This window comes from Bactrocera tryoni, unplaced genomic scaffold (assembly GCF_016617805.1).
Source record: "Bactrocera tryoni isolate S06 unplaced genomic scaffold, CSIRO_BtryS06_freeze2 scaffold_643, whole genome shotgun sequence".
In the NCBI taxonomy this organism is placed as follows: Eukaryota; Metazoa; Arthropoda; class Insecta; order Diptera; family Tephritidae; genus Bactrocera; species Bactrocera tryoni.
Genome location: NW_024396313.1, coordinates 7,792 through 151,970, shown reverse-complemented (window position 1 = coordinate 151,970; position 144,179 = coordinate 7,792). Strand labels below are relative to the sequence as shown.

Below are 144,179 nucleotides of genomic sequence, written 5' to 3'. Positions count from 1 at the left end.
TATTGTGGTTATAATTGCAATTCTGGGTTCAATTTTTTTACCGACCCCAATAAGTTGTTTACAGTAGTTGCCGACCTCTGGCAGGCTACGTCAAATGATCTATTATAGTTTTGCTATGAAAAGATTTATCTTGAAATCCATTACTCATTGTAATAAACGGGCGCTAAAATCTCGTCACTCAATTGGCTCTTCTCTGAATAACCATGTGCTTTTGATGGAGTCCATCAGTACGAAAATGAGTTCATGCCATGTTTGCCTGCCTATTGAGCAAGTCAGGGATTGATTCTATTGAGTCTCGGCTATGTTTATAGCATATTTGTCGACTAGATATCTGTAAGTAGTCAGAGACATATAAATTCACTATTTTCTGTAGTTTAATTGTAGGGTAGTGCCTGTTCCGGCAAGTTCATCTGCTTCACAGTTCCCTGGAACCAATTGCAGGTTTATCGTGAAGTAGGGTGTTAGAGCCACTAAAAACTCAAGACATTATTTTACTAATTTAGATGAAACCCTAAGGGACTTTAGTGATATCAAAGCCGCTTGGCTATCTGTATATCTCAAATAATAAGATTTTCTTTGCTTACTATGATCCTCGCTTGTAATACATATATTGCAGTGGTCTAGTAAACGGAAGGTGATTTTGCTATCTAATTTTGATGAAAAGATACTAATCACCCGCTTATCTAGTTTCGGCCCATCTACATAGATGCTAATCCCCACGTCTCTGTTTACTTCAACCGTTTCCAACTCTTCCGTGGATAAGAAGTTAATATTGTGGATGGAATATTGATTCAACTTCTGGGAGTTAAACAGTGTTCTATAGACTTTAATTCGGTTAAGTGGTGTAAAATTACACCAACTTCAGAAAAAATATTTCTATTATTGCGATATATTTTTCTCTTATGCCCTTGTCATAAGCTATTTTCTGATAAATTTATATTTCTATAATATTTCGAGTTAAAAACTGCTTTCTAAAAACTCCAAAGTGGCAACCTACAGCAGCAATTATCCTTTAATTACGCATGGAGTTGTAGCTGCACCAGCTAAAAAGTACTTTTTCCTATCATTACTTCAATAGCTTCCATTTTTCATCATCCTTACCACAACTACGACTTAATTCCAGCTCATACGCATACTTACTTTCGCACACATACATACACACGCGATTCGCATTCAGCTGCGTTCAACAGCTCAGCTTTGCTTCACCTCAATCGCAGTCAATACCGGATTTTTTCCACGCAATGAACTCGACGCGGTATTAGAATATTTTAAGAAACCCCTGAGAGTATGCTTATGAAAATGTAAGTGGAGCGAAAGAGTCATACACGCAAACACACACGCACACACGATATTTACAAAAACACAGAAATGAAATTCAACTATATCTGCGGCAATTGCAAAGACGCAAAACGCGGCTCAACTAACCTATATTTGTTGGTTGTAGCATAGCATATATCATATTTTATTTTTTAAGTGTTAGACTTGTGGAAATATGTTTCGAATGTATGTATGTGTGTGTGTGTGGTTGCCGCATTTAAGTGTTTGTGTATGCGTGCAGATAAGCATGTGTGCCCCAATTCTTCCAGTAAATATAAAATGTAAGCTGTCAGCGGCACTCACATCTGCTTATGTATTAGATATGCATACATATGTATATTAGGGTGGTACTTATTTGTGTAAATTTTTTTTAGAGAAAATTGGTAAAATTGAAGCGTCAAGTCTATAGTGTACTACTATGATAAATAAATATGAAAACCTGTTTTTCGTATATACATATTAGGGTGACGCTTAAATTTAAGAAAAATTTGTATAAACAATTTCGAAAGATCAGACATTGTATCGATGGTATACCACTATATAAGTATTTGATAAATATGTTTATCATTATGTTTCTAATTATGTATATTAAGGTAGGTCTTAAATTTACGAAAAAAAATTTAAAATGTTTTATATAGTTCAAAAGTCGTCTTAATAGTATGAAATCATATCAGTATTTCATAAATATGAATTCCAAAATATATATGTTTTCAAACTATGTATGTGTATACATATGTATATATAGTATAGATTAGGGTAGTGCTGAAATAAAAAAAAATTAAAATATTTCGAAAGATTAAAAATCGTGTTAACAGTGTACAACCATATCACTATTTGATAAATATGGATTCCCAAATATGTTTCGAAACGATGTATCTTAAGGTGGTTCCTAAATTTACTAAAAAATTATACAAACAATTTCAATAAAAGCAAAAACCAAATTGATAGTTTACTACTATACAAGTATAGTAAAAATAAATATGTGTACCAAAACTTGCCTTCTATTTATGTATATTAGGGTGGTGCAAAAATATGTAAAAATGATACAACTGTCATCGAAATTTATGTGAAAAAGCAATTATACGAAATAAATAAATAATAATATATAAATATTTGGACCAATCAATTTTTTTCAAACAATGCATAATAGGGTGGTTCTTGACTGTACGAAAAAATATTCCATAAATGTCCAAAATGCCCAATGTACCTATATTAATGCGTATAGGATAGTCTCTGTTATATAGAAATTTCACCTGAAACTTTTCTCCAACTATTTACATAGATTAGGGTAGTTCATTAATGTATGAAAATTTGCAGCAATAAATTTTCAAAACTTAAACCCGTCATCGGTATCAGCGAAACCAATGCATAATCACAATACAAACATTTTACTAACGTTACAGTTTTTCTAACAATTTACATAAGGGCAGTTAATAATTGTAAAAAAAGTTTTCTAAAAAACTTCCATGATGTCGATAATTGCTGATATATGCAAATATTCACGATATAAGTTAGTGCGGATACATTTCTTTTTAATCTCAACCGGATAACGGGAAATAACACACACCCCAACCCAAGCCAATCGAAAAAAAATACTTATATGTGATAGATGTGCCTACAGCCGTATCTTTTAACGATGTAATTTTAAAAAGTAAACAAATTTAATTCAGTAGGAACCACCCTAATGCATATAAAATATCTTTATTCGCTTTGCACATCACACAAAACGCTGCCAAATCAGTCTCAGTAACACTGGAGTCAAACGAGCAAACTGACTGACAGACAGACTGACAGACGCTGCCAGACTTCCAGCTGCGGCTGCGGCTGCACAACTGCTGCGTTGCAATCGTTGGACTGAACAGCGGCAACCGACATGCCATGGGCGAGGGCACGACTGACAGGGGGCGGTGCGCTGAGCATTTATGCGTCGCGGCATATTTGCTCCACATCTTACAGCTTAGCGCCGACAACGCGGAATAAAATGTGGAGCAACAGTTATGCTTGGCGAAATGGTAAATACACACACACACTCACACACGCTGTGATGCTTCAAAATCCATACACCCATACTTCATGCGATGATTTTAGGATTTTCCCCATCCGTTCTATTTTCTTTCAAAAACTCATTCAACTCACTCGAGCACTTTCATACGTTCGTTGGCTTACAGTTATGTTGTTTTCTTTTTTTCAGTTCTTCTTTCGTTTTTCATTTCTTGTCGACATGTTTGTCTGCATTTTAAGCGGATTAAATTGTACTATACTTACTTATATTGTCTCAAACGTATTAATATATATATGTATGCATATATGTATGTATGTATGTGTGCCTGCCAGTATGTGGCATGTTTACAAATAAGTCTGTGCTTAACTCTCTTGTCTTTGTTTGGCATCTTAATTCTGTTTTGTCTCTTCCTCCCAATTTTATTTCACTTATTATTATTATTTTTGTTTTTTTCTTTCTTTGTTTTGAAGTGGCACAGCATTGGGACAAAAGCATAGAATTTATTTTAAAATAATATCCGCTCAAAAACACAGAATTGATTTAATATTTTGTAGCTTTCACTGCGCCGCAATTTGTGGAACGCCAACAGCGCTCAGCCAGCGCGATACTTCAAAGTGTTCTTCATGCCATCTTTCTCGTAGCACCCCAGCATTTGTCTCGTCTCATTGTTTTTGTTCAATTTCAGAGTAAGCAGTTGTCATACTGTGCGTATTGAAAGCCAGCGTATATTTGTTGTTACTAATTATACGTTTAAGCGCCTGAAAATATGCTTTAATATCTTTTCAAGCGATTTTGTTCAACTAATTGGTCTGATGGCGTATTCAACTTTGGTTTTCAACCTTTAAATAGCAGGATAAAATCTGAGCTTATTAAATTTTGAAAAGCATAAAAGGAATCAGTTATAATACGCAAACCATAGCAGCTACCAACTGGGCTATGTTAAGGCTTTTCATAATATTCAGAAGCTATGAAAATATTACCAATTAATTATACTGTATGAATATTATTCTAAATCTGCTCTTATATTCCATGAATTTCAAACGATGAACAATATTTCATTAAGTTGCTTTTCTTGGAAATTAAATATCATTGCTTAATCTGATACTTTTTACTCGTAAATCGACATAACTGCTACTTATTAGGTCATTGCACATTTATTTAAGAAAAACATAAACAAAATAATATTATTCAAAGTACAGTTCATCTGAAGCTTTCATTTTATTTTCCCATTTTTCTGGTAATTAGTGGTTCTCGCCCCAAAAGACCTGGGCCGACCAGAATGAATCAACCAATCATACCCCATTAGGATGTTAACCTTATTCCAGTGGGATCGCATTGACTTGAACAAATAGTGATCTGAAGAGGCAAGGTTTAGGCTATAAAGGGGATGAGTCAAAACTTCCCTATCGAGGTTTTCCAAATCGGTTTTAACTGGTATAGCAAAGTGAAGCCGGGCCTCATTATGATCAAAAATATTGCTTCGTGTCACGTCGTAAATTCCGTGCATTTTTCGGCAATCACGTTTCTCATAAATGATGTCGCCCGAATTAAGAAACTGTTGTTGTAGCGACGGAAAACATTCTTGAAGTAATTTTGCCGACAATCCTTGGCTGGATAAAAAATCCGGGTCCGTTCTGGTTACTAAAACCAGACTGGTTGCTTGAATGACTCCCAAAAGTTGTGCGTTCCTCATCTTCAAACAATTTTTGTGCGCCCAGGACGTTCCTTGTCTTCCACGCCAAAATCACTTCTTTTGTATAGTACAAACTATTTTTGACACATTCACTCAGCTAGAGCACCCCATAAACTGCCGTTAAAATATGATGTCTTTTGGCTAAGGCTTTCTTCAAATTAAGGTGGTAAAGTGGAATCCGCTCAAAAGCAATTTTTCATGCACGTAAATATATATACATACATACTTGTATGCAGGTATTTGAGTAAGTGAAGAGATGATTGTTGTTTTTGCTTCAAGCAAATGACTACTGAAAAATCACCCTATATATAGGCCCAATAAAATATCAGTAAATTTTATGCGCAGCTGCTATTCTTCATATATTTATAAAATAAATATAGCTTTCTTCATATTTTGGAGCTTATTAGAACTTTGGGGTAGTGATAACCACAATACTTATCTTTTTCTAATTTTGAGCTTACATCTTTCTATTACTATACTCAGGGTCCAGGAGATATATTTATAACTTCTCCTAAGCGAGCACAGTGACTTTCATTCTTAGTCGGTGAATAGGTTTAGGTACTCTGATAATGATGATGATGGCATTGAATAAAGAATCCATGATAATTGAGGGTAATACATACGTATACTGGATAAGAAATTTCCTCGGAAATTGATAAATTTTAAGCATCTAGAACAGAGTATGAAGATGACAAACGATTTAGCAGATGCTGAACTCACATGCCGACTGTTATTCTCGAACAATTTGCAATCAATCAATTAGACCCTTTCAGTCACAACAACCTCTCGATCGATTACCGTTCCATATTTTGGCTAAGACCAGTTTACCAAGAACTTTTTTGAGTTCGTTTTATTATAATGAGATTAAAATATATTGAATTCGAAAAAATCATATCTCCTCTCTGTAGCAACTTAAGAGTTAACTCTCTTTACAATTCAGCATACCATCTCAACAAGTTTGACTGACAACACATAAAACTACCATACCTTTTCAAGCATTTTTATACAAATATTTATTATCGCCTTCAAATTAAGGCCAAGAGCCAATCGAAGCAAGCCAACCATTAATTTTCACTAAATTTTTGTAAGTTTCGGCTGGCTTGGTCTTTACTACCTTCAGCGAATCCATATATTATCGGCTTATTTTTGTATCCAAAAGAAATTGTGAGATCCACTGCTTTTCTCTCGAATGCTAAAAAGGCGATTTTTTTGCACTGCTCCTATAACTTTTTCGATGTTATTATTGCTAAAAGTGGTAGGTAGACAACTCGCATGAGGCAAGATTTTGCTGAATTCACGTCTTTCACTCAGTGCTTTTGCCACTCAAGTACATGTATTCGTGACAAAGTAGACTCGCCAAAACAGTTCTGCCACATTTCTTCAATCAATTTCAAATCTTTACTTAATGTTTTTCTATGGTAAAGATCACCAGACAAGCATTTCGCTTCGGAAACAAATAGTCACCAAACACATATTAATTGACACGAACATAAAAAAAGGTTGTACCAAAAAATAGCAAAAATTTAAGGATTCGGTGGGCACGCTTAGTTAAAATGAATCAGAATCTTCGTCGGTTTAAATTTGATAAATTTAAGTTGCCTGATTTCTATCAAAACTCCTTAGATGATATAATATCAAATAGGTAAAGCAGAATGTATATACTGTGCACAAAAAATAAGATGACATTGTATTTATTTTGAAAATTCTTTATTTATTGTTCCAAATCAATTTCATCCCCTTCAAAGTAATCCCCTCCCGATACAGTGCACTTATGCCAACGGATTTTCCAATCCTTCGAAACACTGGTTGTAGTCACTTTACGGGATGGCCTTCAGTTCCGTCTTCGCTGCGGCTTGAATCTCTCCTCTATCGTATAAAAGCGGTGTCCCCGGAGCGGTCTTTTGAGCTTGAGTGAACAGCCAGAAGTCGCACGGCATATCAGATCCAGGTGAATACGGTGGTTTGCGGAACGATAGGGGTTGAGTTTTTGGCGAAATGATCACGAATTACGAGGGCAGTATGGGATGGTGCATTATCGTGGTGTAAAAGCCAAAGAATTGTCTTTCCACAATTCCGGCCTTTTAGGCGGATAACGTTACGCAAATGACGCATAACGTTCAAATAATATTCCTTGTTTGACTGTTTGACCGGTTGGAAGGAATTCATAATGCACAACACCACGATAATCGAAGAAAACAGTCAACATGACCTCGATTTTTGAGCGACTTTGGCGCGATTTTTTTTGGTCTCGGCTCTCTTTTGGCACGATATTCGCTCGATTGATCGGTTGTTTCGGGGTCGTAAGCATAGATCCAAGCCTCATCGCCAGTTATAATGCGTTTCATGACACCCTGGTAGTCGGAAAGCATCGTTTCACACACTTCAACGCGACGCCTTTTTTCCAAAAAATTCAATGTTTTCGGTACCAGTCGAGATTTGACGCGCTTGAGGCCCAAAACATTCTTCAAAATGGTATTGGCTGAGCCTTTCGATATGCCAACTTCATCAGCAAGGTCTCTAATTGTTAATCGACGGTTTTTCAACACCAAATCTTTGATTTGTTGAACGTGAGCTTCGTCGGTTGAGGTTGATGATCGCCCTGGACGCTCTTCGTCTTCGACACGTTCACGGCCGGCTTGGAACTCACTATACCACTTGTAAATATTTTTTTTAGACATAGCCTCATCACCAAAGTTTTTCTGCATCATCATCAACGTATCCGCAGCAGAAAATTGGTTCCGTAAACAAAATTTAATGCAAATTCTCTGCTCAACAAATTTCGACATCGCAAAAAACGAAAAGCTCACTTTTAGCAGCTCACAAAACGACACGTATCTCAAAAACTTGTGAATATTTTGACATGAAATTTGACATAAATGTGACTGACAGTACTACCAACCTAAAAAAAAATAATTCAGCAGTTTAAATTCAAATGTCACCTTATTTGTTGGGTACATTGTACAATGTATATTCAAACCATTCTGTTGAACAAAAGGACAACTATTTTAAAAAAAAAGTTATAGTCTCGGTTATATGTATATGAATCATTGGTACGTAATATGCAGAATTAATTTCATCCTCCTGTAAAAACCACGCACTTGGGAGTTTAACATTCGTCCCATGAGTACTCACATCTTTGTTTTCTTTCTGCATCTACCACAAGCTTAGACATCCAATTTTCAATATTCAAATAATTAAAGAATCAATTTGGAACAGAAAATTTTATTTAAAAGGTCTAGATGGGCTTAACTCTGTAAAACTCCAGCTTTAACTACATTCGGTTTATGCGACAGCGTTATCTTACATCCACCGGAATCCATTAGGCCAGTCATCATTTACCATTGCCAGTCTGTGGAGGCGCAATATATAATCCGTTAAAATTACTAACTAGTCTTTATTTTTTATTTTCTGCCAGCAACTTTGACTGAACATCTCTTTGATTACTTAAGAGTTCAGATCACTTCTCAAACCGGTAATATGCGACTGTTTTACAAGACCCTAATATACATATGTATATAGTATTCTAAAAAGGAAAAATGAAACTTAACCGCAAATTTACACCATTTATGCTGTTTATATGTCGAAGTAAACCTCGTTTTTGATTCTCGCTTCCCGTTTAAAACAAGTGCACCTATAAAGAAAGGAAAAAAGCTTAAAATTAAATTATGGCGCATACATACATATACTGCTACATTTGTTGCAATATTTTACTCGCGCATTAAAACACAAAATTTGACATCTTAAGCAGCTGTGCGTTGAACAAACGAGCTATGTCTGCCATCTGAACCCTTTAAGTGCGCGAAATGTGTAAAAGAATTGATACTTAGCGCCGAAACGTAAAGGGTAAAGAAGCCATTGATGCCAAATGGCGCCACAAAATTTTCAATAACGTCAGGATGCGGGCTGAAAGCAGCCACCAATGCCAATGAAAGGAGCACCTCGTTGGCTTGCCACGCGCGCACAGTCACACACATACACACACGCGTATAGAGAATCAATAAAAACATGCACCAATACGCACACACACACATACACCCATACACATACAATATGAAAACCCTAAGCATACAAACTGAAAATTTTAATTAAAAAATCCCGCCAGCATTTAACTGACGACAGCAGCTACTCGTATTGTAAATTTTTCGTTTATTATTTTCACGTATTTCTTTTTTATTTGCACGCGGAGGTGCTGTATGCACAAAAATAGCAGAAGTGGAAGATGAAAAGTGGCTTGAAATTAAAACAATGCCGACAAAGCCAACAATAACAATAAAAGCTTACTTACCGCCATGTGTAAGTGGCACGGAAAATGTTAGCAGGAAATTTTGGCCTTCTAAGCCTCCTATAGGAAGTTGCTGGTTAAAGTCTCTCGAAAGCGTTAAAGCTAGTAGGGGAGTGGCTGAAGCAGGTTGAATGAACGGAAAATATTAAACAATTAAAGGGTAAATGATGACTCTACGCCGCACAATGTGCGCAGAGAGTTCGTAGACGAGCTGGAGATGACGTTAAAGTGTAGAAAAGTTGGCTTTATTGGTGTGCGTAAAAATTAAAAAAAAAATTTATGTAAGCGGTTTATTAATTTTTTGTTGTTAGGAAAGCTCTTTAGTAAAAAATAAAATGAGTTAAAAATTATAAGAATGTATACGACTTTGATTTTAAGATAATTTTATGTAGAAAAATCTTCCTCTCGATCGGATACAGGATCTGCAAAAACCAGAACTTTTCAAAACCTAACCATATCGTCACCAAAAAAGCAAAATAACGTAGCATCACTTACCATACGTTTACAGGCGAAGGAAAAACGATATAACAGAAACCACACATAACAAAATTTGAGTTTTGGTTATAAAATGGTTATATAGTGGTTATATATTGGTTATATATGAGTTATATCTGACAGCGGAAGCTGAAAATTGTCTGCATATATATGTAAGATGTAGTGAATCGTTAGCAATAAAAAACTCAATTTCAATTTATTTGATGACACGTTGTTTTGCCTTTAAGGTGACGATATGGATGTTTATGTTTTTATTTAAAAATTAAAATAAATATTTCTTTCAAAAAAATTACTCAAAAAAGGCAGTTTTTCTGACTTACAAGTGGTTATAACCCATTAAGTGATGAATTATCGCAATTTATTATAATAAGCTCTTGTTATATGAAATCATCTCTCAGATTTTAATATTACCGTAGTGCAGTCGTGGTATAAAAAATTAAATCAATTGAGGCCTATCATGTGATGAAATAGGATTTTGTAAGCACAAAATAGAATATGAAGCGTTGTGAATGTTGGCATAATAAAACGTGACACGATATTGTGATATTATATTAAGAAGTCATAATATTGGATGATTTAGTATGTGTGATTTGAGTCCAATACACCCTAGGTCGCGGTGCGAACTTCAATTTATTTTTATTCTATGGCGGAATAATGTGGCGTGACTATGTGTTATAATTTTGAACTGATGTGATATACATATTATGATCTGATTTTAATATGATGGTGTGATGATATAAGGAGCATAATGTTAAGTGACGAGATTAATGTGATATTATTATGTGTAAAATGATATGATTTTATCATATTAAGATCTGAATCTGAGGTTATGATAAATAAGGTGATGTTGCGTTAAGTTATAAGCATGATGTAATGTAAAGCGATTATTGTAATATTATTATGTGAGGTCATAACATATATCTGTGATATGATTTGATTATTTAGTAACATAATGTGATTGTCGTTTAAAAATACGTGTGATATAATTTTGACATGATGTGATACAGATATTATAATCTTATTTAATTATATGATGATGTAAGGTGATGCTATGTTATGTTATAAGCATGATGTCATTTGATGAGATGATTGTCACATGACATTATGCGGTGATGAATGTGCGATATTATTTGACTCCATTTTATGGAGTTATCATGAATAAGGAATGATTATTCTGTTGTTAAGGTGTGATGTCATAACACTTCTGATAGGATTTGATGAGATAGAAATACTGACCCTGTGCGGAACAAATATGATGTGAGTGTCATTTAATGTGTGATTTGACAGGATTTGAGATGATAAATTATGATCTGAATAAGGGATGGTACGTAAAAGTATATGAGATAGGATGTAATGTAGAAATACCCTTGCTTTGATTTAAGAAGAGAATATATGGAACTTCGGGGTATAATTGATGTGACGCTGTTGGTAACTCGGCTATAATCGCGTAAGCGGTGTCTACGCCAATTAAGAAGAAGATATGATATTATTTGAATGATATTATATAAAGTGATGTCATATGATTTGTTTTTTTATTGTGGTGTCATGGGATTTCATTCGAAATGGCGTCACATATTATGATTTCGATTTAATATGATTTGATATTATTTTAAATCTTTGGATATGGGGCATGATATTGTGTAACTCGATGTTTTGTATGAGATATGATGATTTGTACTATGTTATATAAGGTCACGTGATAAAATAAGATTTAGACAATGTGATGTGATGTCATGTGACAAATTAATCCCTAAGCTGATATATTATGTTTAATATGATGCGTTGAAATAGCAATAGATATCTAATGTGATGAGCATGTGATATCATGATGTGCGACATTTGATGTTTTGAAATACTATGCGAGATGAGACGTTATTTATTGGTGGTTTTGATATGCATAATGTATCAAAATGTGCACGTGATGTTACATTATTTGCAAAACGAGGTTATACAAAGCGATATGATGTGTTGTATAATCATATGTGATGTAATAACTTAAGAAGGTGATGAGAAATGTCGTGACTAAATACGATATGACATTTGCTAAGCAAATGCATTTAAGTATTAGGTGATGTGAGGAATCAAGGATGTATTTAATGGCATATATACATATATTTATTTATTTTTTTCCAATATTTCTTTATTTGTTGGACCTGCTTTTTTTGTCATATATGGCAATGTAATAATGATATAGGGAAGATGGGAATGATAATGTGATGTGATCTTATAAGGTTTCAAATACATATATAAGTTAAAAAAATGTTCATTTTGGTTTTTGTAAAAACTATTTTGGGGAGCTATGTTTCTTTATTGAATTAAGTGTTGCAGTCTCAGCAATTTGGTTGGTGGCGTATTACGAGTATATTACTTTGTATCTTATGATGTTAATGCTTTATATGATACTTTTTAAATGTGTGGAGGTCTAACACATATTGTAAGGAGATATGACTTGATTTAATGAAAGATTATATCATTAGGTATTTTTTTATTTGAACGATTTGATATGGAGCTAGACTGTGGTATCTGATGCTACGTACTACTTTTCTTCGAAAATTTATAATTTTTGGAAAGAAAATGTCCTTGAAGAATTTATAAATCATTGCAGACAAGATGCATAACACTATTTTTACAAAAATTACTAGATATTTTTATACGTACATAGTATTGGAACAAAACGAGTCCTTATCGCAGCTTATCAAGCTAAGAACAGCACAGTTACTATCTTTACGTCATTCCTTTAAATTAAAGATGAATCAGAAATTCATTTCCGATGTATAAGTATGTAAATATTGATGTATTTTTAGAGGTAGTAAAGCACAGAAAAGTCACAAAACCACTCAAATTTTGTTTTTAATAGTTGTATAGACATAAGAACACCATTATGATACTCTACTTAGGCTCCATCTTCTCAATAGAACTCATCTTATTATGCTAAAGTTGGTTTTCCAACAAGTCAGTTGTAGCTGGTTTATGGAGGAAAGCCGTTAGGTAAAGGTTTGCTAATAAAAATTGGTCTAATAAACCACGTGACGTAAGTGGATAATTGACTACCTTATTTCTTAATATAAGTCAGTCACCAAAAGTTCGATTAAAGCAATGATTTCACGCTCTAAATGACTCGTTACTCTACTCTGCTAGGACTATAGTGCTTACTTTTTTCGATTTCCAGGGGTAAAAAAGTCGCTTCTACGTAAGCTTTATATGCAAATTACCCAAAGTTTACTTTTTGTCAAACTTTGACAGCTAGTTTCATATCCATCCCTGTAGGAAATGATATGAATTCTAAAAATTACAAAATGTATACCGTATGCTTTGACATTTCATCATGAATAGACTTACTAACGAGCAACGCTTGCAAATCATTGAATTTTATTACCAAAATCAGTGTTCGGTTCGAAATGTGTTTCGCGCTTTACGTCCGATTTATGGTCTACATAATCGACCAAGTGAGCAAACAATTAATGCGATTGTGACCAAGTTTCGCACTCAGTTTACTTTATTGGACATTAAACCAACCACACGAATGCGTACAGTGCGTACAGAAGAGAATATTGCGTCTGTTTCTGAGAGTGTGGCTGAAGACCGTGAAATGTCGATTTGTCGCCGTTCGCAGCAATTGGGTTTGTGTTATTCGACCACATGGAAGATTTTACGCAAAGATCTTGGTGTAAAACCGTATAAAATACAGCTCGTGCAAGAACTGAAGCATGTGGTTTCAACAAGATGGCGCTACATGCCACACAGCTCGCGATTCTATGGCCATTTTGAGGGAAAACTTCGGAGAACAATTCATCTCAATAAATGGACCCGTAAGTTGGCCACCAAGATCATGCGATTTAACGCCTTTAGACTATTTTTTGTGGGGCTACGTCAAGTCTAAAGTCTACAGAAATAAGCCAGCAACTATTCCAGCTTTGGAAGACAACATTTCCGAAGAAATTCGGGCTATTCCGGCCGAAATGCTCGAAAAAATTGCCCAAAATTGGACTTTCCGAATGGACCACCTAAGACGCAGCCGCGGTCAACATTTAAATGAAATTATCTTCAAAAAGTAAATGTCATGAACCAATCTAACGTTTCAAATAAAGAACCGATGAGATTTTGCAAATTTTATGCGTTTTTTTTTAAAAAAAAGTTATCAAGCTCTTAAAAAATCACCCGATACATGATAGGTAGATATTAATAGAGAAGACAAAACTGTGTCCCTGCAAATAACTTAACTGTAGTCATTTATATTTTGCATAACCGGAGTTTAGGATTTCTATACAACACTTTGATCCTTAATGTCAACTTTTTGTCACACTTTGACAGCTAATTTGACTGCTATCCCTGTAGGAAATTCTAAAACTTACGAAATGTATATTTGCCATAATTGTCAATATTTTATCACAACTTGACTAGGAAATTCAATGATTTTAAAAAGTGCTCTAAAAATCTTATAAAATTGGGTTCATCTACTATAAATACTACCAGGCTGGAATCATCCACCATATATATGAGATAGATATTAACAGAGGAGACAAAACTGTGTCTCCAAAAATGACGTAACTGTAGTAATTTTCATTTGATTCGATAAACAGAATATAAGATTTTTAGATGTCATTAGTTGATTAGTGAGCATTGTATGATAACTACCCAAGTCTACTGATCAGAAGTGTCAACTTTTTGTCATACCTTGACAGCTACCCCTCTAGGAAATTCTTGTGTCTATAAATGTCAACATTTTGTCATTTCTTGACAGCTACTTCCACAGCCGCCTTTAGACATCGCTTCGAAGTGGGGCTTGTATGATAAGTATCCAAGTCTTGTGATGACAAGTGTCAACAATTTGTCATAACTTGCCTACTATTTCCACAGCCATCTCACTTGTTCGGATACTTTGAGATTATTTCACTTTTCCTTAAACTTCTTTTATAATACTATTGTACTTAACTCCACTAAATTTCGATCAATTTGAGTGAAAGTAGTTTAACGTACTTATTTCACCTGAGCCGTGCCTGTACGAATACTAAAATCCCTTGACGGACACTCTCGCAATTATACAGCGATTTAAGAACACGAAAGCATATAGTTCGACTTTTTATGTTTCCCCAATTCTTTTGACAAATTTATTGCTTGCATGCAAAATTTCACCGCATGTAAGCAAATAACATTTTCTAATTAAATACTTTTTGTTTTCTTTTGTTTTTGCAAACTCATGTTTTTCTTTTTGAAAATACCACTCGCCATACTCTCATTTTCACGTAGCCTACTTTGCGGCGTAGCATTCCGTGTAGCGGTAATCTTTGTGCTGACACACTTCCGCGTTTCGCAAATAAATAGTTCACCTTTTACCACACAACGGCGGCACACAAACACGTAAGGAAGCATAACTTCAGGATAAAACTACACTTACACTACCAATAAACACACACATACAACTTTAGGCGCAGTAAAAAATCCAACAAATATAAGGGCCAACATACTTGAAGGCTGTTGCAGTCACATTTTGTAATAATTTATGCCAGCTGTTAAAGCCTACAAATGTGCTGCGAGCATGAAAAGGCTGCCACCGCCTCAAGTGGCATGAAAGAAAGCGCAGAGGAGGAGCGAGCGAAAATAAGCACGAAATAAATTATAGAAATAACTTATACATGCAAATAGTAGTATGTTAATTTTATTTAGAAATCATTAAATATGCATTATAAGCGGTAATGGCGGAATAATGCATGTGCACATGCGATTCCTTCTCCAATTATGTATAGTTTTAGGCGCAATGCCGTAAGGCGTCGCAGCTGCTGCTGTTTTCCTGGAAATTCGCCATTCTTTAGCGCTTTTTACGCTACTGCATGCAGTTCGTTCTAAAAATGCACATTTATTCAACACTAAAAAGTATAAAAAAATTAACTACTGGCACCCTAAAGCTATGCAATATCATTAAAAAATATTTTATTTGCGAATATTTATATACTTAACGACCGCCAGCTGTTTTCACTTTCACGAGCTCGTTGCAATAAAAATACATTGCAGTTCAGATATGAGAGCTGCCGCCGAACTATAGCTGCTCCCCTACTGGGGTGCATGAAACCCATGAATACATGCGAAACGCCTGAAAGTGTGCCTCAGAAAAAATTATAACGTGTTTGTGGAGGGATATGTGCTGTATGTATGCCACTTGGCCATATCTATACTTTTATGCTCCTATTACAAAACAGTGCACAGTGGTCCGGCTTGTATGGGGTCGCGGCCATAAATGGTTCTAATGGTAGTAGAGAGCTGAAATTTTCAGCAAGGCTTAACAAAGATATTTAGAAAATGTGGTAAAAATTTCAATACCAGGGGTCGACCAGGTGCTAAATAAATTAGAGTTTTGTTTATTTTAACTTTAAAAGGTGCCTAAAAGTATGCTATTAAAAGTGATTGGCCGATTTCACCATACAAAAACACAAGTTTTTACTATTTTGTTTTTTATTATATTTTATAATAGTTAAATCTTATACTTTTAAAACTCTTCCCCATCTAATCCTCAAGCTATACACCTACTAAAATAATATCATATCAAAAAATCAACAGCCATCAACGAATTAATATAATTATAACAAAAATTTATAATGTTTCTTCTAATAAGTTGAACACAGATTCAAGTAACGTTGATTTATCCTTCTTTCCATGTTTTCTTTGCCCAGTTATAAATGGGTCCGACCGTAAAATTAGTGTGTTCAATATGTCTGTGTTTGTTGCAATGCGTGACATTTTGCGGCTGTGATATAGTCTACATTTTTTAATTCCTTATTATTCGACTCGGCAGCTTCCTCCGAAAGCTCTCCAATTGATACGAGTGCATGCTCAATCACAGAAGATCCATGAACTAACACCTTATGGACTGTAGCTGGCAAATAGTACCATGGATACTCCTTTATCAATTCCTTAGCAGTATCGATGGCATATTCATTAAACTTGTCCAAATTTATTTTGTACCCCGAGGCGATAGCTTGGAGTATAGTGGCACAACGATGGATAAGATTCTCATTAAGCCCTGTAATTTCAGAAGCTAATTTGGGATTTGAGAAAAATTTTCTAGCCACATTTCCATCGTTAGAAGATCCTCTACCTCCGTCTCTGGGCTTGTCTACTATTATTCCCATTTTTCCCGAAACGCCGCTTGAATTTTATGCTTTTTGGTCTAAAACTTTTAATTTTTGCTCCGGACCTCTAGCTTGCCACATTTTGATAACAGACTTATAGGAAAGATGTAGAAAGTATTCAAAGAAACGTATTTTCGCATGAAGTGGGATAAACCGAATCGAAATATTCTCTGTTCACGTCTTTCTTCAAACATTTATCCAAGTTATTCATCTCTTTTGGAATTGCTCCACATATAAAACATTTTGTAGAGGATGACTCACTTAAAGCGTTGCACACTTTTCCGTCTACCATAGTCAGTTGTAAACTATGCTCAACAATTATGTTTTTATTATGAATCAAAAATTCTGTCGGTTTAAGTTGATGTATTTTTTCCTGAAGTATTTTTCCTCTTCGATTGACAGTTCAGTTGTCTCCTTTTTGAACTGAAAACGAACTGGCCTGCAGTAACGTGTCGATGAAGGCCGCGGATTCTTCCAAATTATTGAATGGGTACTTTTTGAAATTAGTTGGAGAGGTACGTATGAGGTGACAAAGAGGCTCTTGTCCTCTGAATCGTAACTTGAAAAACTTTGTTTGTACTCACTATGACCCGTACTTCCATCAAAACCCCACTTTCCAATTAACGTTAGGTTTTCAATCGATTCATCCGTGATTGATTTAACTACTTCTTGAAGCTCCAATATGCTCGATGCTGTATTATCCAGTAAACTTTGCAACTCAATTTCAGCATGAGATTCATCAACTGATATATATTTTAGGTATCTCTTTTTTGCATTTACTATGGTGTGGTAGCTTGGAAATAAGTCGAAGGATATTTTTGCTATTAACGAAATTCCTTATAAGCAGATATTGACTTTTGGACATTGCGGTCTCCATTATTAGGGAAATTACTTCAGTGGGATCTGCTTGCATTGTCGGCTGTTGCTGATTTTCATTGCGCAAAGCAGAAACAGCGGACTCATCCATTTCAATCAGCCGAGCTATACGACGTCGCTTTGTTCTAGATGAAGACTCCGCAAAATCAACCTTTCGACGACCACGATGAGGACTTTCCGCTATATGCTGAGATAAATTTTTGGTCGACTTAAGGACAATTGACTCCATTACATTTAGCCAATCATATTGATATTGTACAATTGACGATATTTTCCGATCATACCGAGTCCAAAAAACAACAATTTTTTTACATATGTAGCCAATCGATTTACAACGTTCGTTGAGTTCGAAATTGTAGCCGTTATTCTCAATATTAAATTTGACATCGTCGATAACTTCCCGTAATTTCGCAGCGTTGCTACCGTCTTTGGTGCACCATAAATTTAAAATATACTGTCGTGAAAATACACAACGATACGAATCTCCTTTGGGAATGCAAACAAAAATTATAAAAAAAATGGAAAAATAATTAGAATAATTTAAGTAATAGTAATTAACTGACAAATAAAAGCTGTAAATAATCACAAAAGACAAACACAAAGACACAACAAAGACAGAGACACAAAAGACGACACAGGGGCTCCGCTGCAGCGCGCTGGCAAAATTTGACTTTGAAAAAATAAGAAGTCGTGTTAGCATATTAACGATTACAACTACATCCGCAACTTTCCGCACCTAACTTTAACGATTTTAACATCTTAAAACTCTAAGATAAAAAATAATAATCCTAATAGGGAATCGTGGGGGAACACAACTAAAACTTTAGGTAAACAAATTTAAGACGCACAAAACAAGTAAAAACAAATAGGTTTCACATATCAAGTTAGTTTTTAAATATTTCATATTAAGTTAGTATAAATTAATTTCATAAAGTAAAATAAATACCTTGAGCTTCAAAATCCATTTCAAATAATATAAATCTATAAACTTGAACAGTTACCAGCCCGATTTGAAGTGCGCTTTTGCTTCAAAATATTTCACCACAGCTCCGATGCGCTGTTGAAATGAACACGTGTTCATGCTTTTGATTCTATTTTTAGAATGTACCTTTAGGATTCCAGCGAAAACCGGTTTGCAAATTGGAAGATTGGACATTTTAGAGACAAACTGTGTAAATTTAATTCAAATATTTTCTGATCGGTTTTTTTGATTTTTGACCTCTGACGGAACCACTGTGCAGTGGCACAATTTTACGTCGTTAGTGCGCCAAAAAGTATGCAGTAAAAGCAAAAACAAAAGCTTTAATATTTGCTTTACCATTTCTACCTTTTGAGATTTTTTAAGTTGACGCGTAGATAGAGTGCAATTTTCGGGGAAAAAAATAGATTAGTGGGCAAGTTAGGTCTGGGTAGTCGAATTTCATATTTTATTAATATTTTCTCTCTAGTGCCATCTGTGTCTCTGTTTCTATCTTTATTATTATCATTATCATTATCATTGTCATTATCATTATCATTGTCATTATCATTATCATTATCATTATCATTATCATTATCATTATCATTATCATTATCATTATCATTATCATTATCAATATCAATATCATTATCATTATCATTATCAATATCATTATTATTATCATTTTCATTATTTACTTTACTTTAACTTTAACTTTAACTTTAACTTTAACTTTAACTTTAACTTTAACTTTAACTTTAACTTTAACTTTAACTTTAACTTTAACTTTAACTTTAACTTTAACTTTAACTTTAACTTTACCTTCAACTCTGTAGCTCTATTTTTGCCTTCGACTTCTATCTCTCTATTCACTTCGATCCTCTCAATACTCCAGAAGAGTGTCATGGCAAAGTCCCTCTAAATTAATTTAATTATGCGAGATGTGAAACCTGGCAAACTCTTCACGCATAAGTCTACCTAAAAATGCTTTTATTATAGCATCAGGTTGATAGTGTTGCCATTATTTCAGCTTTTCTATACCTGCTTTGATTTCTTCCATGCTTTTTTGTCTTTTCTCCTTTCTCCATTCTTATAACTATTGCTCATTTCTCCTACAGGAATACACACATATAAGTATGTAGTATAAACAGAACAGAAGCAGAACAGTCCCTCTAATTTGCTTTACTTTACCACATTCACCTACAACACCAACAACAATAACATCGCACACACGGCGACACCCTCGAAAAAGTTTTGTAGCCATTTTGCTATCTTTTTACTCTCTGCTGTGCTTATTATTTGCAATTGCATATGCATCACTGGAAAACGAAGCTAATTTTAGGGCGCAGCAGCACTTGCATACACCACATATACATAGATATACACATTGTCAGTGTGTAGATGCATAAAAATATATACACATCATTATCATCACATTCGCTATCTTGGACAACAGTAACTGGCATGCTAATGCCTTGCAGTTTCCGAGTAAAGTGGCAGCGTTTTAATGACAGTGCTCCTAAATGTATGCAAGTAAAAGTAGTGAAGAACACGTGTAATAGTAGTAGTCGCAACAAACGAGCTGCGATTTGGCAATCTCAGTTTTCATTTTCGCCCCTCATTACGGGCAAGGTTTCTGGATATAGTTAAATGGGTGTGCTACTTCTTTTTTTACCTTTCCGATGGTATACTGTTAAGAAACAACAAAACTGTGTGGAAATGAGACCTTGTTTTGAAGGATAATTACAAAATGTGTATTTAAGAGTTAAGACTGTAAAAATGTTTCTTTAAAAATTAAAAAGAAAATGAAAAATGTGTGAGATCTATATTTTTGTCTTCGAATTCTTGGTATATTGACAACCTATCGAAATAGAAGACTATACTTGTAGGTGGTGAAAGTCTATGCTTTAGTATATCATATTTTATTGGCTTAGCACTATTCTCAACCTCAATCTCTACTTAACTGGAAGAAAAAACCAATAGCTTCTGTGGGAAGGGGAACTCAAAATCATGGTATTGAGCTGCCGTGATCCGATTATTAGCTTAAGCATTTTCTTACGATCATTCCTTTCTCTTAACATTTTGAAAGATCTGATTTTGAATTTGCTACACTAGTGCTAGCATCTAGTTAGCAATTTGAACTGGATGTGTTTTCGTTAATTCTTTGTTCAGGACCAAGCGGCAAAATTATTTACGTACACGACCGAATATCAGTTAGTTGATATATTTTTATAACAACAATGAAAAGTCCTTGCAAAATGTGGCGAAATTCGTTTTTTATTCAACTTAGTTCTCCGATTATAAAGACTCTCCAAATTTTTTATACTATTTTTGTAATATGATTTATCCTTTGCTTCAAAATAGACCTTAGTTTCGGCGATCACCACTTTATTTGATGAACATTAAGATCTGAGAACGAGAAAAACTCGATAGTTGCCATATTTGAATAATACAGTGCATTGTCTTGGTTACACAGCACTTTCTTTTTCTTCAAATGCGGCTCGTTTTCGACGATTTCGTCCTATAAGCAGTCCAATGATGCTTATAATAGAAGCTGTTGATAATTCTTCATTTTTTAAGGTAGTCAATAAAAATTATTCCACGCGCATCCCAAAATACGGACATCATTAACTTGCCAACCGTCTGTTTCGTTTTTTCCGGCTTTGGAGCGTATTCAACGTGTGCAGTCCACTCGGGAGACTGTCGATTAGACTTTGGAGCGAAACTATGCAGCCACGTTCGATCCATTGTTACATATCGACATAAAAAAGCTTGGTTTTACTACGCTTGTACATTTCCAAACTCTGCTCTGAATCGGTTATCATAGCGCCATGAAGGTCTCCATTGACGGTTACGTTCTCACCGGCATCATTTTTGAAGAAATATGGACCGATGATTGCACCGGCTCACAAACCACACCAAACTGTTGTTTTTTCGGGATGAAATAGTAGTTGTTGAATCTCTTCATTTTGCTCTTGTTTACATACCTCTTGAGCCAGAATTGGGTTTCATCGCTGAACAAAATTTGGCTCGAAAACGTCGGATCATCTTGGAATTTTTCAAAAGCTCATTGAGTGCAGCGATAGCGTCGGGGAAGGTGAAGCGTATTCGGTTCTTGCACAAGCAGTATTTATGTACGATTTCAATTTAAGATATCGACATAAAATGCGCCAAGTCTTTTCATGCGTCAGTCTGAGTTTCTGCGAATGACGCCGAATCGACATTCCACGCTCTTCGTGTACACTTCCAGCTACGACTGTTATATTTTCTTCTTTCTGCTGGACGTGGTCTATTCATTTGAATATTATCCAATAATGAATGCTGGGTCTCAAGATGGGTGATGGCGTTACGAATAGTACGCTCAGTAGGCCGATTAGACATACTTTACAGAATGAGAATTTTCGTAATAAAGTTGAACGCTTTGTACACGTTGTTCAGGCGTAAGGCTTTCCATGATGAAGCTAGACGCGACTTACGCGTATTCTGTAGAAAAGGCTATTGAAAAAATACCCCTACTTTGAGCATCCGTTTTTACAGAAAAATAAAATAATAAATGGGATCTCTCAATGAAAATAAAACGTAGAAATTGCGTGGCCTTTATTAATACCAAGAATGTCTTCTTATGAACTCATGATGGACAAAGTAGTTTTAACGAAAAAAAATTCTATGGAGAGTTTTTTTTACACAAGTAAATATTTCAATATTGTGAATAGTTTCATATCGTTTGATAGAATTATGACGAACCAAAAACATAGAGTTGAAAATTGTAATTACCTAGACTCATTTTTCTATGTAATAAACAACGATTTTTTTAAAAATTGTTATGGTTTTTATTTGCGATGCCTTATGACAAGTTGTGAGTACCCCAATTTTTTCGACACAAAGATATACCAAACAGAATATGATGTTAAAACAAAAAATTTCTTAAAATTAAACAAAACACACAAATAATTTCAAAATTGGTTCTGTTTTTATGTTCTTTTTTTTTTTTTGGTTATAAATATAATTATATGCCGCTTATGATTTGAAAAAGGTGTTGAGCCGGTGCAGTATTTCAGCTGGAAATTCGACTATAGTCCTTCGAATGTTGCTATCGAGGTGCTCGGCCGTTGATGGCTGATAATCGTAAACTTTTGCGTCCGGTGAAAATAATGTAGATGCATTAAATCGTATCATCGTTGTGGCCATTTGTCTGGGCATTTTCGGGATATTAACGAGTCGCCAAACTTTGCACTCTATATGTCCATTGTTAGACGTGAAACTTGGGGCGGTGCACCGTCTCTCTGGAAATATATCGTCCGCGTCCATTTCAACAAATTCTGGGGAAAATCGATCGACATCAAGTTACAATGCTCGCTATTCATGGTAACGGCATTTCCTGCCTCATTTCGTTAGAAATAAGGCGCCATGATGTCGCTGAATCAAAATCCTCATCAAACGGTCAATTTTTTGGGGATGCAACTGCGTTTCTTACCACTCGAGCATTCGATTTACACCAATAGCGACAACGTTATAATGGGAAGGTAATAAAATAGTCTTAAAAGGATTATTTATACTGAAAGAAGCACCTCAATGGCAAATCTTAATAAGTATTTCCAACAGCAGCGAGCAATATAACATATTATTGTAACCACAAATATACTTTAATAACCGTAAATATTTACACCTTATATATATTAATAATTACTTATCTCCAGCTAATATGGCAATTATATTTATTTGCATTTCTTTTTTTTTCTTTTTTTTTCAACACAAACCAATTACTTTAATAGAAATATGTGCAACATATATTTATTCCTCTGCGTCATTAAGTCAATGCATCTAGTGCCGAGTTGCACTTTTGCAGTACTAATAAGTATGTACCTATGTATGTATGCGTGTATACATTTGAGCGCGAGAATTGCCAACAATGCGACTGCTCACTTGTCCTTTTTTCCTTCGAACGCATTTTTTCGTGTATGTGTGTGTGTATGAAAGTGTTTTTATGTAATTGTATGTTGCTGCAAGTGTAAATTATTAGTTTTTTCTATTTTTTTCCATTCTTTTTTATGTACATTTTCACGCCTCGCCAAGCGCCACGCCGGTACCATGACCTACATGCTAACGCGCTCAGTTTTGTACACAAGCATTTGTTTACGCACACATACATACATATGTGAGGGGGTGTATGTGTTTGGCAAGCGGAGAAATATATATGTTTTCATTTTGATACTTTTTTATTTTTATATGTATGGAGTGGTTGGTAAGGACCTTGTTAATGGAGGGTCAAAAAAATTCCCTTCTCAGGATATAGGCAAGTTTCTTCAAAACTTACTTGATTTTTTTTAATAAAAATATATAAATTATAAGGGTGTTTTTTTTTTTGAAACTATTAATTTTTTGATTCCGTCACGAATTCCCTGAAAATTTCAGTCCGTAATATTAACATTAAGAATTGGACCGAGGCATGTAAAAATTTTCCATTGAAAATACACTACAATCGTGAGTTTTTATCTTTAAATACATACCTACAGCTCAGACGTATTTTATGGCATCGCTTTGACTTTAGACGCATATTTCTCAGAATTGTTCACTCTACAAAAGTGCCCAGCGCAACAAAGTCGTAACACACACTAGCGAGGTAGTACGGGGCTCTAAACTTGATTTTTCCACGAAATTCGGCTTTTTTTGTATATATCACGTAAATGACAAGAGCTATAGAAAAAATGTTCATGACAAACTTGTAGGAAGTTTTATTTGCTACAAAAAAGGTCTGATGTCAAAATCGCTATCATTAATAGTTCTCGCAATATTCGGCTTTTTAAGTAAGGCTGTATGATCTACATCTACGAAAATTCTATCTTGTCTCAACCGGCTGAAGGTTGGGCATTTACAAAAGTTATGTTTCTGCATGTTATCATTCCCAATGCAAGCTCTGCATTCTTCCGACCCTACTTTATCAAGTTGCTGAAGATCAGATCTTAGAGGACTGTATGACTGTGATGTCCCCTCCAACATTGTGCTTACCTAAAAGTAAACGTTTTTGCTATGATCACCGTAATCACTATGCCAAAACACGTTTGTGATATGCCTTGTGTTGCTAGTGTTCCAACACCAGAGGTGTTTCTCAAGTGATCATTGCATTTCAGGTGATTCATCTAAAATCCACTCTCTAAGTAGTGAAATGGTAAGGAGAAGCTTAGGCGAATTGCTTTCACGACTACCTCAGAGAAGCTTCCTCATTTACCTTTTCTTCTATCTCCTTTTGACGGAGTACATGATTTTAGCGAGTTTTTCACTGTAAGCATAATTTTGCCTCATTGCATGACTTAACGCAGTGATACTTACTGTTGGCCCTACGAATAACCTTAATTGTGCTTGGCAATCCACTAAAAGGTTAAAGGACTTGCGGATTAGAGCGGAAGCTTACTTGGCTTCTTTTTTTTTGTCAAAAAGTTCGGCCCGAAAAAGACATTTGTAATGTTCCAGTTAGATCCTTTTGTCTAAGGCTGAATATTATCGATCATAAGCCCATTGTTTCATTTTTCTTTGCTGCCGAAGACAAATATTTTTATACCTCCCCATGGACTTAATGGAACCAAAGTATTAAAGGATCGACTATTTTATTGTTGATATTTTTTTTAAATCCACACTTACTATATATGTATACTTGAACTTCGAAAATTCTGCACGCAAATAAATGATTGAAGCCTCAATTAGTATTGGCGCTATTTAGTAAAATTTCTACTCGAAACACAATGTTTTTCTGCAGAACTTTTTTGATATTTTTCATCGCATCCAAATTATTCAAAACGCTAATAAAAACGTCGAGGAATATAAACTTTAAAGCATATAATAGCATAGGTTTGGTGATTTCATATACCTACGAGTAAGTTTGTATGAAAAACTTTCGACCTGCAAAACATCTACAAGTTTGTAGGTTATTTTTTCTATACGTCAGATTGATATTACCTTTAACGAAGAATAGACCATACAAGTTTCCTTGATGTTTGCAAACTGTGAAATTTGTAAGAAAACATCGTTATCTCTCTAATATAAAGAATATCGATTTCGATGTTCTCTACTTTTTTAAAGAAAAAATGCAGGAAATTCAAATTGAATGACTATTATTTATTATCATTCGAGAGAACATTTTTTGGCATTTATTATTTGAGAGTTATCTCTTTCAAATGTCTGCAAAGACTTTAGATATCTCCACAGGAAAAAGTTTAATGGGCCTTATCACTGAACAAAATTTGGCTCGACAACTTCGGATCTTCTTGAAGCTTTTCAAGAGCCCACGGAGCGAAGCGATGTCGTTTAGGAATGTCGAGCTGGACGTAGTCTTTTCGGTCGAATATTATCCAGTAATGTGTGCTGGATCACAAGATGGGTGATTGTGTTGCGAATAGTACGCGCAGTAGGCCGATTACGTTGACCATAATTTGAGCGAAGCGCGCAAAACACATTCTTTACATTCTGAGTTTTTGAAATAAAGTTGAACGATTTTTGAACGTTGTTCAGGCGTAAGTCTTTCCATGATAAAATGTCAAAGAGTAAATTTTTAAACTGTATTTTATTCTAATTTTTATCAATACTGAGTCAAGCTAATGCTGCAAGACTCTACACTAAAAAAATGGTTATATAAAAATTAAGTTAATATTAAAGAAAGAATGCTAGAAAGTATGTATGTATATGTAAATATGTTTATGATCAGTTTAACGAGAAAAGTCGATTAAGTTCTGTCCGATTGCCTGTTTGCCTGCTAGACGGACGGTCAAGCAATATATGCAAGTTTACTCCTCAGTTTTTGAGATACCGATATGAAAGTTTGTACACGTCCTTTTCTTCCCAAGAAGCTAGTTATTTGTCGAAATCGCCGTTATCGGGCTACTATAGCATATACAAACCGACAAATCAAAATCAAGCACTTGCATGGAAAACTTTTTGTTGGACAATATATCTTTCCGCAATTTGGCACAGATTATTGTCCACGGCAAAGTAAGGTCCAAGGTATAATCCCCACAAAAGTTGTTCAGATCGGACTATTATAGCATATAGCTGCCATTCAAATGTACCGATCAAATCAAGTCATTGTTTTTGTTTAGAAAACTTGATATCTACACGAAGGCTGATCAAAATCAAGTTCTTATAAGGCATTTTTTTTTTCTTTTACAAGATATCTCTACGTAATTTGGCATTGATTATTTTCTAGACCGACTTTACAATATTTGAAGAAATTTTCTAGATCTCAACACTATATCATATAACTGAACGCTTGAAATCAAGTTTTTGTATTAAAATTTGTTTATTTGTGAGGGGTATTCCAGCTTTGGTAAGCCGTTCGTTCCGAAATCGAAGTTAATGTTTTTTGTCTCTTTTTGATCTTTTGATAGTATTAAATATATATTTTCTTAATTCCTTAAACGCATTTTATTTAAGTTTTTTTCAAATGCCAACTTGGTCAGAGGTTGAATGAGAGAGATTGGTAATTTATAAGCAAACAAGTTAAAAAGTGAAATAGTATATACCGTAAATGCTCATGTGCTTGTTTATACATACATATGTGCCAATAGTCAGCTATATATGTATATATGAATACATACATATACATATAGGTGTAAGAATATAAGCTTTTCCAGCAAAAAACTGCCTGTGTAAAATAAGCTTGCAACTTAGGGCATCGGAGCATAGTGTTAGACGCCTACGATGGCAGCTGCATGGGAGGACATATCTCACATATGTACCCATAAACATACACAATTACTCATACGATTACATATAAATATCTTTTTTTTTGTATATGTGCATACGTATATGTATGTATGTATATTTTATGTACATTTGTATATATGTATATCGCCGCACATTGCCAACTACCTATTTGTGTCCTTCGCCTGTCGCCGAGCATTAATATCAATTTTTGCCGTCATAAATCCAATGAGACACACATTTGTACCAAATTCCTATCTTCTGCTATTTCTATTTGCATTTGCATACACACAACATATATACGGACAAATGATTGTTTGCACACCCATACAAACACATGTGAAAGCGCTTTCGCACTCACATGTCATGGCGGCCATTTGACAGCTCCGTATGTGACTTTTACTGCTTTCTCTCTCCGCATCTTTTTTGTTTTTTTTTATTATAAATGTTGAAATATGGGTCGCCTGGGGGCGTAAAAGTCCTGGCCAGCCGGCGTGGTTGTGTGTGCGTAACTAAAGAGGAAAGCGCAAAAACTTGAACAAAGATGTGAAAATTCTTCATGTGAGTTTGCTGGGAAATTGTGAAAAATGCGTTGACATGGCAAGCAAAATGCTAAGTAAACAAACTACTAGATGTACAGCCATGTACATATGTATTTATGTCTATAAATTTTCGTACTTGAGTAAAAGAATTTAAGCGCTGAACTTTAAAGTATCTTTGGCAAGATTTTGATGAAATTCATATCAGCTTTTAGTTTCAGTCTTTTATACTGAGGAATTTGAAAGTATTATCTTTAACTGAGTCGAGTTTGTCAATTGCAAAACTACCAATAGTTGTGCTAAGCTGTGGGATTCACAACAAAAATTTCATTTACTTTCTCCGCATGTAAGCTGAGCGAGAACTTTACTGAGTTCATTCAGTTATATATGTTCTTATATGAGCAAGGAGATATATTCTATGGTATAAAGCCGATATTATATTTGCTTTATATTCACTAAAAACCTCCGAGGCACAAATTATGTTTTGTTTTTTCCTTTTTTTGTGTTGAGGTTTAGGGGGTGGAAAATGCCTTCCTCATCATCAGTGTTATGATCACAGCAACTGTATGTGCCACTTGCAGGTCACTAAAAACCCTCCTCTAAGGATCATTTGCCCAGATCTCTCTCAGCTCCGTATAATAGGACGCTGATTGTCGTCGACATTTGGAGCTTTCTCTTTCCTTGGCTGGGGCCCCCTATGTTGGCCATTTGGAGGTGACTTTCGTTGCCTTTCCTACAGCATGTTGATTTTGTACCCAGATGGTTAGTTTGGGTCCAGTTCATTTGCACGCTTATTTCGAGGGGTATGCTCTTATTTATTAGCATTAACAGCTCAGTTTTTTTCCATAGCGAGCTGGAGGTCGTATCATGATCTGATTAAAACTTCTTCGCGCTTCTTACTCGTATGTCTCCCGTGGTGTAATTGCTGCTGCAATGTCGTCCGCGTACCCTATTAAGTACGCTTCGTCTGGCATTTCGAGTTTTAGTATACCATCTTAGCTCTTGCTTCACAAGTCTGTGCCTTGAATGGATCCTTAAGGTAGCGCCGCACCATAGCTCTGAGATAGTCGGAAAATTTGAAATTTATTTTCGAGAGCATCGTTCATATCCACCCATCTTGCGCTGTTGTAAACGTTTCGGGCATCTAAAGTCGCCAGCAACATTATGCTTTTGTACTTATGCCATCTACGCTGTGCGGCTTCTACACCTTCAATGATACATTTAATAGCTCCTAGAGTTGATATGTCGTGTTGTCTAGGGAAGAATCCTCCAGCTTCGTTGATAGCCGCTTCAAGTCTGGGCTTAAGTAGCCTTTCATAAAGCTTTCCCGAAGTGTCAAGCATACATAGTGAATATGAATATCCCAGCTTCGAGGCAGGTGTTGTACATATTCAATAATACTGTCGGTCGCTCTGCAGCTATTATTTTCAGGATTTTTCTGGGATCTGTTGTTCATAAGCTTAAATCGCTAGTTGCAGCTCTTGTAGGATGAACTGAAAGACTTGCGATAGTCTTTGAGTTTGTTCTGGATCAATAGCCCTATTTTTTTCACAAATCTCCAAGGGTTTTTGTTACCATCCTCGCGTAGTTCCTCCCATTTTCACTTTTTTCTATCATCGAGGGCTCCTTTTTTGTTTCTTGGTATTGCTCGGCTTAAATGAAATGGCATTACTAATTGTTATTGCGTTAAGCAACAAATTTTGGGCGGTTTTGGCAATTTATATTTAGTTATCACTTATTTATTCATATTTCAATATTAGAAAAAAAAAATTTTCATACAAAAATAAAAACAAATTGTTTAAAGATGTGCGTTCTTAAAATAGAAGGCGAAAAAAGTTCGTTTTCGCGAACTCTACTTCAGTGGTCATCCGAAAAATAAAACAATGACGGGCAAAGCTGAAAAAAAAAATATTTTCATAAAATGCGAAATGAAGGTCGATATTTTCAAGATCTTTTTACGTTCTTGAATTTCTTATAAATATTGTACAACAGTTTACAGCAATTAAATATGTAGATTTGGTTTTTACTTTACAGAATATTTCTGCCATATTTAGCACAAATCGATTTGCTAAAACAAAGAAATGGTCGCATCGAAAAATATTGTCTAAAAAAAATATGTTATCGCCTACTCAAAGTCAAGGTCAAGTTGCCACGAAACTGGAATGGTATAGCCATCGAAAATAATTTTAATTTTGTAAAATCTTTTTGAAGAGCTATTTTTGAATATCCAAGTAATCAATGAAATGCTTTTTCGATCTGTTTGACGTGTTGAAAGCAATACAAATCATTAGAATTTCAATTTATCAACAAAATATAACTTGTAAACAAGTAAGGAAGGGCTAAGTTCGGGTGTCACCGAACATTTTATACTCTCGCATGATAAAGTGATAATCGAGATTTCATTATCCGTCTTTTACATATTTTTCAAATACCGTATTTGTGTAAAGTTTTATTCCGCTATCATCATTGGTTCCTACATAATGTATGTATATATTATACAGAGAAGGCATCAGATGGAATTCAAAATAGCGTTATATTGGAAGAAGGCGTGGTTGTGAACCGATTTCACCCATATTTCGTACATGTCATCAGGGTGTTAAGAAAATATAACATACTGAATTTCATTGAAATCGGTAAAGTAGTTCCTGAGATATGGTTTTTGGTCCATAAGTGGGCGACGCCACGCCAATTTTCAATTTAAAAAAAGCCTTGGTGTAGCTTCCTTCTGACATTTCTTCCGTAAAATTTAGTGTTTCTGACGTTTTTTGTTAGTCGGTTAACGCACGTTTAGTGATTTTCAACATAACCTTTGTATGGGAGGTGGGCGTGGTTATTATCCAATTTCTTCCATTTTTGAACTGTATATGGAAATGCTTGAAGGAAACGACTCTATAGAGTTTGGTTGACATGGCTATAGTAGTTTCCGAGATATGTACAAAAAACTTAGTAGGGTGCGGGGCCAAGCCCACTTTTCCAAAAAAATTACGTCCAAATATGCCCCTTCTTAATGCGATCCTTTGTGCGAAATTTCACTTTAATATCTTTAATTATGGCTTAGTTATGACACTTTATAGGTTTTCGGTTTTCGCCATTTTGTGGGCGTGGCAGTTGGCCGATTTTGCCCATCTTCGAACTTAACCTTCTTATCGAGCCAAGAAATACGTATACCAAGTTTCATCATGATATCTCAATTTTTACTCAAGTTACAGCATGCACGGACGGATTGACGGACAGATCGACAGACGGACGGACAGACGGACGGACAGACGGACGGACAGACGGACGGACGGACAGACAGACATCCGGATTTCGACTCTACCTTCGTCACCCTGATCACTTTGGTATATATAACCCTATATCTGACTCTTTTAGTTTTAGGACTTACAAACAACCGTTATGTGAACAAAACTATAATACTCTCCTTAGCAACATTGTTGCGAGAGTATAAATACGAAATCAATGAAATTTATAGACTTTCACAATATACCACACTTCTTGACCGCAAAATCTTGCAACTTTTTAAATCTTAAACTTAAAAGTGATCTAGAGGTTTCTTAATTTCCTGAGCTGATTTAATTTTAAGCTCCTGATATATGGAGTACTGTGCCTGTGGCCCACTTTTTACCAAAGAGATATTACGAAAAAGTTATAAAACTTTGTCCAGAATTATCTTCAAACTTCCGAATGTCTTTATATCGTATATACATTATATTATTATTAGCCAGCACGATATATGGTGAGATATATTGGCCCAAGTTCTCGCATTGTATCACACATATTAGCAACATAAATCCATAAAAATGCTATCGAAATGGTAAGAGCAAATAACACAATAACAGCAAGCCTCGTGATATGTTTTAACAAGTCATTTCTGTAATAGTTTTACACACTTTAATTATACTTGATAATATTATTAAGAATGCTTACTCGAATACACAATTTTTATAGACTTTCAAAAAGATTTATGTAGTATATCCTAATGCATTCGCAGTAGAAAACCATCATATTACGTTTCTCAATATGTAAGGCGCAATATTTAGCACTCTCTGAACTTCAATCCTCAAGAACACTAATTGCTTTAGCATGTATTTAGCCGCACAGATATACTCGTAGATATTATTTTTTAAAATAATGCTAACACAACAGCATCAAAAAAGGTATTTTGTAGCGTTTACTCCTTGATAAGTAATAGCTAATCTTGATATAGGCATTCGAGATGCACGCTAAATCGATTTTTCTATGTAAAAAGTACTTTGGGGTACCTTAAATCCTGTCTCCTCTTTGCTAATCCACTTGAAATCAATTAATTAAGGCCAATGGGTAATATGCGAGATGAATTAAAGAAAACTTCATGGACGGATTTAACGTCTGAGAATCGTTGCTAAATTGCAAAATTCTGCAGTGGATAGTAATTCGTGAGGTAGAATGGGTCACTTACGTTAACGTCGGGCAAAATGGCCATGGTCGAATAGCTATGGTCACCGGCACAAACAGTGAACGAAGGGGGACTAATTTTAGTATATATTTAGTGCGACAGTTTTAGCCAATATGAGTAGCAGAACAATTCAGGACAATTCCAGTCATCACTTATTTCCACGGTTCTTAAGCATTCAATATATAATCCGCGCCTGGCACCAATTGTTGCAAATTTAGTTTTTTTTGCTTTTGTTGTTTCAAATGATATAGAGATACTTAAAGAATATTCATGTCATATTTTAAATAAATTGTCTGATTAGAATTTACGATAATAAGGCAATTGCATAGAAAAAAGATAATAACGTGTTTAAAATTTTGTCGTTCTAACTTTGGAAATAATTTCAGTTTTGAAAAAAATTTTAAGGAGATATTCATCTATCGGCTCCCACTGCTTTGTTCTTCTTCAGGCTGGTATGGTCGGGCAATGGAAAGTCTGCTCCATCTTCATCGATTCAGTCTTGAAATTCATCTCCTGCTGTTATGCTTTCACTGCCATTCATCAGGCGGGAGAAGTATTCCCTTCACAATTTTCGTATGCTCAGGGTCATATATCAATCACTAGTGCACCTCTAAAGGTTCTACAAGAGTATGCTCCTGTCTTGAAACCGTCTGTTAGTCGCCGCATCGTTTCGTTCTCCTACTTGAAGGATATAATGTATGTAATTCTTTCTTGAGCCACGCCTTCAATCTGACCTACATAATTGTTCTGTCTGTTACACTGCGTCTTATTTTTTCAACTAATACTTGCAATCTTCATTTTTTAAATCTTTAATTATTTATAATTTCATGCAGTTAACTACTGTGCATGAAATCCACCATATTTTTCGAATATGTGAAATAATTTTCACGAAAATAGTTTTAACTCTCGAAACGCGGCTTACTTATCAACACAAATAAACAATAAGCAATACATACATACATACATATGTATACCAACAAGTACGTTCCTTAATTTATGCGTATGTAATGCCAGTAATTACCGTTAACACGCACAATACGCGCCAAATAGGCGTTTGTTGCTTTTGTTAATTTGGTAGCTATTACTGTTGCTGCCGCACAGCCTGCCGCTGCACAAGCGCCACAAAAGCTAAATTATCAACGTCGATAATCGCACTTTAATGACCGCTTAAATTAAATGCTTTTTGCAATTAGTTGTTTGGATTCGCGCACAATTTTTTATGCCACCATTTTAATACACCCTGTTTTTGAACTCGAAAAGGTAAAAAGCGAATGCATAAAAGTATTAATTACAGCAGCGGCAATCGATAAGCTATTTGTGCAAACCTCAATCCACAGGCTGGAAAAGAAAGCGAGAAAAAAAAGTGCCACAAAATAAAAATATTTACTTTTATTATTAAAATTAATAGTAATTATAGTCGGGTATCAATTATAAATGAATTACTTTAATAATGAATGCATAAAAAATAGATTAATTGCAGTAGCGCATAAATTACATAATTGCAGGTGTGCGCCACGTCGGCTCCGCTGAAGCATAAAGTGTTTTTAATTAAACTTGCATATGCTTTAAATCTACTTTTTAATCACTCGAATGCATAAGCAGGATATGCGTACAAATCGCTTTTTCTCTCTGCTTTTTTGTAGCCATGCATATTAAAGTTTCATTTTGCTTTCACTCACTTTCGCTTTAAAATTAAACGCTGTTTTTTTTTTGTTTTTGCTTGCAGACTGAAGGTGGATAATAATGGCGGCGCTTGGTGCCCTAAGCATATGGTTTCGCGTGGTCTCAAGGAGTATCTGCAAATCGACTTGCTGCAAGTACATGTCATTACGGCGATACGTACGCAGGGTCGCTTCGGCAAAGGGCAAGGTCAGGAGTATACCGAAGCGTATGTGCTCGAGTATTGGCGGCCCGGTTTTGAGAAGTGGTTGCGCTGGAAAACGATACAAGGCAAAGAGGTGAGTAAGAATTGTTTATATTTCTAGAAAGAAAGTTTGGAAATTGTTAAAAGACAGACAAGATTTCAGAACTTTGAAAAATTTTTATGACGGCGTCTTTTTATACCAATTGGTTGCAAATATTGTGTGCCTAAAGATGTATTATTTAAACATCTTTTTATCTATGTAACTAACAATTTTGTTTTTTGTCTTGGCATTAGAACCCCTTAACATCATTGAGGAAATTTGGAACAAAAACATTAATAATGGCCTGCATCTTTAGTATTCGATCAAAACATCATCACTCTATCGAATCACGTGCCTTGAAATATTTTTGTTTTCTCAATACTCCAAACCTTAGGTATGATTCCCTTTCATCTCTTGACCAGATCGTCCAAGAATTTACAACTTTGGCAGCACTAAAAGGAACTGTCTCTATGCCGCTATATCTGAACTTGATAACCCCATATTGCTTCTACGACCATGTAAGCTGACGTTGATCTACACATAAAGCTCCGTCAGAATCGTGAAGGACCTCCCCGAGCCGCTCGATATCAAGCGAGGGATTGCTGGGTTAATAATACGAGCTGTAGAGCTAAATAGAAAAGGTACAATCCTCTGTAAGGGTGTATAGCTGTATAGGGTATATATCATTAGCCTCAACAGCCGTGGTGTTAGTTCTGCTTTCTCCAAATGAGAAGCGAAGCAAATGGGTCTGCTAGTGAACGAGGACAAGACAAAGTATCTGCTGTAATCAAACATATAGTCGTCGCACTCGCGACTTGGCTCTCACGTCACTGTTGACAGTCATAACTTAGAAGTTATGACAATTTCATTTATCTTGAAACCAGTATCAACACCAACAACAATCTCAGTTTTGAAATTCAACACAGAATCACTCTTGCCAACAGGTGCTACTTCAGACTGAGCCTACTCAATTGACAATTAAAATCCTCTCTCGATGAAAAAAGACCAATTTCTTCAAGTCACTCATTTTCCTCGCCCTGCCTAATAGTGCAGAGGCCGGAACAATGACATCATCTGATGAATCGGTCTTAAGAGTGTTCGAGAGAAATGTTTTACGTAAGAATAAAGGCTCTTTGTGCATCCGTAAGGTCGAGTACCGCAATCGATGGAACGATGAGCTGTACGAGATATACGGCGATATTGACATAGTTGAGCGAATCAAGAGTCAGCGAATGCGCGTGACCCAGTTGTCCGGAGAGAAGAGAACATTACAGCTTTGAAGGTTTTCGAATCAGTACCCGCCGGTGCAAGCAGAAGACAAGGAAGACCTTCGATGTAGAGGATCAGAATTTATTGAAATCGGACCCAATTAGGAGCTTTACTAAAAATATAATACAAAGTATTGCCCTATGACTAGTAAATGTAGGCAGATTTAGAAAGTCTTAACGACTTGTGTATGAAAAAAGACTTAACCGAGGATTCAACTAAAAATGCTCTAAGCCACAAAGTGACAACGGCATGAATTTGGTAACTAAAAATCCATAACACAGAACCATATTCCTACATCGTAGGTCTAACCAAAGTTAACGAATTAGTTTTGTAACATTCAGATCTCTGAATCCTTTAAGCCATAATTTAACAAAGCTAAGAGCAACTTTCACTTTCAAAACCATCGTATGGAGATTAAAATGGAGCTTTTGATCTATAGTTGCTCTTGATTCAAAAAGATAGGACACATTCAAATACGAAATTATCTACTCTCCTCACTCACTTCCATCATGCTCAAAAAGTAAGAAACGTTTAGCTTTAAGGAAGGGTTTAACATATTGAATATCTGCACATCTTTTTATCAATATCTTTATAATAAATACGATTGACCAACAACAAAATTAAACGCAATAACGGTCTTAAGTAAAAAAACTATACATTTTAATTCATTAAAGATGCTAAGTACGGATCGCAGTTACGTTCATCCGGCAGCACCATGCTTCAGCAAAGAACTTTAAGCCCTTCAGCGTCTCTCTTTTGGCTCATTCCGAAAGACAGTTTACAAGGAGATCAGCATGATTATTGTAAGGGTAACTCAGTACACGCAGCGGTTTCTATATCGTGCAGTTCTTTTTGCTCTTCTATGAATCATAATCGACTTGATTAAAAACTTAAGATAGCCTCATGGTTAAGAAAATTTTCCTGAGCTCCGCATACCAGTTGATGTGGCAAATTGGGCATCCAACCGCTCTCATCATTATTCTGAGATCAAAGAAAGCATTGACTGCCTTGTGAAATCATCCCAACCTACTTAAGTGTCCCTCCTTTGCGTGATCAAGTCTTAAACGTTTGGTTAGGATTAGAAATAAAATACCTAAGCAAATGGGCTCAGGGCACTTTATCGACTCATAAGATCTGATTTCAGTTCCGTTATATTTTATGGCTTCTCAGAGAACTGTAAATAGTAGTACAAGTGCTACTCTAATATTGACGATCAGTCATTGCACCAAAACTTACCTCGTGGATACGTCTTTCAGCAACGGCTTAATTATTTATTTTAACGGGAAAAAGCCCGTTATGATTTTTCATTGACAGATTAACCCTCTAAAAATTGTTTATATATAGATAGCGGTTCTCACCAAAACTTTACACAATATTTCGTTACTAATGGAGAGTTAAACACACCAACAAGAATAGCGAGAAATGTTTGTTACATCTTCGCTCTCTATCTTTCACTCTATCTCTATTGATGAGTGCCGTTACATAGGTCACCAAATTTGATATATACACATATCTAGTTAATTACAGAGTCAATAAAACATAAACATACCATTTTTCTTTTTGACATATTAGGAGCTAAAAATATTACAAATTTATAAATAGCTACTAGACAAATGCATATACCTACGAGTATATTTAGACCATATATCTACATATATGTAGGTATACAATAGCCACTTGCTTAATGTCTGCAATTTCATTGTCTCCCACAATTGTTTTCCTCCTCCAACAATTTTATGTACAAAAAAAAACATTTACAAACTGCTTGCATCTTTTCCTATTATTACCGATACAAATGTTGAAATATATATTGCCAGGTGTATATTTACTTTAACCTTATACCTTACACGCCTCTTATTATTGTCTTAGCTTTGGGCCATGAAATTCGAAACTTCAACAAACGTCCGTTCACTCGCCCATATATTCACACATTAATCAAAGCGATAACAATCGCATGCCAAAACTACAAGTATCTTCGTTGTTGGCGCGAGCTTGCGTCTGGACTGTGTGCAAGCGTCGCTTGCTGGCCTAGAGCACGCCTTTCTTTAATTTTTCGCTTTGCGCTAGTGAGATTTCGTTCCGCCCGCAACAACTATTTTTCGATTATTATATTTCGCTCTTTACCTTGTTGCAGGTCGCCGCCTGTTGGCTGTGGCTTGTGTAAATTTTGCGTGCGTGTTGCAAAAATTGCGTAGGTGTCGCGGCACAAAAATTATGAATGTTACACCTAGCAATATTTTATGGTACGAAGTATGCCGGGTGTGCAAGAGACAGGTAAAAGAGTGACAAAAAAGAATGCGGAGATTTTGAATGCATTTTTAACGTCCAAATAAACTTTGAGTCCTCGTAAATACATTGTTACATAAATATTTACTTATTAATATAATTGCTTTTTATATAAGTACATATATACAAGTATATTTCATTGCACCTTTGTAATTATCTACCAGTATCGCCCCATACCAATTAATTTCTATTTTTATTTATGCTCCTTCAGATACTAACAGGCAATATAAATACTTATAGTGAAGTGGAAAACATTTTACAGCCGATCATTTTCGCTTCGAAGGTGCGGATCTATCCGTATAGCCAATATGATCGTACTGTCTGCTTGCGCGCTGAAGTGGTCGGTTGTCTATGGGAAGGTGAGTAAAATTATGACATTTTTTTTCGAATCCATCGAATAACATGTATACTAGTATAAGCACTAATCAGTGTTTATTAGGTTTGCCAAATCCGTATGTATGTTCATATATAAGTGAACTGGACCTTCAGTTTTCAAGATACCGATCGAAATTTAGTACCTGTCCTTTACTCCCTATGAGCAGCTTACATACTTTCGGGAAATTTACAATAGATTACTATCCAATTCAGAGATACAATTTCCAAACAAATTATTCAGTCCAAACTACTATAGCGTAAAGATGCAATTGAAAATGGCGCAACAAAATAAAGATAAAACGTCTTTTTGTATCAACATAGTATCATCAGGGTCCGGCACTCGAAGTGTAACCAATTAAAAAAAAAACAGAAATTAGGTTTGGAAAATTATTTTTATTTATTTTAAAGTACAAAATGTGTGAAAATAATCATAAATTCAGGACCAGTTCACCTTTGCTCGATATGACGTATTTTGGCTTAACTATGGCCTTGAGACGGTCAAAAAACGAATCGCAAGCTGCCCGTATGCGACTTGCCGGTATTTTGGCTCACTCATGGACAATGGCTTTCTTCAGCATCTCGAGACTGGTATATTTTTTACTTCGGACCTTGCTCTCCAAAATGGCTTAGAGAGAATAATCCATTGGATTCGCATCTGGTGTATTCGAGAGCCAATGTGTGGTCGTAATGAAGTTCGGAACGTTGTTTTTCAGCCATTCTTAGTTCATTCGCGCTTTGTGAGACGGTGCTGAGTCTTGTTGAAACGTCCATGGTTTGCGACCGAAATGTTTGTTTGCCCAAGGCTTCAAAGCAGTCTGCAGAACACTTTCCCGATAATATGTCGCATTTACTTTGACGCCAGGCTCGATGAAAACAATTGGAGAGCGCCCATCTGCGGTGACAGCGGCCCAAACCATTATTTGTGGCGGGTGCTGCCTCCTGGTGGCCAACCGAAGACTTAGATTCTCGTATGAACGGTCGGTCAAGTAAACCCTATCGTTTTTAGAGTTTACGAATTGCTCATTTGGAAAAATTTTTTCGTCAGAAAACACAATGTTCGGAATTTGACCGCTTTCGGCCAAGCGAAGCAACTGCTTCGCTCTCTCAAGTCTTACTTGTTACTGCTACGGTGTGAGATCATGGGTCTTTTGGAACTTGTAAGGCTTGACCTTAAACTCATTTTTCAATTTGCGTCTGATGCATCGGTCGGCTATTTTCACATTAAGGTGTTTGAGCTCACGAACAATTGCTGGCTGTGATTTTTCAGCTAAATATAAAGCAATCACACTTTACGTTTGAATTCCATCGCTGATCACTTTTTTTGCGTTCACTTTTGGCAAAACGCTTTTGTACACTTGTGAACAATACTCCGGACTGTCATTCAGCAAATTTAAAAACATCTGATTAAAATGCGACAGCTGCGCGAACGGTCTGAAGTTGGTTAAACTACGAGAGTGTAAGAAATTCGCCTGTGAATTGTGTAAGAAAGTGTTTTTTTCTTTTTCACCTTTCTTTAATTAAAGACAGCAATGCAAACTTCGCTAGTCAAGTCAATAATACCGTACAGATCTTATATATCAACTTTTCGAAATCCATGAGTTTGATACCAATACAAGTTTTGAAACTGTTCCACTGGCGGACACTATCTCGAAAACCTTCAATATTTCGTACAGCTCACCGTTCCATCGACTATGGTACGCACCGTTGCCAGTGCGCAGAGGACTATCTACTCCGAAGGCTGACTCATCAGAAGATGTCATTATCCATGCCTCTCCACTGTATGGCAAAACGGGAATGATGAGGGAGAGGAGTTTCCTTTTTAATTGCCTACTTAGTTCTAAGTAGCACCTGTTGGCAATGGCATGATTAATTCTGCGTTGGATTTCGAAACCGACATTGTTGTTTGTGTTGATACTGGTTCCAAGTTAGACGAAATTATCTGCGACTTCTAATTTATGACTGTGAACAGTGACTTGGAAGTCAAGTCGCGAATGCGATGACTGTTTGTTTAATGACAAGAGGCATTTCGTCTTGTCCGCGTTCACAACCAGACCCATACCCTTCGCGTCTTTATCTAGACCGGAGAAAGCAGAACAAGTATCACGGTTGTTGCGACTAATGATAACCATATCATCGGCGTACGCCAACAAATGTAAACTCTCATAAAAGATTATACTTCTTCAGCAGATCGTATTATTTTCTGCAGAATTTGGTTGAAAAAGTCACACAAGAGGGAGTCTCCTTGGCTGAAACAGCGCTTGGTATCTAACGGCTCCCGATAGTGATGGAGCTCTTGGCATTGCTCAACGTCAGCTTACAAAGCCGTGTCAGCTTTGCGGGGATATCAAACTCAGACATGGCTGCAAAAAGGCAGCTCCTTGTTGGGCTGTCAAAAATATCTTTAAAATCGACGAAAATGTGGTGTGTGTTGTTCCTCTTTTAATGGATCTTTTTCAAGATTTGGTGCATGCTGAAAATTTTGTCGATTGTAGATTTTCCAGGTCTAAAGACACACTGATGTGGTTCAATCAATTTGTTGACGGTGTGCTACAGTCTGTCACACACTACGCTCGATAAGACAATAAGTGTGATAATAAGAAGGCTTAGGGTCACAGAATATGCGGTCCCCTTTTTGTAGATTAGGTAGAGCACACAAAGGTCCCATTCGTCGGGTATGCGTTCGTTCGACCATATTTTGGAAAGAAACCGATGCATGCACCTTGTCAGTTCTTCGTCGCCGTAAAACCTCGGGCGGTAATCCATCGACGTCTGCCGCTTTGTTGTTCGTCAGGCATGTAATTGATATTCAAACCTCATCATAGTCGGGCAATGAAACATTTATTCCATCGTCATCGATAGTGAAATCGGATTCGCCATCTCCAGATGTTATACTTTCCCTACCTTTCAGCAGGCTGGAGAAGTTTTTCCTCCATATCGATAGTCCGTGATAAAACAGAAATAGCGTTAAATCGAGACAAAATATTGAAGTAAGATGTTTAGGTTAGACACCGATAACGTGGTAGTGTGATTTTAGCTCATTTTTGGAGTATCACCTGCTAGTTTGTTGGACAATTTTGACGTCGCATTCATAAACTCCTGCACGGTTCTCAACCACATTATCACGCATCACTTTTGCGACGTCTACTTTACATCAGTTTTGCAAATGATTCAGGTCTTTTTGTACGAATCCTATTTTGACCGCTTTATACTTTAAAGAATGATAAGGAGGGGGTTACCGTCAGATATTCGTCATCTCAGCCGCTTACAGAAACACAGAAACTAGACGCAGAGCTCTGAAAATGAGCAACTACGTAAATACGTAGATTGCATTATATATTTCGGGATCAGAGAACAAAAACGAATTTTAATAATCGAAAATCCTTTTATTGTTTTTCAAAATATTCTCCATCAAGATGCATACACGTTTGCAGGCGTTTCAACCATCTGTCGAACAACTTTTGCCACTCTGAATGAGGTCTCTCCAAAACATGCGTTCTGAATGCATCAACAGCTTCTTGTATAGCATCAACCGGTACTTGTGTATAGTATAAGGCACAACCCTGGGTCGCTTTAGCTCGTCTTCAAACGGAGGTTTTTGTGCTATCCAGAGGATACTTGGTCTAAGACCGGATATCGTCAGCTGCTTGAGCCATATGTAAGATAATCGTTTTTCCCAAGTAAATGGCAATAACAAAACTTTACTCACTTGCGTGAACTCCTACATTAGGCTGCATCCTCTATCCACATACTACTTCCAACAAATTAACTATTCAAATCTCTAAAGCTGACAAATATAAGTAAATAACCTTAATATGTGTGTTCAGTTGTGCTATCGCACGATTTCCATAGAAACACATCAACTTGTCGTTTTGCGCATTCGAAATGAAATATCTTCTACTTGCAACACATACAATCGTTTACTCTCACATGCACTCAAACATGCAGGTAGTTTGTTATCCATTTTGACACATGAATTTTGCAACTGTAAATCAATCGGTGCTTGAAACAACACTTCTGCAGCAGGGAAACCAAAAACAACATCAAAAACAAAACTATATTTTGCTTTCAACCTTGTCAAAGCAATCGCATGCAAATGCAACATTTTGCTGTCAATACATATTTGATGCAAATGGCAAATGTTGACTGGGGAGCAATGAAGAGTGCCACTCGCTTGGCACTGAATCGCTTACGCTGTCACAAATTTGACTTTTGAATAAATGAATTATTGATTAGCGTCCTAAGTGTGCGATTCCCGCAGTTTGTTTGCTTATGTCGGTATGTTTATGCATTTGTGAGTCGAATTTTTATCTGTTAGTTGTGTTTAAAAGAAACGCTGTTCAGAATACACAGGCAGCACTGCTGCAAGAGAGCGCTCTTTGGAGACTACTTTCATAGAAAGTAACAAAAGTAAAATAGAAATAATGTCAATTTAAGAAGCTTATTATTTCTAAAGCTAATTATAAAATAAGATTAGTAGTGTAGAGTAGTAAATATCAGTGGTTTTAGATTGGCGATTTCTCTGCTCGCTATCTTCGCATGCTCCATTTTACAAGTAAAGGCGATAACAAAACTGTCGAGTTCATTTGATGCAGAAGAGTATGCGGTTATAAGCGGTATTAAAGTGGTACACCCTCTATCTTTAGTTCCGCTATTTATATTTTAGACCAAGCCATAAGACAAATGACTCTAAAAAATTAGACAAATATTCAACAAGAGTACCACAACCCTATTACACATACTACATATTGTATTATGAACAAACACTATTAAGGCTCTTTTCATATAATTTTAAAATTCTTAATTAATTCTTCAAAATCTATGTCGTCTCCCTTGACCACTTTTGCCAACGTTTTTTCCAATCCTCGAAAGAGTTGTAAATTTCCGGAATAGCCTTCAATGGTGATTCATGTTTAAAGACAATGTACGTGGTGCGGTCGCTTGAGTTTGCTGAGTAGCCAGAACTCACACAGAGATAAATCAAGTGAAAACGGTGGTTGTGGCACAATATTGGTTGAAAATTTGCTGAAAAAATCACCTTACCTTAACGAGGTGCAAAAACTAAGAGTTGTCGGATCATAATTCCGGCCTCTTTTTACGAATAACTTAGCGCAAACGACCCCTAATACTCAAATAGTAATCCTTGTTGACAGTTTGGCCGATCGAAAAGAAATCGGAGTGCATCACACTTCGATAACCGAAAAAACTGTCAACATACTCTTAACTTTTGACTTGCTTTGAGGTGATTTTTTCGACTATTGCACCGATTGGTCCTCTGTTTCCTGGTCGTAAGCATAGATCCAAGACTCGACGTCAGTAATAATATATTTTATGACATTCTGGTTGTCGGAAAGCATAGTTTCCCATTTGTAAACGCGACGCTGTTTTTTCAAAAAAAAATTTAGTTATTTTGGAACCAATGGTGCTTTCTCTTTTCTTAAGTCCAATGATCCTTCAAAATGGTTTCCACTGATCCTCTCGACATTCCAACAAAGTTAGTACGATCTCTGGCTGTTATTCGTCGATTCTCAAGCACCAATAGCTTTATTTCATTGACGTGTTGACCATCAGATAATGTTGATGTCCGTCCTGTACGTGGTTCGTCGTCAACGCATTACCGATTCTCTTTGAAGTATTTGCACAAATCAAAAACACTTGCCCGCAGAAGATAATTATCCGGGAAGCCTTTTCCAACATTCTGAACGTTTCGGCGTCAGAAATTTGATTCCGCACACAAAATTTACTGAAACTTTTTTCTTGAGTAATTTCACTCATCGTAAAAGTCGACGAATGCACTTTATGTACTTCAGTGTTCATTTTGATGTGAAATTTGTCACAGATGTCACTAACAGTCATAGCTCTCTCTCTCACTCTACGATGTCGTAGATACTGTTAAAAAAGCGTTTTGTGGAGTATATTTTATCACGAATATAAGTATTAAAGTGGCATAAATAGTTCAGCGAAGGTCTTGAAATCATCGAAAACTTGTCTCATGCAAGTCGTGCATCTACTTGGTCGTCTCGCCATGACGATAACACGAAAAGGATAAAGCAACATTGTTCAAAAATCATATTGTTGGCATCAGAGTGATAAGAGAAGATCTAAAAATCGCGTATGTATGATTTTGGTTAATGTTTTCGATATGAAGCGTGTGAGGGCTAGGCTAACTGTCGAACTATCTAGCAAAAGGCTATTCAAAAAAGAGCAAAACCTAAAAAACCATGATTCGATGAAGCCATTGAAGATCATCCCATTCAGCGCCGTTTCTAGCAACTCGGACTGACGTATGGTACGACTCGTGGCATTATACATCGAGATCTTAAATTGAAAGCGTACGAAACAGCTTGTGTACGAACTGAAGCGGCTAGACCTTCCCAAGCGACAATGCATCGCTTTAAGGGCTTTTGAAAAGTTTCAAGAAGATCCAACACTTTTAAGATAAATTTTGTTCAGCGATGAGGCCCGTCTGAGACGTTGCCTTCTGAAAGTGATAACTTTCGAAAAATAAATATCAAATAATATTCATTCGATTGATCATAAACGTTCCCCATTAAATTTAAAGTTTCTGTGATTTTCTTTAAAAAAGTAGTAAACCCCGAAATGGACCAACCTTCACTATCTTTAAAGTTGTTCTATAAAGTTTTAGAATGTGACTGTTTTGAGAAAGAAAATCTTCAGTATATTTCTGATCGTCCTTTGCATTATTGAGGTATTTACTGTGAAGGAAAAGCTACACATCTTCAGATTACGACAAAACTAAATAACGAAAAAAATTTAGTTCAAAATATAATATTATTATTGCTGACTATAAATAATATATGTATAAGAAAGTAGTACTAACTTTACATTTCCTTTCATTTACACTTCCAACAGACGGCATCGTTTCATATAGCATACCCAAAGGCGTACAACGTGGTATGGAAATAGATCTATCAGATAAGACCTACGATGGACACGAAGAAGGCGATCGATATGCCAACGGGCTAGGACAATTAGTTGATGGCCAAAAGGGCAAGGATAACTTTCGTACCGATATTCATGGCTTTGGAAAAGGTATGAATTAAAAAATATAATGTACAGTTGTGAAGAACCAAAAAAAAAGGAACTCAAAAATATTGATAATACATTACAATGAATTTTACATATGTATCGCTTACCTTTTATTAATCAATAAACCAATACATCTTAATTTTTGTTGATTTCCAGGCTATGAGTGGATTGGCTGGCGTAATGACACACCAAATCTATTGGGTCATCCAGTCGAGATTACGTTTGAGTTCGAAAGCGTACGCAATTTTAGTGCAGTTATATTGCACACAAATAATATGTTCTCCAAAGATGTGCAGGTGAGACTTATTTGCTTAAATAATATTATACATATGAATGGAGTTATTTTCGAAAGTAACCGAACCAACTACTCATAAAAAATATATAAGCTTACAGACATTTTATTATATTCACTACTTCAGGACATAATCCCACCAATGAATGTGCATATGACTCGAACTTTCGAACTTATTCTTAACACATATTGATTTATGTATATATTTAGCAAATAAATGAAGTTCGCTTTTGTCTGAAAAATTCTCGATAATTTCATACTCTATATCAGTGGTTCCCAAACTTATTTTGTCTACTGCCCACTTTGAGAATAAATATGTTTTTAGCGCCCCCATTTTTTCACCTATTTAAAAACTACTATATAGTAACTTCAACTTAAATTAATTAATTATTGTGACCTATATATGTATATTAACGGAGAATTCTAAACGAAACTTTTACTATAACCCGCAACTTGAAACCTGAGCGCAGTAGGTAACATACAACGGCGCTTAGGTCTCAAGTTAACTCTTACGGGCTCCACCTGCCAATAAGAATGATTATTGAAACGCAACTTTATAGTATTAAAACAGAGAATCTTTTATTAAAAATAAAACTAAAATAATCGATCCTTATATAAAAACTAATGTGAAGGATGAATCTGATGCTGTTTAATACGTTTGTTAATATCAGGTTCCAATTTACTCAAGAACAGTCGCAAGTCGCCACGTTCGGTAACAAGCAAACGATTTCTCTTTTTAGTAAGCAGTGTTGTCACAGCACTAAATCCACGTTCACACAAATATTACGATGGGAATGCTATCAAGAATCGTTGAACGATTGACCACAATCAGGGTACAATTGCGGGATCGGTTTTGTAGCCAAAATTCTTGTACCATTTTTGAACTTGATTTTTATTTCCTCGTTTGTTGTCAATTCTATAAGTTCTTCTTCCAGCTGAGGTGACATTGCTGTGTTGACATTTGAAAACGGGTCCAACACCCAGTCTGGTATTTCCAAGTTCAAAATCGTTCGGTAAAGTCAAGTCCTGGTATCGTTCGGTAAAGTCAATGTGGAGGTTTTCCAAATGTTGGCAGTAGGCAAACAATTCGTCGTTACTGCATGTTACTGATAAATTCGGAAAATTGTGAAACTCACGTCTGCCCAGATTCTTTTTGTGTAGAAGCAGTTTGGCTGCGAAAGCAGCACTGACGTTTTTTGTTTTAATTAAATTTAGTTTATCGCCTCGCAGTTGGAGATTCATGTCGTTGAACAATTTACAATTCTGTATCTTTAGTTTCCAAGAACTCTATAACAGAGTCAAATAGGTTGTAAAATCGAGTCAGACAGTTGCACCAAGGACATCTGGAATTTTATGAAGGCTTTATGGCACCCTGTCATAGCCGGAGCGCCATCCGTAGCAAGTGAAATAATATTTTTCTCATCGCAAATATATTGAATATGGTTTCGCCTTTTGTATCGGTCTCTAAATTTCTGGCAAATAATAGTTCTTCATATATTTTCTCATCTTTAATAAAACTCACGTAAGACAACAACAATGCTTTATTACTTGGTAAAGTGGACTCATCGAGCTGAATTGAAAATTGTCTTGACTTCAGGTGATCGTACAATGCTTCTTCAATGTTTTCAGCCATTTCATCAATTCGTCTTTGCACAGAATTATTCTTCTTCTTCTTAATTGGCGTAGACACCGCTTACGCGATTATAGCCGAGTTAACAACAGCGCGCCAGTCGTTTCTTCTTTTCGCTACGTGGCGGAGGCTGTTGGTAGTTTTTCATTGGGGTGAGCTTTTTACGTGGCGGGTCGCAAGCCCAGCGCACAACCCTATGGTGATGTTTCGTCTTCTCACTTTAGCTCGCCTTTAAATGGATGTTCTTAGGCTACCCAGAGGATACTTGGTCAAAGACCGGAAGTCGTGAGCTGCTTGAGTCATATGTAAAAGAATCGTTTCTGGCCACTCCCAAGTGAATGGCGATCAGAGAACTTTCCTCACTTGCGTGAACTTCTACACATGACTCCATTCTCCTGAATTATTACTCAAAGGAATTTTTCGGATAATATATGCGGCCGGTTTATGAAGCACACTCCTCTCCGCTGTTATGTGGTTTGACTTTCTGAGCAATTAACAAAGAGATATTGTACTAAGCTCGAAGTCCGTCGTCATCTTGCTTAGCAGCCGCCGAAACTAGTTTTGCTACACTTGGTTGAGTATTATGCTTCTTCTCTAGGTCTTGAAAATATGCTACATTCTTGTCTTTCTTATCTTAAAGGCTTCATCCGAAAATGTTTTTAGACATAGAAGACACAAAGGCGACGATGGGCTTGTGGGAGTTTCAATGAATCCGAATTTAATATATTCCGCACAGTATTGCCGTCTCTTATTTTTTTACTTCCGACATTGTTTTGCTTTGAGACATACGTTCAACTTCGCGAGTAGTGTAAAGGAGGCGTAAGTACTGCTCATCTATTGCGCGCAAAAGCACAAATGAAAATAAAATAATTAAAATGCGAAAGTGTGTCTGTTGCCTTTTTATTTGTTTGTTTGTGTCTACTTTCATTATGAAACTGAACGACCAATTGACATGATTTTCATTTTTTCTATGTTCAATAAAATAGGACAGATATATCAACTACGCGGAGAGAAATATAGAACCGAGTTTCAGCAATCTTTTAATTAATATTAGTTGATGTTCACAAGTTGTTGTTGAGAGTCAAGAGCTCATGCAGTCGTCGTCTAAGAGACCTCCTAGCTAAATAATATTACATATCACCCCCAGGCCTCTACACAACGCCCCCATTTTCTTTCTGGGTCTCTTACCGCCCCCCTTGACACCTGCAGCGCGCACAAGGGGGCGTTATCGCCCACTTTGGGAAAGACTGCTCTATATTAATAGTAAAGGGTCCTCAGCTATGTTCGCAAGCATCTATTTTTTGTAGACCTGTAGTCTACGTTGTATTTGCAAAAGATTCAAGTCTTTTGGTACGAGTCTAGCATTGACATGTTCCCTACCCAAAACTGTAACCAAAATGTATTGAGTCGATCGTTTGCTTTCTCAATGATGCCAACATGATTATTTTCAAGCACTGATTCTTCAACTTCTTCGATGTTTTCGTCGATAAAAGAAATGGAAGCCGGGGGCGAATTTGCGATTATTTCGCGACTTTTACTGTATATTTATGTTCGAGATAAAGTAGACTCATCAAAGCACTTCTACAACACTTTCAACGATTAGCCGTGATTCTATTGGAAACACAAAATCTCAATCAAAGTCGTTCTTAATTTTTTGTAAGGTAAAAATTTTCAGGAAAACTCTTCGCGCCGTAAATAAACGGCTGGTACTAATACGAGCCACATTAATTCACATATGGAGATTAAATTTCATGAGAACATAAAAAAGGATTATATCAAAATAAACAAAAAAATGTTGTAGTGATACGGTTTGTGCGCCCAGTTTAAATGACCCAGTACGAGTTAATTCTTAGTTATTGTTATATTTGAAACCTCTGCCAGCATGAGGTTCCACCTCCTCAAAATCTGTGGCGACGATCATTCGTTCTAACTAAAACCAAAAGTTCTTCTCTTAAGCTGATTTCATCGTTGTAGCAAAATAGGATGAATAGTTCACATTGTCTAAAAATATATATGTACTCATTTCATGAATTCTAAAAACTTATATGAAATTGAAGACAACACCCTTAAAAATTCAACGATTATGCGAGGTGAGAGAGAGAGAGTCGATTCGTTGCCTGCTAGGTTATGTGGGTCCTGCGTATACAGAATCTAGAAGCAGATGCTCCAGAGTTTCAGGCCCCATGCCACAGAAGTTACATACTGAATATAGGACTATGCCAGTATTGCATACATAGGTATATTTTTCGCCTTCACCGTTGTAAATTGCAGCGGGGAGTCCAAATTTAACTCGAGAAAGGTCTATTATTTGTTTGAACTTTTGAGGCGGTATGTTTGTAGTAACAGTTTAATGAGGGCATCTGCTCTTCCCGCTTTCCGGAATATGTAATTACCTTATGGTATGGAAACCCAGTTTGACCGTATTTACTTACTGCGCAGGTAAAGCAATCTATGAAAACAACAAAAATTCAAAACAGTAAAGGCACAAAAGCAAGTGCACAGGTAAACATACAAGCATAAGTGCATACCTTAATCCAACAAGTTCTGTTGTCAGCAAGTAATAACAAACAGCAAAACATAAATTATCGCATATTGATTTTTTCCGACCGCTTTGCGCTTAACGCTATTTGTATGAGCGCGACCTAAATTCCATAAACAAACGCATGTTGCACTTGTATGCTTATCAAGTTGAATCTCAAAGCAATTATTTGCTATTATTTTCTCCTTTGAACAATTTCAATAGTCATTACAGTTTTTTATACTCTCGCAACAAAGTTGCTAAGGAGAGTATTATAGTTTTGTTCACATAACGGTTGTTTGTAAGTCCTAAAACTAAAAGAGTCTATAAAACTATAGGGTTATATATACCAAAGTGATCAGGGTGACAGAGAGGTCAGAAATCAGATGTCTGTCTGTGTTCCACACAAATACTGTCCAATCTGTCCAGAGTGTCTGTCCGTCCAAATCTGTCCGTCCTGTCCGTCCGTCTGTCCCAGTCTGTCTGTCCAAGGTGTAACTTGAGGTAAAATTGAGATATCATGATGAAACTTGGTACACACGTATTCCTTGGCTCCATAAAGAAGGTTAGAGAAAGTTCGAAGATGGGCAAAATCAGCCCACTGCCTCGCCCACAAAATGGCGGAAACCGAAAACCTATAAAGTGTCATAACTAAGCCATAAATAAAGATATTAAAGTGAAATTTGGCACAAAGGATCGCATTAGGGAGGGGCATATTTGAACGTAATTTTTTTGGAAAAGTGGGCGTGGCCCCACCCCCTACTAAGTTTTTAGTACATATCTCGGGAACTACTATAGCTATGTATGTCAACCAAACTCTACAGAGTCGTTTCCTTTAGGCATTTCCATATACAGTTCAAAAATGGAAGAAATCGGATAATAACCATGCCCACCTCCCATACAAAGGTTATGTTGAAAATCACTAAAAGTGCGTTAACCGACTAACAAAAAATGTCAGAAACACTAAATTTTAGGGAAGAAATGGCAGAAGGAAGCTGCATCTAGGCTTTTTTTTTAAATTTAAAATGGGCGTGGCGTCGCCCACTTATGTACCAAAAACCGTATCTCAGGAACTACTATACCGATTTCAATGAAACTCGATGTATAATATTTCCTTAACACTCTGATGACACGTACGAAATATGGGTGAAATCGGTTCACAACCACGCCTTCTTCCAATATAACTGTTTTGAATTCCATCTGATGCCTTCTCTGTATAATATATACATTAGGAACCAATGATGATAGCGGAATAAAACTTTACACAAATACGGTATTTGAAAAATATGTAAATGACGGAAAATGACGAATGAAATTTCGATTATCACTTTATCATGCGAGAGTATAAAATGTTCGATGACACCCGAACTTAGCCCTTCCTTACTTGTTTTTTTTTTGTGAAATGTCAACAAGGAAAAGTATGTGAGGAAATAGGAGAATCTATGCAAAGTTAAATAAATGTACATTTACCATATATGATATACATAAATATGTCATATATATAAATATATAGTTACATACAATATGCATTGTATTTATAGTTTATATTATTTATAAGCAATTAAACTGTCCTAGACTCTATAAATAATATATCGCTTCAGTATACCTTGATAACAATCACAGATAATCAAAGTGCAGTTATTTATTATCAACCGCCTCACTTCTCTCTCACCAATTTATTTTGAACTACTCATGCTTCAACCCTCTGCTTGGATAACCCCTGCATACACTAGCTAGCTACAAACCATATCAGCACTGATTGATTTGTGACGATCGACTGTCGCTCTGCTCGTACCTACCTAACTGATATACGACTCGACGTTGCACCGTTATTTATACGCACTTCATTAATGTAAAGATCGACTAATAAGCGATAAATGCCTAAGTCCAATAGGGTGTCAATCAGCTGATTAACATCGATAATTTCAAGTTTTTCGGAGACATTGCTATAAATAAATTTTGGCGGTGACAGAATATACACTATATTAATAGATATATATATGATATTTTATTAAATTATTCAATATTATTCGCTTTTAATTAATAAAGGAAATTTATAGACTATATTGTAAAAACTGCGGTCTCACTTGACCCAATTTGGTTGCAAACGACTAGAAAAAAAATGTAATAAAATTGTTTCTATCGAAAACGAATTGGTCACTGTGTATTTAGAAATTTATTTACGACCCACCAATCTAATCATATTGTGAACTTCCCCTACTTCGTGTAGCATAACATACACCTAAGATGAGTACTGCAGAGTTCATAGCATATGTTCTACAAACAATGTTTTTAAAGAGTATAGTTTGCCATTTTTTCGCTAAAGACATTATTCAGTGTAAATCGAAATTTCCAGAACGGAAGCGAGCGAACCATTTTTTTACTACACGAAGTGATATAGCATCGTATCCGTGAACTTCACCAATTTCATTGGTGGCTTGCGTGACACTTTTCCCTTTATTATAAAAAAAAATTCAAAATATAGCGAATTTTTTCATTATTTTCACTCATTTTTGAACAGATGTAACTTTTTTTTAACTTCCCCGAATTTAATTTTTTCGGTTAAATGAAGCTTATGATCTCACCTTTCCTAAACCACTTATATGGTATGACAAAATGTGTTTGGTAGCACTGGAGATATACGACTGCAACGACATCAATGTATTGACAAAATGCGAAAAGCTAACTTGTCATTTGGTCCTTACAATTTTGGAACATAATTTTCGATATCTTAAGATTTCGGCGCAAGGAACCTCGAACGCATTACTACTTCCTAAGCCAAGAGTGGAAGCACTGTTCCTTGCCTGCTTCATGTCACATCTACACATAAAGACCAAACTATTTGATGATACAGACGGAATATATTCTAACATAAGAACCGAATGATGTGATAAGTGGTGAAAAATATCTACCGCCTTAACACATTTTTGGTAAGGATTGGTCGATCAATGAGGGTTCTGGTGATCGATTTTTAGAAGTTTTTGGTTATCACAAAGCATCAACGTTCTTAGTCTCTACACAAGACCCAGTGCTAACTTTTACTGAACCTAATACTGAAAACTTGCAGGGAGTTTGAATTTTGACACGAAAAATTTGGACGGCCGTAAAAGAGAACCATTGATATATTATTTTACTTATGTTATGTCCAGAGTTAGTTGCAGGATCACTACACTGTATTTCAACCTGAGATCTTTGTTATTGCTAAAGCAGCGGAACGAGCTACCTGTGTGCTAAAATGCAAAATGCCCATTGGCACTTGATAGAAGAAACTGTAGGAACATGATCGGAATACTAACTACACCAGACTAGGTTAAAATTCACATTAAGCGAGGACATCCTAAAAGATGACTACTCCCCATGGACATAGTAACTGAACTCCATTTGGTATCGTACAGATTGACATCCAATAACGAAACTTTTTGTCAACTATTAATGAGAGTAATAACGGTACCGCCGCTATATTCTTGCAAGTACTATAAAAATCGATATCGATTAATTTCAACGGTGAATATTTTTCAAATAAACATTGTATCTAAGAACCGTTAAACTAGATTTTGTGGCAGATCCTTCCAGTTCCAGTATCAGTAGATATTAATTTCAAAACAATTCATGTAAAGAATAACGTAATTCAATAATAAAACCTTTCTTTCTTCCTTTTATGGTTTCCAGGTTTTTGTCCACGCAAAAGTCTTCTTCAGCATTGGCGGCCGACAATATGCCGGTGAACCTGTACAATTCTCCTACATGCCAGATACTATTCTGGATCATGCACGTGATGTGACAATCAAACTTCATCATCGCCTTGGCAAATATTTACAGTTGCACTTGTACTTCGCGGCACGTTGGATAATGCTCAGTGAAATCACATTTATATCGAGTAAGTACTATATTTTTTTCCGAAGTTCTCAATGTTCATTATACGATGTTCGAAATTTCGAAGCTTGTTTCTTACTCAAGTTAACAGCGACCCAGTAAAAAGCAATCCATTGATAGATTAACCTGTATTCAGATTAACCAATATACAATATTGACTTCTGCAATAAGTAGGAAAACCTTTATTAAACTACAAATTGATTCTTAATAGCGAAAAAATTTTATTTAAAAGAACTCTTGATTCTCTCTGCATTTACTTTGTTAAGAACTTAGTTTTGCATACATTTTTTCGAATTTCAGTATTCCTATATTTTCTTTACTATCACCGGTAAATAATATCATTATACGTTGATAGAGTCGCTCACACTTTTACTAAATGCGACAGTTTGTTGGTCGTAGCCCCATTATTGTGGGTGCATTGACATACGCACGTACTCCACTTAATTTAATAGCACTGTGGAAAGAAAAAATATTTAAATAATAATTTTTTAATTGATGCCATATAAAATATATACAAAATTTAATCGAAATATATAATCTAAAAATCTTTGACATCTTGAATATATATACATATATACAAATACATTTTTTATACTTAAGGTAATTTAACGATATTGATGTTCTTTCTCACCCAAGGGAGGTTGGGATACCAGATGGACTGAATCGGAATATTGCAACACCCACTAAATATCGTAAAAAGGAAAGCTATAGTTAAGCCGAAAACTAAGATGCACCTTGTTGTTCGGTAGAGGAGAATGAAGTGGCCTGAAATTTCTTTAAAAGTGGTCCCACACCCTAATATATTTAATGTACATACCAAGTTTTTTTTGTTTTGTTGGTACACTCTTCATATGAACATAAGTGAAGTTTCATTTCAGCAACTCAACTCATACTTTGTTTACCATTTAGTGTCGCCGTGACACCGTATTTTTTTACAATGAAAAAATTTAATATCGTGTAGTGATAAAATTCTTATTTTTGGAAGCGTATAATGATTGTTCACCTACAATTAGAACAGTAGAAAGATGGGTTATAGAATTTAAACGTGGTCGTACAAGCCTTGAAGACGATCCACGTGAAGGACGTCCAAAAGTCGCATCAACACCAGAAATTATAGCCAAAATACAGGATATGGTTTTGGAAGATCACCGATTGACTGAGAGAGACTTAGTAGAAGTTATACACATCTTATTAGGCAGTGTGAGCCATATTTTAAGTGAAATTTTGAGTTTTAGAAAGCACAATGGCAGTCGCTAACAATGAAACAAAAACACATTCGAATGCGGCATTCGGAGCATTTTAAAAAGGATAGAGTGGATTTTGTGCGTCGATACATCACTGTGGATAAGGCTTGGGTTTATCACCATGATCAGGAATCAAAAAAAGAGGCTAAAAAGTGGTGTATACCTGGTTGTTCGGCTTCGAAACGAGTTCGTATCCGAAAATCGGCCAAGAAGGTTATGGCATCAGTTTTTTGGTATGCGGGAGGAATTTTGTTTGTGGATTACTTGCAAACTGGTAAAACACTTAATTTTGAATATTATTGCAACCTTTTAGACCAGTTGAAGGAAAAAATTCGTGAAAAACGACACGGTTTACAGAAGAAAAAGAAATCGTTTTTTATCAGGACAACGCACCGTGTCACAAGAGCATTTTGATAATGGCTAAAATCCATGAATTAAAGTTCGAATTGATGGAGCATCCACAGTATTCATCAGATTTGGCACCCTGCGACTTCCATTTGTTTCCACAACTCAAAATATGTATGCGTGGCAAGCGTTTTTCATCAAATGAAGAGGTCATAACGGCTGTTGAAGCGTATATTGCAGACCTACCGGATTCTCACTTCAGGGCTGGGATCCATAGATTGGAGGATCGTTGGTGCAAGTGTTTTAATGTTTAGGGAGATTATACTGCATAATAAACTGTATTTTGATCTTTCAATTTGTGTTTTTCTTAATAAACGAAAAAACTTATTGAACAACTTGGTATTTCACTTGACTACTAGAGCTAGATCAACTAAATCTCCTCTGGGTAAATCTTTTTGGCCTCTCCTCAGGCAGTGTCAGAACGGGTGAAATCGGATTATAACCTCGTCTACTTCGCATAAAACGGTTATGTCCGAAACTACTAAAACTACTTACCAAGTACTTCAATAAATAATAAATCTTGAACCAGTGTCAATGGGTGTAGCATCGTCTACCTTTAGGTGAAATACTAAATCTCGGGAACTAGTCAAACGATGTTAACGAAATTTGGTGTATACTATTATTATACATTATACATATTATACATTGCTATCTTATAGGTTTTCAGGAGCCATAACTTTTCAGTCCGCCAGTTCCGAATATATAAACCCCAATGACTAAATCTGATTTCATACCAAGATTCTGGGGCAATCTTTGAAATATATTACAAAAAATTAAACGAGCATATTGTATCAGATATGGATAAAAACGAGTCAATTCCCTAGCTGCCTTATATCTAATAGAAAAATTTTGAAACTTCAGGTTGACTTTCGATTCTGCATTAAAGCAGGTCGATTTTTTTATATGCTGAAAATGTTCTATGGATTATTCTGAACAAAATGATCCATAGAAGCTTTCCTGCATAAGCGATTTTCCATTTATTGGCTCCCTGTAAATCAACCCGCTCTACTGCATTTATCCGTCAATACGTGAGTTTAGGTCTCTTTATAATAGTTGTCTATCCATGTGCCAAAAATGATTATAATCGCATAAATAGTTCTACAAGCTCACATATAATATCGTCGTTTTCAATGTTCCAGTAGACTTTAAAGAGTATTTTACTTAATATCAGTATATCGGATTATGTCGTTAAATAAGAATTTTTTTAAACTCTACAATAGTCATACCCCTCAATTATTTCATTGAACAATGAATGTTGAACTTATTCGAAACATTTTCTAATATAAAGCTTTGTCGATATCTGTAGCTGTGAGCTTCAAAAATTGCGCGAGCATAAAATTTTAGATTATATCATACTTTAATTGTTCATTTTTTTTCTTGTTTTTTTTTTCTACTCACCTCTTACATTTATCCGAATACCACCAGCCCATACCGAGCACTTGTGCACATTTATTATACTGAACGCCATTATCCCTATCGCGTGCAGAAAATTTCGCAAATCTCGTTAGACGACTTATAGCAGATGTTTTCGAAAATGCGCCCAACTCTTCCACTCTATAGCCGGTTTCTTCCACGCCCAATACAAAGTATGAATACTTTTCCACTTCGATATCGTTTGTTTCAAATTTCGTAAATATACCCAATTCCTGTTTTGTTTCGGCTGTTAGCACATAAATACGATCCAGGCCGAGGAAGAAACTTTCATGTGGGTCGCCGAAACCAAATTTGTATTCCTCAAAATTTCGATCAAATGAATCACCAGTATTTACGCGACGCATAAAGACAGTCCATGCACAACCCGTACCCACAGGATCGGCAAAGCAGTATACTTCGGTCGGTCCATAACCAAAAACGTATATTATATGTACTCCATTAGGGGCACCAAAATTTTGCTTCATAATCTCGGCACAGCTACTGGGTAAAGTGTCATCATCAATGCTACGAAGACCGGCATTTACATAATTTAATTTATGTGAATCGGGTTCTATGTTGAACGCTTTCTCTGTGACTTCTAAGAATAGATTAATTCATTAGAATTCAGTCCCATATGCAGTGAGCGCATTTCGTTTAGCCGAATGGCTAGTTGTTCCTAATATTTAACGTTATTCTGAAAATTGCTACGGTACTTTGTGCTTTCTGCGAATATTTTGCATTTTGCTTTCGTAACCATTTATTTTTTCAATGTTATTAGTCTACATATATCATACTTGAAAAACTTTTAGTGGAAAGAGGTAATCAGTGTCAATTTCAGTGCCGCATTTCGTTTAGCCGAAAAGGTGGTAAATGTCATTTTACAAAGAAATAAAGAGGTAATTTGTATTTTTTTAGAAACAATATTACAACTGACACTGCATAGATTTATTGGGTTCATTTAAGTTATTACGTTTTGTTTTTTGTATACCCTTTAAAGCCATGCCGAAGGGACCCTACTTGTCAAGTGAAGAGAAAGCCGTTATCACGGCACATAAAGAAAACGGCATGAGTAATGTTCAGATTGCTTTAAAAATTCAGAGATCCGAGTAAGTTATTAGAAATTACTTAAGACTGGGCCAGAATTATGGTCAGAAGAAAAAAAACAAAGGTAACAAAAAAAATTACAGAGCGCCAAAAAGGTCAAATTAAGGACCTCGCAACAAAACAAAAGCTTACCGCTTCACAAATTATAGCGGAACTTGGTCTTCTCATTAAAAAACGTCGTGTCCAGAAAATTTTAAACACATCACAAAACGTTGTTTATAAAAAACAAGCAAAAGCTCCGGCACTGACAAAAGCCCACAAGGATGCAAGGATGCACATGAAATGGACGTCAGAATGGAAAAATGTAATATTTTCCGACGAGAAAAAATTCAATCTCGACGGTCCTGATGGATTAAGTTACTTTTGGCATGATTTAAAAGCAAAGGAAGAACCAAGGATGAGCAGGAACTTTGGTGGTGGAAGTGTTATGATTTGGGCAGCCTTCTCTTATTATGGAAGATCCAGAATATGCTATGTTCCAACAAAAATGAATAGCGAAATCTACACGGACATGTTGGAATCAGAATTAATCTCATTTCTGGAGGACTGTCATCAAGAAGAACCAATTTTTCACCAGGATAACGCAGCTATCCACGTCTCGCGACATTCTATTCACTGGTTTGGAGACAAAAATATAGAATTGATAAAATGGCCTGTTTTACGTAATATCACTATTATATTAGCAAAAACACAATGAAATTCGAAAATCTTTGTTTTGTTTAATAATAAAATATATATTGAATTAGTTATAAAAGGTTTATTTTCTTGTTTGTACTTTAAGTGGTAGAAATTAAAAAAAAAATACATTCGGCTAAACGAAATGCGCGCACTGCAGTTTATCTTACTTGCATACCTTCACTTCTAAATTGTTGACTATTGGTGGTAGTCTCTGAAATTTCCGGTGGCTTTGTTTGATCACGATAATATATAAAGCTCTTCTCTGTAGCTGTTATCCACTTATTATCTTTCAATACAGATTTGGTTTTTATTACCGTTGTCAATAAGGGTTCAGCGAGTGACCCACTTTTGGAGTGCAAAAAGAATAATATACGTTAATGTTAAATGAAATTAACTCTAAAATAATTTACCGTAATAAATTTTTAAAATTTCGCTTAAAGTCGCCAAGCTCATTAGCCCCAATAATAATTGTTGTAACAGCAGAGGAATTCCTGTTAACTGGTTTTCTTAAAAAGTACAAGAAAATATTTGATTGCTTGTGCAAATTTGTCGTTAAAGCAAAGCTTCTTTTTTCCAGACAAATAGTTTTCAAGAAGTAATAAAAGTAAGTAAATTTAATGTTATAGTCAAGAATTTTCATTAATTATAACGATAAAAGGTTTGTCATTTCGACCGAGAGGCGCACTTTTCGATCAGTTTTTAAAACGATTGGAGTCACATGTCAACAATAAACCAGCGAATATTCAGTTCCAGTATTATCAATCTTCTCAGGCTCATCTGCGTAGAAAAGCGATTTCACATAACTCCACGAATAACAGTCCAGCGGTGTTAAATCGCACGATCATGGCAGCCACGTTGAGAGATAGTTCGCTTGATGTACCAGCCTTCAGCGCCTTCGACCTTATTTCATAATCAATGATCATTTCCATACTCTTTAGTAAAAAGGAAATAAGACTAATTGGCTTAAAAATTTCAGCCAATGAATAGTCATTCCTTCCTTGGGTTTATACCCACCTCATCTCCTCCTCCCTTCAGTAGAACAAGATAAGGAAGTAAATGTACTCCCTGTTGCAAAAAGACTGGAAAGATAACGTCCACTCCCAGAGATTTGAATTTTGCGAACGATTGCCATGAGATTGCAGTAAACGACAGCTGCCTAGTGACTACCCAATCCGAGCGAGATAGCTTGTGTTCGACCCCAAGTTGACACTGGTCTTCTCGAATTGTCTTAGTGAAATGCGCCCACAGAAGTGCCGCAGCTCTTTCTTCTGCACTGGTCGTACAGGTCCCGTCATATCTTTTAATGGCTAGTACAGTGTCAGTCTTGTCTTTGGCTAGAGCCCTATGAAGCGCGGCATACAGTGCCGTTGTGTTGGAACCTGAGATCATCCGCATCAACATTCTCCAATTCGGGCATGAAGAAGTCGTTAATCGTATCTGTATGGCTTTTCTCATTTATTGTAACATTATGGCCTGTAATATTGCAAAGATATACGGACGAATGATACCCTTTGCCCATAGAGCGTACCAAACAGTGACTTTTTGTGGATGTCACGGCGTCTCAACAATGGCTTGTGCATTATCATTACTGCAAATGCCATAATTTAGTTTATTAACGTATCCAGTCAACGAAAATGGATCTTCATCTTTGAACCCAGTTTTTTTACTAAATTGAGATCAATGTCCATCTCGCTTTGAGTCCATTCACCGAACGTGCGATGCTCTTGATGGTCGGTCGGCTTCAAGACTTGAATCTCGTAAGCGCTCGAACCAAGATCCTTCCGCAAAATCTTCCAATCGTTGCACGCGAACTTCTTCGTTACTCTGTCCTACAGCAGCAATAGCGTTTTGGGTGCTTACTGTACAGCATTTTGGGGGATGCACATTATCCGTGGTCGCTCGAATTACCGACTCTGCTGAACGATTCTTCTTCTACTTTATTGGCGTAGACACCACTAACACGGCTATAGCCGAGTTTACAATAGCGTGTCAGCCGCTATTCCTTTTCGTTGTTTGGCGTCGATTGAAGATTCCAAGTGTAACCAGGTCCTTCTCCGACTGGTTTTTCCAACTGAGTGGAGATCTTCCTCGTCCTCTCTTGCCCCCGGCGGATATTGCGTCGAATACTCTCAGAGCTGAAATGTTTTCGTCCATACGTACGACATGATCTAGTCAGCGCAGCCGCTGTCTCTTAATTCGCTGAAATATGTCAATGTCGGCGTGTATCTCATACAGCTCTTCGTTCCATCGAATGCCATATTCGCCTTTGCCAATACGCAAAGGACCATGAATCTTCCGCAGAAAAAATTTTCCTCGAAAATTCGTAACAATGACTCATCAGCTGTTGTAATCGTCCATGCCTCTGCACCATATAGCAGGACGGGAATTATGAGTGACTTCTAGAGTTTGGTTTTTGTTCGTCGAGAGAGGACTTTGCTTCTCAATTGCCTACTCAAGTAATACCTGCTGACAAAACTTATTCTGCGTTGGGTTTCGAAGCTGACTTTGTTATTGGCGTTAAAGGTGGTTCCAAGATAGACGAAATTATCTACGACATCACAGTTATGACTGTCAACACTTAAGTGGAAGCGAGTGCGACGACTATTGACATGGATATTTCGTCTTGCGCTCGTTCACTACCAAATCCATTTGCTTCGCTTCCTTATACAGGACGATTAAGTCGTTCGAATATTAAACGGAGCGCGTGTTATGTCACGAACCATTCTTTTGGTGAGAAATTGGCACGATTTTCAAACGTTGTTTCGCAGTAAGTCTGTTCATTATGAAATGGCAAATTAAACTGAGTTTAAATCTAATAACAGCTGTTAAAATGCCCAACTCCGAAAATAGTGTTGTCTCTTTGAAAACCATACGTCTTAAAGAAAAAAACATCACTTATAAATAATTACCCGGATCTACGCATAAATTTGTTCTTCAATTCGCCCATTCTATTACTTCCATCATCATCATTTGAATGAACGTTTTGGTTTTTGATTTCCCTTTTCTCAATACTAACGTCGTCTTCCATGTAATCGATATCACTTTTAGCAACCGATGATCTAAACATTTTAAGGACAAAATGTTAGTGTTCGTTTAATTTATATTTTTTCATGAAGCATTTATTGCAACTTACTTTTTGTTTCCATTCTCGACTTCCGTTGAATTATCGATTAATTTAGTCAAATTTGAAATTGTTTTCTTGCTATTAAGGTTTCAAAAAAAAGTTTAAATATATATATTTTATTATATAACGAAATATTATTCTCTACAAATTCACTAAAACAATTACCTTGTCGAAACTTTTTGTACGAAATCGTCCAAAATATCATCCATCTTATTGCTGTCTATATCAGGCACTAGATTTCCTTCATTAATGGTCTGTGTGTCCAATGTCGCAACGCTAATTGCATTCTTTCTATAAGTATGAAATAATATAATTGAGTAACAAAAAAAAATCCTTAATGGTACCTTGATAAAAGTCTGTCCCTCAAGGCGCGCCGGTTATCTGTTGAATTATTAGCAGTGTTAGCTTCATTTGCCGTTGCCGCGCTCATAATGATAAACAATATGGCATGTAAAACCAAGTTGTTGACAGTTGGAGAAGGCTTCATGCTTTCAGTGTGGCTGCTAAGTCTCAACTGAAAGTAAAATTTAAATGCAAAAAATATATCCGCAAGTGTTTTCTGATTTTTCATCGGTTTCAAGATGTATGGCATGCCAATAATAATGCATCAATTATAATCGACAAATGTTTTTACAAGCTCTCCGTACACACATATTAATATACAAGTATGTATATATGCAGATACTGCACGTCATCATATTAGCGCCCCCAAGCATGTTTGATTGATATATAGAACTATACAATCTGCGGTTGTACTCTTTTGCGTTAATTTTTGGCGTAAAAAACTTGAATACGCAGATGCCGTAAAAGGATATGGCACCGCAAGCCGTTACGCCACCCATCTGATTGTGTAAGCACAAGTCGTGGAAGTAAAAATTGTATCCGTCTGAGCCTTCGAAATTAAATTGTTCTACAATTGTTCTACAATTTAATTTCGAATCAAAAATTGCCAAATAAAGCCACTTAAACTAATTTATCTGTGTTCCAGCAAAATTTATACGAATTTCTTTTAACAACTTGTTAAATTGAGATATTTTTTCATAGTTTCCACCATTTTAAATATTTGGTTCATTAATCACTCTTTGAATTGTTGGTTTTCTAGCTTTAACACAAAATTTTCTCAAAATTTCTATTCTAAATTATTTCATTATTTTTCTATGCTTAATGAAAAATCAACATCTTTTAGGCAGAGATGGTCTTTTTTGGCAAGAATTTATATCGAGAATATGCATCTAAATAATATTGGTCTCTAAGTCACCACTGCGAACGGAAAATATCCCCCTGAACCTGCAGATAAAGTGGAGTATTTAATGCTCATCCTAGATACGAAGCTTTCATGCCAGCCTAATATCGAGGAAAGAGCAATGAAGGCATTACTTACTTGTATATTATACTAGTATAGAGGAACCATTGGCAAAAGGGAGAGTCTAACACCGAAAGTTCTTCTCTGGCTCTATGACACTGTGGTCAAGCCAATTGTGTTCTATGCGGTCTTTGTGTGATCGAAGCCCTAGAAAAGACCACAAGGGAAGTGAAACACTTTCAACGAGTGGCTCCCGTCCACTTCAGCCGTCGTATTTAATCTCATTCTGCATATAGTTCCAATAGCATACCATCGAAATGGACATACTTATATAAGGTTGTCAAATATCTCCCTTCCGCTTTTTGCCCTTTATTCAATGCTTTATAAAAAGTATTGCAGTGATCGGATTTAGTTCAGATATGCGCCGTTTCGTTCGATAATCTGTTTCCATCTAGACGACAACTTCATAATACCACCCTATGCCACTCGTAGGAGCCCACTTCCTTATTTGCAAAAACTCGGACAGGCACTTTTCACAAGCCTCTTTTGAGTTCAACTTTACACCAACAAGGGCGTTCGCCATCGACAGGAACAGGTGGTAATCATTTGACGCTATGGACGGGCTATATGGTGGATGCGATAAAACTTCCCATCCGAGCTCCTTTAGCTTCTGACGAGTCATCAACGAAGTGTGTGGTCTGCCGTTGTCCTGATGGAAGAATACACCTTTCCTGTTGGCCAATTCTGGACGCTCCTGGTCGATCGTCTGCTTCAATCGGTCCAGTTGTTCGCAGTAGATGGTAGAATTAAGCGTCTGGCCATATGGAAGCAGCTGATAGTAGATGACTCGCTTCCAATCCCACCAAACACACAGCAAAACATTCTTGGCCGTCAATCCCGGCTTGGCCACTGTTTGGCACGATTCATCGGCCTTCGACCACAACCATGTTCACTTGGTATAGTCGTATGTGATCCAGTTTTCATCGCCAGTCACCACCCGTTTTAAAAATGGGGCAAGTTCGTCCCGTTTCAGCAGCATATTGCAGGTGTTGATTCGGTCCAGAAAGTCTTTTTGCGTCAAATCATGCGGCAGCCAAGCCTCAAGCTTTTTTGTGTATCCAGCCTTCTGCAGATGATTTAAAATGGTTTGGTGACTAACTCCCATCCATGGTGTCGTTTTAACCCGCTCTGAATTGTCGAAACCATTCCAAAACACCATTAATATCACGGAACGTTTCTCTAGCGGATTTGCCTTTAACGAAGGAAAACTTTGAAATAGAATTTCGGCGATTCGGAAACACTAGGACATTTTAAATATTATTTTTCTTCATCTCAATCGAATATTTGAAGTTCGACATGTAACACGTCTCAATTTCATTGTAGACGTAATAAGGCGATCCAGCTGCACGATTAGAAATATTTTTCTGGGCGGCTTATGCAACACAGTTACATATATATAATAAAAATATGTTTGCTGTTTTTATTAGTATTCTCTGTAATATAATACGTTTATATTAATTAGTAATTAAAAATCCATAATTATATACAAACATGAACAGCTGATTTGTGAGTCCAGACTACGTTTTTTGGCATATAAGTCCATTAGTTCAGCCTTCTTCTGTCAGTATTCGTAAAGCTATCGTTTCAAAATGATCAAACTGCTACGTGGTTTCGTGACAGCCGTGTTGTTCTCAATTGTTATTTTCACCAACGCGTTTTTCGCCGACAACAAGCGAACTGCCGAAAGTCAAACCGATACGCTGAACACTTTGCTCACCGTGCTCACTGAATATGTGCTCAATCGCACGGCAGAAGTGAATACACGTATCACGAAGTAATATATATTTAATTTATATTTTTATACCGCTATAAAAAATCTATTGTCTGTAGGAATGAGCAAAGGATAAATTTATTGCTCCAAAAGCAGGTTGAATTGGAACGAAAACTTAATGAGTGAGGACAGTTACCTCATATGTTACGTATACAATAACTTATATATTTATACACCGTAGACATCCTTCAACCACCGGAAAACCTAGTCTCCTTTCAAACGACGAAATCGGCGATAGCTATGTACCGCCACACAGTTGTGCAGATATTTTACCGGATAGATTTGCCGGCGATGGCGGCATCTACAGTATAACGCCGCTGAATATGACACCATTCGAGGTGTACTGTCTAGCGGATCCCAGCGGTGGTTGCGGTTGGACGCTTGTTTGGCGACGTAATGAAATGAACAATGAATTCAATCGCACATGGACGGAATACCAAAATGGTTTCGGTGCATTAACGGATAATTTTTTTATTGGCTTGGACAAGTTATACGTTTTGACCAATGCCGAGGCACAGCAGTTACGCATCGGCACTAAATACGGTGAGAATAATTGGGAGTTTGAAATGTTTGAGGAATTTGCTATCGGCAGTGTACGTACACAATATGAGGTGTTCGTGAAGAATGGAAACAACAAAAGTAGCATTTTTCAACGTTTGGGCAGGCGAGCCCGTTTCTTTACTAAAAATTTGGAAAGCCGTTGGGGGAATGAAGAGTGTGCAAAAGTAATGGGTGTGGGTTGGTGGTACAGCGATGACTGCAAAACGTAAGCAACGAAACTTTTGTTTCAAATTTACTGCTAATATTTTAACTCTTTTTAGTTATTTAAAGTCCCGCCTCTATTATATGTATATAAATTCGCCGACTTATATGGTTATTCGTCCGAAAAGTTGCGATAAAGTTGGCTGACGTATTCAGAATAAATAAAATATTACAAATTAATAATAATAAATAGCAAGAAACAAGAAAATCATTAACTTCGCTTGCACTGAAGCTATAATATTTAATATATATTTAATTCGCAGGTGCATTTTTTATAGCAAAAAAAGGTATAAAAAGATCTTTTTTCTGATTTTGATTAGTCAGTTTGGAAGGCAGTTTAGATGGCAGACTGTAAAATAAAGTGTTTCGGTCTGGACAATATGGAAATTATAGCAATGTTTTAGATAATAAGCTATGTCAAATTTCATTCCAACCATTTTGTATGGCAGCTCGATGCTATAGGCTTCCGATCTGCACGATTTAGTTGCAGTTAAAGTTTTCCATACAAGCATTTGACTCCGATCGTTCAGTTTTGAGCAAATTTTTTATGATTTGTAATGTATTTTCAGTACCAATTGGCAGTAAGTAGGGAATGAACACAATAACCACCTTGGTAGAGTTCTAGGCTCATCTAACAACTCTTCCGTACTTTGGGTCCGGCACCCGGTTGCAATGGAACTTATCATGCAACTGATAAAGTCAGTTTTTCTCGCATTTGGGTTTTAGCCACGATACTCCCGGAGGGGCCAGTCCGCATGCGCAAGATGGAGCGAACTCCAAGGGCTCCTGCTCTCCGTGGTACCAGAATTAAATCTCCGGTCAGACCTCTTAGCCGAAGCTACTACCAGTTGAGCTTCCATACAGCTCAGGACTGGTGGTCAGAGATCTTTGAAGACATGACTCGCTCTGGACGACCTTCGAGCTCTTCAGTTAATGAAAATATTAAAATGGTGAAGGATATGGTGATTGAAAATCGTTAGAGAGATGGCAAGTGAGCTCGATATCTCTCGCGAGTGTATTCGAATGATTTTGGTGGATATTTTGAGTATGAAGCGCGTTCTTGTGAGACGCGTCCTGATAAAGCTCGTGTGTTTTTCAAAACGTGTACCGTAAACAGATCTCTTTGAACCATGATCGTGTCAAGTCCAACGGTCATTAAATAACGGATCAAATTGTGCACATCGTTCCGTCCTTATTTGCCATAAATTTATTATGACGCTAGATTATTGTTGACACTTTTTAATCGAAAGTGTATACCTATGATATATAGTCGCCAAATATCTTGCAAGTAGTTGTAGCACAACTCTGTTGTCTTTCTGCTAACTTTTTGCTTTTTCTTTGACCAGGAAAACCACTTCGCGTTGACTAAATTGATCAGGCCTTAGATAGCATTTTTCATACTGCTTTCTTTTCCCTGTTCATGAAGCTTTTTTATGTTCCTGTATACATATGTAAAAATATTGCTAATATAGAAAAATTTAATTTTAACTGACTTTAAGGTAGGTTAAGTTTGTTTCGATGGCTGACGAAGAAGAAGGGTAAAGCTCTTGGACCACACAGTTTTTTGTGAACTCATAAAAACAGAACTCTAGTATCTGATCTTATAAGTCAGCAAAGCCGCTTGTGGTCATTAAAAAACTGCTCAGGCGTTTAATTTCTATTCCCGCCAGCGGCTCAGCGTAATATCAAAAAGTATGAGGTCTCAATTGTTTTAGGCTTGATTTAGCGGTATAATTAAGAAGAAAGTTTTGAGATGTTTCTCAACATGACTGGATGGATTCTGATAAGGCAATTACCTGTTAGAATCCCCACAGTTAGGGAAAGGCTAGCCTTAGTGAATCTCTTGCGAACGATTTTGGGCCGAAAAGATCTTATTAGCGCATAACCAATGGTATTCAGTGCTTGCGGACCTTCCACGAAGCTTTCAGCTAACCAGTAGTAGGACGCATGAGGAGAACGAAACAGCAGAGCTGGAATGACTATTCGTACCAGCTCGTCAGCTTTGCAGTTTCCTCTTGATTGAGTAGTAACCTTTGAAAATTCAGAATAAGCTATGTTCTCAAACGAATCTTTCGACAGAATTTTACCGGGCTTATTTACGTTTTGTGGCCTATCTCATTTAAAACTTTATATCGCAGATGATGAGTTAAACTCCCTTTTCTTTATTCTGTCTAAACTCTACGGTAGCTGTAATCTGAATTGTGGTTAATGTTATAGATCGGATTGTGTGATGTTGGATATTTTAACCATGATCGATTCGTCTAACAATTCCCATGTTTTGCAAACAGGGGCAAAATAGCGAAGCCCGTTCAGGATTAAGCAAAAAAGTCGTATTCATGGGTATCCTTTTTAGACATGTGGTTTTCAAAAAGAAATAAAACTCATGTTATTTAATATTATGAGCTAGAATTTAGATTCATTATAAAGGTAAGGGGGCTTGTCATAATTTTTATAAGTGATTTGTAACCGCCGCTGCTAGCTCAAATAATAAACTAGATTTTTTTAAGCCCGAAAAAAAGTGGGAACAACTTCATCGTTGCACGCGCGAGATGATGGGTGGACTCAGTCGGATCTTCCTCGATACTCTGTTCCTCAGCAATAATAGAGCCCTTGATGTACATTATACGGCTTCTCTAAAGTCGGGCATTAACCACTAGAGTAAACATGCTGCGAAACTGACCTATGGTGATTCGAATTACCAACTCTGCTAGGGGATTACATCGACTCAATATTGAACGCAGCGGGCGATACATTGTGCGAAATGAAGCTGTTCATTATGAAAACGCAAAACAAACTGCGTCAAGTCAAGTAATATTTATCAAAAAAGACAACGCCGATAAATATATTGACCCATTGAAAATCACACGTCTAAAAAACACCCGTTTATTTCAAGTTTGAAAAAAATACTTTATGAGTGGTTCTACTTTGAGCCTTCCGCTGACTTTTGACTACCAATGTTTACCTACTCCTAGTGAGCGACTGAGTTCGTACAAAATCTAGGCAGTTTTCGACCGCCAAATTAATTTGATAGGAACCTTTTTTAATAAACAACATATACTGAGAGTGTTGATCACTATTTTCAAATGTTTTCTGCTACGTCAGATTTTTCCCCAGTCGAGATTCTACATTGCGGAGGCTTGAAACCACTATAACCCAGCTGCATTCTGGTAAGGTGTATATTTTTAGTACATCTTTCAAAATTAAAACTTGATAGAACACAACAACTGAGGTGGATGAAATCAATTATAGGATATACATATTTATTGCCTAAAATTCACATTAATATATTTAATGATTCTACCATTCTTTCAATTGAATGTCGCAATCAATTGGTCGCACAGCAATAATGGTTGGAGCTTTTACATATGCCCGTACGCTACGCAGCATCGTTGACCTAAGTTGATATAAAAAATACATGTATATATACATATATATATATATATTTATATGTGTACAAATTTAGTATATACATAGTATATATATATATGTATACAAATTAAGTAAGCTTACTGCAAACATTTCTCCGAATACCACCAACCCATGCCCAAAGTCCTCGCGCATACGGCTAACCGCTCATCAAAGTGTCGATCTTTTGTAATAAATTTCGAAGCGATTTGCAGATGTCTAATCATCGTATTGTTGGTATTCACGCTCAAGCTTAACACTGCATAATCGACGCTCTCGTCGCCAATACGGAAATTGCCATAGATCTCCTTAACTAAGTCTTCACCTTCGAAGCGCTTGGAAATATATAATTCTTGCATTTGATATTGTGTAAGTGCGTACAAGTTCTGGAGACCCACAAAGTAGCCATACCCTGTGGCTGGATCACCGAAACCTGCACGATAATTCAGCCAGCCAAAATCGAAATTATCTCTTTGAGACTTACGCTCCAAAATAACTGCCCACGGACATTTGCCATTCACATCAACTATACACCGTACATTAAATGATGGTCCACCGGGTAACGTTAGTGTTTGTATTGAGTCACTTATCGTTCTTTGACAATGGCTCTTTTCTGTATCAAAGGTTCTGCGTGTTGTTTTCGGTAAACTTAATGCTATGTATGAATCCGTGTCTGTATGTACTTCCTCCACACCAGAGCTTCGTAACTCCATTTGAGTACTACCAATGGAAGTGGGTTCAAATGAACCCTTATGGTTTCTGAGTGTATCTCTAAATCTATTTTGCAAAATTTTTTCACCAAGTGTATCGCCGATGTGAGATTTTTCCATGGTGGTGGTAATTGTTATTGTTTTGCCATCATTTGTTGTCTTTTCCACGGTCACGTTAGTTGTGTTAGTGAATTGCCTCATGTTTTGTGTTCTACAACCAAAAATATAGTTGTAGAATATCAAAATTACTAAGGCGATCGGCACTCGTTGACTACGCGTAGACATTTCATTCGTACGTCTCAGAACAAATTGAGAAAAATTGGCGAACGAAAACGAATATATGTATTAATACATATATGCTGGAAAACTTACTCTTGATAACAGTTTATAACATATGAAAGAAATTCTTAGCTGTTTCGGAGTTTTCAGTTCGCTAAAAATTACACTCTGCTACAATTTGAAACTTCTTGACTTATTTATTGAATGAGAAAGGAGTCAGGCTGTTCTGTTTTTATGCGGTTAATTAGGGCTAAAGAAGCTAATTTGATATAACAGAGATTAATTTGAAAAAAAACGTAATATTAATTCCTTTACCAGCACCCTTTGAGGGTCAAAAGTTGCATGAGATTTTCCTCAACTTCTTCCCTTTCGTTATCAGATGGCATTAGCATCATACTTGTAGATCATGATGTAGACCTTCGCACATCCACAATTGATCTTCCCACCACCTTTCGCCAGCAGTAAGTTGAGTTCCTTTGTTAAATCAGCAATAATTGTATTTTAAATCATATTTTACACCTTCAAGTGTAGAGCAAAACAGGTACGCTTGCGCATATGCGCTGCTTCAACTATGCTTAGGTCAAAATCGAAATTTTGTTTCTTTGACATAGAACTTAAGATCTGCAAAGCAATTTTGATATTCCCCATATTCGGTGTAGAAAAAGTTTCACGACACACTTATTTTATTCGAAATATCCAAAAAGCTCGCGAAGCTACGTAATATCTAAACCAAACACTCGAAAGAGCACTTTTTGAAGATTATCTCTTTCAAATATTGTCCACGACTACGTCTCAGATGGTCCATCCATTGAGTCCAATTTTCGATGAATCGTTCGAGCATTTGAACTGGTAACTGGCGAATTACACACGCGATGTTTTGCTCCACGGCCTGAATCGAAGCGGGACACATAGGCTATAAACTTTAGATATTCCCACAGGAAAAAGTTTGACGGTGTGATATCACTCGATCTTGGTGGTCGATCGACCGCGCGAAAACGTGAAATTATCTGCTCAGCTATATGTTCCTTCAATAAATCCATTGATTGATGCGATTTGAGTAAAGTGACATCAAACGGTCGGTTATGATGGCGTGATAACGGTCGCCATTGACGGTTATCACCGACATCATGTTTAAAGAAATATGGACCGATGATTCCAACACTTCACGAACCACACCAAACCGTTGTTTTTTTGTATGAAATGGCAGCTTTTAAATCCTCATCGCTGAACAAAATTTGACTCTAAATACAGTTTTCCGAGAAAGTTCGTATGTAATGAAATTGTAATCTAAGATAACTTTATAGTAGCTAATTGAAATCGATTTCCAAATGATGTCGATCTCCAATTACGACCTTAGGTTATCATAAGATTTATTTTCCAACCATATAACTACTAACTTTTTCGGAGTCAATATATGTATGCCAAAACATTATCTTATGTAACACAAATAGAGTTGTTTACTGCCGCATAAGAATGCATCGTCTACTGAGAAATCATGTTTTTCCTTTCCATATTTCCTTAAGTTCTGACTGATTTCGAAAAATTGTTACATAGTGTTATTATTCTATATATACTGGAAGCTGTTAAAAAATCGGTTTCACTTGTAAACGATTGCATTGCTAATTTTACATGAAAATACAATCTCAAATTACATTTTTAATCGGACGGAATGCTATGCGGTAGCGGTATTTCTAGAAGACAGGCAAGCTTGGCAAGTTCTCTGCTATAAGCGCTTAAATGACCTATTCGAACTGACTTTATTTGCAGCAATTTTCCTCCCTGAGACACGCGAGGCTGAAGAACATTAGTTGGGTTCTCTGATTTTGAGCGTTTTAGTTCAAATTTGACGGTTTATTGGTGGCTGAGTAAAATGATGTCGATGAGAAATTGGTATTTAGAAGAGATGAAGGGGTAAGTAAATGTCTCTCTGGCGCCATGGTTTTCTTCAAAATGAAAAAATGTTGTTTCTAGCGCGTAATTTTACCCCGACCAAACCGTGCGAATGGTTGGAAATCTAATCGAGATGGAGTTGAGCTTTTTCACTAAGTATTGATTCCTAGATTAACAAAAGAACTGTTTACGGAAAGTCGTCTTCGAAATTGTAATAAAGAAACGCTTCGTAATGACACTTTTTTTTATAAAATTGAAGAAATGCTTACTAGATTAAGGACTCTAAAAAACCTAAAACTTAAGATAAAATAAAGCTAAAAAAAGTAAGGAAGGGCTAAGTTCGGGTGTCACCGAACATTTTATACTCTCGCATGATAAAGTGATAATCGAGATTTCATTATCAGTCATTTACATATTTTTCAAATACCGTATTTGTGTAAAGTTTTATTCCGCGATCATCATTGGTTCCTAATGTGTATATTATACAGAGAAGGCATCAGTTGGAATTCAAAATAGCGTTATATTGGAAAAAGGCGTGTGTGTGAACCGATTTCACCTATATTTCGTACATGTCATCAGGGTGTTAAGAAAATATTATATGCCGAATGTCATTGAAATCGGTCTAGTAGTTCCTGAGATATGGTTTTTGGTCTATAAGTGGGCGACGCCACGCCCATTTTCAATTTTTAAAAAAAGGTTGGATGCAGCTTCCTTCTGCCATTTCTCCCGTAAAACTTAGTATTTCTGACGTTTTTTGTTAGTCGGTTAACACACTTTTAGTGATTTTCAACATAACCTTTGTAAAGGAGGTGGGCGTGGTTATTATCCGATTTCTTCCATTTTTGAACTATATATGGAAATGCCTGAAGAAAACGACTCTATAGAATTTGGTTGACATAGCTGTAGTAGTTTCCGAGATATGTACAAAAAACTTAGTAATGGGCGGGGCCACGCCCACTTTTCCAAAAAAATTGCGTCCAAATATGCCCGTCCCTAATGCGATCCTTTGTGCCAAATTTCACTTTAATATCTTTATTTATGGCTTAGTTATGACACTTTGTGGGTTTTCGGTCTCCGCCATTTTGTGGGGGTGACAGTTGGCCGATTTTGCCCATCTTCGAACTTAACCTTCTTATGGAGCCAAGAAATACGTGTACCAAGTTTCATCATGTTATCTCAATTTTTACTCAAGTTACAGCTTGCACGGACGGACGGACAGACAGACATCCGGATTTCAACTCTACTCGTCGCCCAGATCACTTTGGTATATATAACCCTATATCTGACTCTTTTAGTTTTAGGACTTACAAACAACCGTTATGTGAACAAAACTATAATAATCTCCTTAGCAACTTTGTTGCGAGAGTATAATGAGGGAAAGACGGAATAGAAGAATCGAAAGAATTATAATATTGTTTTTAATGATGAGATCTGCTATAAAGTATTTAGGAAATAATACAGGCACATAATTCCTAAATGAAAGTGAGTAGATAACAAGGGTGGACGTCTGAGGGCGAACCTAGACCTCTAAGATTGGTTGTGAAACCACCAGAACAAAACTCACCTAACTCTATCATCTCCTCTCTGAGCCACACATTTACATGTTTCATACATTTATTCCAATCATTTTATCTGTTTTACTTCCGAGACATCGCCAAAACACCCGCAACCGTTAGTCGCGATTCGTTTTCTATGCAAAATTTTGAAGATATTATATGGGCATCACTTCCTGTGACTCTTGACAGCTTTTAGAAAAGTCAATGTATGGCGTTCCCAGTCTGTTGGCATGTCTGCCACTAGACAGCGGCCTGTTATCATTTGTATTAAAATTCTTCTGTCATTGCTTTTAAATTTTAATAGTAGGCATTTGTGGCACATATTCCTTTAATCTCATTTGTCGGCTTGTTGAAGAAGTTAAGGATTCTTCCAACGATATCTAAACATGTTTGTAGATTAAACATATATGTATTAAATACTGGGAGATATATTCCCTTTCTATCGGAGGCTGATTGTAGATTGGTTTATTTACTTCACAGTTACCAATGTGGTATCACGGAGCCCTCAAAACCACCAGGTGTATCACGAAAGAGCATTCTCGAAAGCGCATGTTGGATCCCTTAATAGATCAGGACATTACTTCACTATCTTTGGGGAATTCCCAGGAGGTTTTAGTGATTTCAAAGCCTAGCTATTTTTGAATATAAATGTATTTATTTTTGTATGCACGCTTTTGGTCAGAACAAGATGGCTTTCTTTAGTTGCTGTGATCTTAGCCTGAAAGACACTGCAGTAATTCTGGTATCTGGTTTTGCTGAAAAGACGCCACCTCCCACTCGTTTATCCAGTTTGAACCCGTTAGCAAAGATACTTGTCTCTGTGCCTTTGTCCATCTCACTCCTTTTATATTCCTCTCTGGAGGGAAAGGCAATATTAGCTATTAATTCCTAAATGAAATTTAATCGAAATTCTGGGTAAGAAAATGCTAGAAAGACAATTTTTTTTTTATATACACATATAAACGGCCAATAAGCAGTTCTATTTGGCCGTATTGAGGCGTTTGCGTGAGAACATCCATCGAAAACGGATTTTAGACGATGATAATGCACCATCGCCTCGAGCCACGATTGTTGCTGAATTAAAAGCCAAAAACGCAGTAGTACCATTGATCAACCACCGTATTCACCAGATTTGGCTCCGTGTAATTTTTTCTTCTTCTCCAAACTGAAACTGCAGCTCTATGGAATCCATTTTCAGTCGAGCGAAGAGATAAAACAAAATTCGCTGAAGGAGCTGAAGGCCATCTCAAAAAGTTCTTAGGGAAAGTGTTTCGAGAACTGAAAAAGTCGTTAGCATAAGTGTATTACACTTGGTGGGGATTATTATTTTGTGTTTTATTTACAATTTTCGGGTACCTTTTTGTCACAAAGTAGTTAGTATTTATAAAAAAATAGAAAAATTTCAACTCTATTCATTTAAAAACTTTCAACAATCACAATAAATTTATCGCTCCAACAACCCTAACACTCTTTGTTATTGTAAGTATACCTTTATAACGGGTTAATGAGTTGAATTGCAATTGTAATACACCACCTTACTGACGAGTGCAAAATTTAGCAATTCTGCAAGTGCACAATGGCATTAAATTACAACACAATGCGAAAGTGCTTCGTTGGGCATTAAAAGCTCAAGGCTGCCAATATACAATGCGAATGCAACTCTGTATAAAGAGCGCTTACAAAAACCGTTTTCTCTTTTTATGCACTTTCTCTGTTTGCGCAAGCACCTCCTGCATTATGTGTTATTTGGAATTGTGTTTTCTTCTTTTTTTATTATTGCTTCATGTTTTTGTTATTGTTGCATAGCATTGTGCTCATTTCGATTGATCTGATTTTAATTGCAAAATTTACGCCTTTTACAAAGACGTGCCAATGTCTGGCATATATGTATGTATATATATATTATTAGGGTGTGCCAAAAACAAAAATTATATCTAATCTATCCATAGATATCATTGTTTTTATCTTAAAAAAATCGTTAAAAGTAGAAAAAGACGTCGAAGGCCGCATTAAGTAAAGGGCGTTTTCTAATACAAAAGGCCTTCAGTGAGTTAATATTTTTTCGGATCTTGGAACCAGCATTAACGCCAACAAAAGCGTCATCCCGAAATCTAAGGCAGAATAATTCTTACCAACAGGTGTTACTTCGGACTGAGTAGGTAATTGAGAAGTAAAGTCCTCTCTCCACCAACAAAGACCAAGCTCTACAAGTCATTCATTATCGCCGTCCTGCTATAAGTTGCAGAGGCATGAACGAAGACAACATCCGATGAGTCGTCGTTACGAGTTTTCGAGAGAAAGATTCAGCGGAAGATTTATGTTCCTTTGGGCATTGGCAACGGCGAAAACCACTGTCGATGGAACGATGAGCTGTGCGAGTTATACGACGACATAGAAACTTAGAGCAGCAAATTAAGCGATAGCGGCTGAGCTGGCTAGGTAATATACGTATCGTCCGAATGGATGAAAACACTCCAGCTCTGAAAGTACTCGTCGCACTACACGCCGGGAGAGGCAGAGGAAGAGAAAGAACTCCACTTCGTTGGAAAGATCAGAGGGATACGAACCTGGCTGCACACAATTGCGCGCTGTTGTAAACCGCGTAAGCGTTGTCTACTCCAATAAAGAAGATACTTTTTTCGCAGTTGGTATTTTTCACAGCTGTTTCCATTCGGTTATTGTTTATAGTACTCAGTTTACATAATCGCCCAGCAGAGTCGGTAATTCGAGCAACTATGGATCGGTTTCGCACTACGTTTACTCTAGTCCTATATCGCGAGCAACAATTGGAGCTGTTCCCATCCACGTTTTGGAAGTTTTGTCAGATGGATCTTGGTATGCGAGCTTAAAAGATCCAACTCGTGCAAAAATTATAAACGAACGAGCATCGAGCGCATCGGCCGCTCGGTCAATTGACCTAAATCGGGATAGTAACCGATCCCGATTTTAACAAGAAAATTTTGTTCTTCATCGCGAAATAAGTTTTGGTTAAATGGTTAAAATGTGTCGCATTTCGCGTGATAGTAATTCACAAACCATTGTTGATCCCTAGGTAAATCCTCAAAATTCCACTGGTGGGTGTGCTCTATGAGCAGAGAGAGTCATGGTGCACACTTCTTCAAAATTGAAGCCGGCCATAATGTTTTACTCAATGGCGGAACCGAAAGTAAAAATCTCATGAGGAAGATTTTTTTAGAAAAATTAATACTCTACAAAAACCCGTGAGTTCCTGTCTCTGAACGTACGCATTTTTATGTGTGTATTGGTTCAGTATTATATTTGATACTTCTTTTTGGCTCACCCTAATATACCATATAGGTATATATTCCAACACATAAACAGTTGTATTTAGTATGCGCACTGCATGCAATTGCTAGCATAGAAGTAATGAAATCTGTAATAAAGTGAGCGAAAGTACAGCAAAAAGAGGAAAGCAAAGATTTTTGTTAATAAAACGAAATTGAATATGCTTGCAGTTGTGTATGTGTGTATTAGTACACAGCGAAGAAAGACTGCATTTCAATTAGAAGGGATTAAGTGAGGCTTAAAAGCGAATGTGCATTGTATTTGCACACATACATACACACATACATACATGCATACATATGTGTACACCGAATCGCATAGAAAGTTTTACAAATGCCGAATTCACTGCAGAATGTACATAGTGCTACACAAAATATGAAAAATCAACAAATATCAGGAATTCAATCTCGAAAGAGCATTTTGCTGAATAGTTGGCTAGGAAATTCTTCGTGCTAGTTTTTTCTCCGATACAATAAAACGAAACTTCATATTGCTTTCAATTCAGAAATTTCATCTGTAGTCTGTGTTGTTTGGTAGTGTCAGTATGTAGTTGTAGTTAGCTCGATTTAAATTGATTTTGGATATCAAATAATTTTATAACACATCTGCTGAATACATTATTGGTTTATACAAGGTCTGTCGCAAAAGAAACAGGACTTTTTAAATATAACTGTTTCTGGTGGCGCCACTTATTGGTGGGTATATGAATAAAAAAGTTTGGTCTCTTGTTGACATTTCGTAAAAATTTTAAGACAATTGGATAACTACAATCGATGTTATCGATCAAAAAGTGACAGCAGCTTTTGGCCATCGGTCGTAAAATGCATTTTGAACAGCGAGCAAATATTAAATTTTGTTTTAAACTTGGGAAAACGTTAACTTAAACATTTCAAATGACGAAAAAAGTTTATGATGATCAGTGCCTATCCCGTGGTATTGTGCATGGGTGGTTTAAGCGATTCCAAGAAGGTCGTGAGGACCTCTGTTACGATCAGAAGTCTGTCGTCTTCAGAAGTCAAAAATAAAGACAATGCTGATTTTTTTTTACGATTCTGAGGATATTGTACACCGGGAGCTCGTCCCACCTGGCCAAACGATTCATGCAGTGTTTTACATTGGTGTTATGAAGTGTCTTTTGATACGCATTCGTTGTGCTCGACCACAATGCCGTGAGGCAGGGTCCTGGCGCCTGTTGCACGATAATGCACCGTGTCATCAGTCGACGCTTGTCACTGATTTTTTGACAAAAAACTCCATATTAACTATTAATCACTCACCATACTCACCTGATCTGGCACCCTGTGATTTTTACCTATTTGGAAAACTTCATTCGCCCATGAAAGGACACTGGTTTCAGGACATTTCAGCTATCCAAAAGGCGACGACCGATATTCTCAAGAGCATTCCGAAAAATAACCTTAAACACTCATTTGAAATGCTAATTGACCCGGCTAAACGCTGTATCGAAGCACAAAGAAACTACTTTGAATAAAAAATATAACTTTTGAAAAATATTAATTTTTTGTTGTTTCTTTTAACAGTCCTGTTTCTTTTGCGACAGACCTTGTATATGTAAATTTTCACAGGTTACAATGGTGTCATAATAATGGGTCAACATGTGATTTTAAACATGATAAGCCTGCTCATATTATGATGAGGGTGTATTTTTTAGTACACCAGTTAAAAAGAGCCATTATTATTGCATAAAACTGAAGGTTTTATTTAGCATAGTTTAAATTATTTGATTTGAACCAGAAAAGCACCGATTTATTAAGTAGCCTGTTGCCATTTTTATGGTAATCTCATCGCGCCCTCTTTAATGGTAGAAACCAATATTTCTATCGGGAAAAAATCTTGACTGTCGATTTTCACAAGCTCTTCTAAGGCGAATTTTTTCAGAAAAATTTTTGGACCTTTTCGACCAAATTAAGACGATACAACTCATAATAGGGGATTTCCTGCTATATTCACCAAGCACACATGAGGTTTGTTCAAAAAATATCGCGAATTTTTATACAAGTACTATATGTCTTACATGAATTTTCTCTGGTAAAAAAGAGCATTTTTCAACAATTTTTTTCTCATATAAAAAATTAAATATTTTTTTAGAATTATTATTGTTGCAAACATATATTATTAACGGAGAAATTCTGGAATTTTTGGAAAAAATATTTTAAGCTCGGCCATTGCGACGCCATTCCCGGAGAACCCTCGGAACACAGATGAGCCCGCGCTGACAGGATAACTCCTGACAGGACCACCTTCTTCTTCTTCTTTATTGGCGTAGACACCGCTTACGCGATTATAGCCGAGTTAACAACAGCGCGCCAGTCGTTTCTTCTTTTCAAGACAGGACCAACTAAAGTGAAAAAATACGTGTTTAAGTTAAAACCTTAACTTACAACTTGGACAAAGGAAAAAAATTAAAAATTTGATTTTTAGCAAATATTTAAAAAAAATTTAAATTTCAGTGAAAATATCGCTACTTTTTTTCAAATAACTAGTTGTAAACGAAAAAAAATCCTTTGTACAAATCTTTAAAAATTGTATCTGAAAAAACTTTGTAAAATTTCATGATGATCGGTTGAGCAGTTTTTGAAAAATCTTGTCAACTTCACTTCAAACACACAGTTTCGAGAAAGACCCGTTTAAAGACGGCGCACTTAGCCTAGCTAGCTTCGAGCGCACAAGTTCTTAATGGTGTATCTCCGAAACTATTACTCGGATCAACTTGAAAATTTCAGACAATAAACCAATAAGAAAGTGTTTACTTGTTCATGAATATCTATCTTATCCCCTTCAAAGTAATCACCACCAGATAGCACTTAAAAATTATTTTTTCTTGGTGATCTTGTTTAGCTTCTCCTTCGCTGTAGTTTTTATCTCCTCAATCGTAGCGTAGATCGGAACTTTCAAGGGCCCCTTCAGTTATGGGAACGAAAAAGTCAGAGGGGTAATATTTTCGGCCTTGCTTCATGCGGCAGCTTCCATTGGAAGGATTGAGCTTTGCTTTCTACGTCAAAACCATAAACCCATGATTCGTCACCATTTCTGAGCCTCTGGAGTAGATGTGGGTCATCGCAGACTGAGTTCAACATCTCCTGAGTAATCAATATGTTCAGTTCAACAGTAATTTCTTTAACGGTGCTTCTACGTTTGGCCCATTCTATTTTCTTTACCTCATTAATGTTTTTGTCCTTACTTGACGCTGTCAAGCGTCCGGCACCTTCTTCGTCGTTCGCATCTTCTCGACCCTCTGAGTACATTTTTACCATCCATAATTGCTTTTGTTCAATGTAGCTTCACCATATGCCACAGTTAACATTCGGAATGTACCCACATACTTAATTTCTTTTTCCCACAAAATTGTATTCAGGCTCTTTGATCTATTTTTTGGATTAAGCAAAAATCAAAGTTGAACCAAAACGCGTCCAAGCAAATTAGCTGTCAAAAATTAACAAAGCATTCAAAATGAGCGACTTTGTCACAATAAGTAGGGGATTTGAGTACCAACACAACGCAAAAAAAAAGCAATCAAAAATCGAATACATGTAGCCTGCGAAAACTCAAAATTCGCCATGCAGTTTGTACAAACCTGGAAGCTTTCCTGAGCGTCAATTGTATCCTTATTGTCGTTTTTGCCGACTTACTAGAATTCGACCACGATAGCTTTAGCTTGAAGTTGTAGTAAATGACTCACTTCTCATCACCAGCACCATCCGTTTATGAAATAGATTGATGTTGTTTCCAATGAGGTGCGATTCGCAGATGGAAATTTAGTTTATGAATTTTTTTTGCGTTTCCTCCTGTGGCCCATACATTAAAATTGTTTTCGCTTCCAGCCTTACTGAACTGGAACCAAAGTAAGTAAGTTTTGTATTATGTTGAGATCCTGGCAAATCAAAACAGTGGTTGAAGGCACTGTGGAAACTCTTAAGGCTCTCTTGGTGCTCGATAAACGCTTTAAGTTAAAGACAGTTCTTTCAAAAACAAGCCACCATTTACTTGGAAGTTCTTCGTGCGTGAAAAAACTTTTGTTTCATTCGCTCATTTTGAAACACCCACACAGTCAAGTGCTGTTTACTATCGGGCTCATACACGCAAACTCGCGATTTATCACCCGTCACGATGTCATCGACATGTTTCAAAGCACCTCTAAGTTATTTTTGAAGATTTCTCTCGACCAATGTACACAAGTCTTTTTTGGAGAAATCAAATGTCAATCCAAGTCGAACGCTGTAAAAAATAATTGCGCAAAAATTAAGGTTGCTATTTCGTTCCATCTTTTGGCCAGGATAAATATTCTAATTTACTGTAAACAACACAAATAGCGCTCGTAGGTCAAAATGTTCTGAGTACGTACAACTTCAAAAATGTCAAACTTTGCGGTAAAGTGTTTAGTTACCAGATTGCAACACTAGGGTAATATAAAATATATATAATACCGAAAAAAATTAAATTAATATAACCCCTAATAAAAAGTTTTTTTTTTTCTGTCGAATCCACCTTATTTCGTCTTTATTTTGTAAATTTTTCCACTTCTTTTATTCGTTTTTCTCTTCTACTTCCAGCACCTATTGTTGGCAATTTCACAGACGAAGATTTCGCTGGTGGTACGATGGCTGCGGGTGCAACACCGCAAGATAATGCCGAGTATCCGTTTCAGCGTGATGAAGTGGAGCGCGTCATTAACGGAAAATTTGGTGAGCGCAGTCAACCGCAAACACCATTGGGTAAGTGATTTTTCTTCACACTCCTTTACTTACTTAAATTTATTTTTTCTTAACACAACACACAAACACTTAGAGCAAGCTGACAGTCAGAAAATGCTACTTCATTTTGTGGAACATTTTGTGCGCATAAAAATGATTTCGAAATGAAAATCACTGCCACATTTAGACGTTTTGATGTGAATTTCACTTAAGCGAGCACTCGCAGTTTTGCAAATTCTCTCTTATATTGCGTGTGGCAGCAATAGACATTTCTATTCTTGTGGCACATAAAATGTGCTCGTATATTAAATAAAATTTTACAGCAGCGATGAGAGGATTTGCGTTGTACAGAGTCGTCTTTCCGTTATTGGAAATGAGGGGGTTTAAGCACTTTTAAACCGTCAGCGAATGGCTGACAGATTTTAGCTCAAGTAATAGCTTTACCTTTACTAGATCCACTCAGCTAAGGACTGGATGCCACAAGTTCATGGAACTGTTTCGAGATTTTGACACAAATTTACATTTACTTTTAGTATATGTTTTCATTTAAATAGAAATTTTCCAACCATCTTGAGCAAAGTTTAGATTCGTTAAAATACTTCTTCTAGCCTTTCTTTCGTGAACTTAATATTAAACTCTATACTCACGAGATTAAATTTTTCATATTTTTCCCTTTGAAAATACTACATTTTTTAGTCTGTCATTATCTTCCCCCTTTTGGAAGTACCATATTTAATATTTCATAAGCTCGCAAATAAACTTCCTATGATAGACAATATATTTCGAAGATATATATGTGCTCTAACTCCATTGCCCGTTTTTTAATGAATGCGACCAGATTCTTTCGATTTTAGCAGAAAGCGCTCAATGACCTACATCATCGAAAACTACATTACATACTTAGGAAGTCATATGGATCTTACATTCGAAGCATATTTTAAACATTGTCGAACACCTCAAACCCTGTTTCAATTATACAATACCTATGAAAGCTGAAGCTCCTCAGCAGGAGAAAAATATAACTAAATTACTCTTAGATTTTTCCACCATCATTTTCTTTTGATCATCTACTCATACACATATAATAAAGTGAGCAGAAAGTTAAGTAAATTTTTTTTATGAAATGTAAATTTTTTATTTACATAATCTACGAAATCAATTTCATCGCTTTCAAAGCAATAATCGTCCGATAAAACTCATCTTCATAAAAGCTTTTTCCAGTCGGAATGGTCTTCAACACATGCTTTTATTCGGCTTTTATAAGCTCAAAACCAGCATCACAGGGCCTTTTGAGTTTCTTGAATGGTTGAATGGTGGTTGCGAAACAATATGAGTCGAGTTTTTGCATAAAAGCCGCGAAGAAACAATACAGTAAAACATGGTGCATTATAGGGCACAAAAGATCTTAGGTCGCGGTGCAATCCTCATCTATTTATCTTATGGTGTGTTAACGTGATGTAGAAACTAAAAGTTTTTCGCTCATAATAAGAATGGTTTGAGATGCTTAACCCAAAACGACGCAGATTACTCAAATAACATTCTTTGTTGACAGTTTGGCGTGGCGCAAAAGGTACACCTACAACGATAGTCATCTAACTTTACTTTTTGATAACAGTAGTTTCTCACACAGTCCATTTTTAATTTTTATGGTCTGAAATTTGAGTTTAAGTTACTCTCTTTCGATTTTCTACTCGAGCTCTATTTTCCCTTTCTTGGTTTTAGACACGAGTTTGAGGATCCGTTTGGAACAACTATGTGTTCTCATTGAAACTTGGGCCTACATTTTTACTAAATATTTTCAAATCAGGAAATTTCAAACTTGTGTGCATCGAAAACTAATAGTACACACAACATCTTTTTTCCAAAACAACGTATAAACCTAGTTTATCAGGGCTCTATAATACCGAAAAAGTATTGGTCGAAAAAAGTTTGAAAACAATTTGTGTAATGAGCCCTATATTTGAAAGTAACATTTAAGGCTTAACCCCAAAATGTTCAATAAACTCGAGTTTAACCAATTTTTAAGCCAAAAATTTTGTTAGTATTAGGTGCTAATAATAAATAACGCATTTAATTTATAATAATAAGTCATATATTTGAGAGTAGTATTTAATGCTAAACACCAGAAAGGCCAACAAACACGAGTTAAAGATTTTTTTAGGAAGAAATCTTTGTTTATTACTATATGTTAGAGATTTGAGTTTATTGCTTGACATCAGTATGACCAATGAACTCGAGTTAAAGAATTTTTAAGGGAGAAGTTCTCGTTTATTATGAAACAAATTTTATTCGTGAAGTGTTAAACTCTATGTTTGAGAGTAGAGTTTATACTAAACACTAACATACCTAAGAAACTCTAGTTAAAGAACTTTTTTGGCAGAAGTCTTTTTTACTAGCAAACTATTTTTAGTTAATAAAGAGCAGAGAGAGCAGAGTTCAATATTAAACACCTAAATTACAAATAAGCTCGAGTTAAAGCAATTTTTGGGGAGAAGATTTTTTGGAACTTTGACTTTGAACTTATTTTACTTTTTAAATGATAAACAGTATTTGATAGTAGGGTTTAATGTTTAACCCCAGAACAACCAATAAACTCGAGTTGAACAAATTTTTAGGCAGAAGTACTTGTTTATTAACAAACAGATTTTACTTGTCAAATGATAAACTCAATATTTGGGAGTAGAGTTTATGCTAAATACCAAAATATCTAATAAACTCGAGTTAAAGATTATTTTAAGGAGAAGTATTTGCTTATCAACAAACAAATTTTAGTTATAAAATGTTAAACTCTGTGTTTAAAAGTAAAGTTTATGATAAACACAAAAATTACCAACAAACTCGAGTTTATGAGATATTTTGGTGTTAAGCATAAACACGAGAATTTTTTAGGAAAAATCTTTTGTTTATTAACAAACAAATTTTACTTATACAAAAATAATCTCTTTGTTCGAGAGTAGGACGTAACGTTTAACACTAGAATGACCAATAAACTCGAGCTCAGAAATTCCTTGAGAAGAATACTAATTAGAAATGACGAACATTCTGTTTGAGTTTAATGTTAAACCCCAAAATGACGAATAAACTCAAGTTGATTTTATTTTGATTTTTTAATTCTCAAAAGCAGAGTTTATATTAAACAAAAAATTTACCAGTTAACTAAAGTTTTGCATTTTAAAATGCTCTTCCCGAATATGCAAAATTGAGTAAAACTCCAAACTTATGGCTCCCTGTTTTGCCCTTAGAAATATGCGCTTCTAGCAATCCCCCAAGCGCCTGCCTTGCGTTAATACATATTGTAATAAAATCTTGACTTCTTTAAGGCAACCGTAATCAACATTTTTATATAAACCACTGGCATATTAAAAATGTACAAATCATTCTGCGGGCTTAGCGCTTCTTCAGGGATCTCCACTTCACACTTTTCCGCCGCGTCATATCCATTTTCATTCATATTAAATTGCATTTATTGTACAACTAGCGCGCACTACAACTGAAGACCGGAAAAATGCCGCTACATATTTAACATAGCTACGCTGCTAAGGATACAGGGATTATAAGGAAGAAATATTATGAGCATTTCACACTTTGCTTGAGAACTATACAGAAACGTTAAGTAGTGCTGATATGCTTTTAGAAATGTGAAGTTATAGGAAAAATTATTTACAAACAGGCGAAAAGATTTTCGAATATGAAAAATAATTCGCAGGATTTAAAGTACGCTGAAGTTGTAGCTTGCTTAAGACCGATAGTGATAGAGTGATAATTTCAAGCCACAGACTACACACAGTACAAGGTTTTATGTTACCAAATCCGGCACCGAAACTTTTATTTTACAAAATTTCACTTTATTTTCCAAATTCTTTACTATCTAATAGTCGGTTTTCCATATTTGCCTTTACTCATTAGTGATTTCACCCAAACCCATAGACCATCCAGAACCGGAGAACAGTTTGATTGGCTTCATTTTCGCCGTATTGGTGGCCATCATATTGGTGCTCGTTGTGGTCATACTCTTAATCGTCATACGTAATAAACGCGGTCGTGGCGGCAATGTGCTCGATGCATTCCAACACAACTTCAACCCGGATACGCTTGGTGGCGCCGACAAGCGGCTCAATTGCAATGGCATGAAGGTGAGTTTGTGCTGTAATTTTCAGCAAATATGTATTTTTTTCATAGTTTCTTTGTTTTTAGTGTTATTTTTAATACAATTTTTACATGACCAACACATTCCCTCAACGTTATATTTTATGCTTTCGCAGGCCGTCACTATGGACAATGACACGGAGTCGATTGACAAGAGCAGCCTCTACCATGAACCGTTCAATGTGAATATGTACACGAGTGCAGCGAGCGGTTGCTCCATGAATGACATGCAACGGCAACATGTCACACCGGACTACACAGGTATGCAAATTGCTTATTATGTTTTTATGTTATGCTCATACATATTGGCAAATGTCTATGGGCATGTTAAAAGAAATGCTTAAAACATTGATGAACATGTTTTTCGGCGTATATAATTGGTTTGGTCGTCAAAGCAAAAAGTACTAAACACATTTTTCTAGAAGCTTATTGCAAGTTAGTTTTTCTGTTAGGTCAAATCATTATTTTTTCTTTCGAACTACAAAATCACGAATCTATTTTATAGAGGTACTTATGGAAGGACAACGGTTATCTCGGGTTCACATCTATTTAAATTTTAATATTAAAGTAAATAAAAGCATCTATATACAAGACGGCATTTGAGCCTAAGAAAAGTGAAAACACGTCCGTGAAAAAATGCTTTTCGACTACCGAGATGTCGTGAAATATGTTATTATTGTCGATGAGCATCTATGCTTACGACTCGGAAACAGACAGATCAATCGGTCGAATATCGTGCCAAAAGTGAGCTGAAACAGAAAAAACTGCGTCAAGGCTGGTCAAAATTAAAGTTATGTTCTTCTATTATCGAGGTGTGATGCACTCCGAATTCTTTCCGACCGATCAAACTGTCTACTAGAATACTATTTAAGTGTTATGCGTAATTTTCGCGAAGCTATACGTTAAAAGTGACGGGAATTATGGGCCGACAACTCGGCAATGCATGCTCGCACACTGCATTGTTTCTTCGGGAGTTTTTCACGATATTTTCAACCAGTATCACGCCGCAACCACCACGTTCCCCTGATTTACTGGCTTCAAGTCTTCTACAGTGTACTGTCTTTAAGCCAAAGTTTATCTGCCGTCTCGGAAAATAAGTCAGCTCAAAGATTTTAATGTATTAAGAATTAAAACGTAACTTTTTTCAATATACTATAAATCCCTAAGTGTTTAAGACTTTCTACTGTTCTCAGGTTTTAACTGAGCGCTGCAGTTAACCATTATCGCTGAAAACCAACTGAGTCCAGTTAAACTTGGATACAAGTAGTATCTTCTACTAAGTATTAAAAATGCATCTATCATTCATTTCTACACTAGATTCCCTATGACAAAGACCCTCCGTCGGAGTTCCAATAGGTTACTGAAACAATGGTGCTTCAGATCAGTGAAATTATTTTTTTTCTCAAACAACAAAATAGCCTAAGAAAGAAAATTACATGTAAGACATTATGTAGTACCTAGTCTCTGTCAAACTTTGACCGAGTCCAACGTGTTTTCTAAAAGTAGCTCCCTACAATCAGTTAAAACCTTGGTATATATGGGTTATGGAATATGTCTTTCTTAAAACTAGCACTTGATATTATAATCAGTGTGATGAGGTAAGTCGATCCATGTTCGTCAGTCTATCTGTCCATTTGTTCATCTATCTATGTGTTTATGCCAAACTGAGGGACTTGTTTTTGAGATATCGATCTGAAATTCTGAAAAAGTCACTAGCCGCTACTCATGTTTAGGAGCCGTCAATATCTAACTGCTATAACTTATAGCTGTCATACAAACTGATCGATCGGAGTAAAGTTCTTCACAAGAGTCGTCAAGGTATATTTCCTTACGCTATCATGTAATCTTCGAAGATATTGTTTATATCGGACCTCTATAGCTTTTAGCTGTCTAGCAAACTGAATGATCAGAATAAACTGTTTTTAAAGGAAACTGTTTCTTTAACGAGTTATCTTCAATAAATTTTGTATGGATTATTGCCTAAGGCTAAGTGGCGCAATTGCCGAAGAAATTATTAAGATCATATTAGTTTATCATATAGCTATTATACAACTGGCCGAACAAAATATATTTTTATAGCCTGGAAAGTGTATATTAAGTTTGCCACAATGATTTTAATCCCCAGAAGGGATCGTCGGATACCCAATAAAATATATAACTAAATGATCAGCGTAACAAATTGAATCGATTTAGCCACTTCCGTCTGGCTGTCTGCCGATCTATCTGTCTTTCTGTACATATGCGAACTAGTGCTTCAGTTTTTAAGATGCCAATTGTCGGAACCGCCGATATCGGGAACGATCGGAATCAAGTACTGGTATTGGAACCCTTTTCATTTGACGAGATATCTTCACGAAATTTGGCAAGAGTCATAATTTAAGGAAATAATGCTATCTCCGAAGAAATTGTTCAGGTCAGTTGGTTGACTCCCACACAACTGTACGAATCTAAATCTTTTAAGGAACTCCTTGCATTTGTGAAAAGTATTATAGCTTCGATGCAAACGAATTTAACGTTTTTCCTTCTTAATTAAGTTGTCTTCGTCAAACAAAGTAGCTATAAAGAACTAGCAAAACATTTTCTGTTGGTTGCCAGCTGTTAGCTGGTTACGTTTTCAGATCATGTTATACTTCTTCTTCTTTAATGTTAAGCGTGCAACAGCGTGCCAGTCGTTTCTTCTTTTCGCAAGAGTGTGTCAATTAGAGATTCCAAGCGAAGCCAAGTCCTTCTCCACCTGGTCCTTCCAATGGAGTGGAGGTCTTTCTCTTCCTCTGCTTCCCCCGGCGGGTACGGCGTCGAATACTTTCAGATCTGGAGTGTTTTCGTCCATTCGGACAACATGATCTAGCCAGCGTAGCCGCTATCTTTCAATTCGCTGAACTATGTCAATGTCGTCATATATGTCATACAGCTCATCGTTCCATCGAATGCTATATTCGCCGTGGTCAACGACGACTATTGGTTTGAAGACAGGAGATATTTCGTTTTGCCCTCGTTCACTGCCAGACCCATCTGCCTTCCTTCTTTATCCAGTCTGTAGAAAACAGAACTTTCGGCGCGGGTGTTGAGGCAAATAATACCAATATCAACGGCATACGCCAGCAGCTGTACACTCTTATAGAAGATTGTACCTTCTCGGTTTAGTTCTGCAGCTCGAATTATTTTCTCCAGAAGAAGGTTGAAGAAGTCACACGAAAGAGAGTCGCCTTGTCTGAAACCTCATTTGGTATCGAACGGCTCGGTAAAGTCCTTCCCTGATGGAGATTTTGGTGTTGCTCATCGTCAGTTGACCCCGTATTAGTCTTGCGGAGATACCAAATTCAGACATCGCGGGATGAAGGCAGCTCCTTTTCGTGCTGTCAAAGATAGCCTTGAAATCGACGAAGAGATGGTGTGTGTCGATTCTCTTTTCACGGGTCTTTTCCAAGACTTGGCACATGGTGAATATCTGGTCGGTTGTTGATTTGCCAGGTCTGAAGCCACACTGATAAGGTCCAATCAATTTGTTGACGGTGGGCTTTAATCTTTCACACAATAAGCTCGATAGAACCTTATACGCGATGTTAAGGAGGCTTATCCCTCTTCGTGGGTTGGGCAGAGCACACTTAAATTCCAATCGTTGGTCATGCTTTCGTCCGACCATATTTTACAAAGAAGCTGATGCATGCACCTTATCAGTTCTTCGCCGCCGTGTTTAAATAGCTCGGCCGGCAATCCATCGGCCCCCGCCGCTTTGTTGTTTTTTGTTCTTCATGGTCGGGCAATGGAATGTCTGCTCCATGGTCATCGATTGGGGAATCGGGTTCGCCTTCTCCTGGCGTTGTATTTTCATTGCCATTCAGCAGGCTGGAGAAGTGTTCCCTCTATAATCTAAGTATGCTCTGGGCATCGGTGACTAGATCACCTTTGGGGGTTCTACAATATTATGCTGCGGTCTTGAAACCTTCTGTTAGCCGCCGCATTGTTTCGTAGAATTTTCGAGCATTACCCATGTCGGCCATCTTGTCAAGCTCTTCATACTCACGCATTTCGGCCTCTTTCTTTTTCTGTCTGCAAATGCGTCTCGCTTCCCTCTTTAACTCTCGGTATCTATCGCAACCTGCACGTGTTGTGGTCGCTCGTATGCGAGGTAGGCAGTCTTTCTCTCCACTGCGACACGGCACTCCTCGTCGTTACCAGAAATTTGGTTGCAGCTGTACGTAAGGAGTTTGAAATGCCGTCCCACAGTTTCCTTGTATCAAGTTATTTACTTATGTAGTTCTAAAAGAAAGTCAACTGTGAAGGGTATCAAAGCTTCGGTGCAGCCGAAGTAAACGTTATTTTCATGTTTTAGCTTAGAAACAACGCGTCTTCCCCACACAACTCTAAAAAAATTGTCGATAGTTATGCAAAAACAATTATTGAGGTCACCTGACTTAAAAAGAAATCTATCAAAAATATTATCTAAAATTGCGCAACTAATCAATTGACTGAAAGCCACATACAAATGCAATGCACTGGAAATTCATCTACTAACAAGTAATTTGTCAGCATAGAAAATAAATAATAAAACAAATAACAATAAAATATTATTTCATAATTCGCAATTTTGCTGTTTTGTGAAACTAGCTTTTCAATTAGCAACGTGTAAGCCAGGTGCATATGTGACTGAGAGCGCAACTATCAAACTATGTTTTTAAGCATAAATGTATGAGTGTTTATTTGTACATGTGAATATGTGCATTAGTATGTGTGTATAGATATTAGTTTACTTGTGTGAGATTAGTATGTGTGTGTATTAGTATGTGCATAAATATTAGTATGTATGTGTGTGTGTTGCCTATATAGTAGCTATACAATCATGATATGACGTCAACAACTAAAAGCTAAAAACCGATAGAGTTACTAAAATTTGCCGAAAAAATTTCGTTGTTATTATTGTTTTTGTTGTTTTTATTGTCATCATCATTGCATGTAGTTTTTCGGTGAATTTCATTTGTCATCACATGACACCAGTGCCGCTGACAGGACATGTAAGGCATGAACACACAAACAAATACAAACACATACAAGCACACATACCTGCACACATATTCACTTATTGCCAGCGAACAGCCTGTAGTGGCGGTCACACGGGAGCAATTTTATGTACGTTGTAATTTGAGCCAACATGCAACGTGCTGCTCCCCCCGTTCGGACAGCGCTACATTTGGGACATTTTTGCATTTTCACAAGCATACAAACACACATATGTCACAAAAAAACAGCATAGCAACTACAGTGAAACAACAACAGCTGAAAAACAACAAAAAGAAAATCATCCAAAAACATTAGCGCTGTCATTTCCGTCATCAACGGTTAACATCATCGAAAGCGCAGGGCATAACCGACGCTAAACAGCAGGTGAGCAAAGCGCGCGCCAAAAGGGAGCAAAACGGGCAAGCGCCACAGCAATGTGCGCTAAACTAGCAAACAAGCGAGCGCGGTCGGGAGAAAAAAATTCAGCAGGTTGTTGACACTTTTATTGTAGTTGTATGTAGTTTGCAGTTTGCATTTGCAACAACATACGACATGCGACATGCAACATGTACGCGCTTAATTGAACAACTTGCTACTGTCAACTGCGCGTTAGCGTCGCTTGCCCACCAACAGCCATTATTGCCATGTTTTTTTTTTGCGCCCGCCTTCACCTTTCCGTCATAATTCCATTGAAAGCTCGCACTCGACTCGAACTGAAGCTCAATGCCGCGTACTCCAATTCCATGGATTCAGCACTACAGCGCGCCCGCAGTAATTTTCCGCGAATATCAACATTCCTTCCCACTCTCTCTCTCTCTCTATCTCCGCGTTTTTATTCACATTGTCACTTACCTTGCTGGCGTTAATGAATTCTAATGTTCGAACTCTTATCGCAGTGGCCACATTATCCGTCTTCCTTTTGTAACCTGCTACCCTGCTAACCGTTGTTCGCCAGCTCGCTCGCGTCAGCATTTCCCTTGGGGCGCATGCCATAAACCCCTCTCATGCTGTTCGTGTGTGACAGCTGAAATGCGCACAAAAATCATATTCCGAAAATGGCTTTTTCAGTCGCTTTTGAATGCACTGTCCATTGCATAAAAGTTGTTCCTATTGTTGTTGTGTTTGTTGCAGTTTTTCATTCATTAAGCTTGCATGTATGCATGCGCTGGCAGTACGCAACTGGACATGTTCATGTTCTGCTCAATTAACCGTTTTATTCACTTGTATGCGGTCTCCAGTGACTGATTGTTGTTAACGCCAGTGACAATGGAAACCTTTCTTTTTCGGTTTATTAGGTTTTGTTTACTGTGGCGTTGTTATTATTTAATTTTCTTATTTTTCAACGGGTGTACTATGTGCTGGAACTATGTAGAAGCGGAAGTTCGAAAAGCCTTCTTTATCACAAATAAGAAACTAGTCTTACCATAAAGTGGCTAGGAAAGTAAGTTCGTGGTACTTAATAGCAAGTCCACTCTGAAATAAATGCGATCTCTCTGGTTTTGTTAAGTTAGGTTTAGATGGCTAATACTTCAGCAAAGCTTGGGATTACACTCAGACTCTTATGCACACTCCTTTGTGAAGCCATACGAAAAACTCCTTTTTTTATAGTAGGCTGAAGCATCAAAATGTGGACCTTAATCCGCTAAACCTAACCTACTCTCAACTCAAGACTCTTCCACGGAACCACCGTTTAAGTATTACATCCTGACAAGACATTTAAGTCTCCTCTATTGTGTTGACCGTCCGTCAGTCTAATCTATTCAAAAAGTCTCAGTTTTTTTATTATGAATGCTGACATTTTACTAACAGCTTTCCATTTATCAGTCGTTAAATTATCGAGCGTAAAACTATCACCGAGTGTGGTTTTAAGTTTTTCCCTTATATTTGAAAATCGATTATAAAATTATATCCATATGTTTAGAGTCTTCTATATACTCTGTACACGTCGGACGGTTCGGACTACTGTCATTGTGGAATCTGTAAAGGTAGCTTCTGAAGCCACTAAGTATTTTGGTCAAACGGAAATCCAGATCCCCATGTCGTCTGTTTATTCAGGAGTGGATACCCGGTGTAAGTTTATGGATCCAGCGCCCTTTGGATGAGGAATTCCACAGCTACTGCCACATTTTGGTGTTCTTGTTCCCCTACAATTTTATGGAGGTCATTGCTTTTGATATTAAAAATCGCTGGCTGGAACGCACTCAGCCTCTATTAGCTATCATTCTCGATAGAACATTATAAATTTTGTTTGCTTTACCGGAAGTATCCGTCAGGTGTTCCTTAAATTTTAATTTGGAATACAATATTATTCTCAGATACTTCACCTGTGAAGTAATCTCGCACTCCCCTATAAAGAGCTCAATTCGTTTTTCCAGATCAGACCATTTAAAGACTCAGTTCTTTAGCCACTGCTACCTCCGTGAGATCGTCCACATATGCTATTATTTTCACGTCTGTTGGTTGCTGTCTTCTTAGCAACTCCTGTAGTAGGGTATCAGCTATGGCCAAAACCATTCTGAACTTATCACAAATTTGCTCAGATGTTTTATTACTATTTCCGCTATTTTACCTGTATATCTAAGGTATGAAATCCAAAGCGTTTTTATTTTGATTTATCAAAAGCGAAGCATTCGAGGAAAAATGTAGAGATGATTCGATCTCATATTCAATCAAATAGGTATTACAGCTTGCATTCAGCTTGTGTTCATTTAAAACTATTACAATCATTGAAAGGTGACTTTTGCTGAGAACTAAGAGACCTAGACCTTTTTATGGTTTACCCGGAGTCAGAAGGTTTTTGAAACTACACACCTATAGATAGCTGACGAAACGCTTGTTAAGTTAGTCTGTGGCTCAACAGTCTAGTAGTGAACGACAAGAAGAAGACTCCGTATACACGTTTCTATTCAGTTTTCTGTAATACCACTGTGGCCAGGCACCCATATCCGACTAACCATAAAATAACTCGAGCTACTTAGAATTCCATTCTATCAAATACTCCATCGCAATCATTTTCTCTTTTTTTCTTCGCTAAAGTTGTGGGTGAGTGGGCTGCACATATTACTAAAATCCTTGTCGAGCTTAAACCTCAAATATCTACCACTACCTCTCAAAAACTCAACAAGAAAGCCTTAATGATATTGCAATATTATATAAGATTAGATATAAAACTGAGGTAACGCTGCATTATGTGGTCTAATATGTACTTACTCTTCCCAAAGATTCATTTGATGCACATGTACATGGGCACATGTACATGTTATTGCTGTAAATGTTAGTAAATTATTTAAGGGACTCAGTGTAACCCTCTGAAAAATCACTGATTTTCGCGACTTTTTTTAACGATGGAATTAACTAATCTGTTCGATTTTTTCCTTATAAATAAATACATTCATGACGAATAAAAATTATTTTATTTTATGTTTATTTATTGGGTGCATAACAGTTAAATCAAGTATTGAAATGACACTTAAAAAAATGCCCTGCACGATGTCCACGATTGCGGCCGCAATTTGATCTAAAACAAAAATTTCAAAAAGGATATTAATCTGTAGGAAAGTCTATGGCGCTATAAATTTTTTGTTTTTTTTTTTTGAAATTTGACAAAATGGCGAATGACGTTAAAAATATTACTACTATATATCTTCAAAACTCTTCCTTTGAGAGTTGAAACCGTTTTGAAAAACAGTATTCTGAGAAAAACACGTTTAAAGATTAGAGTCGCTACGTTCCCCACTTTGTTCTCCTTCTACAAGAAATGCTGTAGCGACCGAATGTTTATTACAGTTACAAACCGTTAGTGCAACAAAAAATCGATTTCTTAAAAATACCACACTGAGACGATCCCTTAAGTCTTTAAAGGTTATAACATGTCAAAATTTAGATAATCGGCTTAGCTCAGAAAACTGAGCACGGAATGCCTAGGACATTGACATACTACGCTCGTCCCTATGCTTAATAAGGAGGGGCACAAGTGTGAAATAAAAACATTCACGGATGTTGCCAAGGGTAATTAATAACATTTTAGTGAAATTCGTGCATTTGACGATACCATCTCTGAGAAAGGAACGATCAATTAAAGTATTTACTGATTTTCGGGATGGTTTGGGAATTTTTTTAATCACATTGTTTTGAGTTTTCCAGAATGTATGTCACAATACCTTTCAGTGCTCTGTTCAACCTGTCGAGCAAAGGCATGAAAGTCTCTGCAATTTGTACCATGGTCTTTCGGCCAGCCGGTACTTGAAATATTAATGTCAGGTTATTTTATATACCAAGTAAATGGGCATTTTAGAAGGGTCGTTTACTTTTGGAATCCAGTAACTGTGTTTTCATTTACACTCGGTTTTTTTACTTTTCATTATCAGTATTTTCTTAAATCAATAAACATTTTGAATAGGGTATTTTAATATTCCATATTTCCTACTTGGTACATGCAGACACCAATCGCCATTTGTCGAAAACGCCATTTTCGGAAGGCTATAGCACAAAACTGTCTTACAAACCGAACAATGAAAATCAAGTCATTGTATGAAAAAACGCTTTCATTTTACATGATATCTTCACGAAATTTAGTATGGATTATTTTCCAAGGCAACCGTAAAATATCCGGGAAAGGACAGATCGAACTATTATAACATGACCGATCAAAATCAGTGACAGTGAAGAAAGCTACTTAACTCAAGCCTACGCTGCTTTTGCGCCTATTTAAATTTTCTGTTCCATTGATTTAGAAGATATAATTAGGAAAATAAAACCTCAACTAAGCTACATATTAAAACGTCCTTACGTCAAAATTTCTAATCTAACTAGCCTATTGCTTGGGACAAATGTAAGAATGGAGTAGGTATTTAAGCTGACTGCTAGCTCGAACATATGGTTACGCACTCTTAACAAAATAAGTTTCAATACACCAGTTCATTCATTTTCATAAGATAATCACACTATTCTACTACTTTATAGAAAAATTTTCCACCCAAATGAATATTGTCGTAAATATTACTGCTTAGTTCAGCTCTTTGCTTAAAAGTGCAATGAAATTAAATATCTAAGATTATGACTATCGATTCACAAGGAAGTGTGTTTTCTTCTTAAATGTGACTTACAAAATTTGCTAATTAATTGTAATCAAAAACCATATTTATTTTTTGTCAAATCCAATCCATATACTAAAATGTATATGCTCCTTGGGAATGTGTTAATTTAAACAATAAATTCAAAGAAAGTGCTACATTAAGATTGGAGAAATGTGTATATACTCACATATGCAATAAAGTATACAGTAAAGTCCGCCATTTATATACATATTGATCTACCAATCTACATATATACTAAATACAGATAATTTCATTTACATATGTATGTACTTACATATATATCCACATATATAAGTAAATGCTAATAACTTCTTAAAGTTATTGAATAGCCGAATCTATACATACTGCCATACCCTAATTCCATCACAAATCTTTTCCATATCCTCACATATATGCAAAGATTTGCCTAGTTTTAGGCGCATAAAACTTTGTCTCTCTTGTATGACAAATAAGTTGAAACTTTACAATGCAACTGCGTTGAGACTGAGTTGCGCTTAGAAATTTATATGCAAACACAATACGCATGTATGTATGTGTGTGAATGAGAATAAATTGCACTCTCGCTCGTCAATTGGAACTTTCTTCAATGCATTTCCCTACATAGGAATTTATAAGCCGAGTATTTGCGTACATTTGGCCCAAAACTTCTGACAAAAACAAATTGACTGCTTAGCGAATATCAAAGTTTTGTCATTATCGTTCATTACACTGCTCGTATTAATGGCAGATTGTAAGGGTAAAACCGAGTGTACAATAAAGCAAGATTAAAATGACACTGATTTACTTTCCACCTCAGACGGTTTGTAGCTGTCATTCTCCATTATTTTCTTAAACTTGGTCAAAAAGTCATTTAAACCACAGCAAAATAATTCAAATATTTTACTGGAAATTAAACAAGAAGTTGATCAATAATAAATAACATTATTTTGAAAATTAAAAGCAGCTCAGTTGTTGGTTAGGTGCTCTTTTTGACTCTTTTTGAATAGTATTTTACCACAGATTTCTACTATAATAATTGAAAGACTGCTAGATTTACATCTGAACTCTTAATACGGTCCTTTAGATCTTGTATATATATTTGTACCTTTCAAAGATCATAAAGTCAAACTGAACCTTAAGAAGCATATTCTTACGAAATTCTCACCGTTCAATTTTCGACATTTTTCTTAAAAGTTTCCCCAAAAGATCTTCTCAGATGCGTCCTGAGTTTAGTATTAGTTTGATAACAAAAACACATCTTTTGTTTTGGAGAAACAATTACTGCTTTAAACAACTCTTCCTGGCTCAAATAGGATTTGGGTATTTAGCATAGATCACTCCACCACTCCCTGACTTATCGATATACATATTTGTCTACTATGAAAGAGACCCCCTGGCATCTTTTGTGGTCCTCAAACTCTAGGCCAGAAAGAAAAAAAAAATACATGGTGACTGAACATGAGATACAATATGGGTATTGCCAAAAATCTAGCATATGTATAGATTTGGAAACCCTAAGGTTTAAGATTTTATTCTTATCCCCTTTCATTTGTATACTTTCAACAGGGTATATGTAGTTTGCCACGAATTGTTCAACACCGTAAGGGAGTCGAAGGCTCTAGAACAACAAATATATATGTAAATATTCAGGCCTGGATTTTTATCCAAGGCTACAATACCAGCTCCCAGTTCGGAATCTATCACATATAGCTGCCATATAAACGACGGGTCAAAACCAAGAAAACTGCAACATGTGGAGGTCCCAACCGAAGCTAGCTAACTGCACGCGATGGCTGCCAGTAGGGATGGTAAACTCGATTCCGATTCTACTCGAAAATCGAGTTTTCTCGTAAAATAATCGATTTTTCGAATGTCAAGAATCGATTATTAATCGACTTCAACTACTGAAGATCGATTCCGAAAAATCGACTATTTTACGAGAAAACTCGATTTTCGAATAGAATCGGAATCCGATTCCGAAAATCGATTATTTTACGAGAAAACTCGATTTTCGAGTAGAATCGGAATCGAGTTTACCATCCCTACTGGCAGCCACTGCACTGCTTTGATTGTTCGGGAGCTAACCAGTACACAAGAAAACTATTTCAAAATATTTCAATTCGACTGTATACAAAAAGAGCTCGATGTTTGGATGCCAATCGAGTTAACCCATAAATATCTCTAGCAACAAGCTTCTTTCTACAAATCACCGCTGAATCGCAACAAAACCGATTTCTGAGCAGACGATTACTCATAATGAAATGAGTGTCACTTATAACAATGTTATAGGGTTCGGTGATGTCAGAGAAATGAAAAATTTTTATTATTATTTGTCTCGCCAGTAAATTGTTTTATTTTATAAAAGTTAAAACGAAGAGTCCTGCAATAATTTTCCAACTGAGCTTGCCAAAAATTTGAAAAAAAAAATAATTTTGAAAAAAGAGTTATATTTATTGAACCAGTGACAAAAGAAGTTCGTTGTTTCTTTTTCTTGGAGATTCAGCTAAAATCAATACGGGAAAAAATTAGTTTTATAATGTAATTTCGTAAAAAACCAACAGTTAACTTTTTATAAAAAACTAGTGGATCCAGCCACGCGTTGCTATAGCATACATTTTATACTTAAATTTATATAATAACTATAATATGTACATATATGAAAACTTTATTTACGAATAAATGCGAAAAAATTTGAGGTTTAATTTTGAACATGTTCGTACAAATAAATTTCATTGGAAAAAATAAAGAATTTAAGGCAACTTTCTTAGTATCTGGTTACCAGGCTTTCTGGCCAATTAGTAGAGTTGTCCGCTTAATAGATTTTACAGAATTTATTTCAATATTTTTCAGTATTTTATTTTGAATATAATTGCAGTTAGTCAAAACAAAATATCAAAAAAAGGATGTACATATATGTAGTTGTAATAAAAAATAACGGTTTACTAGTTTTAAATATAATACAAAAAAAAAAATAAAATTAAAGAAAAAAAATTCCAAAAACTCTTATTTAAACAATGTCGTTGCCATCTTTTTTCAAACGGTCATCAGCATACTCCAACCTTCACCAAAATCATCACCATTGCCACCGTTAAATCAACAGCATGTTCCAGTAAGTTTTTAACATTTTCTTTTGACAACCTTCGCCTTGAAATAATTCGATCGGAAGTTAATAAAAGAGTATGCAGAATATCATGATTTGATTTTTCGCGATTGCACTTCCTTCAATTAAATACCCGATATTTTTTTAAATCTTTATTTCGAGCTTTTTGTGTTTCCTCCGATAGTTGGACAATAGGCAAAAACGCGTTGTCAATATTATTGAAATACATCTATCTGTTTTCGAGGTGAATCTTTTAGTTCATAAATATAGTTTTGAGTAGAAGAAGAGCTGTTAAGAACCATTTACTCATTAACGAATAACTCTAATAGTATTTGTCGGACTTATTTCAAATTTTCAGAGAATATGTTTAAGATACCGCACTTTAAGGGGTTATATGGATTTTCTCTAGTAAAAAACAGCCTTTGTTCAACAATTTTTTCTCATATAAAGAATAAAATATTTTATTAGAATTTTTTTTACAAATATACACTATTAACAAAAAAATTCTGAATTTTTTGGAAAAAAATATTTTAAACTCGGTCATTGCGACGCCATTTCCGGTGACCCTTCGGAAAAAACTTGGGCCCGCGTTGGCACGACAGCTCCGTATAGGATCATCTAAAGTAAAAACATATACGTAACATAATAAATAAAATAAAAAAATAACATACGTGTTTTAGTTATAACCTTAACTTAGAACTTGGACGAAGAAATAAAAACTTAAAAGTGGATTTTTGGCAGACGTTTTTACAAACAAATTAAAATTTCAGTGAAAATGTCGTGAAATTTTTTGTTCAAATTGTTGTAATCGAAAAAAAATCCATCGCCCAAGTCTTAAAGAATTGTATACAAAAGACTTGTGTAAAATTTTATAATTTTATGAAGATCGGTTGAGAAGTTCTCGAGTAATCTTGCCAGCGGACTTCAAAAACACAGTTTTTAGAAAAACGCGTTTAAAGACGGCACACTTAGCCCAGCTAGCCTCGAACGCACAAGTTCTGAAGGCTGTACCTCCGAAAATATTATTCGGATCAAGTTGAAAATTTAGGACAATATTCTAGTGGTGTTATAGAATTTAATAAAGCAATAAAAAAACTAAGCTTAACAAATAGATCTTTTAGAAAGTCTGGCTATCCCTGATCTCTAAGCGAAAACGACCACGGAGAGCCAGAAGAGATCAGCGCAAGCAATCAAGTCAAGATTGATGTTCAGAAAAGTTTTTCAATATGTTTTGTGAACTTGACAGGAAGTCATCTGCTATGAGCCGTTCTAAAATCCGTCCATGAATTTTTTTACCGTCTGTAATTCTTCCATATAAAAAAAAATTAAAGATGTGAACAGGATATATAGTAAATGTCATTCTTATTGAAAATAAAAAAAAACACATTAGATGGATAGTTACTCTACGTCAGTAATCATAGAAAAAAACATAAACCCTTGAGTTTACTGCAGGTAAAATTGGCTGGAGCGACATCCGCTATATGACGATATTTCAAAGGTACTTATTTAACTCCCAAAATATGTAACCTTTTTTATAAGTGAAAAGATTTTGTAACAACTGACAATCTCAACGAGAAGACGAAAACTCTGCGAAGTAACACCAAAAAGTGCAAAGAAATAACATTCAAGCAAAATACATGAGCAGCCAGAGTGACAATCTTGAGCGACGCGGCATAAGTTTTAGCTGAAAATTAAAAAGTTTAAAGGCTTAAAACCAAATTTGTAAGCAGCGAAAACTTTTCACCACTTCCTGACCAAAAACCGAAGCGGCTGCAGTTGGGGCTGTTGGCGAATGCGAGGCGACAGCTGAAACGGCGTAAGAAAATGCAGATTGTGTTTTGGGCGAATTTAATGCAATGAAAGCAGACACTTACCGACGCGCAAATCAGAAAACATAACCGTTGACACATATACGTCTACATATGTATGTGTGTTTGTGTGTGCAAACAGCTTTGCTTATAAAGTCATTGCAAAGGTGAGCGAACATATTTGTGAAGACAACAGTCGCAGTTATATAGCTATGAACGTATATGTGAGTGTGGATGTGTATGTGCTTGTATGCATTTAGGTTTCTGCGCTGCAATTAATTTCATTTCTTTTAGTTGCGAAAACTAAGTAAATGGGAAAAGTTTTTCCGTCAGCAAAAGCTCACAACACCAGCTAGAAGAATAATAAGAGAAGTTGGAGAAAAACGAGAGTATTAAAGAGAAAAGCAAGGTATAACTTGGAGTTTTCCTGTTACTGTCGAACAAATGTATGCAAATTTCTAGCACCAATATGTGCAAGCACACTAACATAGCTTTGATGACCCATGAACCCAGTAGGTGTAATATGGAACAAATTTGCTGAGCGAGGCGGTATAATAGAAAAGTCTGCGAGAGCTAAATAAAATAAATGATTAGATTTGAGGCCATAATAAAAACGAATTTTTGAGATCGGTCATATAAAGAAAAATAGATAATTTTTCAAAGAGAAAAAAGGATCTTAAAAATTTTATTACTCTGTTATTTGTGCTATAATAAACTAATTTAATTTGGACGAACTCATAATCAAGCATAAGTTCTACTTTCCCCTTGAAATGAACGCATATTCGAATCACCTTATGTGTCCAACTCAATTTGTCTCTTCCATCATATGTATGGAGGCCTCTCTTGCTTTAGCACCACAGCAACGTAGCGCTGTAGAACCACCACTCCAAGTATTGCATTCAGAGAAGCATCTTCAAATTTTTACCATTGTGGTGGAATATCTCTTCTTCAGTATCCCAGGGTCCAAATTAATGTCGTTTTGGCTTGACGGTCAGAATTCACTATTTTCTTCATATACTATAACTACTGATACCCCAATAAGCAGGTTGGAGTAAAAGCCGTTCGAAAGTTCCAAGACGTTTCCACATTTGTAATTTTTAACTCTTGGAAGCCTGTGTGAGACTTCATTTGTTTTCGCAGAACTCTTTCTGTAAAATAATAAATTGAGATTATATTAAGTTTTCCACGAAGTTTTTAACACCAACAAAGAAAGGTCGAAGACCCAACCACACCCTATAACTGAACGTTCTGACGATGTTCGTCCATCTGTCTGTACATAAGCAGGGAAATCCCTGCCTTATGCTTTGAAAAATCGATCCGAAATGGAACCGCCAAACTCGAACCACTATACTCGTAGCATATAGCTGCCGTGTGTATAGTGTGTCAGATAAAATAATAAAATTTTTGCAAGAGTATTTTAAACAATTCTTCAATAAAAGCTCTTTGGCGTAGTTATAGCACTTTTCGGCAAATGAAAATATTATTCGCATATTTGAAAATTCTTAATAAGTTATATTCGTTCGTGAAATTCAAAAAATCGATTTTTTTGCGCTCCAAGGATACCATTTTCACTCAATTGAGGATATAAAAGCAGAATCGAAGAAGGCTCTTATGGCCATCATAACGGAAGATTTTCCCAAGTGCTATGATGACTGGAAATTTCGTTGGCATAAGTGTATTGCAGTGAGAGGGGATTACTTAGAAGGAAATGAAATGGACGAAATTCACTTTTCAATTTGATCAGAGTAGTATATCGATATACATATATGTTGAGAATATTCTCCGAAAGCTTAGGTTCATTCCGTAGTTTCAAATATAATATAATCATATTTGTTATAATCTTGAACTTAGCCTTTTTTCCCTTTTTACTAGAAACACTGTTTACAATGTTGGTGATACTAATTTCTTTGAAATGCCTGAATAGATCGATTACATAGATCATACGACCCATCTACTTATATTTGCTAGGTAATGATTACAAATTAAAGATTTTCACAATAAATTAGATTTTTTAAGCCACTCTGTTATTGCAATTTTTTTACAAATAAACACTTTTATTTGGGAAACCGCCATTTTGTCGAAAATCACAAATATGATTAGTTCATTAGCTGTATTAATCTATAGTGGATGTTATTTCTTTATGGGATTTGAATTTGAGTTAGTTTTAAGCAGCAACTTCCCCACCACCAGACACCGTTTTCAAAGTTTCTCCTGGAGATTGACTTCGAGATCAAAGGACTCCAAAATTTTTCAAAGTGAATCGCCGAATATTGAAACTCATTAAATTCTATAAAAATACATTTTTTAATAAAATTTATGAAATAAAATGCCTACTCAAAAATAAAATTAGAAAAAAATCGTTTTGTTTTGTTAGCAAGTTTTTATAAAATTTTAATTTTAGTTTGAAACTTCCACTGAGATCGCGTATAATATCTTCCTTTGGAAAAGGTCAAGAGTTAAATCTTAAAGTATGAATAAATCAATGACATACCGAAAGACTGGCCAAGTTTCGAGATAACTTTCAGGCGATTTAACCGTTGTTTTTTGCTTTGGGTAGTATAGAATCAAAATAGAGTGATGGGTATAAGAAGAGTGGAACTACTTGACGTGTATACTTGTGAATTCAAAAGGACGTTTTGTATCTGGTCTGGTGATGACTGGATTAGATATGACTTTTACTAATTATATAGCTAAATATGAAAGATGAGAGCTTATCAAATAAAGTATCAGCTGTGTTTATTTTTCATAAGAAAAAAGATTTTTTTATTCAACATTTTTTCTCAGTATCTGCGTTTTTTTTTATGCAACATTTTCATTTTCCCAAAAGTAAATCGCCAAAATAAAATTTGTTTCCGGTTTTCGTTAGTACTTACCCTCTTAAGAGGTTTTGTACAGTCAGAAGGCCGAAAAGAGCGAGTTTTCCAGAATTTTTTCTCAGAAAACTTTTAAATTAATTGATACAAAAATTTGCAAACACATTATGGTATCTTTAACCGTACTATAAGTTTAGTATTAGTAAAGATATTTATTTGGAAAGGAACTGCAGCTGACCTCCGGCAGCCCCTCTCAAAAAAAACATTTTGCAGTGACCACTCTATCCCTGAACTGCATCTTGTGAAATTAAAAAAACAAACAGATTTCATTAAAGTAATGTTAAATCTAGTAATTAATTGGAGGTATAAGCGCAATAAATTTTTTTTAAAAAAAATGACGGTTTCTAAAAAAAAAATCGATATTTTACCAGAAACTCGGACTTTTTAATGTTTATAAAAAAAAAATATTTTTTTAAAAATTTATATATCTACGCACACATTATCATTACCTCTGGCCAGAAATACGACCACATTTCTGTTTAAAGACCCTACAACAGCGCCTTTCAAACTACAATACGGTCTTCCACTGGGTATGCAATGGTGCGCCATGTCGTATGAGCAACAAACAAGCACTCCAAGGCACATGTGTATATATTATGTATATGCGATAGTGTGAAAACAAGCTGAGGCAGTCTGTTAGTGGGGTTTGTGTTGATCCACCAAGAAATTGCGTTTTCACAGAAAGTGAGAAAATTATTGCTGTTGTTATTGTTGTTGTTGCCTGTGATTATTGCAGTTTGCCGGTTGTTGTTCTTGCCAACGCCGCATATAAATGCAAGCGATTTTATTTTCCAGCAATGCATGTTTTTGTGGCGCCAAGTTTTGAATGGTAATTGAATTTAAGGATTTTGTAGCGCTCACGCGCCCAAAATTTTCCCACACAACATGCAGATACACAAACAGCGTGTATTGATATGTGTACAAGATACACAACACTCACACACACAGACATAGGCACGTGTGGTGCATGCAGTAAGGCGTTTGTAAATGCAAGCGAATGGCTGTTGTTGTGGAAAGTTTTGATTTTTATGTTTGCGTGTTGATTTGTTTTCGAAGTGCGCACGTGCGTGCGTGTGTGTCATGAATTTATATGCAAGCAAATATATGCAGACAAGTGTGTACACGCTTCGACATCTTTCTCTTCGCATTTACTTTGCTTGTATTCGTGCGCTTGCTTGTTTACGTTCGCGTGCACACATGCAAATCCTGAAAATGTCAGCTGAAATGGAATTTAAATTGCACTCTAAACTCTATTGGCCAACAACATGTGGCAGGGATATATTTTCATAGCTTACATGCTAGTTGTTTTGAGTAGTTTACATATTTTCTCTATATAAATATACATAAACGATTTGTCTTTTTTCAAAAAATACGCGCGCAGAATACGTTTCGGTGGTTTTACTGGAAATGAAAATATAAAATGGATAAAGCGCTTTCGTAAGCAAAAAAATTTAAGTCGTTGATTTTTCCAAAACTAATGCATAAATTCGTGTTTTTATATAATAGAATTTCTATAAATTTACCAAAGCATTTTTGTTTTCTTCGTAAATACAAAAGACAAAACTAAGTTTTGGATGTAAGTAAATAATAAATAGTGGAGCTCAGTACCTAAGTCCAAAAATAATAGTCATACTTCAGAATGCCTGGGCTTGACGCGAATTTCAACAAACTCTCTCACTATCGATACCTACTCTAGTGTATCATACCGTGGAGACCAATAGGAATTTTGTGTACTTCCGATCTACCGTTTGCTCATGATTTTTGCAGTTTTGCTCCCAGGCATCTTAACTATGCTTCTGTCGAAATTGCCGTATAGATAATGTATGGGTTTCCCGATATTAATCCCATATTCGAATTTTAGCCCTACACCATTCTTGGCAGTATTGTCCACTATTTCAATGCCTGTGTGGCCTGGCACCCAATAGAAGTTAAGTTGCTTACTTCTGGCAACTCGTTCTACTTCCGCCCTTGCTTCCCAAGACGCTTCTAGCCAATATGCTGGCTGAATTTTTAAGGGTTAGGAACGGTTTGAGTCGATTTCCTGCGAAACTACCAGTCTTATAGAAAAAAGTTGCATGACTATGTTGTAGATAATGAAAAGTTCTATAACTTTTGCAACTATTTACACATAACTTTAAAATTTATGTGAAAAATTAACATAACCCGCTTTTTGGGTATTTTATTTTTATCTTGTACAAAGTGTATTTTTTATCTTTTATAAAATTTGTTGTAAATTATTACATTATTTTGTCGAAAACAAGTACAGTAGACTCGCGGCAACAAAAACATCGCCTTGTGTGAACACCGGCTAACATGAACATAATTTTTTTTACACTGACTACTCGGTAGCGTGAACACGGCGTGAACAAATTTAAAATGCATTTAAAAATATTTTCTTTTCTACATGCATACATACATAATATGTAATATGGGAATCGTTTTTATAAAACGGGGAATACTTGTCTTCAAAGGAAAAAGTTAATGTAATAGTAAAATTCAAAGGAGGATCAAGCGTAACCAGCTTAGCAAACCAGTACAGTGTTGCAAATCAACAATTTGCGCTATCAACAAAAAAAGAGAACATTTTAAAATGTGTTAACAGTACATTTTCTAGGCCTGGAAAGCGGAAGACTTTGAAGTTTTCTGAACTTCCTAAAGTGAAAAAAAGCGCTTTACCGTTGGTTCCTTAAACAGCGACAAAAAAATTACCCTGTCAATGGATTGATAGTTACAGAAAAAGCTAAATTTTTTCATTCAAAAATTAAAGAAAATCAAAGCGATTTTAATGCGAGTGATGGATGTTTGCAACGCTTTAAGAAGCGTTATGGTGTGCGTTTTATTAAAATAAGTGGAGAAAAGTTATCTTCTAGACCTGAACTTGTGGACCCTTTCAAAAACAAGCTGCAAGCCTAAATTAAAGAGCTAGGTCTGTCGCACGATCAAATATATAATGCAGACGAATTGGGACTATTTTGGAAGCTGCTACCTGACAGAACATACGTATCCTCACAAGAAAAAAATGCTTCTGGAAGAAAAACGAAAAAACAGCGTGTCACTTTTCTGGCTTGTACAAACGCAACAGGGGTGCATAAAGTTAAACTTCTTGTTATTGGAAAGGCAAAAAATCCTCGCTCTTTTAAAAATTTTGATTCTCCTGTTGACTACAATTGCTCCAAGTCGTCATGGATGACGGCTGCCATTTTTAAACATTGGTTTCACCATTCGTTTGTACCACAGGTTAAAAAATCAGTTTTAGTGTTTTCAAACTTTTACATTTGTATTTCTTACTATTGTAGGTCAGGAAATTTTTAAAAAATCAAGGATGGCCCAATAAAGCTCTGCTGTTGATAGACAACGCGCCATCTCATCCTCCCGAAAATGAATTGAGATCAGATGACGAGTTAATAACTGCAATGTTTATGCCACCTAATGTCACTCCACTCATACAGCCAATGGATCAAAATGCCATACGACTTACAAAGCTTTTCTACAGAAACAGTCTTTTGGCATCAGTTGTAGCCACAGGGACTGATGTTATTGAAGCCTAAAGAAATTGACGTTAAGCTATTGGCTATTTAGATTTAGCTTGGCAGCGTCTTGAAAAAGAAACAATAGCAAAATGCTGGACGAACATTTTAAGCTCTATAGAAGATGAAAAAAAGACTGTGATGAGGATATTCCATTAGCTACTTTGAGAGAAAGGATTTGTTTACCAATTAACTGCCAACAAGAACGCGCAATAGAACTGCTTCATTCAATTAATCCAGAGGTTTGAACCTTTTCTTCCATCCAATAACTCATTTGATTTAAATTGTGTATTTGCAGGTTAGTTTTTCAATTGCTGATATCAATGAATGGACTAAAGATTTTAATAACTCAACCGAAACGAACGAGGTTTTAACTAGTGATGAAAGTGAAAGCGAGGATAGTAATCTGGAAAGACCACATACAAGAATAGAGCCTAGTGAAGCAATCAACATTTTTAATAGAGCTTTGGAATCGGCGGAAGATGAAAATATAAGCCCAACAGATATCAGCGTACTTAAATGTCTCCGCGAAAAAGCCGTATTCAGCAATTTGCAAAAAAAAGAAAATCCAAAAAAAGATAACCCATTTTTTCCAATAATTTCAATAGGTATTTTTTTTCTTAACAAAACCTAAACATATAAATTACATGTTTTTACAATCTGAAATAAAATTTAAAAAAATGAATTTGAGTTAAAACACATGTTTAATTTATTTGAAAAATTTTAAAAATTATACCTTCGAAAACGTGAACAACCTCGCAAACGTTAACACGCTCGGTTTTTAATAGTTCAAGTTACCGCAAGTCAACTGTAGTACCAAAGGTAATTTCTTACCGACTAACCAGTTTGTTTTGTTGTTCATTAGTTTTAGTTCGGCAACTTTTTTTGTGTATATACTGCGTCCACTTTGCTCCAGGGTCATAACCAGATATAGATATAGAATAATGCCGAGGTAGAAAACGGTATTACTTCATTTCTAAAATGTAAGGGATGTACTTATGTAATACTTTTGTTATTTAAGTTTATATGCATAAACTTCAACTCATTTCATTACTTTAAATCAGTACCATTTCTGTGTCCATTCTACAATTTGATTGATGGAGGTTTGAATTCTGTTCGACGACTCAGTTTCATTTTACCCGTTCGTAATAATACAGGTATCATCTGCATGTTGTGATTGTGCAGTTTGGCACCGGAGACATGTCGCTAATAAACAAAATATATAAGAGTGGTCCCAGAACACTTCCTTGGAATACACCTATTTTTACTAGCTGTAACTAGCTATACGATTGTCCCTGCTTTATTCTGAAGTAGCAGTTGCTCAGGTAAGAGGTAACTAGGTTAGTTAGATACTGTGGAAAAAGAAGTCTTTATTTATGAGGTAAGCCATGGTGCCATATTCTATCGAAAAACACCAATGAAAATATGCTTTTCTTCAATCGTATTTTCTATTATGCTTGTAATACGATGAACTTGAACGATTGTGCAATGTTGAGATCTATATCCAAATTGATGAAGTGGTTTTTCTTCAGTTATGTTCTGGAGCCTTCTTATAACTAAAATTTCAAGTAGCTTGGACAAAATAGACAACAGTGAGTGTGAACGATACGATGAGACCTCATATGCGCTTTTCCAAAATTTTTGTACCATAATGATTTCAATTACCTTCCATGACAACTGGACGCACCTGCAGTTAAAACAAGCGTTTATTCGGTGTAAGCCTGCTAATGCTTTTCGTGAACTTTTTCGTCCATTAGCAGTCACCCATCGAAGCCGGGAGTCTTATTTGGTTTCAAACTAGTTTTGCTGATATTTTTCACTTTTTTATTTGGAGCTGGTTGGATTTCATGTACTCATTGCGTTGCTTCCAGCTGCATTAAAGTATCATAGAACACAAAAGGAATAAACGTTTTAGTTAGTTTCGCAGAAAAACTTCCGCTTTTTCTTAGTCTCTTTTGGCCCAGCACCCGTTTGGCTTTATGAGTGATGTATTTGACAATACAGGTTTCCTAAAAATTTTTTGTAGCTTTCCAAATGAATCAAACCGAATTTTTTTTTGAACGTTACTTTCTCAATGTAATTAGAAATGTTTTGATTTGTATATACATATCTATATTTTGTTGCTGAGCAGCTAAGTTAAATTGTTTAGTTCTGTTTTATAATGAGGAAATCGCGTGATTTATGCTCTAAAATGTGTGATGGATATTTAATATAAAAGTTTTTCGTTTCGGAACAGAACTATTTTTCCAAGCCGATTCTGGAATAGTTTTCGTAATTTTAAGAACTTCATCTTCTACGATATCTTGACTTATTATATTTATTTTAAAATCAATATCTTTGTCGAGGATAAATTTAAAATACTCCCAATCCATGTTTCTGTTAGAAAGATAAGGCGGTATGTCGATTTCTTTTAGATGGCCATTTTGAATTATATATACTCGTACTGGCGAGTGGTAAAGACAAAGCTACAAGTTTTTTCGTTCGCGTTTGCTATTTATTGATATTTTAGACCTTGAATGCAATAGGTACTCGAAAAAAACAAATTTTCGAATAAATAATCGAGAGATCTTCCTTGGTTTTTCTATTAACATGTTTCGAAGTTTGACATTACGCGAACTTCACAATACTCTATACACATCATTCGTAAGCACATCTTCGTTTCTTTGAGATTTGGTTTTGTTCCTCAAGGAAGGTGATTTCTTCTTTTATTGCAAAGTTTTTTTGCATAAATCTTGCCCGGATAGGCCAGCAGAATCTTACTGAACACGGTGTTGGAGTCTGACATGAAATTTCTGCTCATTAGCTTAAACAACCTATCTAACTAGTACAAGTGATCTGGAAAAATATAGGCGCGTTGCTGTTCATGGCTTTCAATGTTTTGGTGACATTGCTTATGCATCGAATCATCGTGGCCGTACTTTCGAATTAATATAATATTTTTCAATTGAGTTAATCCATTAACGGTTTCCTGTACATATTTACAGCGATACGGTGTGATCTAGCAGCTCTTGAAGTGTGACCAATTGGCAAAAAAATACTTGCTCTGTTGGTACCAAAAAAAAGGAATTATTTCCAAATATTATGGTGACATTAACAATTTCACTTGATACGATCTGTTATATCTTTACAAATATTATTAATCTATATGCCTACCCCGAAAAAGGAAGTGCCATCAACAGCGATAGCATTTTTGAACTTTTAACGATGATAGCGCCAAAAATGGGCCTAATTTCAGAAAAAGAAAGTGATGTTGCATCAAGACGATGCACCGTGCCGGAAGTCGGTAAAAGCGTTGTCAAAATTTTTTATTGACTACATTGAAAAAAGGACCATCAACAGCGACTAATAGATAACGTTATAGGATCGTTTTAGAAACGAAATCAGCGAAAAACGGTTGGAGTGTCCAACTTTTCGATGCCACTTTTGTTGCAACAATTGTTCTTTGTTTCCAAATAGGTCTCAGTTTCGACCAACCCTTCATTCGACGAAAATTTCTTCGATTCTTTTGAGATATGAAAACATAAAATTCTAATTGGGAGCCTGCTCTGGAAAATATGGTAGGTGCGAAAACAATTCCAGGCCCAATGCATGTATTTTTCCCTAGCTATGGGTAAAGGAACCATCTTGACTAAAAAAAAACGAATTTTGCAAAAAAATGTGTTTACTACATATGTATGTTAGGCCAGGGACTTTTCAATACACCTGTTATTGGCATTGATTGGATAAACTTAAGTCATATCAAACACCATACTTAAAATAATAACGCGAAATATTTGAGGCCATTTGTTTCAATAATATTATCCGTTGGATTTTTCATCTCAATCACAATACTTTCATTGAACTTAGCTTAATGGGAAAACTATTCTTATTCAACGTCTCTTTAACCACACCCTTTTGTAATTAACCTTTCTTATTTACACAACTTTTTCTGTACTTCCAGACGTCCCGGACATTGTGTGCCAGGAGTACGCCGTACCACATATGCAGGACCTACTGCCGACGAGCACACAAAAATCCAATTCCTTGTACGGCGCCAGCATAGGCGCTGGTGGCGGCAGTAGCAGCAACTATAGCACCAGTGCACGCAACACACTCAACAGCATGTTTCAATCGAAACTGTCGACCGCTAGTCAAAAATTACAACAACTACAACATCAACATTCATATCAGTCACAACTGACGCCACCACCACCACCGCCGCCGGCACCCACCACGGCCACAGCCAGCACACACTGCCCGCCACCAATACCGCCCCTACCGCCATTATTGGGCAACTCTAGCAGTAATGAGAAATACTATGCAACCACAGCGATTTGCAAAGCAAATGCCGCCACAAATGCCTCGCATGGCATTGGCGGTGGTGCGGTCGGTGGTGTGGGCACAAATGCTGGTGCTTGCAATACATTACCCAATGGCAGCATTGGTGGTGGCAGCGGCAGTCTCGCCTCTACAACGGCCAGTCTAGCATCGAGCTCAACAACGCCAACGGGCGGCGGTTATGGTTATGCGAGTTCTGCCGCTACTTTGGCTGCTGTTAAACCGCATCATTACAATCTGGACATGAGTGGAAATGGCCTGGCTGGCCACGCCATCGTCGATGTTAACGAAGAGCTGGCTAATTTTCAAGTGCAAGAGTTTCCGCGACAATCGTTGGTGATAGTGGAGAAATTGGGCTGTGGCGTTTTCGGTGAGCTACACTTGTGCGAAACGAAGGGGATGAGGTGAGTGAGAATGAATTAAATTGACTCTTAAGGATGTACTTTATGTGACAATAATTAGACTAAGGCGTAAATTGATATGAGCAATTGATAAATACTGCTTTAAAATCTTAGAAAAACACTAAAAATTATCAACACTCCTAATTCGATGTCATGATCTGTATCGTCAGATTCGAAATCTGGAAAATACTTTATTATTCGCGATATCATTAAATTAGATTAGATTAAAAAGTCGATCCTAACAGAGGTCTCACTTGAACAGCTAAGAACGCCGATCCGTTTAGGCGCCTAAAAACATCCATATACTGGTTCATAAGACCATCACAAATCGACAAAGCGCTTTGAGCCTTTGTTGAGACGGCTAATGTCAATTTAGACTTCCGGTTTGCCGAAAATAAGACTTCCAAGGTGTTTCAGCATCAGTCGTGCAAAGACTGGACAATTTAGAAGAAAGTGCCTAGATGTTTCCACCTCATCCTCGTCCATACAATTTTGGCAACTAGCGTCCGACAAGATTTTTAGTCTTACCGCAGATGCCTATTAGACAGATCCTGTATATACGCATACGAGTGCGGCAAAATCAACTTTGCTCAAGGCAATTAGTTCAGTAGTAGTTCCTTCCTTTTACTCTAAGCCAAAGGGATCTCGTCGTCGAACAGGCAACCAGCGCCTGCTAAGCGCATACGTGGTCTACTGGTTCAGTGGTAGAACGCAAGATACAATTGGAGATCCAACTCGTTCTGATTCCGATGTGAGAGGGTTAAGCGTTTTCTATCCGGCTGGCTTTGGAATTGCCAGCGATTCCGCTATGACCAGGCACCCAAACTAGTCAGATGATAAAGTAGTTTGATGCTATTTTCAGTGATGACAGACACTGCTTTGATCTAAGTAGTAAGCTAGTATAGCTGTTCGGCTGTCGGAATGAATTTCCTTAAAGGAAGCAGTACTTCGTAGCTGTACGCCGACGGCCACCTTGATAGCATCCACTTTTGTCTGAAAAAACACTACAGTGATACGATAGCCTAAAACTTAGATTGACAAAGAGCTTCTTTCAAAAAACTCGCCCTCGAATCTTCCCTCTTAGCCTCGACACATCCATGAAAAGGCTCACTTATCCTCTTCTCCAGCGATTTATCCCATTTACAGTTGAAGGAGAAGACTTTGCATGTTAACAATGTTCTCTTTGTTTCAACATACATATTCACAATATAACGTCACAATATGAAACAATTTGTGAATAATTTAGTATTTCAGAGAGCAACAGAGAGAAAGCCTACAATTTTTCCTCTAGCAGCCAATCAATCGCAATTTTAGTTTCGTCGATTCCATTCCGGCAACTTTGGTGCCAAAGATTCTCAAAGCTTTGGCAGGCGAATTACAGAAATTATCCGTAAAATAATGGTTCAAGTCTGACCGCAACCTTTTAAATAAAGCTAAATAAAGAAAGAAAGGGTGATGTAGACATGAGCTGAAGCAAAAAACCATCATAACCCTAATTCCAAATTGTTACAGAATCGAGCAATTTCCAGAGCGTAGGGTTATGGAAAGTGGGTCGCTTACGATATCCTCTTGTGAAAACTTTTGTCCCATAAGCCGACACAAACGGTGACCAGGCCAAGATTGACGGTCAAGAAGGTTTCGTTAATGGTTGGAGCTATTAACTATGAGCTGCTCCCCTACAACCAAACTTTTGATTTGGACCAGTATTGTCAACAAATAAACTATCTAAATAAAGCAGTCGCCCAGAAGCGTTCAGATTTGACCAATAAGAGTGGATTTATGTTCCATTAGGTCAAGGCTAGGCCACACTCATGGATAGTGACTCGTTAAGAGCTCCAGTAAAACCAATGTTCTTATGTATCCACCTTATAGTTCGGACCTAGCAAGTAATTACTCCTCCTGTCTATAGCGCGTGATTTTTTTGCTAAAAGAATTGGCTCAAGAGAAGTTTGAGGAAATTTACTGTCGCAGTTTTTTTTATCAGTAGCGACGAGCCTCTGAACTGCTACAGTCTTGCTAGTAATCTTATTAGTTCAATAACTTGATATTAAACGCTTTATGAGAGAAAACAAACATCATTTTTCTTTAGATTATAGTTCTTTAGTGGAAACTACAGGCTGATGTTACCTGTTCCTCCGCATTTCAGTTTCAAGTGCGTTACCCTGAATGAACTGTGATTTTTATTGTGCCAATAACTTTCAACTCAGCAATATGTCAGGACATTATTTGCGAAATATTTTCTGTTGCCACACCAGCAATAAAATTCGGTAATCTAATGTTCAGAAGAGACCAAATTTTGTAAGCTAAGCACCCAATTCTTTTTCCGAAATGCTCTGATGGTTTAACTTTCAATTACTTGTAAAAGAAAATTTAAGGTTCCATGAACTTTGTTTGAGGGTCAGGAAGTGGAAAATACCTGATGCTCTGATGATGCGAGCTGTTGTTTCAGCAACAGTATGAGCCACTTGCAGATCACTAAAAACCCCTTTCTAAGGAACCGTCATTCACTCTGGAACCGCCTTTGCAGTACAACAGGGTGGCGTTCCATTTTTCTCATTATAGATTTACATCTGCATTAAGTTCCCGACGTAGGAAAATGGCTACGTATTTCTGGATAATGTCCCGTTTTTTTCGCTCTCCAGCATGAGACCACTCCACCGTCCATCTGCCGCGACTCTCATTCTCCCATCTACGTTGCCATGCGAGTATCGTAGTTTTCTTTATTCGGTTAAAGAGAATATATTTAGTCGTTTGCTTGATTTTTACGAGAGGAATGTGATTGTTTGTTAGCAGTAGTAGCTCTGTTTTTTATGTAGCGAGCTGGAAGTTATGTAAGTCAAGCCATGTTTGCGTCCGAATCATGATCTGATTTCAAGTTTTAGTATGCCTTCATAACCTAAATATCCTAAAATCGACCTTTGTGCTGCTCCTGACGTAACTTCTATTTGTCTGGGTTCCTCTCTCGTCTGTACAGCAGTTTTCTGTTACTAAGATAGCACAGCATTGAGCTAATCGGGAATTCTAAAATTGTTTTCTAAGGTGTCTATAGGTCCGCCCAGCTCGTGGTTTTGAAAGCTTTTCGTACCCCTAAAGTCGCCAACAGAACTAATCGCTTGTATTGAGGCATCTACACTGTGCGACTTCTTCACTTGCCTGTGAAAGAACGCGTTAACGACGTCATCCATTTTGGCAGCGTTTAAGTCAGGTGCCTTCGTTCGAGCTCCGAGTTTTTTCATAACTATTTTATACCCGACGACCCAGTGATTCGCGTAGTTGCTCATATTTTTCCTTTTTGCTTGCCTCAATGGCGTGCTTATGCTTCTCTTTCACTGCTTGATATTGTTCGGCTTCTTCAGGTGCTGCGCCTAGATCTCGTGTATGCTTTGCAAAAACGAAGACATGTGCGTCTATAATGAGCGATATTCTCAGTCCACCAGTAAATTGCTGTTCATTGTGCTTACAGTTACCCATTTTAACTTATCATCTTGTGACAGTTTTGGAATTCTCGACCATAATCAACAAAAAAATTAGGATTTTAATATTTTAAATTTTTTTTAGATATTTATACTGAATCTATTTTAAATCCTCACAAAATCTAAACAACAAGCTCATGGAAGTAAATACCAACAGCAATTAAATTAATTTCATTTCGAATATATTCGGATATGTTTTCTGCTCAGTTGCACTGCCAAACAAAATACAAACTACTCACAGATAAAATATTTCATGTAAAAGCACATTAATACGTTTACACACTTATGCATGTGTGTATGTATGTATGTATATGTATTAAGGTGCCAACGCCTGATGAAGCTTTAGTTTTGATACTAGAAAGGTAAGGTAGGTATGGTAGGTAAATAAGGTTTTAATTTTCAATTTAAAACGTTAATTTTACTTTCCTCATATATTTTACATGAGTTTTATTTTTATTTTTCAATACAATTTTTTTCTTCAGAACAAGACTACTTTGTCTTGCAAAGTGATTTTCTAATACAAAATGTTCCAATCTCCAAAAAAGTTCTTTATAATATTTTGCAGAAAACTGCTTTATATAGTACACCATGTCGTATGAGCAACACAGAGCGGTTGTATAAATGATTTGTTCGAATGCTCAGGTTATTTCATAAATAAATTTAACTTTTTATAACTTTAATAGCAATATATCGATGAAAAAAATTATCGAGATCTTTTTGTAGAGCGGGAAATTTTGTATTAGAATATCACTTCCTCACAGTTGTAGATTTGCTAGATTTATGCATAATATTAAAAAGAGAAATGTTATATATATGGGAATGATATACAATATGATTTAGGTTCTGCTTAAATTGAAAATAGAGAGCTCTCTTACGTTGAATCCTTATTTTTCTGGGTCAAGACTGGAACTTCGGGGATCATTTGTAGAACAAAATCAACTTAGAGAATAACCGACACCCTAATGTAAATACATGTTCTCACATATACTTCTACGTGGTTGAAATATAAAAATACATTAGAATGTAGTAACACACACACATAAACAAGAGTGTATATATGTATGTAAATGAGTGATCGATAAAATTGCAAATTCCAACCACATTGACCACAAAGCAACAAATTAAATAGAACTAAACCGAAAAATTTTCAAACACAAAACCAATAGAGCAGCATTAAAAACGAGGAAAATGTAAAATATTGCATAATATTGGGAGTGTAGTTGAAAAAAAGGTGCAAAAACTGTGATTACATTGGCACACACAAAAAGCAGCACAATCGGAATGCCAATATAGAGAAATACATCGAAAAACCGCAAAGTTTTCAAAATGAATATGGCAAATGTAGAGCTTTCCAAAATAAAAATTAAACTATTTTTACGGCAAAAAAGGCAAATGGGAATAATAAAGAGCTTGCACTTAATTATTTTGCCATTTTTGCTTATTGATTTTCATTTGACTTGGTCGGAAATTTCATTTTCATAAATTATATAAAGTAATTTTTACATTTTTTGTTTGAAAAATTCGTTAGAAATTTGGTGATTAACCACAATCCAGTTGACTAGATTATGAAGAGTGGTTTTGCCTTTTAGTGCCAAAATATTAAAAAATAAAATTCTTCTTAGTAGCAGCAAATTTGATATAATTAAAATTACTTTAATTTCATATGTGTTAATTAAATTATTAGACTAATAAATCCCATTTTAATAATAATAAATTTAATTTTTTCCTTGAATTTCAGTTTGAATTTTATTTCATTCATTGTATGTTATTTTGATTTGACTTAGATTTAAACTTAATTTAATTTATTATAATTTTAATTTAATTTAATTATTTTTTTAATTTAATCAAATTTTTATTTTTACTTCTAATTAATTAATTCAATGTTTTTTCTTCCAATGTAAGTAAATTAAATTTTTATTAATTCATTTCAGAATTATACGTACAAGTATATCAATCAAACTTTATAATACATTTTACCCAATTTCATTTCCATTTTGTATTCAATTATAATTTTGAATTTGAGTTTAATTTTAAATTAGTTTTAAGTAAATTTTAATATGAATTTTTGTTTTAACTTGAATTATGGTTTAATTTTATTTTAATTTTATTTTAATTATAACTTTAATTTTAATTTTATTTTAATTATAACTTTAATTATACTCTCGCAACAAAGTTGCTAAAGAGAGTATTATAGTTTTGTTCACATAACGGTTGTTTGTAAGTCCTAAAACTAAAAGAGTCAGATATAGGGTTATATATACCAAAGTGATCAGGGTGACGAGTAGAGTTGAAATCCGGATGTCTGTCTGTCCGTCCGTCCGTGCAAGCTGTAACTTGAGTAAAAATTGAGATATCATGATGAAACTTGGTACACGTATTTCTTGGCTCCATAAGAAGGTTAAGTTCGAAAATGGGAAAAATCGGCACACTGCCACGCCCACAAAATGGCGAAAACCGAAAACCTATAAAGTGTCATAACTAAGCCATAAATAAAGATATTAAAGTGAAATTTGACACAAAAGATCGCATTAGGAAGGGGCAAATTTGGACGTAATTTCTTTGGAAAAGTGGGCGTGGCCCCGCCCACTTATGGACCAGAAACCATATCTCAGGAACTACTAGACCGATTTCAATGAAATTCGGTATATAATATTTTCTTAACATCCTGATGACATGTAAGAAATGTGAAATGATATGTGAAATCAGTTCACAACCACGCCTTCTTCCAATATAACGCTATTTTGAATTTCATCTGATGCCTTCTCTGTATAGTATATACATTAGGAACCAATGATGATAGCGGAATAAAACTTTACACAAATATGGTATTTGAGCTGATGTAACCCTTGTGGAAAAATTGTCGTGATCGGACTATAACTTTTCAAGGTCCCTGATATCGAACACGAAGAACTCAGTGCCTAACCTAACATAACCTAATATTTCACCGAAAATATCGGTAAATCTCTCAGACATTTTCATGTAATTCAGAGGGCATCATTTTATACTCTCGCAAAAAAGTTGCTAATAACAGTATCTCGATTATCACTTTATCATGCGAGAGTATAAAATGTTCGGTGACACCCGAACTAAGCCCTTCCTTACTTGTTTTATTTTAATTTATTTTATTGTATTTTTATTTAATTTTATTTTTATTTCACTTTATTATATTTTATTTTATTTTATTTTATTTTATTTTATTTTATTTTTATTTATTTGGTTTTGGTTTCATTTTATTTTATTTTATTTTATTTTATTTTATTTTCATTTCTCTCTATTTTATTTTATTTTTATTTTTCATTTTATTTTATTTAACTGATTTTATGATATTTCATTTCATATCGGTAGTTTCTAGATTATTTAATTCCACTTTGTTGTATTCCCATCATAACCTTTCATTTAGTATTTCTCTTTATTTTATTTCCGTTCTTGTCCCCACATACTCGGCATTCTTAAGCCTCCATCGCTCATCTGCCAACAGCGTAAGCTCATCACAAATTCCATTATAGTTGCGTCCGCAAAGCCATTGGCACTATGCCATCACCAACGACAGTTAATAAAACCGTTATACAGCTGCAAATACGCACACACACTTTCATACTTGTACACTCACAACCTTCGATATGCAGTTCTTTCCTTCGTCTGCGATAGCTTCCTCTCATGCAAGCGTGTGCGCCTTTATTGTTTCGTCGTCTGTTCGGGCGACCGCAACGCCATTTGTCTACCTTTGATTTCGTGCAAGTTTTAATTGAAGCTTTTATTATGACATTGTTGAGTATAGCTCCAAAAACAACAACAATAATAGCAGCAAGCATAGTATGAGTAACAAATTTGTGCAATGCACGACAATGCAACTGACGTGCAGGATAAAGGATGTTTTATATGCATTATTATACTTGTGACATGTGCACATTTTCGGAGAGCACAGAACTTAGTTGTGTTGGAGTTTGTGAAAAGATGTGAAATACAAAAAGGAAAGAATGAAAAATTTATGATTTCTTGAAATATTTATTGGATAAAACTGGAAACTGCCTACCTTTATTTAATTTGGCCTCTTAAGGCTTTTTATATGTAAACATATAGTATATAATGTATAAATGTACTCGTTACCCAAGAGTAGAGCCCTATGACACTTCAAGACTCCGATATTTTTGAGCCAGCTCAACAGCAGTATTCATTTGTTTAAAAAGATTCATTTTTATCTCAAGGAATATCTGCTAAAATCATATTGGAAGCAGAAGAATAGATTTGTCGACATCCTTACTTATATAGGGCAGCCGAAGAAGGCTATTCGTATTTCTAATCCAACTTCAACTTAATTTACTTTTTTTTATTTTTAATGATGTTTCAATAATACACATATGTATGTATTTTGGTCGATCACTTTCTGCCATTTTTCCGCTAGAAACTTTATTCCATCAGTGTAAAACTTGTCTGGTTCCTCGGCGAAAAAATGTGACAATTAACTTTCACAGGCTTCTCTTGAAGCATTCTTGAAGCATCTCCATTAAGGGATCTGCTTTGACCGAAACAAATGGTAGTCCGATGATGCAAGGTCAGGGCTATGTGGTGGATGCATCAAAACTTCCCAGCCTAGCTCTATGAATGCAATATGACTGAATTTCAACACCAATCCCTAACCTATATAATATTCAAGTTACCTTATCTATCTTAACCAACAAACCAACACATAAAGCATTTCCAGTTTTTTTTTATTAAAACTACAACACTTGCAACATGCCACAAACAGTAACAGATAACTGCCAACCATACTACTTTAGTCAACGAATTTTCAGCTCAGCTACTACTGAGCCCTTAACTGCCTATTCTCATATCACCTGTGATATCCTGGCTATAAAAATTTACTACCCACCTGACACACCTAAATGTGTATATCCTGCTTCTAACCCAAACTACCTAGCGTTATCACAACACTCTATCGCACATCCTAACCTGTCAAGTTGTATGACATTCACTTATATTCTCACCAGTCGTATCCTGACGTGCAGTATCCTACGCAGTGTACTAACCTATCTATCCATAGGGCTTGACTCGCACTCCAACTTGTCCATTCATATTTACGTGTCTCTGCAATGTGTCTATGTTAATTTTCCATTTTTATCATTCATCTGGGCAACAATAATAAAGTCACCATCTGTGCCTGTCTCTTCCAACCAGTTTTCCAATAAACACCCATACGTACATACTTATTAAGTTGAGGCACAAAGTAAGCTTACGAATTTGTATGTTAGAATGTAGCTATATGCAGAGCAAAAAATATCCTTGAAAGGAATAATATTAGGGTTATTTTAATAGCTCTCGGTAAGCTTTCAAAATTTTCTACACGTGGGATACGTAAAAAGCTATTTTTATTAAAACTACCATAACTTTTGAACTGTTTGGGACAAAATTTTTGTGTGGATTTTTGAAGAGCATAAAATTTCCTAACAAATTAACAACAAGGGTATTTTTTCATCAAAAATTCGTATATTGAAAAGCTTTGAAAAGTAAAAAAGTCGAAATATGCAGATTTTTTGTTTTTTGCATAGAAATGTTCATATTTAACGAATTTCTTAAATGAAAAAATTCCCATGTTGGAAATTTAATGGTTTTGGGTATTTTTAATAAAAACAGAGTTTTAACGAATTTTTGAAAGCTCATCGAAATCATTTAAAATAAAGCTAAATATTTTTATTTTGGGGGATATTTTTTCATATAAAAGTTAACATTTTGGGAAATTGTGCGCTTTTTGGTATTTTTCATAAAGTTTTAGAGGTTTTTATAGGAAACTTTGAATCATCGAAACCTTCAAGCTAAGTATTTTTTAGAGGTATTTTTTATTCATATAAAGGTTAATTTTTTGAGAAATTTTGCGCTTTTTGGTATTTTTCATAAAATTTTACACGTTTTTACAGAAAACTTGATTGATTTAAAATCAAGTTAAACATTTTTCTTTTGAGGGATATTTTTTTCTTCATATAAAGGTTAATTTTTTTGGAAAATATTATGCTTTTTAGTAGTTTTTATACAATTTACAAATATTTATAGAAAATTTTGATTGCTCATCGAAACCATTTAAAATCAAGCTAAACATTTTTCTTTTGAGGGATATTTTTTTCTTCATATATAGGTCGGTTTTAAACCATAAATTATGTAATAGTTAATAAATAGTAAAATATTTTTGGCCCACCCTAATATAACACATACATCCATATATACCGTTAGCATGCAAGTGAATTGCTTTATATGCTCTACACTTTATATTGTCCATCGTTTGTGTCCATTGTATGTCTGCTAACTGTCTATCCGAATGTCCATCAATATTTTATCAGTCTGCCACACATCATAACCGACTTTTTGCTCTTTTTACCTACCACACAAACACAAACACACAGTTTTTGTAGTTCTTATTGTTGCTGTGCTAAGAGTATCAGTATGAGCTGCTTCGTATGATGGTGTTATTACGAGTACGAATTTTGCGGCTTCATAACCACAAATGTCAGTATTTGCTCATATTCAATTTTACCTGTACGATACAACAACAGCGCCCAACAACAATGCAGCAATGTGAATTGGCATATTTTAATTTACTCTTTACCTTGTGGTTGTTAATATTCTTATGGATATGAAATGAATTAATCAGCGCGGATGCACAGCTCGAAATGGGTGGACGACAGGCAAACTGGTGACTTTAATTAAATTTTAGCATTCAATTAAGTATATTTTGGTGGAGGAACTTAATTTCCAATAAAACTCTTGGTATTGCTGAAATGTTTTGTTTGAAAAATGAGCAATTTTGCGGAAAAGAGCGCCTCTCTTCATGGAATTCGTCTCTCACGTAACCTAGTTTGTAGAGTAAAGGTAGTATTGCTGTCCAAAACTGAAAAATTTATTTTCAATCCATGAAAATAAAAGAAACAGCCAACTTTCTGAAATGAAGATATATCTAGTAGCTTTTTGACTCCCTATTTTCTTAAAATGAAGTCGATAAGTACGGAAAATACTAGTTTAGGTTATTTAAACAAACTGATATTACAGAGGTCACGAATAATGCCATTTGAAAAGTTTGAACTCAACTCCTGTTCATTGGAATACCCAGAATAGATCGAAGAAACCGCCGCGTATTGACATACAAGGAGAACTTTGAGCCAACCACGATTTTATTGAGCCGGCAACCGACTTGTAGAAAGTAAAATAACCGAGATGCTTTAACCTTAGTCTGACGAAAACTGGACATTGGAGAAGAAAGTGTCTCCACTATTTTCATTTTTTTCTTTCTGCACTTTAAATAGTTCCGTTCTCAAAAATCTTTCGTATAACCACATGAGTGTCAATAGGACAGAGTCCAATTAGAACTACTGTCTTTGCTTACTGTCAAAACATCAAAGACGTTTTTAGCGAGAAGGTCTGACCTGTACATGGTGCTTTTCTTCAAATATGTCTTCTCATAAAAAGTTAAGAAGCAGAGAGAGGCCACACTTCTCTGAACTCGAATCGATGATTTTATAGTTTTCAGCCAAAAATGCAGACATTGTGTTCATATTTTAGCTAGAGACTCTGGATCTGGCAAGTGAATTTTTAACATTTGGAAAGAAAAAGAAGTCCTACAAATCCGCAAATTCCGTGGGTAGAACAGCAGTCCATATGATAGCTCGATTAAGTTTTCCTTAGCGGTTCACGGAGGCCTGAACTCAATATTTCGTCATAGTAGTGTCTTGTAACGGTAGTCTTTTCCTTAAACTAGTCGATTAAGAGCACGCTATGTGCATCCGAGGCAACTGTGGACAATTCTGTTCTGTCGAACAGCGGCTTCCGGGTGATCTGTCAAAGCAATTTTTCTAAAATCTATGGACTCCCAGAAGTCCGATTTGGCTTAGATTTTGACATAAAACGTTTACGAGTATAAAACTACTTTGTTGTGGTAAATTCTTTTAGCGAAAATGGGACTATTGGATGGTTAGTCTATGTTACTTCAGTGCACTGAGATCAATTCGAATATGCAAGCAAGCAGAAAAATGTGCCCGACAGACTCAACTTGATGAAAAACTCATTACCCAACTACAAGTCAATTGAATAGTACCCGCCCTGACACATTAATGGAACTACTAAGACTGATCCATATGGTTTTTAGTTAACTAAGTATAACATTCAGAAGGCGTGTACATAAATTTCACAGCTTTTGAATGATTAGTGTGTGAATTATAGCATTTGGAATGAACCAACTTTTGTTATTTGGAAAAATTGGGGGGAAAAGAATTTCGCGTGTTGATAAAATATTGCCTTCTGAAGGGGAGAAAATACAGTAGAAACAATGATGACGAGTTTTTGGAAACTGCCACAGGAAAATCAACCATCAAGGATTGGTATGATTGTTGTAGACGTGGTGAAATGAGCACCGAGGATGATGAAGGACCAAAATGGTTGTTACCGACGAAAATATTACGAAAGCTCGGAAAATAATTTTGGATGACCATAAAGTGAAGTTATCTGAAATAGCAGGCAATCAAAAGATATCAATAGAACGTACAGATTGTAAGTGGATACCGCGCGTGTTCACTATTGACCAAAAACAAACCCGAGTTTTTGCGGCGATGTGTGATAATGGATGAAAAAGGGCTCAGTAATTTCACATCGAAGTCCATTCGACAGTCATTCGAGTAGACTGCGCACGATGAACAGACTCAAAATCGTTGAAAAGCGCACTAGTCGGCTGGCTGGATTTTGGAGTCTGTTTTTGGGATGCGCATGAAATAATTTTTATTGACTGTCTACCACTGTTTCTTGTTATCAGCCTTCAAAAGAATGCTCGCTAGGAAGAAGTTTTCGTCGAATGAAAAGGTGAGCGCCGAACTTAATGCCTTTTTATGAAGCAAATATGGTATCGAAAAGTTGAAGGGTCGCTATAATCAGTGTATCACACTGTTCCCGAACTCACTCCTCTGCTTTTCACTAGATAAGTATTTCAAAGACAGGTTCCAAACTCTCTGTGTTATTATTGCTCTAAAATCCTTATAAAGCCTCCTAAATGGTTCGCATAAGAATCATACGGAAATTGAATAATTGATTTGCCATACACCTAACCTAGCTTTAACGAACATAATTAAATAAACTAAAACATACGTGCAATAGGCAGCAAAATTAATATATTTAAATTACGTTGCTCACTCATAACATTTTGCGGCGGCTTTGTGGAAGTCTCTCTTAATATAGCGCTGTGCAGTACTCTGTCATATGAATATATGTATGTGTAGCTAGACGTTGGTGCGAGTGCTTGGCAATGCATTTGAACCACACATTTGACTTCTGTCAAATATTACAATTTCAATAAAGCCACTTAAGAGCCTCGATAAGGACGACAGCAACATGCCACACACACCGCACTCAACCATATATGCAATATGCAGCCGGCTAACCGCAACCGACTCAACTCGATTTTGTATTTGAAGCGCACAGGATGTGACAAAACAGAGAGCCAAAACGAAACAAAAAAAAACATAACTGAAAATGGAATGCAAATGCAACTCAATACTCGCCAATATATTTATAGCTAGATGCTTATACATATATAGCTGGCAGTCCGACATATTGCTCGTGTAATAAGTTGACATGCATACATATACCAAACATCCTCATATATGTATAGACACGTATGTGTGTGTGTGTGTGTTCTGGTCATTTTAGTGCAACTATGAGCATGTTAATTATTTCACATATCCTGTTTTGTCGCAGCAAGGATAACGTTCATAATGCACTTTGAGGTTTTATGACCGCAACACAATTTTATATGCTGCCGCAATGTGACACACAACGACCGTATGCAGCGAACCAACAGACGAACGTGCAAACGAGCGTACGACCTACCGACCAGGCCAGCAGAGTTAGCCGATTTCAATGCACATACACTTACATATATGTACATATATAAAGAGATACGTATTAAGCCAAGTCAGCTGCTGCTGTTGCTTGTGTACCTATGATATTGCAGGTCATTTGGCAGCTGCAAAATTGCTATCATTCCACAAATGTCCTTTACACACAGACATTGAACCGCTGCCTCTTTCGACACTACCACTCGCTCTCTATCTCTCACTTGCCGGTATTGCATTTCTGATTGCTTTCGTGTGTGTGTGTGTTTGTTTGGGTGTATATGTGCGTTTATATTTTATTTCACATTATGACATGTCGGTTTCATATATACAACATTTGGTATTAAATCATCATCACAAAAATTTTGTGAAATGCATTTTCATTATTGTTATGAAATTCGTAGAAAAATTACAAAAATGCTTGACAATTTAATCATTTTAATGCAGCGGACAGTTGACGAATCTGTGCTCATAAAAGCTGCAAAAATATAAATATTATATTTCAGCAGAAAAGTAGTTAAGTGAAGTGGCTTTAAATGAGTATTAAATTATAAAAATTATTAGCGGATGGGTTGCGCAAGCTGCTCTGCTTTGCTATACTGCTATCACAGTCTTAATTTCAGTTTTCAGTGCTTTCAGAACAAATTCGAATCACATATCTGTAATCAGAAAACGTGTAATAAGTTTGGATAACACACAGAAGAAAACGTCGAAGATGTGAACCATATTCCAGTAAGAGAGGAGGGGCAAGCTCTTGGCTATAAGGCGGGTGTGGCAAAAATTTCCAGCAGCTGTATTCGGAATAGTTTTTAACCGGATTTGCAATGTGCTGCTGGGTGCTGTGAAGATGGAAATTTTTCCCTCGTTTCTGGTCTCAAAATCCGGACGCAAAACGCACGCTATAACTTGTCGGATTATTTGCGTTAGCAGTCCCAGAAAATGGTTTCAACCGGTTTAAAAACTTATAATAAAGCACCTCCTTCTGACCTCAGCAAATACAGTGCAACACTTTGGCGTCAAGGATATTCGAATTTGCAGACGATTTGCTTGTTTGGCCGGATTTCGCAAATGAAATATTGCATTTTGTGTTGTCGCAATGTATCCATTTTTCATGATCAGTCACAAGCCGATGCTAAAACAACTTATTTTTGTAGCGCTCACACAGTATTTCTTACATGCATAATCGGTTATCATCATCCAATCTCCTTGCTTTTCATGTATCCGTTTGCTGTGAAAATTTTTGAAATGCCTACTTGAATGTTTCGATGAGCTCTTCCATTATTTGGTAAGAACCTACATAGAGTAGTTCTTCAAGTTCCCCATCTTCAAATTTATTTCCAATTTTTAAGTCGTACAAACCACTTTTGTTACGCTCGCTCAGCTAGAGAAAGTTAAGCATAAACTGCCACAAATATACGAAAACTTTCGGCTGAGAAAGGACACACACAGACAATACCTTTCCAATGCGTCTTCAGAATATTGGAACTATGAAAAAATAAGCCTTTTATGACAACATAAAAATTATAGACCACGGGCGGATCCAAAAATAGTTTTTGTGGGGGTTCACAAAACAAAATGATGTGTCCAAGTTTTGAGAATATTTCGATAACTTCATCTGCAGTGACTTCAATGTCATGAAGCATGTTCGTTCTCAGACACGTTTTCATGCGACGATGTGTCGAAAAAGAGTTCAGAGCGCCCATTCGCCACAGGACGGGTGCAGAATATGTGAAGAAAACTACGAATTATATAAGTCGACTACTACAATTTCCCCCATTTTCACCCTCTGAATCTGCTATTGATATTATAGACCGAATAATATTTACATTCTCGTAACTGTCGCTCGTTCGTAACCGACACGCACTAGTAATTTAATACCATCAAGAGCTATCAACTAGGCAGTATTCTACAAAACAATTTGTAGGATGTTTTAAACCACTGAAATAACCATAACAGGTAGAAAATATATATTCAATTGCACCGAAGCTATAAATCCCTGAAACTCTGCATTTCCTGAGTTTCCTATATTTTGAGGATATAGTATGGAAGTATCGATACTAAGCCCCGTATAATCAATAATATTTAATAAATCCGTAGAATATTAAAGTTTAATTCGATACGGCATATTTAAAAAAAGTAGCAGTACTTACGGTAACCTTGCACTTGCACATCTCAGCTATTACTTCGCGTCTTTGGTACAGATATCTTTACGCTTAAAATAACATTTTTAACCACCAGTCGTCTATAAAATGATTCTAAATGGTAGCTTTAAGTTATTAAAACTAATAAATGTGCAATTTTTATTATAAAACTAATTTTATATTGTGACTCCTTGACAGTTATTTAACAATACAAGTAATAGATAGATGCCATATATAGCTGTAATATATGTCACAATACTTATCGTTAGAATACTTTATATATATTTCTCTTTCCCAAAACGCATAAAATTGCAAAAAGTCTCCATCGGTTCTTTATTTGAAACGTTAGATTGGTTCATGACATTTACTTTTGAGAATAATTTCATTTAAATGTTGACACTTGGCTGCGTGTCTTAGGTGGTCCATTCGGAAAGTCAATTTTGGGACAACTTTTTCCGGCATTTCGGCGGAGGAATAAGCCCGAATTTCTTCCGGAAATGTTGTCTTCAAAGAAAGCTGGAATAGTTGGCTGGCTTATTTCTGTAGACTTTAGACTTGACAGCCCACAAAAAATAAATAAAAACTGAGTTCAGTTCTTCCATTTTGGCAACAAAAGTTTGTTAGCATCTTGGTTGACATGTGGTTTCAACAAGATGGCGCTACATCTTACACAGCTCGCGATTCTATGGCCATTTTTGAGGGAAAACTTCGGAGAACAATTCATTCTCAAGAAATGGACCCGTAAAGTTAACCACCAAGATCATGCGATTTAACGCCTTTAGACTATTTTTTGTGGGGCTACGTCAAGTCTAAAGTCTACAGAAATAAGCCAGCAACTATTCCAGCTTTGGAAGACAACATTTCCGAAGATATTCGGGCTATTCCGGCCGAAATGCTCGAAAAAGTTGCCCAAAATTGGACTTTCCGAATGGACCACCTAAGACGCAGCCGCGGTCAACATTTAAATGAAATTATCTTCAAAAAGTAAATGTCATGAACCAATCTAACGTTTCAAATAAAGAACCGATGAGATTTTGCAAATTTTATGCGTTTTTTTTAAAAAAGTTATCAAGCTCTTAAAAATCACCCGATATATACCTTATTTCTCTTCCCCAGCGCCAATTTGGTAGCAGTCGCCACACTCCGACCCGGCGCGCCCGATCATATGCGTAAAGAGTTTCGCAACAAGGCGAAACAGCTCGCCCGCCTCAACGATCCGAATGTGGCGCATTTACTTGGCGCCTGTCTGCGTGACGAGCCCATTTGCATGGTGTTCGATTACTCGGAATGTCTGGGTGACTTAAATCAATTTCTGCAGGAGCATGTAGCCGAAACGACGCATAGTCTACAAGCGGGTATTATGACGAATAAGAGCTTAAGGTGAGTGAGCGTACTAAGTACAAAGAGGTATTGAATGAGTTAATGGAATGAGAGAAACACGAGTTTAAGATTGTGTGTGTACGAATGCGTAAGATAGATAACATAATAAAACTGATTTCGTAGAAAGTTAAATAAAAAAAAATCATAATTTTCAAGAGTTTTTAGAGATAGATTCACCTCTCATAATACAACGAAATGTACTGAATCCATTACGAATTCATCAAAGCCAATTTCAATTGCACTTTATTCGCCGGGGAGGCTGAAAGTGTTCAAGAAAGTGGCAAGAATGCTCAAACTTTAGCGTGCTATAACGAGAGTTGATCTATAACCGCCTCTCCCAGACAACTTAGAGAATGCGCATCCGGCAACATCCATCATCGTATAAATATCTTAGCACGAAGGCCGCAGAGGACAATACTTACTCAAAATGGCTAATAAACTCGACCTTATTTCAAAAATTTAATTATAAATAAAGCGTCCTGTACCTATCACAAAGTCTAAGAGTGTGCGATTCGAAAAGTCTTAGCCTTGATCTCGTCGAAGCATATGAGGAGAAAGGTTTGAAATGTTCTTATCTCAACCTCTTACCAGCAGCTGAAGCAACTGGTATCCGGTAAAATGTACACTTTTACCGCATGAGTCCCGATCGAAAGTGTCCAGTTAGCACTCTTACAACCATAGAATGTCCCCCGCTAAGAGCGAAGTGCTCCCTAGACCTCTCACGACTTACTATAGACCAGAAAGACCTTGTTGCATCTAGTAGTTGACCAACACGTGCTTAGCTGGTCTGAGGTTCAACAAACCAGTAGCGAACTGCAAGAAACCAAGAAGCCTAGCTCCTACCCGTTGCCGTTCTGCTGTTAGTGATGCTGATATGCCTGTCCTAGCAAGCTGATCAGCCTTACAGTTTCCTGCAATACCACTGGGACCAGGCACCCAAATTCGATGCTAGAAAAAAGGAGTTAAGATATTCCTTCTCGAATCACAAGGCTAATATCGTTGCCTCTCTCACAGCATGAATATTTACCACTCTAAAGAAGGTTCCGGCGCTGTAGATGACCTTTATTAAAGGCATTTCCCCTTTGGAAGTCACTGCAGTGGTCTTCTTCTTCTTTATTGGCGTAGACACCGAGGGTGTTTTTTTAAGTGGCTGGTGTCAAGCCCTGTGCAAAACGGCGCAGAAAGGAATGTTGTCTTCTCACTATAGCACATCTTCAATAGGATTTTCTTTGGATACCCAGAGGATGCATGATATAAGACAGGAAATCGTGAGCTGCTTGAGTCATATCGACAAGAATCGTTTTTCGGCAAACCTAAGTGAATGGTGGTCAGAGAACTTTCGTGAACTTCTACACATGACTTCATCCGCTGTAATGGTCATGAAGTCCAAAATTCAAGCTGATGAATGGTTTCCGACAGTGTGCGACACCATCAATTATTATTATTCTCGCATGCTTTGATCCATTAGTAAAAATGCTCGCCGCTCTCCTCCTCCAGCGAGATTTTCACTCATCTAAGTACTCAGCTTCTCTGCGTCTGAGCGCAACTTTCGGCTATATCCATCGACGCTAAGTACAACAACACAATAAACGCTATAGTCAGTGTAGGTAGAGCACAGCACCGCACGTACTGATGAGAGCCACCCGTTGAACACTCGCCAATTTATTGACGAGTACGGTCTTTTCTAGCGCCTTCCATGAAATAAAACTACCGTAGAACATTATAGGCTTTACTATGCTTTCATAGAACCACAGAACCACCTTTGGTAAGAGTCCCCACCTTTTACCAAAGGCTTCTCAGCAGCAATACAGGTCAATCATTGCCTTCCTTTCTCTTTCCTCGTTACTATATTTCCACGGAAATCGCTATGTGCGAAATTTCAGATTATAACCTCAAAAACTGAGAGACTAGTTGATGGCGAACCTAATATACCCTGTTCATAGTATAAATATACGAAACATTACCGAATATACATATGTCCCAGGATAACATATGAAATATGCAAACAAAGCCTCACAACTGAATTATCAAAAATATCTTAAGCTGTAAACCCACCAAACTAACTGTGAATGCCTCCACACGCAGGCTATTTAAACATAACCAACATAACCTCAACAAAATATTTAACAAACTTTTCATTTCATTTCTCTTTTTACATCCTTTGCGCTTTATCTTGTTTCCGACTTCCGTTCGGCTGATGATGACGACAACAACACCTACAACGACTACAACAAAAACCACGTTTGCGTATACGACAACGACTTCAACACCGTGCGGCGTCTGCAAATATAACAACAACAACAACACCACCATAAATAACACAACAAATGTTGAAAACATTTTTGGTCGCCACCGCCTCTGCACACCGAAAAAACCCTGAACAACAAACACCATAACTACCAACAAACGTCGGCAAACGCAATAATGATCATGCACATTATTATTAATTTTCCTGACTTGTCCTGCCACGCTTCCGGTCTCGTGTCGATAATTTTCACCAAACAAATGCATGCGGCATAACATACAACAAAACGACCCACAACAATGTCACAACGTCATACCAACAACAACATCATCATCGTCGTAAACTCCGCCGCCGCCACCGTTTGCCGGCATTTTTCTTCGTCTCAATTTGTTGTTTTGTTGGACAACGTACGTTTATGTTGTTGCTGTTGCTTGGTCTTATCTGCCATTTTTATGTGCGTGTGTGGGTGTTGGATTGATGGCGCCAAACTTTTTACATGCTCGAATAAAAACATAAATACACACACATACACAACTTGCATGTCTCCCCACTGCACACCTGGCTATGCATGAAATGGTAAAATCCAACTAAAAATTGGGGGATAATAATACCGTTGATTATTGCAACGCATACAAACGGATATTTATGTATGTGTTATATGTATATATACAGTTATGGCAGCTTGGTGTACATAGCTACGCAAATTGCATCGGGCATGAAGCATTTGGAGCAAATGAATTTCGTGCATCGCGATCTGGCAACAAGGTAAGTGGCAACAATTATACACAAAGATATGTATATGCATATATTTATATATGTATATAGGGTGAGCCTATAAACATTTTTCTTTAGATACCGTGAAATGCTGCCCGAGTTAAAATAAAAGTATATAATGGGTAGTCGAAAAAGTCTTTTCGTATTTTTATTGAAACTTCAACTTATTTTTCTTTATATTTATTATGAACTTTAACGAACCAAATATGTACCATTTTGTTTGGCAACTTTTTGCCATTTTTCCGCTAGAGACATCATTCCATCAGTGTAAAAATGTCTGGTTTCTCGGCGAAAAACTGCGAAAAGTAATTTTCACAGGCTTCTCTTGGAGCCAAATTTACTCCATTAAGGGAATTCTGCGTTGACCGAAACAAATGGTAGTTGACATTAAAATGTAAAATCAATCTATCGACCAGGCTGGAGCATATCATAGTGATGATTCTTTTCCAATCCCACCAAACACTCAGTATAACCTTTCGAGGCGTCAATCCTGGCTTTGCATTTGTTGAGCTTCACCATGCTTGGACTATGATCTTTTTCACACATTATTGTCCTATTTGATTCATACACTTTTCATCTCCTATTACCGCACGCTTCAGAAATGATTCGATTTCATTTCGTATCAGCAAAGAATCGCAGATGTTAATTCGTTCCATTAAATTTTTCACAGATAATTCATGTTGTACCCAAACATCGAGCTTCTTTTTGCTGCCAACCTTTTTTAAATGGTTCAAAACCGTTTGATGATGAATGTTAAGTTCCTTAACGATGTCATGGCTGCTTATGTGACAGTCCTGCTCAATCTTTTCCACAATTTCATCGACTTTTTCAACGAATTCGAACGAATCATTGTTGGGCTACAAGAACAGCATCGTCGCCGTAAGCTTCATAAATTTCATCTGTGGCTTGCGTGGCATTCTTCCCTTTTTTGTACAAAAATACGTCTGCGTAACGCTCTCTCTTCATGGGCAAATGCATGTAATCCCAAATGTTCGGTCAAAATGCGATAAATCGATGTTTTGGAGATGTTCAACTCCATTTCCATGAATTTCAATGATGATTTCGGTTGATTTTTGATGAATTCACTCACAGTTTCGATGGAATTTTCGGTGATCACAGAATTTGATTGACCCACATGTTGATCAGCATTTCTGTCCTCACGATCACTTTGAAAACGTTGAAACCACTCGTGCACTCTGCTACGAGATAGACAATCATCGCCATAAACTTGTTTCACCAATTGAAACGTTTCAGTAAAAGTTTTACTAATTTTAAAAGAAAATTTAATGTTGGCTCTTTGTTCGAAGCTAGGTTAGGTTAGGTTATAGGTATGTAGACCATTATGGGCTCAATAAGCGCTGAATGCGCCATGTTGATGTACTATCGCAGAACCTTATGATTTTCTTATTCCATCTCACCGTTGCACTGTTGTTATTATAACGGTTATCCAGTCCTCTTTAGGATGGTAAGGTTCAGATAAATTGTCATCAAGGTCATCCAACAGAACGTCAAGTAAACGTGCTAGGGTTGTCAGTTATGTACAGTTGGCTGGGCATGCAAAGAAGTGGTTCTTGGGGACTCTTCGTAAGCTGGACATATGATTGATATGTTGGAGTCGATTCTGGATAAGTAGGAGTTTAACCGGCTACAGTGGTCAGAATGGAGCTGCGCAAGGATCACTCTCGATTCTCGCGACAACTCGAGCTCGTCTTATGCATTCACTGAAAGTGAATCGGTGAATATATTTATAGCTCCACTGTGAATGGCGATCAGTGCATGTCTGAAGTTTATTGTGTCCGAAGTCTGGTCAAGGTATTTTTTTAAGTCGCCGACGTTATTGAGGAAATACCTCTTGATACTCCAAAAAGGGTTTCTGACAAACTGCTTGGAGAGGAGTTCAATGGGCTCCTTAACTGAAAACATGCGGGCTTCACTTTGCAGGTGTTCGATGTGAGGCATCCCATTGTAGTCCGGAGTGCAGTGTTCTGACATGTCTGTAGCTTCTTTGTCTGCATTTCACTGCATCCATGCAACCATATTGGTGCGGCATAGAGATCTAACCTCACCATTACGCTCAAATCATTGGTACTCTCAATGTAACTACTTATACCGGTTATACTATTTACGGCCAACCATTCAAGCTGTGGTGCCTTATTGGTTCCATGGATTATGTGTTGGGTTTATGGTAGAACTGTGCGTTCACAGAGAAAGTTGAAAACAGTTTCCGTATTCCCTTCTAGCTTGTAGCAGCGGCAAATATTGTTATAGAGCAGACCCATTTTAGCGTACTATATACTCTCCAAAAGTCCAGTGTCCCTTTATAGTAGCTGTACGAATGCGCCTACTACTTCTGGACATATTTAATACTTCCTTGGTTCTATTCCTGTCATACTTGGGCCATATCTGCTTTGTAATATTGCAGATTCTTATTGATCCCTCCAAGGGTTTCTTCTGAGGTTAGATTATACTAACCGGCTGTTACGCCATACATAAGCCTACTGGTCTTTAGTAAGTGAATAGAAGTTCATTTAAATTTGAGGTGAAGTATTCGTTAAACCGGACGTCAGCACTTCTTGCGTACTTTAAGAGTAACTTCATCCATACAAGTTTAGTACTTTATCTAGACGTTTGAACAGCAAAGCTTCTAGATATCTAAGACGAGCTCTAAAAAAGCCTGTACAGAAGCATAGATGATATTCCAGCGTCTCTCTTACGCCTACTGTTCTGCATGTATCGTCATCAATAAAGCACCTTCGCTTCGCATGTGATCCCAGTAAGTTGTGACCTGTCATTAGGCCAACAACCATCCCGCTGTCCTTCCGATACCGTATGGGAAAAAGCATGTGTTTTTTTCTTCTATACTTTTGCACATTATCTTCGCGATCCTGCATGCCCTTAAAGCCCTTAAAGCATTCCATCTCATTCTGATCCGTTTCGGAAATTTCCTCACGTATAGTTTTCAGTGTCTTAAGTATTTCCTCGACTGGTTCAGTAGTCAGACGAGTGATACTTTTAGCAACCTTCTTAGCTATTTCTTATCACGGAATTTCTTTGCGACTTGGAATACAGTAAAAGTATAAGAAATCGGTTTGGTCAGCCGCCACTTCTACTGTCTCACTTCTACCAAGAACATTTTCTGACGTAGCGTGATGTGAGATTATTGCCTTAACTGCAGTTTGGCTGTGGAAGTATATATATATTAATCTTCTTTATGACTTTTGATGCGTTGTTAGTTACCTCAGCCGCTTTTATGCCCACAAAGGCTTCCACTTGGAAGGTACTGCAGCATTCCGAAAGATTGATGAGTTGTCTGAGCTCCAGTTCCGAGCAATAGATCCCAGCGCCCACTCCATTCTACATTTTTCATTCGTCTAATGTTGGATGTAAGTTCCTCTGACGAGTCGCATACTCATGCGCCATCCACCATCTTTTAGTGCGACTGGATTCTGGTATAGTTTAAACTTAATATTGATTCTAACAGGTAGACGCATCTGATTTTTTATTTCCTATATAAATGAAACAAGAATATTTTCGTATTTTTTTGGATGCTTAACCCAATTTTATACAGAATTTAACGGGCTCCAAAAAAGTTCGAATTTGATTTTCCAAAATTATTCCAGGTTCAGACTATAATCGCAAAAGCTATTTTTTCCAATTTTTTATATTTTTTCACAAAAAAATGTCGTTTTTGGCTCTCCCTAATATAAACAACAATATGTATATATTCACCCACCCCGCCGCTTGCTAGCAAAAGTGTGCGCTCACCCTAAAAACAAGCGCGCCGAAATCTTTTCGCCCAATCTGCAAGCCAATGAAGCCGAAAGGAAAATGTTGAAGTTGGCAACTCGATTCCATTCAGCAAAAACCATTTTGTGGTTGAATGTTTTGAGTTTCGACATTTCAAAATCGCACTTACATTGAAAACTTTTCAAATTTGCAATTTCACAAAAAAAGTAAAACAGCAACAGCAACACGAACACACACACATACACCAACTTACAAGCGCATGACTTTAAAATAGAGACAGAGGAAATGCTGTCATCAGTGGCGGCGTCGACGGCTTCCAGAAACTTTGTGTGAAAACTTAATTTTTGTGGTGTAAAATCGTTTGGAGCGAACTACAAGCAAAGTATTTGCACTTTGTGAATCTCAATCGCTAAACTGTCACTATATACATATATATGTAGGTGTGTGAGGCTGTGTGCGTGCTCACCGGTGTTTGTGCGGAAATTAAATTCGTACTAAAAGCGCTGATAACCGAGATGATGCTGCAAATTTGCTTCTTTTTTTGGTCGTGTCATTTAACTTTTTGTTGTTGTTCTTTTTCTTTTCAAAAATTATTGCTAAATTTTCGAATGAATTTTTGAAGGTTTCGCAAAACTTTAAGAATACAGGAAGTTTGTATATGATATACGTAAATATGTTAGTTTTTATTTTCAATTGTATGTGTTTATAAAAAGTTATTAAGTCGTTAGTTATATATAAGGTAACGAGCCAGTAAAAAATAGGTATATAGGCCGCTTTAGGTAGAGTAATCACTTCTTATTAGGTCCGGACTATAAGGTGGATGTATAAGTACATCCGAATCAAGATCCAAGCGCTTTCGGCGAGTCATTATCGATGGTACATAATTGCTCTCCCATTGGCCAAAACTGGCCGCTTCTGGTCGTATTCCTCCTTAAAAACTTGCAGTTGTTTACAATTTAAGACCGATCTTTAAGATGCTCCCTGTTTTTTTTTAAATTATTATCAGAATAAGTTTCATATTCCATTTAATCTTTATTGATTCAAGAAAACTATAAGTGAACCCTCAATATTATGCTTTTTAAACTAGACTTTTCTAAAATATCAGTTAGCCAGTGATACATCAACGACGAAAATGTCTTCGCTAAATATTTTACAATGGAATTTGGTTTTCATTAATTTCTTTCTAAATTCTTATCATAACGCCATATTGCACGCTCATTTTTATACTCTCGCAACAATGTTGCTAAGGAGAGTATTATAGTTTTGTTCACATAACGATTGTTTGTAAGTCCTAAAACTAAAAGAGTCAGATATAGGGTTATATACACCAAAGTGATCAGGGTGACGAGTAGAGTCGAAATCCGGATGTCTGTCTGTCCGTCCGTCCGTCCGTCCGTCCGTCCGTGCAAGCTGTAACTTGAGTAAAAATTGAGATATCATGATGAAACTTGGTACACGTATTTCTTGGCTCCATAAGAAGGTTAAGTTCGAAGATGGGCAAAATCGGCTAACTGCCACGCCCACAAAATGGCGAAAACCGAAAACCTATAAAGTGTCATAACTAAGCCACAAATAAAGATATTAAAGTGAAATTTGGCACAAAGGATCGCATTAGGGAGGGGCATATTTGGACGTATTTTTTTTGGAAAAGTGGGCGTGGCCCCGCCCCCTACTAAGTTTTTTATACATATCTCGGAAACTACTATAGCTATGTCAACCAAACTCTACACAGTCGTTTTCTTCAGGCATTTCCATATACAGTTTAAAAATGGAAGAAATCGTATAATAACTACGTCCACCTCCCATACAAAGGTTATGTTGAAAATCACTAAAAGTGCGTTAATTGACTAACAAAAAACGTCAGAAACACTAAATTTTACGAAAGAAATGGCAGAAGGAAGCTGCACCCAGGCTTTTTTTTTTGAAATTGAAAATGGGCGTGGCCTCGCCCACTTATGGACCAAAAACCATCTCTCAGGAACTACTAGACCGATTTCAATGAAATTCGGTATATAATATTTTCTTAACACCCTGATGACATGTACGAAATATGGGTGAAATCGGTTCACAAGCACGCCTTCTTCCAATATAACGCTGTTTTGAATTCCATCTGATGCCTTTTCTGTATAATACGAGTATATACATTAGGAACCAATGATGATAGCGGAATAAAACTTTACACAAATACGGTATTTGAAAAATATGTAAATAACGTATAATGAAATCTCGATTATCACTTTATCATGCGAGAGTATAGAATGTTCGATGACACCCGAACTTAGCTCTTCCTTACTTGTTGTAAAATAATTCTCAGTCAGCTATAACCTCAGACTTCTTCTTCTTTACTGGCGTAGACACCGCTTACGCGATTAAAGCCAAGTTAACAACAGCGCGTCACTCGCTTCTTTGTTTCGCACTCGGCTCTAATCCGGGATACCAAGTGCAGCCAGGTTCTTTTCCATCTGATCTCTCCAACAAAGTGGAGTTCTTTGTCTGCTTCTACGGATGTACACTGAATCGAAAATCTTCAAACTGGAGTGTTTTCTTCAATGCGGACAGCCAACGCAGTCGATGTCTCCTAATTCGCTGAACTATGCCATTGTCGCCGTATATCTCGTACAGCTCATCGTTCCATCGCTGTTGTAAATGCGCAAAGAATCGTAAATCTTCCGCAAAACCTTCCTCCAACAATTTGATAATGTTGTTGATGTTGATTATGGTTCCAAGATAGACGAAATCTACGATTTCAATGTTATGACTGTCAACAATGACGTGCGAGCCAAATCGCGAATGCGATTACTGTTTGTTTGATGACAGGAGATATTTCGTCTTGTCCTCGTTCACCACCAAACTCATAAGCCTCGTCCTTATCTAGTCGTTAGATAGCAGAGCTATCGGCGCGTTTGCTGAGTCCAACTATAAAAATATCATCGGTGTACGTCAGCAGCTGTACACTCTTATAGAAGATTGCACATTCTCTATTAAGCTCTGAAGCTCGTATTAGTTTCTCCAGCAGTAGCTTGAAGAAGTCTCACGATTCCCCGACTCCGACGTAGCTTTTTGTGCGTCTCATCGTCAGTTTACACAGCCGAATTAGTTTTGGGGGAAACCAAGTTCAAACATAGCGACATAGAGGCAGTTCCTTTTTGTGCTGTCGAAGACGGCATTAAAATTGACGAAGAGATGGCGTTCATCCGTGCATGGTCAGTTGTTGACTTTCCAGTTCTATAGCGACACTGATAAGGTCAAATCAGTCTGTTGACTTTCACACAGTACGTTCGATAAGACCTTATATGCGATATTTAGGAGGCTCATCCCACGATATTTGGTGCAGATTTTTGAGTTTGGGATTGAGCAGAGCGTACTTAGGCTCTAACCATAGGATATGCTTTCATCCGACTTATTTTGCAAAGAAGTTTATGCTAGCACCTTGTCAATTCATCTTCGGTTGTTCTTCAAGCGGGTAATTTGTATATTTGGGCAATGGAACATCTATTCCATCGTCATCGATTATGGAATCAGGTTCGCCATCTACAAAAATTACCTTCACTCCCGTTTAGAAGACTGAAGAAGTGTTTTCTCCATAACTTCAGTATGCTCTGAACATCACCCACTGGATTACCACTTTGGGTCCAACGAGAGTCTTCAAACCTTCTGTTAGTCCCCGTAGGATTTTCGAGCATTACCACTGTCGGCTAACTTCTCAAATTTTTATTATCATATATTTCCGTCTCTTTTTTTGTCTGCATATCTGTCTCGCTGCCTCCTTTAACTCTCGGTATCTTTCTTACCCCGCTCGTGTTGTGGTCGATCGCAATATTACGAGATAGGCATCGTGCCAGTTGTTCTTTTGCCTTTTTTGAAAACCAATGGTTTCGTTGGCAGCTGTACGTTAGGAGCTTGAAATTCTGCCCCACAGTGCGCTTAGACCCAGATGCTGATTGGTGCTCTCGGAGAGCAGGAGTACAAGCGATTGTGATTGTATCTTGTTGAATTGCGTTTTTTGTTACACAGAAGCAGATAGTAGAGTTAGCTGTCTGTGTCGAAGTTAAATCCACTGGAGACATGTCATCCATCTATCACAACATGATCGATCTGATCTCAAATTTTTCTATCCGGAGACAGCCAAGTAGCTCGATGAATTTTCTTCTGTTGGAACCTAGTTTTTGTGCTGGAATCTAGAAGTACAAGCACTACTAGATTCCAGTACCTCAGTCTACTGTAATATACATATATTACTATCTACCATATTAATACTTATAAATCGTGTTGAAGTCCCTCAATAGGTCTCAACTAAGCCGATCCACATAATACACAATATACTTATAGCCACTTTGACGGGACAAATAGGACTACAACATTTGTCTACTAACATGTGGTAAATCAATTGTTCAAGTAATAACAAGCTAATGTTAGAATGGAATTGAGAATTCTAACAAGTTGCCAACTCTGTTTCACTTAGTAACTTTCACTTTCTCACTCTTTCCCTGTAATTTTCTGGGAGTCAAACACTTATGTGCATAACAGAGTCTCACAGTGCCCCAGAAAGTTCAAAGAAAAAATATCTGAAGCTTTCGCTGCTATTTCACTGTGTAAGGGTGGCTTATTGTACAATTAAGACTTTTCTATTATTAAATTTTTCCATAAAGTCCGAGAACTTCCTTCATTATAACATTTTAATACGTATAAAAATATTATACAAAAAAATATACAAAATGTTGCTGATAAAACTCAAATAAACCCAATTTGAGTTACGCTTATATAGCAACACACACATAGATATATAGTATACTACTTATATACGCATCAATGAAGTTGGAAATCAATTTATAGCAGCATCATTATTTCACAAAACACATCACTCATATTTCTGTGGCAAAATACGCACACATGAAATTTATAAGCACACAAACAAGCACACACATACGCATCTATTTATTTCTTATTATATTATTTCCGCCTTAAAAGTTCATAACCCACTTCAGAAGAAAAAATTATAAAAAAAAACTTGCAAATACAAAAAAAAAATTCCAAAAACAAAAAAACTCGAAAAAGGCATAACCACGCACAACTTCCCAAAGGCAATTCACAACAAAAACCTCATAAGTTCAATTTCATACACTTCATTTGCATGTCTACGTTGATTTTTTTGATTTCTCATTGCCACCCTTCGGTGTAAAATAAAAAAGCTCTGCAAATTTGCGCAAAAATCAATGAACTGTAAATTTAACGCAGCCGTCTTTTAGGCGCACAAGCACACTTCGCCCGAAGTATTTGGTTTTTAAGCGAGCTTCGCGCTTTTGGGTTGAATGAGTAGAAAAGTTGGCGGAAAAAATAACAATCTGTGGCAAACCGAGTATTATAAAAGGCAAGCAAAAGTAAAAACAATAAAATAATAAGTTGCAATAGCAAAGAGCGTGGGCGAAAATTCGAAAGAAAAACATATTAAGTTATACATTTGTGCAGCTGCGTGTAGCGGCTGTGTTAGCAAACTGTTGCCACAATGAATTTCACGCAAATTTAATATGTACATATGTGTATATGAGTAGACAAATTTGGTTATACGCAAATTAAATTATAAGTAAAAAGTTTAAATGAAAGCGGCGGACAGATGTCTCAAGCAAAACAAAGCAGCTTTTTAGAAAAATATAAGGAAAAATTAATAAACGAGCATATTCTTACTATTCTGGTATTGTAAGAAATTATTTTTACATTAAAAATTGCTTCATAATCAAAAAAGAAACAACATTTTGTAAACTAAAAGTTGAGTCCTTGAGATTTTCTATTCTCCACGACAATGTACGATTTTCTTCACAAGAAAATCACAACCAATTAAAAACTACTAAAATTTGAAGTTTATAAAAAATAGAATAGATGTTTAGGAGTAGCGATAGCGTATATGTAGTAAGGCGAACGCTTTGTGTAGAGCCTTACCCCGCCTTACTACCCCATTGAATTGCCCACCCATAGAAATCACCACTTTTGGTGTGGTAGTAAGGGCATCATGGACTAATTTGTCGACGGCCCGTTCATAATCACTTTGTAGTATACTCGGGGGAAGGTAGCAGCTGTTGAAACAGATTCCGCCCGCGTCTAGTAGGATTTCCCCAAGAGCGGCTTGTTTTGGAAAGCGTTTTCCCCATAGGTCAATATGGCAGCTTTGCTTTCTTTGTTGGAAATCCAGTTACCAGCATTTATATTTTTATATTGCTCACAGGCTATCGGCACATCTATCTTCCGCTTGTATATTGTCTGTTTCATGGGTTAAGGTTTGCTAAATTTGAATGAAGGAATGGTTCTCTACATCCCTCAAATGCCCCACTTATACCCATTCATAAATCCTGCTTAGTTTTTCCAGCATGATTTGATCAATATTCTTCTCTTACCTATTTTGTCCGATCTTCTAGTATTCACAAAAGATTGTGTTCGGTCACAACTGGTATTATTTACTTTCTTAAAAAAGTTATGCTTGGTTTTAGGGTTCTGAAGCAGAAATATATCAAAAATAAGTCTACTAAATCGCGCCAGCGGTGCTGCATTAAAGAACACGTCAAGAGCAAAATTTTGGGAGAAAAATATTTTTTTTAACATATCCAAGATTTAATTCAACAATGAATTCTAAGAAAATGAAAAAAAAAATTGTATAATATCAAGTCAGGTTCTTCTGGAATCACCGATTGGCGACAAACAGCGAAAAGGAAGAACAACAGGGGTGCTGTTGTAAACTCGGCTATAACCACGTGGCGAAAATAAATAAGAAGAAAACCTAACAAGCAGGATATTTTATACTGTGGTCAAGGTATGCAGGGGTTAAGCCACCACGATTTACTAAACTGGCAAAAAAGTGAACGTGGTGGAAAATTATTCAACTCAAAGTCGTAATCAGCATACCTCAAATACCCCACTGCCCTCTTATCACATCGATGGCAAATTTTTCTTCAGATTTTTTGAAAAGTGTTATTAATAAAAAAAAATTAACTTATTTTTAAATTATAAATATTTTTATAAAGGAATACCCGGAAATTATAAATAAAACGCGGAAATTGTCATATTGTGCGGGATCCAACGAGAACAAACCTTTTTTACGGCCAGGCGTTCATGCAATATCGAAAGTATACTGGTGGGAGAAATGCATAGGCATGCCTCTATCTGAAGGTATGTTAGATGACGGTCTTGCATTATCAGTTCACGTACGGCATCGAGGTTTTCTGGTACAACGGCTGTTTTTGGACGACCTTCACGGAATTAGTCTTTGAGCGCGCGTCGGCCACGATTGAATTCGTTGTACCAGTTTTTCACAGTGCTATAGGATGGTGCTTCATAGCCATACAAAGATTTTAGTTCATCGATGCACTCTTGTCGTGATAATCCACGTCGAAAGTTGTGAAAAATGATCGCCCGAAAATGTTCACGAGTTAATTCCATTTTTTGGCCGAGATGAATTTTTTAATTCCCTGTAAATAGAACAATTCACGATTAAATGACAAAACGTCCTGAGTGATGGTATGCTAAAAACTGTCAAACTTTCCAATGGAAATGTCAGATTACACCTGGCAACACTTAGTGTTGCCCTAGGCAGAATATATATAGCAGCCCTAGTATTCATTTCGTTTTTGGCTTTAAATTTGGTCACAATCGTTGCTCGATTATCATCGTGTAAAATCCATGAATTGTTCTTCCACAATACAAATAGAACTCCTTATTAATTGTCTGTGCCTTCGGAACAAATTCAAGATGCACCAATTCACAAATATCGAAAAAAACAACGAGCATCACCATTGCCGTGGTTTTTTGGTTTTGCTAGTTTATTTCCCTCCACTTCCACTTACGGTACTCTTTTTGAAAAAATTCAAGTTTATCGGAACATGTCCAGCAAGAACGCGTTTCATAGCCAAAATATCTACCAAAATCGTTTGAATGGACTCGCGAAAGATGTCGAGCTCTCTTGTTTTATCTCTAACACTTGCCTGATGATTTTCAAGCACCATTTTCTTAATTTTTTTAGTATTTTCATAAGTAGAAGAGGTCGAAAGTCGTCCAGAACGATGCATGCCTTCAAAGATCTCTCGACGGTCTTTGAAGGCTTTGTACTACTCGTAAGCTTGAGTTTTTAGTAAAACTGAATCCCCATAAGCATATTCCGATATTCGTAACGATTCCGCACACGAAATTTGGTTAGAAATTTGAGACAAATTCTTTCGATATTTCTATTCATTGCAAAAATCGCAACGCACTACTGCGGTGTTCCGACTTAAGCAACTGTTGTAAACAAACTGGTTGACAAATTACGCTCATATTTGGCATAACAATTAAGGATTTTAGCAAAATATATTCCCTTTTAATATCATTTAGTCGGGAAATTTAATTACAATTTCCGGGTACTTTCACAATATATTTAAGCGAAATCAACATTTTCGAGTAGCCTTTAAACCACAACATGCCCGCGAGTTGGCAAAATATAACTTTCATGCTATCCTTCCCCACACAACTAAACTTTCCAAAATAGCCACCACTACTACACCACAAGACTGCATACAATATATCACATATTTTTGCACGCTTTCCACATTACATTATTTATTATTATTAGTTTTTGTTTGAAATGAAATAGACGTCGCGAAATGCGCTGCAAATGCATTTTCAAAATGTATTTTACTTCATTTGTCTTGCGGCTATGACGCGGCGGCAACAGTGCATCAGCTGCCAGTGGAGTGCAGTAACTTTAGCGAACAGTGCTACCACTACTACTACAACAACTACAATTACTAGAACAACAACAATTTTCATACAATTCTAACGTTTCTGCACAACACGCGCTTTACTCTCAACACTTGACATTGTTTTTGCCACCGCAACACTTCTACCAAACGCGCTGATATTTATTTCAAGCCATTTATTTCTTGCGTTTTTTATTGTTATTGTTATTGTTATTGTTGCGTTGTCGTCGCATTTTCGCTATTGCCGTTTTGTCACGCAATTTTGT

General features: G+C 36.3%; 2 protein-coding genes across 2 annotated transcripts; both read left to right on the top strand.

The window, feature by feature from the left end:
- The first annotated feature begins 34,159 nt into the window (after nucleotides 1-34,159).
- Nucleotides 34,160-131,444, top strand: LOC120781358 (discoidin domain-containing receptor 2-like). The gene is made up of 11 exons (XM_040113569.1): nucleotides 34,160-34,370; nucleotides 38,083-38,230; nucleotides 45,117-45,296; nucleotides 45,450-45,589; nucleotides 53,403-53,610; nucleotides 81,188-81,349; nucleotides 85,256-85,461; nucleotides 85,591-85,735; nucleotides 110,796-111,576; nucleotides 128,167-128,430; nucleotides 131,348-131,444. Exons 1-11 carry the CDS (start codon nucleotides 34,182-34,184, stop codon nucleotides 131,442-131,444), a joined length of 2,520 nt encoding a protein of 839 aa, XP_039969503.1. The 5' UTR covers nucleotides 34,160-34,181.
- LOC120781359 (angiopoietin-4-like) lies at nucleotides 64,527-65,657 on the top strand. The gene is made up of 4 exons (XM_040113570.1): nucleotides 64,527-64,711; nucleotides 64,768-64,830; nucleotides 64,890-65,474; nucleotides 65,530-65,657. Exons 1-4 carry the CDS (start codon nucleotides 64,527-64,529, stop codon nucleotides 65,615-65,617), a joined length of 921 nt encoding a protein of 306 aa, XP_039969504.1. The 3' UTR covers nucleotides 65,618-65,657.
- Nucleotides 131,445-144,179: the final 12,735 nt, after the last annotated feature.

Bases quoted from the DNA above. Each gene is read 5' to 3' on its own strand.
- LOC120781358 (XM_040113569.1), top strand. From the start codon at position 34,182: ATGGTTTCGCGTGGTCTCAAGGAGTATCTGCAAATCGACTTGCTGCAA. The intron at 85,462-85,590 runs GTGAGTTTGTGC...ATGCTTTCGCAG, and splicing joins TCAATTGCAATGGCATGAAG to GCCGTCACTATGGACAATGA. The intron at 128,431-131,347 runs GTGAGTGAGCGT...GTATATATACAG, and splicing joins ATGACGAATAAGAGCTTAAG to TTATGGCAGCTTGGTGTACA.
- LOC120781359 (XM_040113570.1), top strand. From the start codon at position 64,527: ATGATCAAACTGCTACGTGGTTTCGTGACAGCCGTGTTGTTCTCAATT. The intron at 64,712-64,767 runs GTAATATATATT...TATTGTCTGTAG, and splicing joins GTGAATACACGTATCACGAA to GAATGAGCAAAGGATAAATT. The intron at 64,831-64,889 runs GTGAGGACAGTT...TATACACCGTAG, and splicing joins TTGGAACGAAAACTTAATGA to ACATCCTTCAACCACCGGAA.